This window comes from Impatiens glandulifera, chromosome 1 (genome assembly GCF_907164915.1).
Source record: "Impatiens glandulifera chromosome 1, dImpGla2.1, whole genome shotgun sequence".
In the NCBI taxonomy this organism is placed as follows: domain Eukaryota; kingdom Viridiplantae; phylum Streptophyta; class Magnoliopsida; order Ericales; family Balsaminaceae; genus Impatiens; species Impatiens glandulifera.
The window spans coordinates 23,540,405-23,684,583 of record NC_061862.1 but is presented as its reverse complement, the minus strand read 5'-3'; the positions used below and the strand labels follow the sequence as shown (position 1 = coordinate 23,684,583).

Sequence of the window (144,179 nt, the reverse complement as noted above, 5' to 3'; positions counted from 1 at the left end):
GATGGTGATTCCAAACTACAAGAGACTAATACTGTCGATTTTAGAGACTATTCTGCTAAATATATACCGACTATCGAAGAAGACCAATGTGTTGTTGAAGATGAAATCATTGAGAACATGACCCTAGCAGCAAATTATTAAACCGATTATACAGTTGAGAAGATCGTCAAAAAATCGAAAACTAGTTGAGAGGTGGTCCCATCTCTAAACTATATATTGTTGACAAATAGAGGCGAACCTGAATATACGAGAAAACAAAAAAAATATGATGAATCAATTAAGTGAGAGTCTGCAATGAAAGATGAAATGGACTCTTTAATGTCGAATCAGATTTGGTAGCTCATAAAGCTAACAAAGAGAAAAAAAATCACTTCACAACAAATGGATTTTCAGGATTAAAGAAGAACATGATACAATCATAAGGTACAAGGTAAAGTAGGTTGTGAAAAGATTTCAACAGAAAGAAGGTGTTGACTACAATAAAATCTTCTCTTCAGTGATCAAATTGATAACAATCAGAACTATTTTGAGTTTTGTTGTGAAATAAGACCTTCATCTTCAACAAATGGATATCAAAACTGCTTTTCTTCATGGTGATTTGGATGAAGAGATTTATATGCGACAACCACAAGACTTTAAAATCAAAGGAAAAGATGAACTTTTGTGTAAGCTTTAGAAAAGTATATATGGTTTGAAATAGGTTCCAAAGCAATGGTACAAGAAGTTTGATAGTTTAAGTAACAATTTTTTGAGGTGTGAAGTTGATCATTGTTTCTATATCAAGAGGTTTATTAAATCATACAATATTCTTCTCATCTACGTTGATGAAATGTTGATTACTAGAGCAAGCTTGTATGAGAATAACAAGATAAAGAAAGAGTTGACTGAAAATTTTGCAATTAAGGATTTGGGTGCTGCAAAATAAACCATTGGGATGAGAATTTTCAGGGATAAAGAAGTTTTCAAGCTTTCACAAGAAGAATATATGTGAAAAAAGTTATTAGCAGATTCAACTTTGTACGATGCAAAACCAGTTACTACCCCTTAGCTAGTCACTTCAAACTATCTAAAGATCGGTCACTTTCAACAAAGGAGGAGAAAAATTACATGGTCACCATTCTGTATGCCTCTGTCATTGGTTGTATTAAGTATGTGATGGTTTGTACAATACCAGACATAACTCATGCAGTGTGAGTTGATAGAAGACTAATGAACAACCCGGGTAGACAACATTGGGAAGTAGTATAGTGGATACTACGATACTTAAGAGGAAATATGGGTCTTGCTTTGTATTTTCGAAAGTCTAATATGAGTTTGGAAGGATATGTTAATGCTGACAATGGTGGTGATGTTAATAGTAGGAAGAGAACAACATGATACATTTATACTCTAGGAAGTACTGCAATCAGTTGAGTTTCAAAATTGTATAATATTATTGCCCTTTCTAGTTGCAAGGCATAGTATGTTGTTGTGATAGAGGCTGTTAAGGAGATGATGTGATTGCAATATTTTTTGCGAGAATTTGGTCAAGACTACGAGGGAAGTGTGTTGCGATGTGATAGAAAAAGTGTCATTCATTTGCCAAAAAATCCAGTTTATCACGGAAAATAAAGCATATACAAATTCGTTATCATTTCATTCAATCAACTTTAGAAGATGGAGTGTTAGCTTTTGAGAAGATTCCCAAGAGTGAGAATCTAGTTGATATGCTGATGAAAGTTGTGATAGATGAAGTTGTGTGCAACTTCAGTTGGTCTTCTTCGTTAAGACAACGGATGAAAATTCGTTACCGATCGAGAGATTGTGAAGTTAGTCTCTAAGTGAAAATTGTTGAGTTATGGAATCTACAATTAATAATTAGAATTTATTGAGTGTGTGTTTGGGCTTGGTTTTGGGCATGACCAAGAGTTTATTTAGATTTTATTACATGAATGTTTACCTTATAAATATGTTATTATTAAAGGTTTACGTTGACAAAACAAAATTCAGAGAGATAAAATGTGAGGGAAAAACTCTAGATTGAAGTGGACGTAGTAGCTCATTTGAGTTAACCATTATAAATTTAACTCATAGTAAAAATTTGAACTGAACTGATGATGCAGAATATTAGGCGGCAATGGTAACTGTACTTTCGTGGACGTTGGAATTAGGCGGAATGGAAATAGAAGAGGAAAAAGTGAAGGAGGAGCTTCGAAGTGGATAATAAGCTGGAACCTGATAGAAAGGTGAAGTTTAAACAGTAAAATCAAGTTGCTGTTTGATTTCAGAAACGCTGTGCACGGTGGAATACAAAGAGTTTGAAGAGGGTTAAATTTTTTATTTAGTTTTATTATTGTTTTTATGATAAAAGTATGTTTGAAATATGATAAATTTGGATTATAAAACAATATACTGTATATAGTTAAAATAGGTAAATATGACATGACAATGCAATGCCAACCAAATTTTATCGTCATTTAATAATAAATTTTACATTTTTTATCAAGTTTATATATATATAGATAAATTTTATGACCTTAATAATAAATTTGAAACCTTTGACCAATTTTATAAATAAAATTGAATGGTACTGGTCATAAAAAGAAGGGAGGCAAGAAGATAATAACATTAGTGGTAATTGAGGCTATTCTTTTTCTTATTATTCTCTTAGGAATCGGGATGGAGGCTGCTAGGCAACTAGCTGACAATTCTGGTGAGGATTCTCATTGACATCGAAGATTTGATCGATCCATTTTAATAAACATATGATATATATACTCTATGTTGGTTCCTTTATCTGGAGACATTAATTATACTTTGTTTGCTATATTTTTATAAACATTGATTAAATTCTTATGATATTTTGATTTTTGATCTTGAAGCAGTCCATGATGGATCGTAGAAGGCTGACCCGTGCCAACCAATTATTCCTACGAGCCTTGATTTCAGGGATCCAAAGCTAGATTCACATTTCAAATTGCAATCATCCATATTCATTAATCAATGCGTGTTTACGCATGCCCTTAATAATATCAACGAACAAATTGACAATAAAATAAATAAAATGGGTAATAAGTATAGTCTTCAGTATTTATATAATCTTGTTTTAAATTGTTCCTTATATATTTAATTTTATTTAAATTGATCTTTATATATTTATTTTTATTTGAAATATTTTTTTATACATTTGTTTTTATTTGAATTTATACTGTAAAATATCTGAAGTCATTTAAAATGTTATAAAACCGTTAATTTATGTTAAAATTTGATACAAATTCCACTTATACGTGATACAAATTCCACTTATTTAAATTTGATACTCGAATATATTAATATATATATATATATATATTTATATATATATATATATTGATAAAATTTAAATATCTTTTCAAATTCCAAATAATAAGTCAGAGCCATTATTAAATAAATATATTGATTATTTTATCGTTATCACGCATCACGCTTAACATTATTAATTAATTTGTAATAAATATTTCTAAATACTCTTTATCTTCTCTAGATTTTGTTAAACTTCAAGTTCTTAATAACCAAAACAGATTGCAAGTAAGTAATGTTTTCATTTGTGTTTTTAAAATTTGATATTACTTGTTTTAATTTTATTTATTAAAGTTATAATTGTTCTTCATCTTCTACTATCTTATACTTATTTTTAATCTTTGTTTTTTAGTTTCTTCTTTAGTAACTTCTACGGGTCTACAAGATACATATAAAAGTAAGTAATATTTTTATTATATATATTTTTAATTTTGATATTGTTATTGTTATTTTTAAAGTTATTTATTATATTATAAATTATGTTTTGTATTGTTTTTATTTAAGATAAAATAATTCTTAAAAAGGTTAGACAAAATTAAATAGTCAATTTTTTAAGGCAAAAATAAAGATTATTTTTTTAAGCAAAAAATGAAGGCTTAATTTTTTATGCCAAAATATAAAGGGTAAATCATCTAATTCTTTTTTATTATTATTATGTTAGAGAATAAAAGTTCATTATATTACTTATTTATTATTTTTATAAATATTATATATAAGTAATGACTTGTTTGTAGAAGATTTGAGGTATGTTATTATTTGAATACTTAATCTTAATTTTATTTTTTGTATTTTTTAATATTAATTATTTTTTTTATTAATTTTGTAGGTTGTAATTTATATGTATTTTTGTAATATGGATGAATTTATATTATATTGTGTGGATGATTAACAATAATGATAAAATATTTATTAATAGTTTTAAGTTAATTATATTTTGTAGTAACATATTAGTTAATATAATGTATTAAATTTATATAATTTTTGTTTAAATGTGTTAATTAAAATATAACAATTTTTTAATATTTAGTATCGGGTAATGGGTACCCATCGGGGATCGGTTACTCGACAAATCGGGGATATAGATATAAATAGAGATACCCGTCGGGGTCGGGGTCGGGTAGTAAATTAAAAATCGGGTTCGGGGTTCACTACCCGGCGGGTAGGGTACCCGTTGCCATCCCTATTTCTGTTACAGACAAATTTTTCACCTTCGTCTTGAGATAACTTCTTCAACTTCATTCTCAAACGACGACACATTATTATGTTCCATTTTCAGACATTGATGTTGCAGACTTAGACGATGAAGAAGTTATTACTCATTCATCTCCTCCATATTTAGATATGTATTTTGTGTTGTGCCCCAAAAAATAATCTCTAATCGAAAAAAAAATATTGATGTTGAATGGGAGAAAAATGTCCGATAATTATATAGTTAAAAAATATAAATAATATAATAAAAATTACAAGATATAAAATATGATATCATCGTAATACAAAATCTGTAATATAGTTGAATCGACCGACTAGACTGGATTTACACCAAAATGAAGGTTATCTACTTAGTAAGAATGAATTGAGAGTAGTAATGTAATTTTATTTGAAGAACGAAATTAGTTTATTAATTAAAATAAGTTCTAATCCAAATCTGGGAAACATAAACTAGTTGGAACCTTAAACTATCGATGGTTTGGAATTAGTTGTGAAGAAAGTCAAATTTCGATCATAGAATAAAAATTGTTTATACTTGAAGTTAGGTTGTTCATTTTGTACTACTTGAAAGATTCAAATTATTTCAAATAAAAATAAATGTATAAGAGCAATTTAATTAAATGTACACTACATATTATTCCTAAATAAAACTCTTCTTTGAACAAAATTAAATTGATTTAATTGGATTGTATCTCAAACTAATTATACAATAGCTCTAGATATTAATAAATTGAAGTGCATGGTCCTATTTTGAAAAAATAAAATAAATTAAAAATGGTGAATATTCGATTGTCTGGATATAATTGGATTATATCTCAAACTAATTACACAATAGCTCCATATACTAATAAATTGAAGTGCATATGGTTCTATTTTGAAAAAAAAAATGGTGAATATTCGATTGTCTGGGTATAAGGGATTATTTAAAGATAGGGTTACATCAAAGATATTATATAGTAGCACTAGCTATATTTTTTATTCTTTCCGTAACAATCATGTGATGTAGCAATTAATATATTTAATTAATTGATCAATGATGAACAAACATTAATATAATACATTATATGCCTGCCAAGTAATTAAGTACTGCCGAACTATAGCAACTTCTCTTTCTTTCTTTCTCTGAGCTTGGATCAAGAACTAAAGGCATGGGATTAGGAAGCGATGATGATCATATGAACGTGCTGAGTTTTGCAGATGTGTCTTCGCACAATGATTCCAAAGATTGCTGGCTCATCATCAATTCAAGGGTATAATTAATACTTGACATCTATATCTTTTGTTTTTGAAATAATTGACCATGCATGTTTAATGTTTTGTTGGGATTATACAAGGTGTACGATGTGACAAAGTTTTTAGTGGACCATCCTGGTGGTGAGGAGGTTTTGTTGGAGGCAGCAGGTGTGGATCGATCCGACCGGCCACTTGAACACATTTTTAACGTTATAATCGATCTTGAATGAGTAATAGATGTTTTGTTTTTCAGGGAAGGATGCAAGTGAAGGGTTTGAGGAAGCCGGGCATGGCAGTGCAGCCAGACTCATGTTAGACGAGTTCTACGTCGGAGAAGTAGATCCATCAGTAGTAACCGCCTCCACCACGGCCACTTTTTCTTCAATACATGATCTTCACTCCCCATCATCATCATCATCGACTGGGACATCAACGATAACAATGATGCTTTTGGCTTTAAGTTTGGGATTCTTTGCCATTTGTTGGTCATGGACCTTCAAATGATCTCATCCTTCTATTATATATGTTCAATATTCAATCAAATAATTCAATATGGTGGTGGCGGTGGTTGTATTTAAAATTTTAATTTTATAAAATTAAAGTAAAATATGTTAGTATTTTTATTGATTAAGTGATTGGATACAGGATACTTACCCATTAAAAAAATAAGACGTGTTATATTGTTTTTCTAATAAAACCCTAAAAAAAACTATATCAAAGGAACTCTTAACGTTAGTGCAGGCTTTGATTATAGGGATGTATTATTTTTATGTTGTTCAGAAGTCGATGCAATGTGTCGTGAATAATTCTTTATAATTTGATATGATTTGATTTGGGCAATATGTCTTAATCTGTGACAGTACTGTTACATTAAATTATTAATAAACTTCTCATTAACAATTATTATCTTATATAAACTAATATTACTTTTATCTAAAAATAAAGGTATCTATCATTTTTCCTGTCTATCGAAAATAGCAAAATTGCAGGGGTAAGTGGTAATTATTCTTAAATAAAGTACAATGGAAATATTACACCTGAAACTCAAACTTTATGAAATATTCTGGACCGATTAAAAAATAAATTGTTGTTTAAATAACATAAAAGAATGTAAATTCTTAAAGTATAAACTTAAAAATCAACCATGCATTCTGATCAGGTGGAAAAGTTTTTAGATAAGAGATCAAAATGTACAAACCTTCTAATATTGCAATTAAACTCTTTTGAAGTAAAAATTTTCTTTGATTTTAGATATAGCTTAGATCGACATCGGTACAGTGAGCAATGTTAACAGTAGTAAGCTCATTGAGATGGTTAGTGTCGACGAGATCAGAGACGCCCTTTTTAGCATGAAAGGTGACAAAAGCCCTGGCATGATGGATTCAACGTCACTTTCTTCAAGGCCAACTGGAACATTGTCAGACTAGGTGTTCGTGAGGTGGTCACTGAGTTCTTTTAGAACCGCAAGATGCTTAAGCAATGGAATGTAACCGTTCTCAACCAGATTTCAAAGAAGCCCTCCCCTGAAATGATTCAAGATTTTTGTCTCATTTTTTACTGCAAGGTCACTTATAAAATTATTTCAAAAATCATTGCCAAACGTTTTAAAGATGTTATCACAAAACTCATTAGTCCTGGGAAATCAATTTTCATCCCTGACAGGTCTATCTCCCATAACATCTTACTCATACAGGTCTTCGTAAGGGTTAAGACATGAAGTCTATCTCACCGCGTGTGCCTTTTAAGGTGGACATCCAAAAGGCTTTTGACTCCATCAAATGGAGCATTATTCACGATTTCTTAACCGCCTCTGGTTTCCCTTGTATATTTATTGACTGGATTATACAGTGTGTGTCGACCCCCCACTTTATTGTGAGTGTAAACGATATCCATGACGGGTTTTCAAAGGGGAAAAAGGTGTTAGGCAAGGGGATCCCCTCTCCTCCTACCTTTTCGTCCTTATTATGGAGGTCTTTGAGTGATGCTCATAAAGTACCACCCTTTCATTCACCACCCATATTGCAAGCAAGATTCTATCACTCATATTTGTTTTGCAGATGATCTCTTCATCCTGGCACATGCTGACGCTGACTCTGTTAGAACTATTAAGGAGGCTCTCACCATTTTTTCTAGTGTTATAGGTCACAACATCATTCAGGGAAAAATCCTTGCTTTCTATGGGGGCATCAAGGAGGAAACCAAAGCAAACATTTTCGGGATCATGGGAATTGATGAAGGATCGCTCCCCGTCCGATACCTAGGCATTATGCTCTCCTCTAAACAGCTCTAGATCTTGCATTGTCGGCCTCTAATTGAAAAGGTAAAGAATGTTATTATGGGATGGGCTACTAAAAGACTTTCTTATGCGGGTCGCATTAAGCTGGTCACTAGAGTCATTATGGGTATTATCGGATACTAGGCGTAGCAGATTGTCCTCCCGAAGAAAGTCATGAAAAAACTAGATCAACTTATGAGGAATTTCATTTAGGGGACTTAGAGGCGTGGTGAGAAAAACATCAAATGGACGAACACGTGCAAGCCAAAGACGAAGGCGGAATCGACATCAAGGATAGTGCCTCTTGGAACAACACTGTTGGGTTAAGATTTTTAATGATGAAGTATGTTTAAATCATGAAATCACCTGGTTTTGATAATTTAACATAAATAATCAAAAAGGGAGAAATTGTTGGGTTAAGATTTTAATTGATTTAAAATAATTTAACAATTTTGATTTCGATGATTGATAAAATGGTTTTTGATAATGAATGGATAAAAATAAGTTGAATAATTGTTGGTCATATAAAATATATAAATATATATTTACATATCAACATCTTAAGTGGTGCAGTGATAAGTATGCTCGCCTGTCACATGGGTGACTTGAGTTTGAATCTCACCTAGTGCAGAATTAATAATTAAAGTTTTATTAATTTGAAGGCACAACTCAAAGTCAAGGAGCACGAGCAGACGTCTCAAAGTCAATGCGTAGTTAGATGAGGTCTAACTCCTTCAAACGCGGTCTAAAAGGATGCATAGTTAGATGAGAAGATGGACGTCTAACATGATTAGATGAGGCATCTAAGCAGATGGATGTCTAAGATTAGACGTCTGAGATGAATAGATGGTGTCTGAAGGCAAATGAGCTTCTAGAAAGCTGGTAGTAGAGCTCTCTAGACAGCTGCTAGTAGAGCTCAACAAATGAATGAATACCACGTACGCGGATATCTCTCAATTGCATTTCCAGTACAAGACAAAATTAGAGGATATTTAGCACACTACCTGTTCTGTACGACCACGATCTTAAGAATATTTTATTGTTGTACTACCTTGTACCTAATGGATAGTACATCCAACGAAAAGAGGACACGTGTCCAAAAGGAGGATTCGACCATTGGTGCTTTTCAAGAATAAATAGCTGCTTAAGGACAACGGACGAATGGCTGGATGGAATCACAAGACAGAAGATGAAGCGCCCTCTCTCATTGAATCACTAGATTTCTACAAGCTTGATTTCTTAAATCAACTTACTCTCTCTAGATATTTTATTCTCAAGTATATTTTGTAATTCACTACGTGAAGTTGAGAGATAAGTTACTAACTATTTGATAGTCAGTAATAGTGTGTTGTAAGTTGAACAGAGGGTGTTCTGTTCAACAGTGTGTGCTAGGAGTTCAGAATAGGCGGTCAATTAAGTCTTGGGTTTCTGACTGGGTTTGTGTAGTGTGTTCTATACAAATCAAAGTTATCTAGTGAATATCCTTTAAGTTGAGGAAGAAGGAGTGACATATGAGGGTTTACTCCGAACATTCATAAACTAACCATGTGTTCTTTACTTTCTACCATTCTACATTCAGTTGTCTAAAGCTTTAAATTCGACGAACACTTCTGTACTTGAATCTGTTTCAAGAGTTTGGAGAATTTGTGAAGAATATAAACATATACTAATCTCTCACAGGATTACTATCGAAGATTTTATTAGAAGTTGTTCTCAATAGTTATACCCTATTCTATATTGGTAGCACCGATCCCAATAAACACTCTCACTTATAGGCACTTATGGTCATTGAAAAAGAAACAGGACTCGCTCTGGTTAGATGGGTACGCTCAAGGTTAATTAGAAAAGATATCAACATCTAGACATGCAAGATCAGAATGGAGATGGCGTGGTCCCTTAAAAATATTATGAAGCTCAGAGATAGTGTGGGCAAGATGATCAACATTCAAATTGGAAACGGTAATGACACTTTGTTCTGGCATGATCCCCTGGTTCGAAAACAAACCCATCTTTTATAGCAATGTTTTCTCCATCACTTAAATTAGGCAGGAATGTCAATTGGCCATAGTTTACCAAGTCAAGAAGTGATTGGAACAACCTTATGAGGACTATTCCAGAAGGTGCGAGAATCTTTGACGCACTTTCATCCTAACATCTGAATAATCATGAAAATTCTCGTGTTTGGAATGTCAAGAACAATGACAGGTTTGTCTTGGGGTCTGCTTAGATTATGTTCGTGATCATGGGGATATTGTCCCATGGTCCTACTTAGTGTGGTCTATCAAAGTGATCCCCAGACACCAATTCATTTTATGGCTCGCCTTCCGCGAAAGACTCAATACTCGTGATCGGATCAAGAAGTAAATGAGCATCCCAGACCATAATTGCCTCATTTTCTTGAGAAATGAGGAGTCCATTGAACACCTCCTTAGGAATTGCCCTTTTGCCTCATTTTCTCTACATCAATGGGCCTCCTCAACTTCCTAAACAAATGGACTGACATCAAGGACCTTGCCATCACCAAGACCAAGGGTAACGACTTCAGCTCCAATACGTTTAACTGTTTCTTCGCCAATATTGTTTATTACATTTGGATGGAGAGGAACAATTAAGCCTTCTCAAGAGTTTGCAACAATGCGGATACAATATGGAACAATATCATAACCAAATGCAACTCCCTCATCTGAATGTGTAGTCGTATTCGCATAGGCGAGAAGAATTGGTTAATCTGTCAAAATTAGAACATCGCTTACGAAAAAGTCACCCTCACCACTGATTTCATTGTACTTTAATTCTCAATTCTCATTTGTCATTTGTTATATCTTTTTTTTCATTATTGTCATTCATTCAGTTTGTTTTTACTCTGATTTTCTGTAAACTCATGTAACTCATTTGCCCCTTTGTGGCTTTTTATTTAATTAACGTTTTGTCGTCTTTCAAAAAAAACATGTAGCGTCAAATTAATTTTTTAATCAGTCCATTGTGCGCTAATTAAGATTAACCAAGATAAAATTTTTATCATGCTTGTTTGAAAGTTGGTGGGGATTTTGTTTTCGCCATATAAATTTTGATGAAATCGCTAACACCAAGCTGACAAAATAATAATGTTTTAAGAGATTTAGATTAAACTTTTTGAATTTAAATCATTATTTAAAAAAAAAATAGTCCTGAATTAAAATAAGATTATACGATTTAAAATTGCTCAACTTTTTAAAATTTAGTCGTTAAGAATTATTATTTTTAAATATATCAAATTCTTGTAAAATAAATTAGACTTTATAATTAATTTTAATAATTATTATTTGATGAAAAAATGTATTCTTCAAAATATAATGTTTTTCTAATTAACTGATTATAAGAAATAAGCAAAACAGAATGAAATTAAAACAACAATGTAAGACAAGTTTTAGCGTGAAAAAATTCTCTTCAAATTGAGAGTAAAACCACAGGACCAGTTAGACCATCTAACAATCCACTATCATCAACGAGGTTATAAACATTGATTCTCTCTAGTTATAACCAAACTAGAGTCACTAATCAATTGCATCAAGATCACACAATAATCTTAACAAATAACAACAAATAACAGGAATAGCAAGATCAGTTAACCTTACCAATTCTGAAATTCTGGTTTTCTCTTAAACTGACTTAGAAACCTTAGAAAATAATTCTTCACCGTTTAGAACGTAACCCATAAATAACCAACAAGTTGTCAACGTTTGTAGCCGATCAAACAGTGCAAACTCTTACAAACAAAAATCTTCTCGAGCTACTATCTCAAACTTCTAAATATGTTTTTGTTCTTCTCTCTCTTGTTGTTCCAAAACCCAGTTAACCTAAATGAAAAATAATGTTCTTTCACATTATATATTGCGGTGAAAACTATCATCCTAATAATGAAAACAAAATAATAGCAATCGTAGTGGAATGTAGAACAATAGCGTAAAAGTACGAAAGTAAGAAATAACGACACAAAAATCATACCCAGGTTCGGAACAACAATGTCCTACGTCCTATGGGATTTTCAAGTTGCAACATTTCCGAAACTTAATTCCAGTCACCATCTTCGTGGCCATATCTATGGGATTTTCATCTATGTGAACCTTCTCCACAACTACCGCTCCACTCGTTATGACATCTCAAATTTAGTGAAGTCGAATGTCGATGTACTTTGTGCGCTCGTGAAACATCGAGTTCTTGGACAAGTGTATGGCATTTTGGTTTTACTAAGAAACCACTTTGTCGCCTCCCAATGTTCTTTCCGCGGATTTTCCATAAATAGACTAACAAGACTAATCATGTGAGCAAGATCGGGTCGTGTACATACAATGGCATACATTAGGCTTCTGACGACACTCGCATATGGGGTGTTTTCCATTCTCACATTTTCCTTCTCGGTATTTGGTGATATCTTTGAGGAGAGCTAGAAATTAATAGTTAATAGAGTTTGAACCGCCTTAGCGTTAGACATCCTGAACTTAGTGATCACTTTTTGGAGGTAGTGGCTTTAAGACACGAGTAGGGAGCCTTTCTCCCGATCCCGCCCAATCACCATCCCAAAATTTTCTTTGACAGTCATATATCCTTCATCTCTAACTCACTCCTTAGCAAACTCTTGACTTTACGAACATCTTTCTTGTTTCTTGATGCGATCAACATATCATCCACATATGATAATAAACCCTGAAACCATCAACACACTTGACATAAACACAACTATCGAAATTTATCCTCACAAAATTGTTACGAACCATGAAATCATCAAAACGCAAATACCATTGTCTTGGGGATTGCTTCAAACCATAAAGAGAGTGTTTAAAGAGACATATCTTTCCTTCATCACCGGGTTTGACGAACCCCTTGGGTTGCGTCATGAAAATCTTATCTCCATGTTCCCATGAAGAAATGTCGTCTTCATGTCCATTTGCTCGAGCTCTAAGTTAAACTGATTCACTAGAGCGAGAACCACACGAATGGACGTGTGCTTCACTAACATGAGTAAATCTCGTTAAAGTCGACCCCTTTGCATTGTTTGAAGCCCTTAGTTACTAATATCACATTAAACATTGGCTTGTTACTACCATCTACACGTTCTTTGCACTTGAACACCCACTTGAACCAACCACTAGCTCATTCTTGATTTTGTACACCAATTCCACGTCTCATTTTTGTCAAGTGATGTCATCTCCTCTACCATAGCACACTTCCATTCAGTTCTCTACTTGTTATCCATCACTTCTTTAAATGATCTCGGCTCTAAATCTTATAGTCATCTATCTCAAGGAACGTAAAGGCCACCAAATTGGAGTATCCAAATCTATCTGGAGCTCGAGTTGTCATATGGTCTCTATCTCGTGCTAACTGGTATGAGCTAAGGTTCTCTTCTGGATCTGTACCTTTCTCCTCTACTTGACCGCCTATTTAATCCTCTTCACTAGCATCCCCCGTGTCTACCGATTCTTAATTAGTTATCCCTCCTAAGAACTCCACCTCAAATTCGGTCTTCTCTCTAGCGACTTTACGGATTGTGTTTCTCCATAATAGGACTCGGTTTCCCTAAAAACCACGTCACGGATAATGATGCATTTGGTCCTCTCCCCGTACTTGTAAAACAATTTATAACCCTTTACTTTCTCAAGGTATCAAATGAACATACACTTCTTTACTCACGAATCAAGCTTTCCATCCCATTAGTGCATGTAAGCCACACAACCAAATACATTTAGGTTGTCGAGTTTTGGAGGAGCGTCATTCCAAACTTCTTATGATGTCTTGCATTCCAATAATGTCGATGGACAATAATTGATAAGATAATCCACAGTGTTAAATGCCTCACCCAAAACTTCTTCGTTAGAACGGCCTTAAACAACATACACCGAACACGCTCAAGTAGCGTTCTGTTCATTTCCTCCACCAAGCCATTCTGCTACGGTGTTTGTCGGACGGTTTTGAGATGAAACATCCCTTCTTCCTTGATAATTTGATTGAACTCCTCGCCTAAGTACTCTAAACAACTATTTGTTCTAAGTGTTTTAACCTTCTTCCCAGTCTGAGTCTCTACCATCTTCTTCCACTCCTTGAAATTAGCAAATTCCTTATCCTTGTGCTTCAAGATGTATACTCAAACCTTGTGCGAACCATCATCAATGAAGGTGATTAAGTACGACTACCCAAACTTCACCCTCGTAACTTTACCGTATATACAGTTCTTACAAAATTCTAAATCATGAAGTTTCTCCTTGCCAAAATAGCCTCTCTTACTCAACTCCTTAAAACTCCTCTCACTCACGAGCCCCAATTTCTTATGCCATAGACTCGTGGGAGATACATCTCGAGGCTCTGCCACTACTACCATATCACCAACCAAAGTACTACCTTAAAAGACATGAAAACTCTTCCCTCGTACGCCTCTCATTACCACTAGAGACCCCTTTGTGACCCTCAATACTTTATTCTCACCCTTTCATACAAAACCAAGTTGGTCTAGTGAGTCGAGAGAGATTAAATTCCTTCGAAGGTCCAGGACGGGTTGTACGTCCGTCAATACCCTCTTGATTTCATCATGCGTCTTCAAACACACTAATCCGATCCCTATCACCCTACAAGACTTTTTGTTACCTAATAAAACCTCGCCCACCGAAGTCTTATCATAGGTCTCAAGCCAACGAACACCCGGAATCTATAATCCAACGCTTGTCGGACTAATTAGTGGAGACAACGAGAACATCCGCATTTTTGTACTCATTTTCAACCACTTAAAATAATGTTGCTTCTCCGCTCTTCTTCCCGTTATTACTTAAATTTGGAAAATCTCATTTAAAGTGCCCCTCCTTGTCACAATTGTATCACTTAATAATTTCTTCCCAAGAGACTTCGAACGCCTCTTCTTCTTTCTTTTGTTGTCTCTCCTCTCGATTCTTCCTCGAACCGAGAGTTTGTCTTCATTTACATTGCTCTATTTATTCTTATTCTTTTGGTCCTTCAATCTCAACGCACTCATCAAATCATCAATGGTATGCTCCTCCCTCTCATGCTCGAGTATGTCTACGAACGTCTTATACGACTTCAGTAAAGAATTCAAAAACATCAGGTCCTTATCCCCATCCTTGTATTTCTCCTCGATATTTTCCAAATGAAGGAGAATCTTGACATAATCGTCGAGATGCGTCTACAAGTCATTTCCCTCACCCATTCTAAACTTGAAGAATTTCTATTTGATGTAGATCTGAGATGGTAGTGTCTTAATCATATACAAAGACTCCAACTGATGCCACACTTTTGTTGCCATCGTGACACTAGAAACCTCTCGTATTACCTTATCACTAAGACAAAGAATCAATGTGTTATAGGCCCTTTCCAACACCTTCATCTTTTTCTCCACATCCATTGAGGCCGATAATTGTGATTCCCTCTCGAGTGCTTTAGCAACTCCCATGTTGACTAAGTGTGCCCTAACTAGGTATAAGAAATGAGAAAAACATAATGAAATTAAAATGACAATGCAAGACATATTTTAACGTGGAAAACCTCTCTTCAAATTGAGAGTAAAACCACGGGACTAGTCATAACACTTATCAATCCACTATCATCAACAATGTTACAAACATGGGTTCACTCTAGTTATAATAAAACTATAGTCAATAATCAACTATAATATCAGACATTAATCTTGACAAATAACAACAAAGAATAAGAAATAGTAAGATTAGCCAACCTTACCAGTTTTACAATTCTGGTTTTCTCTTGAACTGACTTGGAAGCCTAAAAAAACATAATTTCACTATTTAGAACGTAGTCCCAGAAATAACCAACAATCTATCAATGTTTGAAGCCGATAAAATTGTACAAACTTCGACAAAATTCTCTAGGTACTACATCAAACTCCTAAATTTGTTATTGTTCTGCTCTCTTTCTCTCTCTTGTTGTTCTAAAAACACGGTTACTATATTAAAATTTATGTTCTTTCATATTTTATACTGCGAGTTTAAATAAAGCCCACACCAAGTTGGTTCTCTCCCACTAGGAGGACAAAACCAACCACTTTCCTGTTGAATCTCAACCGATCGAGATTGAGAATTAATGGTAAATTTAATTTAAGCCCCCTTTTAACTTTTTCGATTAAAATAATAACTCTCCACTTAATTTTCTCACAAAATTAGAAAATGATAAAATTGATGTAAAACACCAAGAATCATAGATTCTTAATTTCAAATGAGTTCGATACTTGATTACAATAGTTTGGGCACTATGTACTCTCATCTAGTTAGAGAGTCTCTACTCTAATGAATTTGGCCTTTTTAAAAAATGTTATCACACTTTATTAATTAGATAATTTCAAATTTTATACAAATGTAAAATATACACACAAAATAATCCTACAAATAGTACAATTCATAGATAGTGAATTCCATTTAAACATGCAAGCTTCTATCATACAAATATATAAGGTAGATGACATTCATGTGAGCATGGATTCATGTGCATATGAAAAAAAAAAAGCATTTTTATGCAATCCAAACAAGTCAGTACGAGCACAACAAAATGATGAAAACGTCAAAATGGTCGAAAAAATATAGAAAATCAATTTTATGGTTAAAAATAATTCGATGAGCATAAAAAATTGATTTCATATTTTGTGGACATGTAAAATAAAAGTTACGGATCATGCCAACTAGATAAACGGTGAAAACGCAGCAACCGAAATTTTGTTTTATTGAAAATTTTATTTTGATGCATTTTTTTTATGATTTTTTAAAAATTAATTAAATCATGCAAACAAACAAAATAAATAAAATAAAATAAAACAAGACAAACAAACAAGTCCTAAAGAGAATGGGTCAAGGTTGAATCGGGTACGGATAGTAGGACTGGGCGCGGGCGAGCAAAGGAGCTTCTCGGTCGTGAGCGTTTTTTCTTTATCGCAGTCAATTTTTCTTGATCGTGACTGAGAAAATGCGGTCGGATGGCATGTTGCTCTCGGTCATGACTAAGAAAACTCGATCGGATGAAATGCTACGGTTGGTTTTCTCGGTCAAAACCATGTTGTGGCTAAACTCTTTGGTCGTCCTCCATTAGAAACCATGTCATGGTTGGTTTTCTCTGTTGAAAACCATGGTTAGAATTCTCGTTCGCGGTCTACATTTCTCAGTAGGACGACATGTTCTTTGGTCGCGTATTCTTAGCCAAGAACACGCTGTGGACATAAATAACCTTAATTCAAAATAGTTAACATATTTATAACACGAATTCAACTTCAAACACTAATCCATAAAGTCAGACATCAAAGAAAAATTAAAGAACTCGAAGGTGTTCTTCACCAAAATAAAATAAAAAAAATTAGTCTTTTAAAATCTCGTTTTTAGGGAACGTAAATAATCATTTCTATTACAAAACAAATCAAATGTTCCGAGCCTTTATCCTAAAATAGAGATGAATCAAAACATATATAATGCGCAATTATTTTAAACAAATAAACACCACACGCATATACAAACACAAAAATTCAAAATAATAATATTATAAAATTGGGCTTACACGGAAAGAGTTTAGATCATTACAATAGTCATATATGATCATAGTAACAAACTCTAAGTAGCAACAAGCATAAAGATCAAATATAGATTTGTTTTTTTAATTAGAAAAATAAAAATTATGATAAATGGAAATATGGGAGGTCGTCATCTTGATGGTAGCTAACATATGATATATACATATATATATATATACATATATACATATATATGTACATATATACATATATACATATATATGTACATATATACATATATATGTACATATATACATATATACATATATATATATGTACATATATACATATATATGTACATATATACATATATATGTATATATATATATACATATATATGTACATATGTATGTACATATATACGTATACATATACATATATACGTATACATATACATATATATGTATACATATACATATATATGTATACATATACATATATATATGTATACATATACATATATATGTATACATATACATATATATACATATATATATATAAACTACTATAACAAAATCTCGGGTTAATTCTAACCCTAAGGATCCTAATTGCTAAAATGTTTTCTAAAATTCTGCACCAATAGATGTCAAGTAAAATTCACGCTAATTGGTTGTGCATTGCTGAAATGATTGACTTTCCTTACATTTTTAACTCATTCCTCGTTTACGAAACCATTGGAAAACTAATGTGTTGTGCGAAGAAATTGGGAACGAGGTTGCATGCCAAGAACATGAAGAACACGCGAAGAACTCTGGATTATTAATTAAAAACAAACTTATTTTATAATTCTGACTTTTTAAAAATAAAATATTATTCTATAATTATAACATCACTAATTATCAAATATTTTATTTTAAATTCATTTTTTAATTTATCAAATATACAGTTTTGTAAACATCTTTCATAGTAGATTAAATGTTGATCAATGGCTTGTTTGATATTGAATTATTTAAATACTCAGAGGAAAATAATTGTGTTTGATGTACTCTCCAAATAAGCCCTGCCAAACAGAGGTCAAGCGTAATTTCGGTGTATTTCCCCTTATTATTATGTCTTTCTTGTTTGAGAATTCTCTTGCGGACCAGGATATTACAAAACAAAGAACAATACAAAATGTTACTAGCTATTAAAATATATTAAATTGAAATAATTGTTTTCTACCTTAACTTCATCAATTTGTTGTCCTAGTCAGAGACGAATTTAGCAGTTAAATTTAGCAGCTGATAGGCTGAAGCACAACAATTGAAAGAAAAAATAAATAAATAATTTAGTTTTGTAAAATTTTTAGAATTTATCACATTAGTATTACATGATTTTTTTTCTTCTACTTTTTCATCGTGGAACTATTAAGTAACAGTTCGATTAAATGTTTTACTTCATTTTTTTTTTTATGTTTCTTAACTTTACATCCTAATTGTTAGATAAAATACATAATCATGAAAATTATAATAAAATAAAACATAACTTTGATATATATAATTATTACCGCAACTCAAAATCATGATTTGTCATTGATTTACTTCATAACCTCCTTTGTGACCAAAATTAGACAGCAAATATAGCACACCAGCACCACTCTCTAGTGACCAGATTGTGTCGTTTACACACCTTCTTCATTAATTAATCAGTTAGTGTTTAAATTTTTGTGATAATATTCATTAGAGAATTAAACTTATAATGTGATTCAAGTTTTTGATTGTCTTTAATTCTGCAATCTAACAACAACAATTTTTTTGTAAGGGATTTGAGTCAAATTAATAAAAAAAAAAAGCTTGGAGGCTAATATCAAATTTTGATAATAATTTATGGTTTACTTATGAATATTTTATAAAAATAAAATAAAAAATTCCTTAGTATCCTACTATATTTGTTTTTATATCTTTTTCATATTTCATAATTTTTTTTTTTTTTTTTTTTTTTTTTTGTTGATTTCATGCTTTATTTTGTTGTGATACTTTCATTTTTCTTCAATATTTCATAAAAAAATTTTCAAAAAATAAATAAATTATGTTTACAAATATTTGAATCCTTTATTAAAAAATTTTGTGAGAAATAAACTCCAAATCCTAAATTATGTGACCTCCCGCCACTGACCAAACATAAAGTCAACTTAATTTTAGCCAGGAGGTTGAATTTTCTTATATTTTGTAAGTTGGTGAAGTATGATTTTATTTTATTATTATTTTTTTTAAAAGAAATTAGCAAGACTCTAAGAGTCACCGTTCTCTAAAATTCCTGATATTTAATCCCTTAAATATGATTCTTGTTATTTAATTTTATTTATTAGTGAATTTATATATATATATATATATATATATATATATATATATATATATATATATATATATATATATATTAATGTAGATATTAAATTTATTATTTCAAATTAGACTTATTATTTGTAAATAAATTTTGTATTTTAAATAATGAACATTTAACAAAAAAAAAATTAATAAAAAATGAACAAAGAAACAAAATTTACTATATTTTTTTAAATAAAACAAAAAAACACTTTCAAACTAAAATAATACAACAAAGTTAGTCAAATAATTCTTTTAAGCATTAAATAAATATATTTTTAATAGAATTAAATTAACTCATACTCATTTTTCTTTAATATTATATTTTTTTAATCAATATTTTTCTTTAATGAGAAATGATACCGGCAACGAAGGGGCAATGAAAGCAATTTCACGAATCAGACGTGGCCTCACACATATGTAGGAATGAGAAAAGAAAAAATGAAAAAATCTTTAAATTCATTTCTCACACGTTTCAGTCATTTCATCTCTCTTTCTTAACTCACTAATGAAAATCGTCTCAAAACCAAAAACTCTAGATTTATTCATTGCGTGAACTCAAACACTACAAATTTTTATGTCGTAATACTAGATTTTTCATCTTTAGTTATACAAAAGAATTTTTAATTTGTATAGATAATGCCTACTTTTTCGGCTTTAATGTTTAGGATTGCAACAACGACAACGTTGAAGAAGATGAAACATTGAACAAATCGTTTGTTGAACCCGAAATATACCGAACAATGCCATGTTTTAGCTGAAGAACATACAAGAACATGGCCTTAAAAAACAAGAATAATCCATGTTTTTGAATTTTTCATTTTAAAAAACTTTATTTTTTCTAAACAATTTTATGTTCAGGAAGTGAAGTTAACATCTAAATACACAATATGAAGTGATGCTGCTGATGTTGGTGATAGTTAGATTAATATATATCTTAAGAATGTAGAACAAGTACTCTAACTTTTTCTACTTGCTTGATTTAGCTTAGGAATCTTGAATTAGAAACGTGTTTTGGGAAGATAGAAGGTGCATGACTGCCTATGAGTATTTCGTTGATTTTATCACTCTTGATACAACCTAGTTGACTAATCGTTATGACATGTCCATTGCTCCATTTGTCGGGATCAATCATTATGATCAATATATTTTACTTGAATGTGGCTTATTATTAAGTGAAGATTCAGAGTCTTTCACTTGGTTGTTCACATCTTGGTTGACATTTATGCTCAGTCAAACTCCAAATGCCTTAATCACATACCAATGTCGATCCATGACAATTGCAATTGAGCATGTATTTTCTAAAGCTCATCATCGTTTCTGTTTGTGGCATACCATGAAGAAAGTTCTTACAAAATTAAGAAGTCATGTTGAATATAAACTAATAAAGAAAAGACTGAAAAATATTGTATATAACCCCATTACTATTCAATAATGCGAAGACAATTGGATGAGACTAATAGAAAATTTTCAGCTGGAAGACAATGACTGGTTGAATTTTTTATTTTTTGAAAGGTCTAAATGGATACATATTATGTGAAATGCTACTTTTGGGAAGAGTTGTTCACATCACAACGGAGTGCAAGTATGAATGTCTTTTATTAATGACTTTGTACACTCCAAAATATCCCTCAAACAATTCGTGGAGCAACAGGATAAGGCTTTGTTGAAGAATATTGAGAAAGAAAGAAAACCGAGTTTTTAATCATTTAATTCTCTCATATCAATTGTTATGCTGTTGAAAGGCAATTTCAAAGCTTCTACACTCATAACATATTTAAGTTGTTCCAACAAGAATTTAGAGGGTTGATGTTTTGTAATATCTTCGTATTGAAAGACGAAAGGACAACATTTATATTCGAAGTTGTGGAGAACATTTTGGGGATAACTGGAGAACATTTAAGAGATATTCCTTACAAGGTTCACTATAACAAACTAGACTGTGATGTTAAATGTTAATGTCGAAGGTTTGAGTTTATAGGTATTTTATCATTGTTGTGTTGAGAAATATGAAGGTGAATGAGGTCTCAATGTGTTATATCATGGACCTGTAGTGTAAAGATATTAAACATGAGTATCAAACTATCACAAACATTTATCATTTTGATATTACTATGGAAGAAAGAAAACATCACAATACTCTAACTCTATTGATGCAAGATGTTCAATACTTTGGAGCAAAATCTGAAGACAATTGTTCTGTTTTGCTGATAAAGTCACGAAAGTATTTCCATCAACATAAAATGTGATACACTCTCTTGTGAAAGTAAGAGTTCTAGGCTGACCATAAACTAAATGGAAACAATCTTTCATTGAGAAAATGTGAGGAAGTCGGCCTCAAGATCTTGAAAAAAAGGTTTGACTACATTATTTTGTATCTTAATTATTTTCAATTTGAATTATGTTATGTTTAGTAAAAGTTTTTTAATTGTTTCAACTTATAACTTCAATCCTAACATTCAACTCCACAACTAAGGATGGCAATTTAAAACCGCCCCGCGAAAATCGAACTGAATTGCCCCGTTTGGGACGGTTTTTTCCCGAAACCGAACGAGGATGGGGCGGGGATGGTATTTGTGTCCCCCGCCCCGCCCCGATTTTATCCCGTTTTCACCCTGATTCTGCCCCGAATACCATAAACATACTTAAATATATTAAATCACCAATATATTTATTTATTTACTATATTTTATAAGAGTATTAAAATTATTTCTCTATAATAATATAAAATTTTAATATATTATAACAAATATTATATTAAAAAATTGATTTATATAATTTTATTGTATAATATTTATTTATTTTTTTAAATAAAAATTATTAACGGTTCCCCGCGGGATTCCTCGAAATCGAAAAAAACCGAACGGGGCGGGGATTGTATTAAAAAAATCCCCGAAATTAAAACGGGGCGGGGATGGTAATTGCATTCCCCGCCCCGAACCGCCCCATTGCCATCCCTATCCACAACCTTGGAATGAAAGTTTGAGCATGCCTAACACTTTATTGACGTTTCTCTTGTCATCTCAACTTTTTAGGTAGGGTCTACATCGAATGCACAAATAGACGTGAATGCCTACTACCTCATTCAAAGCACACTAGATTATAATGTTTGTTGTGAATATTGTAAAGACATTGTAAATACTTAAGAGTTTTGTATATATATATAAATAATAACATTTTAGTTTTTTATATGAATAATAACATGTTCATTGAGAAAATCTATTATGAGGAAGTCGGCCAGTCTCTAAATCCAGAAAAAAAGGTTTGAAACTTATTTTTTAAAAGAATTTAATGTTTAACACCTATGAACGCGTTGTTCAACGTCTTTCAACGCCATGTTGTCATTTTTAAGTTAAAATAACTTTTTTTTTCAAAACAATTTCATGTTCTTCTAACTTTTCAATTAAAAAAACTTAGTTATTTTTCAAAATAAAATCATGTTCAACGCCTATCAACGCATGTTTTTGTCATTTTTAAGTTAAAATAACTTAGTTTTTTTCAAAAACTATTTCATGTTCTTTTTTTAAAACAGCATGGCCATGTTTTAACAAGATCGTGTTCTTTTAACTTTTCATTTCAAAAAAACTTAGTTATTGTAAGAATCAAAATTTGACTTACCTTATTTTCTAATAATATTTTTATGTTTAATAATATTAAAATAATATTTTGGATTTGTATATTCAAAATAACTTAAAGAATGAATTAAAATATAATTAAGGATTAATTATTGTGATAATTAAACCTTAATTAAGGAAATTTTCCAAAATTCCAAAATTAATTTGAAGATAAAATATAGTATTTATTTTACCCCAAATTAGACCAAGTAATGGTTAAAAATATTTAACTATGATTTATTCATGATATATGTTTAATTTATAACTTAAACCAATTAAATAAAATACCCCAAATTTCCAAAAAAATAAAAATAAATTATGATCATAATTGTTATTATGATTTCAGAAATATGTTTTGTGAAATTTTTGCTGAAGAGATGGATTTAATAGGGATTAAAAACCGATTTTTAATAACCTTCTAAATGAAAACAAAATATGATAATCTTGTGTAGTTGAAATTATGTTTAATCTCTATAGCAGGATTATGAACCATCAGATGAGCGCCCAGATCTCATTCAACAACGCAGCCGGATGTAGCAGAGGGGCGCGCGCGCGCGCCTGTACTAAATAAATAACGGGACAGACTAACCCTGTTAGTCAACTAGGTTGACCGCTTACGGAACCAGATGTAACTCGGCATCCCGTTACACGAAACGATGCCGTTTGGCTCGTCTTCTTCGCTAGAATTGCGACCTCGTCGGAATCGCGACCTCGTCGGCGTCCAACCTTCCAAAAGCTCTAGCTTCCTCCACATGCGATCAAATCCCTTTATTTTTTCGGCCACGTGACCCCCTCGTTAGCTTCTACGTTTTCCCCTAATCCTCCAGCCTTATCAAGTTGTAATTAGGCTGCTAGCTGTCGGATAGGATTTTAGGGATAAGCTAGACGAAGGTTTAAATTGTCTCAAATTAACCCTCCTCAACCGACCTTCCCCTACCCTTCCACTACCAAATCATCAAACAAAAACCAATCAATCACCGGATTTCATCATCTGAAATCAATCTTTGAAGATTTCTACGAACTGGTTTTTGTTAAAACCTGTTCCGAAGATCTAAGATTCAATCCAGGCTCTTGAATAGCTGCCAACACACTCCAGGAGTGTTCTCCCACTATTGGTATGCATCCATATTCGTTTGTATCGGGATTTATGATTGAAAATTTTGAAAACTTTCAAATTTTATTGTTTGATCTTGTTCTTAACGTTGATTATGGAATTTCTTTATTGAGAATCATTCTATATATATCACATATAAGCTTTTTGTTGAAAGAAATTGGATCAAGTTCATATGAATCAAAAATTTTGGAATATCAAACTTGAAAACTAGATTTTTTTTAAATCTTATGTTCTTGAGTTTAATTCAATTTTTTTTCAATTAGTTGCTAAACATGTTTGTAAACATGTTTAAATGATTTCCAAACAACTGTAATCATGTTTTGATCATGTTTGATCAAACTAAAATTTTAGAAAAAAACTTGAAATTTTGGATTTTTGAAATTTTGTGTTCTTCCTTTTAATCTTAATTTTTTGATCCAATTAGTTGTTATGCATGTTTTTTAACATGTTAGGATGAATTCTAACCAATTGTTTCATCACTTTGGTCATGTTTGATAAAATTGAGTTTTTGAAAGAAAAAAATTGGATTTTAATTCAATCTTCAAAAACTGTTTTAATGATGTTATGATGTTCTTGTTTTGGTTTAGATCAACTATATTCATCATTTCAAAGCTAATGGAGCAAAAATAAGGCCTTGAAATGACCTAATTTAAAAGATCCCAAAGTTTGACCTGGAAATGGTGTTTTAAAATTGACCCTTGTAAGAGCTTCAAAATCGTGATTTATGTTAGGGTTTTTGTTCTTCATGATCATATGAACTTACTGTAGCTTATGGATCGGGATTTAATGATCCCAATCAAAAGTTATGGACCTCTAAGAATACCCAATCCTAAGGTTTTAGCTTAGGACTGAGAAAACAGACCCAAGACCGGTGATTTTCTTCTAGGACCGTGGGAGCAGGACCGGTGATTTTCTTCCAGGACCGTGGAAGCGGGATTTGTGTTCTTATGCCAGAACTGTGGGTCAAAACCAATGTTCTTCAGCTAGGATCGTGGAGTAGGACTAGTGTTCTTCAGCTAGGACCGTGAAGCAGGACCGACGAATTTCTTCCAGGACCGTGGAGCAAGACTGGTGTTCTTCAACTAGGACAGTGAAGCAGAACCGATGTTCTTTAGCCAGGACCGAGCACTCTAAACTTAGGACCGAGGGTAAGGACCAAGCACTATAACCTTATGACGGAGGACTAGGACAAATAAACTTATCCCTAGGACCGAGGACTAGGACCAAGCTTCCTAACCCCAGGATGAGCCCTCACTTACCTAGGACCGATAAACCTATTCCTAGGATCGAGCCCTCACTTGACCTAGGACCGGTAAACTTGGCCCTAACCCTAGACTTAGGACCGATAGCTACCTAACCTTAGGACTGAGAGTCTAGACCGATAGAATTGACCTGGGACTAATCCTCCCTGATCTTTGACCGAGTCACATGAGTTTAGGACCGAGCCTCCCGAGCCTAAGACCGAGCTCTTCGGTCCCTTGACCCATACGACCAAGCTATGGTTCGAACCTCACCGATCTCGACCGAGCCTAAATTGGCCAAACCGAACCCAGACCCTAGGACTCCGGTCCTAAGGCTTGTTTGGTTCCACTTTTCAAAATCCAAAGTAATTTTTTGTAATTTTGGAACCCGAACCCATTTTCAAATAATCCCGAAAGGTTAGAAAATGATATATTTTTTATATTTTCGGGATATTTCCTAAATCAATGTTTTGGATAAGGACCCGTTTGGAATTTATGTTTAATTATAACATTCTCCTTTGATATTTTCATGTTTTTGTTAAATTTGAACATTGACGCAAAATGTACACACTCATTCTTTAAATAATTTGTACAATTATTTAAAGTCTATCCTCATTTAGGACCCATGGACTACTAATTAAAGATAAGGAAATTTATAATTAAATTCATGAAAGCCATACTTTGTTTATTTTAGAAGGATTTTAAAAACCGTCCTTAGGCGGGCGCAGAGGACATAGCACAAAGCCCTTTCCCGAGCATAAATAGACAACGAACCACATTTTTTCAGAAACTCTAGTATAAATACGTTTGTACACATATCATTTTATTGATTTTCATAAAATCTCTTGGCGACTCTGATTTTCAAATAAATAATTTTTAAATTGATTATATATAATTAATTTAAATCGGATCTAGGTTAAATTTTATTTAGCCTCCCAAATTATTTAAAATTTGAACAAAGGATTAATTATTTTATATAATTAATTTCTTATCGCTCCAGGTATTTTCAAAATCTTTTAAAAATTAAATGTTTCATTTTAAAAGATGATTGACACGCAAAATAAGGTTGAAACACATCGAACCTTGAGCTTCCTCGCAATAGTCTCTCCATATTGTCACGTGTCTCTTGACACGTGCTAAGCTATGGAACATGACATAGACTGGGGGTACCCTTACAATTATTTTTTAAAAGAATTTCATGTTCAATGCCTATGAAGGCAATGTTTAGCTCTTATCAACGCCATGTTCTTGTCATTTTTAGTTTAGTTTTTTTTCAAAAAAAACCATGTTCACTATGAACCCCATCTTTAGTGTCTTTCAACGCAATGTTATTTTCATTTTTAAGTTAAAATAACTTAGTTTTTTTCAAATAAAATTCATGTTCAGCGCGCCTATGAAACCCATGGTCAACGTCTTTCAACGCAATGTTCTTGTCATTTTTAAGTTAAAATAACTTAAAAAATTTTCAAAACAATTTCATGTTTGTTTTTATCAGCGTCATGTTATTTTTTTTAAAATACATGGACATGCTCTTGTATTTTTAATGTCCCATTCTTGTATGTTCTTATTTAAAAAAACTTAAATTTCTCATAACAAAATATATTTTTCTATTAATCATAATCATAACAAAATTTGTTCATATATACATTTGTGTCTAATCTCTATTTCTACGTGTTCCTCATTGTATATTTTTGTTGAAGTCAACATAATTGAGTCAAGATGACAGTGATGTATTTGATCCTTAACGCCTCCATTATTTTTCTTTCCTACAAGAAAACAAGTTAGGTGAATTCTGAAACAATTAAACATGTTAAAACCACATAACTTACATTTTGTTTTCTAATGCCACAATCCCATTTTTCTGCAATCCCTATATATGTCTTCATATGTATCATTGTATATACTTTATAATTTGTTTTATTTATTGATATTTTCCATGGGAATTTCAAGAACTCTATAGTGTACTCAACCACAACATCAACAATTGGAGATTATATATTTTGCAAAAATTCGACGAACCTATCCTTCTATCCTACCAAGGTAGGAAAATAATATAATGTAAATAGGGAGAAAAAATATTGTACCAAAGTAAGAAAATAATTTTTAGAGAAGTTTGTGTGTTATCATTGTTTTAGCAGTACGATATTTATTCTTCCAATCAAAATTTTTTGGCAATGACATGTCTATTATTTGGATTTTTTGAAACGCCATGTTAATACAGAAAACATAAAAATGGGAGTTATGTACAATAAGGAGGAAAATATGCAAAGTCACATGTTCACTCTAAGATAACTAGGTAGCTGAAAATAAAATAATTGGAGATGTTACTTACAAATTTTGTTGTCTCAAAGTCTTCATGTGATATATTAAATAATTTCATTTCATCTTTAAGAGCTTGTTCATAAGAACTATTATCATGTAGCCAAAACTGGAAAATAACATCAAATTATATTAAAAATCAAAGATAATAAACATCACTTCAGTTAGGTAGAGCTTACATGTTGAGATGTCTTGAATTGATGATGCAAGGAAAGAGAATATTGAACAAAAGGAAAGTATATTTTTTTAGTGTGTAATATTGATTTAAGGAAATAAGGTTAACACAAAAGGAAATGTGATCTTTTGTTATGGTAATATAACTAGGAAAGTATTGTGATAATATTTTGGAGATTATTTGCCAAAATATTGTGTTGACCTAGTTGAAGCCTATTTAAAGGTGCAGTCGGGCACTACAGAAAGTTGAAGTCTTTGCCTTGAGAGCATCGTTTCCAGTCCCAGTTATGTAACTATTAAGGTTTTGGGGGACCGAGTGTTATATAAACTTGTGTCATAACCCTAGTTTATACGGTTGTAATATTTGTTCTGATCTCTTAATAAGATTCTCTCTTTCTGGTGGACGTAGCCAAGTTTTATTTTAGTGAACCACATTAAAATCTGTGTCGTTTTTTATTGCTTATGTCATCTATCGCACCCTGTTATAACAAAATGGTATCAGAGCTTTAGGATATTCGATTGTTTGTTCTTTCAATTGAGATGGCAGTAGTAAGAATCAAGACGACAAGTTCAGGAGGAGAAGGCAATGTGGCAAATCAAGATGCGGGTTTTGCTGAAACAACAGGGCTTATGGGGGTCGCTGAGTTGTCAATAGGAGCATAAATAACCATTGAGATTGTCATTCTATAAGAGAAGATAATGTTGCATATCAAGATACGGGCTCTACTAAAACGACAAGGCTTATGGTGTTGCTGAATTTATTGGTAGGAGCATAACAACCGTTGAGATTGTCAATCTGGAGGAGAAGATAATGTGGCAGATGAAGATGCGGGCTCCATTGAAACAACAGGGCTTATGAGGGTCGCTGAAGTTGTCAACATGAGTAGAAACAACCGTTGAGATTTTTATTCTGAAGGAGAAGATAATATGGCAGATCAAGATATGGGCTCTACTAAAACGACAAAACTTATGGGTTGCTGAAGTTATCGGTAGGAGCAGAACAACCGTTGAGAATTTTATTCTTGAGGAAAGATAATGTGGCAGATCAAGATGTGGGCTCTACTAAAACGACAGGGTTTATGGGGTTGCTGAAGTTATCGTTAGGAGCAGAACAACCATTGAGATTTTCATTCAGGAGGAGAAGATAATGTGGTAAATCAAGATGCGAGCTCTACTAAAACGACAAGACTTATGGTGTTGCTGAAGTTATCGGTAGGAGTAGAACAACTGTTGAGATTGTCATTATAGAGGAGAAGATAATGTGGTAATCAATATGCGGGCTCTACTAAAATGACATGGTTTATGGGGTTGCTGAAGTTCTCGGTAGGAGAAGAATAACCACTGATATTGTCATTCTGGAGGAGGTGAATACGTCAAAACCATTCACCCACGAAGAAACTGTATTCGGTTTTGAAGTTGCTGAAGTTATCGGTAGGAGAAGAATAACCTCTTATATTGTCATTCTGGAAGAGGTAAATACGTCAAAATCATTCACCTATGAAGAAACTGTATTTAGTTCTAGAGCTGCACAATGATTTGCAGCAGTGAAAGTATTCAAGTCAAGGTGGAGATTTACTGAGTCGACTTGAATATTTGGGTTAACAAAGGAGTTGTTAAGTTGTTTTGGAGAGGACTCTAAATCTAGAAGAGAGATGCAGTAGATCATCTGGGTCATCTTTAGCATTGACTAATGCATATGGGGCATCTCTGGCATTGATTAATGCATTTATGCCATCTCTAGCATTGACTAATGCATCTAGGCCACATCTTTGGCATTGACTAATGCATCCGGGCCATCTCTGGCATTGACTAATATATCTGAGCCATCTCTAGCATTGACTAATGCATCTGGGCTATCTCTGACATTAACTGATGCATCTGGGTCATCTCTAGCATTGACTAATGCATCTGGGCCATCTTTGACATTGACTAATGTATCTGGACCATCTCTGGCATTGACTAATGAATTTGGGCCATCTCTAGCATTGACTAATGCATCTGGGCCATCATGCATTTAGGCCATCTCTAGCATTGATTAATGCATCTGGCCATCTCTGGCATTGACTAATGCATCTGGGCCACATCTGACATTGACTAATGTATTTGGGCCATCTCTGGTATTGACTAATGCATCTGGGTCATCTCTGGCATTTGACTAATGCATTTGGGCCATCTCTGGGATTGACTAATGCTTTTGGGCCATCTCTAGCATTGACTTATGCATCTGGGTCATCTCTGGCATTGAGTAATGCATCTGGGCCACATCTGACATTGACTAATGTATTTGGGCCATCTCTGACATTGACTAATGCATCTAGGCCATCTCTAGTATTGATTAATGCATCTGGACCATCTCTAGTATTGACTAATGCGTCTGGGCCATATCTGGCATTGACTAATGCATCTGAGCCACATTTGGCATTGACTAATGCATCTAGGCCACATCTTTGGCATTGACTAATGCATCTGGGCCATCTCTAGCATTGACTAATATATCTGAGCCATCTCTAGCATTGACTAATGCATCTGGGCTATATCTGACATTGACTAATACATCTTGGTCATCTCTAGCATTGACTAATGCATCTGGGCCATCTTTGACATTAACTAATGCATCTGGGCCATCTCTAGCATTGACTAATGCATCTAGGTCATCGCTAGCATTAAATAATGCATCTGGGCCATCTCTAGCATTGACTAATGCATTTAGGTCATCTCTGGCATTGATTAATGCATCTGGGCCATCTCTGGTATTGACTAATGCATCTGGGCCACATCTGACATTGACTAATGTATTTGGGCCATCTCTAGTATTGACTAATGCATCTGGGCCATCTCTGACATTTGAATAATGCATTTGGACCATCTCTGGGATTGACTAATGCATTTGGGCCATCTCTAGCATTGACTAATGCATCTGGGTCATCTCTGGCATTGACTAATAAATCTGGGCCACATCTGACATTGACTAATGTATTTGGGCCATCTCTGACATTGAATAATGCATCTGAGTCATATGGCCCATCTCTAGTATTGACTAATGCATCTGGGGCTATCTCTAGCATTGACTAATGCATCTGAGCCACATCTGGCATTGACTAATGCATCTGGGCCATCTCTAGCATTGACTAATTCATCTGGGTCATCTCTGTCATTAACTAATATATCTGGGCCACATCTGACATTGACTAATGTATTTGGGCCATCTTTGACATTGACTAATGCATCTAGGCCACATCTAACATTGACTAATGTATTTGGGCCATCTCTAGTATTGATAAATATATTTGGGTCATCTCTTGTATTGATAAATATAGCTGGGTCACATTTAGCATTTATTAATGTGTCTGTGCTATTATGGTTTGCAATAATGAGAGTATTCAAGTCAAGGCTGAGATTTGCTGAGTAGACTTGAATATTTGGGTTACCTAAGAAGATGTTAAGCTATCTTGGAGACAACTCTAGATCTAGAAGAGAGAGAGACGAGTGCATCTGGGTCATTCGGGACCAGCGAGTGCATCTGGGCCATCCGGCACTCATAAGTGCATCTGGGCCATCCGACATCGGCGAGTGCTTCTGGGCCATCCGGCATCAGCAAGTGCATTTGTGCCATCCGACACCGGCGAGTGCATATGGGCCATCCGGCACCAGCGAGTGCTTCTGGGCCATCCGACACCGGTGTGTGCGTTTGGGCCATCCGGCATCGGTGAGTGCTTCTAGGCCATCTAACACCGGCGAGTGCTTTTGAGCCATCCAGCAACGACGAGTGCATTAGGGCCATCCGGCACCAGTGAGTGCATCTGGGCCATATAACATTAACAAATGCATCTATTAAGTTGTCTTATGACAACTCTAGATCAGAGAGAGGAGATAGAATATTTGGACATTGATTAATGCATTTGGAACATTTGAGGGAATTCAAGTAAATGTGGAGATTTGTTAAGATGTCTTGAATTGATGATGCAAGGAAAGAGAATATTCAACAAAAGGAAAGTATATCTTTTTAGTGTTTAATCTTGATTTAAAGAAATAAGGTTAACACAAAAGGAAATGTGATCTTTTGTTATGGTAATATAACTAGGAAAGTAACGTGATAATATTTTGGAGATTATTTGCCAAAATATTGTATGACCTAGTTGAAGCCTATTTAAAGGTGCAGTCGGGCACTACAGAAAGTTGAAGTCTTTGCCTTGAGAGAATCATTTCCAGTCCTAATTCTGTAACTGTTAGAGTTTCGGAGAACCGAGTGTTATATAAACTCGTGTCATAACCCTAGTTTATATGGTTGTAATATTTGTTCTGATCTCCTAATAAGATTCTCTCTTTCTAGTGGACGTAGCCAAGTTTTATCTTGGTGAGGCACGTTAAAATCTGTGTCGTTCTTCATTGCGTATGTCATCTCACGCGTTTTTTTAAACATTACATATGAGTTTGTAGTGAAGAAAATTTTTCGCGAGTAATTTTTCTTTATTACCTATCTTGGCATTCTTGAAGGTGGCATATTTCTATAAGTGTCTGGTCAATACTAAAGATCTAGGAACCTTCAGAAACTTATAAACCATCTACTTTCCCTCTATTGGTACACTCTTTGTAAGTGTTGTTGTTCTTTGTGTAGAGGGTGTTTCAGAGGTTCTTCTCTTTGTGAAGTTTCTTCGAGGGCATCCCTAAGTAATTAATATATGTATATGGCTTTTAATAAGATATGGATCCCGTCTTTATATATTTCCATTGATGTTATCTTTGACAACGATTGTGTGGAACCTGCAATCCTTAATGCATCTTCAACCATAGTTTGAGCACTTTCTGCAAGAATCATGAAACAAATTGTATAATTGGATGGTGGTTGCGCTAGCTGCGATGTCTGCGTTGTCTGCTTGTGATTGTAGTGCCTGTAGTGGCTTTTCTAGCTACGGTGGTGCCTGTAGTGGCTGCTCTAACTGCGATGGTGCCTACAGTGGTTGTCATACGCCTACTACTTGGAAGTGGAATGCGTGGAACTATGCTTCCAAATCCAAAGCCTCATGCTTTGACTTCTATGTTCAATCTCTCCTTAATCATATAGTCATTCATCATAACAATATTGGATATCGTCGCTCGTATTGTCATTTTACTGTGCAATCGACGACTTTATACAAGTAGCATAGATGAAAACATATATATTCAATATGTTACAACATTTTCATTTGAGTAAACCACAAAAATAAAGTACTAATATTTGACAAAGAGTAATTACCAATAAAATGTCTAGGGTCTGTGGAAAAAGTTGTTTTCATTTTTTTTCATTTGTTGCAGAATCAATCAATCAATTCATGGTGAATTGACACTAGTTGAACTTTGGATTGTTATTAACATCCATCAAAGATTTGAGGATTTAAAGTCTGCAATACAAAATTTTGGTCATAAGTGTATGATGCTTGGATTTTCAATTTTGGGATTAACTATATGCATGCATTGCTGATTCTGTGAGGTCCATAGAAAATTGCTAACAACATAAACTACAAAATCTATCTTTAAATTATTGTCAGCTGATCGATTCTCTTTTATCTTCTTGGCATGTCACTTGTTTTGGAGCACCGCTATTTTGGAATCCACATCCTCCCCTCCACTCCATAAAAAATTGATTGTAATAGATGACAATGTTGTCGTTTCTACGATCTCCCCTCTAGGTATGTCCAGTATGCACTGAACATTATCTTCTTCTATTGGAACTTCGTCGCCATTCTCGAGGATGAGAACACTCCTCCTGTAGTCGAATGACCTGACAACATGCATAGAGAATTCAACTGGGCATTTTGAGATGGAAAGTGAAAGCAACCCTCCAAAGCCAAGGGCTTTACGACCTCTTTTTGTTCGTCCTGCAGTTGTTGAACGATATTGTAAAGGCCACTTAACAAAGTCCTCGACATGAAAATGTTTCAACTAAACTTTTTCTTTTTGAGGGGAGGTTGACAATCTCTAGATTCAGTAGTAGTTGTGGCAAGTAGAACCAGATCCATGTATTCCGGTGGCCTTTGAGATCCACTACAAGAAAAAAATATTAAATTGTTTAGAAGAGAATTCAAGTTCTTGAAACTAAAACGTTCTTGTAAGAACATGGTCATTTTCTTTTTAAAAAAGTACATGAACTTATTTTGAAAAAAAAACTATTTTTTTAATTAAAATAGGCGTTGAACATGGTGTTCATAGGCGCTAAACATGGCACTGTAAGGTGCTGAACATGAAATTCTTTTGAAAAAAAAACTAATTTTTTTTAATTGAAAAAACTACTAAATATGGCATTATAAGGCGCTGAACATGAAATTCTTTTGAAAAAAAACTAATTTTTTTAACTGAAAAAAGCACTAAACATGGTTATTTTAGGTGCTAAACATGGAGTTCATATGCTATGAACATAGAGTTGTAAGGCGTTGAACATTAAATTAGTTTAAAAAAAAAACTAAGTTTTCAACTGAAAAAGGCGCTAAAAATGAAATTGGTTTGAAAATAATACAATTCTTGTATTTTTAAAAGAACATGGTTTTACAGTTCCATGTTCTCTTGGCCATATTCTTACACCTTTAAGTACATAATAATCTAACTATTAGCAACATCTACTATCATCCAATACGATCTTAACAACTAAATCTACAACAGAAACATTAAAATCCTAGAAATAACTCTTTTAAAAAATATTACAGCTTTTGTGTTTTTATAAAAAATGGTTTTTACAAGGTCATGTTCTTGACCATGTTTTTACCTAAACATGACCTTCAAATACATATTAATTTAACTATCACCAACATCAGCAACATCTACTATCATAAAACACGATTCTAACAACTAAACCTACATCAGAAATAGTAAAAATTTAGAAATAACTTACATTTTTGCCTTTAGCATTGAACAGGAAGCAATTTTCAGGAAGTTTGGTTCATGACAAGTTAAAAACATAACGATGAGATAAATGCGACAAAATGCGAAAAAACGAATAAAATTAGGGTTTCGAGTTTAAACAAAAAAATAGTGTTTCTAATGTGCAGTGTCTACTTACCATTTCGAACCAGGAAAGAAGTCGTCGCGTCGAAGAAAGAAGTCGTCGCGTCGAAGAAGGAAGTCGTCAGTAACCTAATAGAGAAATGAAGGAAATATTTCTTTTTGGAAAGAAAAAAAAAGATCAAAAACGGGCTAGATTTTTGTTCATTTCGCTTTTGTCCAAATGATTTTTTTTTAATATAGTTCAATAATTATTATGAGCCATCACTTTCATTACAGTTGAAAATTCTTAGAAAAAAAGGGATCAGAGTTATTTTATATTTTTATTAATTATTATTATTGAATAATAGGATTGAATTCATCAAATATTTTTGATTATTTACTTGTTTATTAATTAAAAAAAAGTTAAGAAAAAAATTACTGAATAAAAATAAATTAAGATAAACGTAGGAAGAAAAATTAAGAAAATTAATGATAAAAAAAGAGATTATTAAGATAAATATAAGAATAAGATAAATATAAAAATAAATTTAAAAGTATTAAAATATAAAAGATAAAAAAAATTATAAAAAAGAAAAAGATAATTTAGTTATAATATAGAGGATGAAAAAGTTTTGAAAAAAAAGTTAACGTATAAGTAAAGGACCCCTTAGCCTATGCCATTACCACCCGTTCTGAATATATATATAGAAAGATTATGGTCACATTTCTTCTCAATTGGACAAAAATGGGGTCTGAAGAGTCACATTCTTCTTCCCTCCACCACTTCACTGTCAAAACCTCAATCGCCATAATCAACCGTGTCCACGCCTTTGTTCATCTCATCGCTATCATCTCATTCATTTACTACAGAATCTCTTCTTTCTCTCTTCTCAATTACCCAATTTTTCTCTGGATATTAATCTTCGTCTCCGAATTACTTCTTTCCTTCCTCTGGTTCCTCTATCAAGCCTTCGGATGGCGGCCAGTTTATCGCTCAGTTTTCCCAGAGAGGCTTCCGCCCGACGCCGACCTTCCGCCAATCGATGTATTTATTTGCACAGCCGACCCGGAAAAGGAACCAGCTGTTGGGGTTATGAGCACTGTTTTGTCGGTCATGGCTATAGATTACCCACCCGAGAAACTCTCAGTGTATCTGTCGGACGATGCAGGATCTCAATTAACATTGAACGCCGTCAGAGAAGCTTGGGATTTCGCACGGTCATGGGTTCCGTTTTGCCGGAGGCATGGACTGAAAGTCACATCGCCGGAAGCTTACTTCTCCGGCTGCGGTAGCGATCGTGATAAAAGAGGAAAAGAGAGATTCTTAGAAGAGGAGCGAGAGATTAAGGTTAGTACCCTACCTAGTCTTAACCTTAATTTTACATAAAGCTTGAGACAAAAAGAACTAGATTTCTCAAATTGGTTGATTGTGTTCTTGGATTATTAAGATTTAGAAAGAGTTATGTGTAAAACCACCTAAAAAATAGAAAAATAAAAAGCTAGTTAAAATGAAAATTTATTATTTGGATATTTAATTGTAATTAATATTTTACAATATATTTGATTCAGTTAAGATTATAATTAAATAGAAGTGGAGTCAGAAAGTAGTATAGCTTTCTAAATTTATAATTTAAAAAGTACATATAATTAAAAATAAAAATAAAATATTTTAAGAAATATGTATTATTAAGATTTTTTAGTAAAATAAATATTAAAACAGCGTATGTGCATGGTATTGGATAGCAACATTTAATAATTATAAGTAATTATATTGATGGATAGTTGGGAGTATTGTGATTTATGATTATTATTATTTTTTTTATAATGATGGAAATTACTTTAACTTAAAACAAACGTTGAGGGAAAATTATGATATATTTATTTGATAAAATTGAAGTATAGTTATTAAACATAAATATTTATAAGTAGTTAAAATGGGATATAATTAATATTGATTGATGGATATGTCCAAAATGTTTTGGCAGAGGAAATACAGGTTGTTTGAGCAACGGCTCATGAAGAATAGATCAACAGAAAATGATGTACCAAAAGAGGCTAATCATGATTCACAAAACCATCCTTCTCTTATTCAGGTACCAAATAATTAATAGCAGCCAAAAACATTACTATAATTTCAAGTTATCACGTTTTCAATTAAAATTAATTTGGTGATACTCTTCTGATAAACTTATTTGCAAATAATAAATATGCAGTTGAGGTTGGCATATATTGAAAAACTATGATGATTTTTTATTTATCATGTAGGTAATAGGAAGAAACGAGGAATCTCCTAATTTGCCCCGACTCGTTTATGTTTGTCGAGAGAAAAATGCATCGCACTTCCATAATTTCAAAGCAGGCGCCCTTAATGTTCTAGTATGTTAACTAAAATTTGTTGGGCAATATATATTTGCTGGTTGCAATTTCATTTAGTTTATTATAAATTTGAAATGATTTATTGACAAACCTTCAAATTTGATGTTTGAGTGCAGCTACGAGTTTCGGCCATTGTTAGCAATGCTCCATACATATTGGTTTTGGACTGCGATATGTACTCTAACGACTCTTTGTCAGCCCGTCAAGCTATGTGCTTCCATCTCGATCCACTCATTTCTCCTTCCTTAGCTTTCGTTCATTTCCCTCAAAAGTTCTACAATGTTAGCGACAAAGATATTTATGATTCCGCAATGAGATCATTTTTTACGGTAATTAGAAATAGTCGTACCATTCGATCCTCTACTAAAAAAATATTTTTTTCTAAAATAATTTTCTATTATAATTTTTTTTAGGTTAAATGTATGGGTATGGATGGTCTCCAGGGTCCAATTGTTTCCGGGACTTGTTTGTACATTAAGAGAAATGCCTTATATGGAATCCCCCTTCCTAAAGGTAAAAAATATACATTATAGTTTGTATTTCATTATCTTTTAACATAATTATGATTTTTTATTCAGATGACATATCTAGATTGCGAGAATCTTTTGGGACCTCGGATGAGTTCCTAAAATCGATCGATCGAGTATCTTCAATGAACAACGACATGTTACTATATGAAACCGCGATTTTAGCCTCTTGCACTTATGAAAGGCATACCGAATGGGGGGAAAGGGTAACAACTTAATTATAAAAATATTATATAAAAACAAATTAGTTTGAATGAATCTGTATTTTTTTTTATAAATGTAGGTTGGTTACAAGTATGGTTCACTAGTGGAAGACTTCTATACCAGTCTTGTATTGCATAGCAATGGCTGGAATTCAGCTTTTTTCAATCCTAAGAGACCGGCTTTCTTAGGAAGTTGCACAACCAACTTGAGCGACTGTTTGATTCAATGCACAAGATGGCACTGTGGGTCGTTCGAAGTCGGTGTCTCGACCCTCTTTCGCTACATATTTGGGCCGGCATCAAAGATTTCGTTTCTTCAAGCCATGTGCTATGCATACCTTTCTTTTCAACCACTTTATTTTTTTCCTCTTTGGTGTTTAGCCACTATTCCTCAACTTTGTCTCCTTAATGGCATCAATATATACCCAAAGGTAACTTCCCCATGGTTCATGGTCCTCTGTTTTGTTTTCTTCTCCGTTGTCTTAAGACATATGTTTGATGTTCTTGCTACAAACGGAACTATTCGAACGTGCGAAGGGGAGTGGAGAATGTGGTTTGTTAAGTCGGTGACGGCTTCTTTCTATGGAAGTATGGATGTGATCATGAAGTTGTTGGGGTTGAAGAAAACTAGCTTCTTGACCACTAATAAAGTGGCCGAGAGCGAGCAAGTTAGACTTTACCAAATGGGTAAAGTCGATTTCAATGTGTCTCGTGCACTTATAGTTCCTTTATCGACATTGGTGGCAATAAATGTGATTGCGTTTGCTTTGGGAGGTTTGAAAGTTGTTGTTGAAGGGGGGTTGGATGAGATGTTTGGGCAAATATTTCTCTCTTTGTTTATCTTGTTAGTAAATTACCCACTAATTGAAGGGATTTTACTTAGGAAGGATAAAGGGAGAGTTGCAATTTCAGTAACCATTTTGTCTCTTGTATTTGCTGTAGTTTTCTTGAGTTTTGGGTCTGTCTTTTTCATTCTCATGTAATTTGGAGATGGCTTCATATTCTCAATTATAACTATTCTAATAAAAATAAAAGGTGTTAGAGAGGAGACAGATTTTGCTAAAATGTTAGGATGATTTTTTTTTTTTTTTTTTAGAGTTTCTTACTCTTCGTAAGTACGCCTTCTTTTGTTCCCTTGACGAACAAACGAACTTCACCTAGCTTAAAATTCACGACTCTTCGTATATTTCTTTTTTTCTATCTCTCTTGTCGACAAATGCACGAATGCCACTCGATCCATGACTCTAAGTGTCCTTCTTTTAACCCTACTCGATAAACACGCGTGTGATGCTCGATCCACGACTCTTCATGTCACTCCTAGTTTTTCTCATCGAATGCATGAGCTTTGCTCAGGATTCACAACGCTTCATGTATTATTTATTATCCTTTGTCAACGAAGCTGTTAGAATTTATGGGTCACTATTATAATAAATAATTGTGCAAATGTCATCTTTTAATTAAACCAAACTAATGTGATCTAATGTGAAATCAAGTTTATAAGCTTATGGGTGTATTTGTCATGAATATAAAGTGAGGATACCTAAGTGAACTTTCTAATTTTATGAAGGGGCTAAATTAGAAATGTTCAAACCAAAATAACTAACATTATGGTTATTTTGTAACGGTATGGTCCCAATTGATGTACGATTCATTTTCCTCTTTGCGTCCCATCAACAGAGAGAGAAAAATGACCCATAAATTGGAAGATCCATTCCACTTCTAAAGGAAGAGAAGATAAAAAATCTTTCAAATATAAGGAAAGAGATGATGAGTACAGGTACGTTTCCGCTAATCGCTAATCGCTAATCGTAGTATTATTTTCTCACATATATTATTACGATTTAATTCAGATAAATCTAACAATTGGTATCAGAGCCATCCTAATTTAATTATGTGAGAAATTATATGGGGATAGATATATATGCATATTTAATTATTTGAGAAATTATATCGATGTAGATATATTGAATTTAGGAATATATATATTAATTTGTCATAATTTCAAATAAATTTAGTGAAAATATAAAGAGTTAGGGTTAAACAGAGGAATTGTTTGTTGATAAAATTTAGGGATATTAAGATTCTCTCTTAAGTCCTATTTAGATTATTGATTGATATAATATATAATATATTATAAATCTTAAAAGAGAATTGAGGAATATATAATTATATATATAACTTATTAGGTATAATTTATTTTATTTCACAATAAAATTAAATTAAACTACATGTCATTTATCAAAACAAAATAATATGTTTATTCAGAAAATAATATATTATATATTTGGGTTATATACAATAATATATAATATATATGACATTTAAATTCAAATTTAATGATATTATAGTTCTATAATTGAATTGTATTTATTGATACAAATAATCACCAAAGTGACAATGTTTGTTGAAATTGATTCAATAAAATTTTGAATGTAAGTATTGTGTAATTCATGTGATTATATTATTTGATCCAAAGATTGATAATTAATTGACCGAATTACATAAATACTTGTGATGATAAACATGTAATAATTATAAAGTCATATTTATGTTAATAATTAATCTATCCAAAGATAGATTTTATTATTTGACATGTCTTATTATTAATGTTTGATCATTACAACAAAATACTTTTAGCAATTAATATTACTGTCCAAAGACTTGATATTAATGTTGTGTTAAGTATTTTGAGATGGGATAAATCATAATTTGAATTTAATTGTTACTTAATATTATAGTCATGAGCATGTTATTAATGTAATTTATTATTTTGTTTTTTTATGAGTACAGTTGTTGCTACTGTATCTGTTAATGCTAATTCAATTCCGATCCTTAATGGAAGTAATTTTAAGGATTGGAAAGAGAGCATTCTTATTGTTCTCGGATGCATGGATATCGACTTTTCGTTTAGAATGGATGAGCCCACTCCTACTACGAATGATAGTAACTCTCATGATAAGAGAATATATGAGGAGTGGGAACGTTTTAATCGTTTGAGTCTTATGATCATAAAGCGTGGCATACCTGAGGTTTTTAGGGGTGCGGTATTTGATGAGATAACTAATGCCAAAGATTTCCTTGCCAAAATCGAAAAGTACTTTGAGAAAAGTGATAAAGTAGAAATTAGCACTCTTTTAAAGAGACTAATTTCTATGAAGTTTAAAGGTAAGGAAAATATAAGGGAGTACATCATGGAGATGTCTAATGTTGCTTCTAAGTTTAAAGCACTCAAACTCGAGATGTCTGAAGACTTACTCGTGCACTTGGTGCTTATATCTCTTCCTGTTCAATTCAGTCAATTATAGGTCAGTTGTAACTATCAAAGGGAGAAATGGTCTCTTAATGAGCTCATTTCATTTTGTGTACAAGAGGAAGAGAGATTGAAGCAAAACAAGACTGAAAGTGCTCATTTGGCAAGCACCTCTAAAGAAAGGGTTATAAAGAGGAAAAATGAGGCTGCTAATGATAAATTTCCAGCACAAAAGAAACGAACTAAATCTCAATCTCAAGTTAAAATTGATAAGAGTTGTTTCTTTTGTAAGAAGGATGAACATCAAAAGAAAGATTGTCCTAAGTACCGTATTTGGCGTGCTAAGAAAGGTACATTTCATAATTTAGTTTGTTCTGAAGTTAATTTAGCTTCAGTACCAAGAAACACTTGGTGGTTAGACTCTGGTGCTACTGCTAATATAAGTGTTTCATTACAGGGTTGCCTGAATTACCGAAGACCAATTGATGCTGAAAGACGAATTTATGTGGGAGATGGGAAATCGGTAGAAGTGGAAGCAATACGGCATTTTAGATTGTTATTAAGTACTGGTTACTATTTGGATTTAATGGATACTTTTGTTGTACCTTCATTTAGACGTAATTTGATTTATGTTGTTTGTATGGACAAATTGGGATATCATTGTTCATTTGGAAATGGAAATTTAACTTTATCTATTAATTCTAAAGTTGTTGGAACTGGTTCACTTATAGCTTATGATAATCTTTATTTGCTTGAAACAGTTGCTTCTTTTAATGAAACCTTGAATGTGAAATCACATGGTACTAAGCGAAAAATAAATAATGAAAATTCAAGTTCCTTATGGCACAAGCGATTAGGACATATCTTTAGAAATAGAGTTGAAAGACTTGTTTCCGAAGGAATTTTGGATAAAATTGATTTTTCAGACATTAATGTATGTATTGAATGCATTAAAAGAAAACAAACTAAAAGGAAGAAATTATGTGCAATAAGGGAAAATGACGTCTTAGAGTTGATACATACGGACATTTGTGGGCCATTTCCTACATCTTCTTGGAATGGTCAACAATACTTTGTATCATTTATAGATGACTACTCAAGATATGCATACATATTTCTAATTCATGAAAAATCACAAGTATTGGATGTGTTCAAATCATTTAAAGTTGAGATTGAAAACCAACTCAATAAAAGAATAAAGAAAGTCAAATCTGACCGTGGTGGTGAATATTACGGTAGATATGACGGTTCAGGTGAACAACGTCCAGGACCTTTTACTAGATACCTAGAGGAGTGTGGGATTGTCCCACAATACACCATGTCTAGTTCACCGAGAATGAATGGTGTGGCTGAAAGACGTAATCGCACTCTTAAGGACATGGTAAGGAGTATGATTAGTCGTTCGACTTTACCAGAATCCCTATGGGGCGAGGCACTAAAGACTACAACCTACATTTTAAATAGAGTACCAAGTAAAGCAACTGCTAAAACACCTTATGAGCTTTGGACTAGTCGTAAACCTAGTTTAAAGTATTTTCATGTTTGGGGATGTCCTGCTGAGGCAAGGTCTTATAGGCCGAATGAAAGAAAAATTGATCCCAAAACAGTTAGCAGTTATTTTATTGGGTACTCTGAACGATCAAGGGGATATAAATTTTATGATCCCAAGTTAAAAACAATTTTTGAGACGGGAACTGCAATATTTTTTAGGATATTGAGTTTGATGGGAGAAATAACTTTGTCTTTGAAGATAATTTGGATTCAACAATTCCTATTGAGGAAGACTTGATTCATATCCCAAATAATTTTCACATCGATATGGATATTTTTCATATTAATGATCAAGTTCAAAATCAAGAGCAACAAGAAATTGTTGAACAAACTCATGAAGAACAAACTCAATAACCTCAAGATCAAGTGCTTTTAAGACGATCCACTAGAGAAAGGAGAACTGCTATATCAAATGATTATATAGTTTTTCTTCAAGAAAATGAGGGTAGTGGTAGTATAATGGAAGATGACCCTATCAGCTTCCAACATGCTATGAAGGATACTAATTCTGAAAAGTGGATTTGTGCAATGAACGAAGAGTATATGTCTATGCAAGACAATAAAGTTTGGGAACTTGTCACGTTACCAGAAGGAAAGAAACCTATTGGTTGTAAATGGATTTTTAAAACCAAACGAGATTCAAAGGGTAATGTTGACAAATATAAGGCTCGTCTTATAGCAAAAGGTTATTCTCGGAAGGAAGGGATTGACTTTAAAGAGACCTTTTCTCCAGTTTTATCGAAGGACTCTTTTAGGACAATCATGGCATTCGTTGCACAGTTTGATATGGAGCTTCACCAAATGGATGTCAAGACATCGTTTTTCAATAGAGACATTGAAGAAACAATCTATATGGTGCAACCAAAAAACTTTGTGTCGGAAGACTCAAAACATATGGTATGTAAATTGAGAAAATCCATTTATGGGCTCAAACAAGCTTCTCGTCAATGGTATCAAAAATTTCATCAAATTATTATCTCATTTGGTTTCGAGGTAAATGTCGTTGATGAATGTGCGTATCAGAAATTTGCTGGGAGTAAACATATTTTTTTGATTTTGTATGTTGATGACATACTACTTGCCACAAATGATTTAAGCATATTGTATGAAACCAAGAGTTTTTTATCAAAGAATTTTGAGATGAAAGATCTTGGCGAAGCTTCTTTTGTATTAGGAATCCAAATACATCGAGATAGTTCTCGAGGTATCCTTGGGTTATCTCAAAGAAACTATATTGATACAGTGCTTAAAAGGTATGGAATGTTTGATAGTAAACCTTTAGATACCCCTGTCGCTAAAGGAGACAAATTTAGTCTCAATCAATGCCCAAAAGTAAATCTTCAAATTGAAGAAATGAAATCAATTCCCTATGCTTCGGTTATTGGGAGTTTGATGTATTCTCAAGTATGTACGCGTCCTAATATTGCGTATATTGTTGGAGTTTTAGGCAGATATCTTAGTAACGCGGGATTAGATCATTGGAAAGTAGCCAAAAGGGTTATGAGATACTTAAAGAAAACACGAGATTGCATGCTCATATATAAGAGGTCAAATAAGTTTGAGATCATTGGGTATTCTGATTTTGATTTTCTGGGATTCCAAGATAGTAGAAGATCGACTTCAGGCTATGTTTATCTGTTAGCTGGAGGAGCTATATCCTGGAAGAGTGCTAAACAAACTCTTGTAGCTTCTTCTACCATGGCAGCTGAATTCATAGCATGTTATGAGGCATCAAATCATGGTTTATGGCTAAGAAATTTTGTCATAGGGCTGCGTATTATGGAAGGAATTGAAAGACCACTAAAATTGTACTGTGACAACAGATCAACCGTATTATATTCCAATAACAACAGGAGTACAACAAAGTCAAAATTTATTGACATTAAATTCCTTGTTGTTAAAGAAAGGGTACAAAATAGACAATTAAGCATATAACATATTGGAACACACTCCATGTTAGCAGCTCCTCTTACAAAAGGCTTGGTACCCAAGGTCTTTCATGAGCACACTACTCACATGGGTATTTTAGTATTTAAGGATCTTTAGTTTAAGTGGGAGTTTATATTACATTGTTGTTCTATGACTTTAAAGTATTTGTGTATACACTTATGTTTTATTTTTCAGTTATGATAATGTTTAAAGATATTTTGTACAATAATGTTAAAAGTTTGATCTCACTTAAGTAGGACCAATTGAAAATTGACATGAAAAGATCACCGTGCATAGAATTTTCATTCCTCACATTCATGATATGATTTGTTAGTTAATTGTATTGATTTATGTGATCATTGTTGGGTCTAGTTGTGAATAAATACAACGACGAGCTCTTTGATCCTATATTGATATAGTTAATTGATAAAATTGTTTATACAACATGTGAATGAGATGACACAAAACTTTGGGCGCATTATGATTGTTACATTTATTTTTGTAATACGTGATCTAGTGGGAGATTGTTGGAATTTATGGGTCACTATTATAATAAATAATTGTGCAAATGTCATCTTTTAATTAAGCCAAAATAATGTGATCTAATGTGAAATCAAGTTTATAGGCTTATGGGTGTATTTGTCATGAATATAAAGTGAGGATACCTAAGTGAACTTTCTAATTTTATGAAGGGCTAAATTAGAAATGTTCAAACCAAAATAACTAACATTATGGTTATTTTGTAACGGTATGGTCCCCAATTGATGTACGATTCATTTTCCTCTTTGCGTCCCCATCACCAGAGAGAGAAAAATAAATTTGACGTACTCATCAATTGGAAGATCCATTCCACTTCTAAAGGAAGAGAAGATAAAGAATCTTTCAAATATAAGGAAAGAGATGATGAGTACAGGTACGCTTCCGCTAATCGCTAATCATAGTATTATTTTCTCACATATATTATTAGGATTTAATTTAGATAAATCTAATAGAAAGCACCAACATCGTTAAAACTTAGAGTCCACGATTTTTCATAAAATTCTTTTTCCCTCTCGTCAATAAATGCACAAGCATTGGATCCATGACTTGTTATAAAACCTTTTTCTAGTACTCTTCTAAAGAAGCACGAGCATCATCCAACTCTAAATCCACAATTCTTTTTCGTTTCTATCCTCCATCGACGAATGCACGTGCACCATTCAACAGGGAATTTCACAACTCTTCGTGAAAATCGTTTTATCCAATGACCTTTAAACCTTCTATCCTAAAACGCATTGTGGAAAAGATGTAGCGATGAATAAAGATTCTAGAGACAAGTAAGAAGGCAAGAAAAGTCATCATTCACATTGATTGTCTCTTGAGGAGTCAATGTAACTTTTTTGAGATTCGAGCAAGGTTCTCTTTAAATTTATCTTTCGCAAAGCCTCATGTAAGCTTAAAATGTTGATGTGTAAGAGGGAGTTCGTGGAAGATGAACGTTCAAACTAGGAACCATGTTTTCAACGGAGGTGGTGTCTTGTCTCGGATAGAGGTAATGTGTAAGAACCTAAGGCCTCAAATAAAAAATCAAATATATCAAACAAGACTATGTTGGTTGAGATTCGCTAGACTCTTGTCTAGTTTCCTAAAAGCAAGAATAAAATGTTTAGAGTCCATCAAATACACCCGGTCATCAAGAAAAGAGGAAAAAAAGAAAAAATAATAAGAATACTCATAGAGGTTGAGATATTAAAATTACCATTTGTTGTTTATTTAAATCCTTGTCTAATTTTTGAATACAAGAACAAAAATGTATCAATTCTATCATATATATATATATATATATATATATATATATATATATATATATATATATATATATATATATATATATATATCGATTATAAAAAAATGCCCAAATTCCTTAGAATTCGAAACATGTTAACTTCTAGATTCAAGAAATTATACTAAATCTCATGGGGCATAGTTAAAAAAATGAAGCATAATTTAAACCTAAAAATGACATTTGAGCAAATAAATCAATCAAGAAAACTAATGACTAAGTATTTGTGCGAGAGACCAAACCAAGAACTAACGGTGATTATCTCGAATAACATCAGTTGTACATGATCTCCTTTAAAAATATTCTAAAGAACGATGTATTGAACCGATTCTTGAAGATGATTCAATCTAACATCGCAAAGTGTCGAAGAAGAGTGGAAAATATGCTAACACCTAGAAGGTTAAAAGGGTATGACTCCTTACTTAAATGCAAATGACAAAAATAACCAAATGACCATACATCTCTACTAGGGGGGTTTTATCAACATAATAAAATGATATTTCATCGAGAAGTATTTATGTGATCAAACTTAGGAAAAATATTATCTTAAAAATTGAGCAAGTGTGATCAGTTTAAGAGGCATTGTCCATAGTCGTGATCGGTTAAAGTACATTTGTCTTAGATAATGTTTCCTCAAGAAGTTACGTGACCAATAGTCTCAAGTGTGAGAATTGTGTACACCTGACTTAAAAATAATCTAAGTATTTATGTGGTCAAACTGAGGAAAACAGTATCTTGAATTTTGATCAAGTGTGATCGGTTTAAAAAGTATTGTCCACAATCGTAATCAGCTTAAAGTACAATGTCTTAAATAATATTTGACACATAGTGTTGGGTCAAATTATTTTGACTTAGTGTTGAAATAATTTACCCTCTGATATTTTATGATGAAATAATTTATGAGTTTTGATACAGGTGTATTGAGACAATACGTTATTAGACTTGGATCTAATAAGGGTCATTAGACCGATCTTGATTTTCATTCGCATAAAATTAGACGCACAGTCTAATTCATCGGAGTTAGATGTGCAGTCAATTAGACGTGTAATTAGACGGATGGTCTAATGAATACACGGAATTAGACGTAAGTCTAATGAAATTAGACGTACAGTCTAACTCATTGGAGTTAGACGTGTAAGTCTAATAGATGTAAAGAATTGGACGGATGGTCTAATGAATACATGGAATTAGACGTAAGTCTAATGGAATTAAACGTAAGTCTAACTCATCGGAGTTAGACGTGTAAGTCTAATAGATGTAAAGAATTAGACGGATGGTCTAATGAATACACGGAGTTAGACGTAAGTCTAATGGAATTAGACGTATAGTCTAACTCATCGGAGTTAGACGTGTAAGTCTAATAAATGTAAAGAATTAGACGCAAGTCTGATGAATACGCGGAATTAGACGTGAGTCTAATGGAATTAGACGTAAGTCTAATATATTCGGATTTAGACGTACAGTCTAACTCATCGGAGTTAGACGTGTAGTCTAATATATTTGTAATTAGACGGGCAGTCTAATTGATATCGGAATTAGACGTGGCAGTCTAACTCAGTGGAGTTAGACGTGCTAGTCTAATGGTTATTGAATAATTAGACGTGTGGTCTAATTAGTGATAGTTAGACGTTCGTCTAAATCCTTCAGACAAGTCTAAGATAGAGCCGGAATTAGACGTGGCAGTCTAACTCAGTGGAGTTAGACGTGCCAGTCTAATGGTTATTGTAATTAGACGGGTAGTCTAATTAGTGAAAGTTAGACGTGCTTCTAACTCTTTCAGATAAGTCAGAGGTAGAGCCGGAATTAGACGTGGCAGTCTAACTCAGTGGAGTTAGACATGACGGGTAGTCTAATTAGTGAAAGTTAGACGTGCTTCTAACTCTTTCAGATAAGTCTGAGGTAGAGCCGGAATTAGACGTGGCAGTCTAACTCAGTGGAGTTAGACATGCCAGTCTAATGGTTATTGTAATTAGACGGGTAGTCTAATTCTATTAGACCAGGCGGTCTAATAGAAGTTTTTCATTAGAAGGAGTTGACCTATTTCATTATACTGATTTTCACAATCCGTCTAACTAAAATACATTTAATGCTCAGTTTAAGAAGTACGCTTGAATCTAGCATTTCTCCTACTCACGTGCTATAGTTGTACCATACTTCTGCTCCACTTTCTTGTGAAGATTAGTACAGCAGCTATATGCATCCAATCAAGGAATGCCACGTAAGAGAATTTTCCTCACATTACCCGTTTTGCAGGTACATTCCTGATGGAATATTCGGCGCACTACCAGTTCTGTACGGCCACGATCCTTGTGCTCAGACCCTACTGTGTACAATGGAGGCTTTCCAATGAAAGAGTGCCACGTATCATCCTTGAAGATTCGACCGTTAGCTCCTGCTATGTATTTAACCAATCCTAAGGACAATAGACAATCCGCCTGACGAACAAGCGAATACAAACAAACAAGCAATCTGATTTTGATGAGGGAGAAACTACTCAATCATCTTGTTGACTGAACTTATTCTGTGAAGCTTCTTTCTGATTGTACTGTGTGTGAATCGAGAGAGAGAGAGCTAGAATCAAAACACCTTTAGCTGAGTGATACTCTTCATCTTGTAATTGAACAGAAAGTGTTCTGTTCAACAGTGAGCTAAGTGTGTGTGTAAACTGTATTTGATTCTTATCATCTTATAGTGAATCCTTCCGGTGGTTGGAAGAAAGGGTGACGTATGAGAGTTTTTCCGAACATCCATAAAGAAACTATTGTGTTCTTCATTTCTGTCATCTTTTCATATTTCATCTTGTGCTTCAAACCCATGTAAACAATTCCGCCTTGAATCTGTTTCAAGTCTTTACACAAGTTTGCGTAGAATAGAAAGCGAATCAAATCCCTAACAGGATTTCTTTCAAACAGTTTTTCATAAGCCTTCATCCTTAGCCAGACTCCCGTCTCTATCGATAAAGTCGATCATATCACATAGTGTTGACATTATTATTTCAAGCTCGCCCAATTTACTCTGAAATGTCGAGGTAAAGGGGTGATAAGCTCACGCGCTAGAATTCTATATATTATAGTAGGAAACTTCCAAGCACACGTATTGAAAAAATTATGTGCATCACAAGAATGAAGTCAAGATTGTCTGGTCGAATCTGTGACGGAATCCAAAAGGCGAGGAGTCATTGTGTGAGAGTCTCTTGAGAAACTCGTCGGGTTTGCTTTCTTTGTTTAAATAAATCCAAAATAATTTATAAATTCAAAATTTCCGAATTAGAAGTTATTTATATGGTGTATTATCTTTACACTTGTGATTATTTGTTTAATACATATTTTGTAAATATTCACTACGTAAAATATTAGAAAGAAAAAATAGTTGAATATCAACGACAAAGTACACATAATTTTAATTTTACGAATTACCCTCGGGCATAATTGAGTTTTACGAACAAACTGAATTAATTGTCACTAAATTTTTTCCAATCCAAACCACTTAGTGTTGTATTATAGGTTGGTAAATCCAATTTTTAGCGTCACTAAATCTTAATTTTTTATTTTATTATTGTAAACTTTTTGAATGTAAAGACTCGAATAATGACCATTAGGACATTAATTTTTATGTTATTCCACTTAACTATAAGTCTTCACTTTTAATTTTAGTTTATCTTACAATAGCGTGAATGACACATGTTGTGTTCCGATTATGTTGAGTTATGGAGCCTACACTAATAATAAACTCTAAAAATTTATTCGAGTTTATTGGGGCTGTGTTTGAGTTTGAGCTTGGGCCTAACCAAGAGATATTTAGATTTTATTACCTGAATGTTTATGCTATAAATATGTTATTGTTAAGGTTTACATGAAGTAGACAAAATTCTAGAGAAATAAAGTGTGAGGCAAAAAACACTTTGCATTCATTATTCTTTCATAGTGAAATCTGGTGGCGACTGAAGTAGACGTAGCTCATTTGAGTGAACAACTATATTTCTGTGTCTTCTTATGTTCTTTTTTTCTTGCGTTTTTATAGATCATTTCAAGCAAGTCAAGTTTGGGGGATCGAAATCCTAACAACTGGTATTAGAGCAAGGTTAGGCTAGATTTGAGCATTAGAAACGATGACAAGCGAGAACAATCTATGACACGTGATTGGAATTTTTGATGGAATGGATTATGCATTATGGAGAATGCAAATTGAGGATTATCTCTATGAAAAAAAAACTTCATATTCCTTTGAGTGAGAAATTAAAGAAGATGAATGAACCTTAATGGAATTTCCTTGATATACAGGGTTTGGGAGTTGTTTGAATGACGTTAACCAAGTCAGTTGCTCACAACGTAGTAAGGAGAAGATCATTATGGGTCTGATGAAAACTCTCTCTAATATGTATGAGAAACTATCTGCTAACAAGGGATTGTGTAGACACTAATTTTTGTTTCCCGAATTTATTATTTTTCATAATCCCGAGGTTATACAAAAAATTCTAAATCATGTATATACTCATTGCACGAGAATTAAAAATTGCTTTGGTTAATAATATTGTATCTATTATATTTTATTTTATTTTTAAACTAAAATGTCTTTAACCGCTTTAAAAAGAAAATTAAAAATAATATTTTTAATCAAAATAAATTTTGATTATTTTAAATATTTTCTTATAAAAACTCCTACATAATTTATTTATATTTATAAAGTTAATTTAATAACCTAATAAATTTTTAATTCCCTTTTCGAGATTATTTTCTCTTTTTTTTGTTACATGCATTAATTACTTATATATTAATGTAATATAAATACATTGTTATCTTATATTTTATGTTTTAGGGTATAAACTATATATTTTAGATCGGATGCGAATTGACAAGTAAATTAATAAAAAAATAATTGAAAACTAATTTTTTTAAATGGCTAAAATATTAGAAGTAGAAACTGTTTTCAACATGCACATTAAACATATTACCCAGAACTTTCATATGTGTAAACAAGCACCGAATCCCTAAAAACCTCATTTTTAAAGGCGTTATTGTTCTACATATGCTAACAAAATATTTTTTTCCCTAATTTTATAAGAAAAATTAAGTCGCTACTCTTTAGCTACAAACTGGTTTTTAAACAATTCTTCGATTTTATTTGATTTTATTTTATTTTAAAATTTTCAAAAAAATATTCATATTTTATATTTATTTAAGTCACCAAAAAAAATGATATTTTGGTATGGACGATTTTAAATGAGTCCAATAAATTTTGATGAAATTAAATTTAAATCATTTTATAAAACAATCATGATTTAAAGTAAGAAAAAACATTATATAATGTGGATGATGTTTGAAAAAATAATTTAAATTATTATTCCAAAATTATATAATCATATACCACAATAAACAAATATATATATATATATGATAAATAATCGTTTATACTAAAGATGGGTCGATATGGTATACCGTAATTTTTATTTATATTTTATATTACCGAATATTTCGGTATAAAAAAATTAATACATTTATCGTACGTTGATTTCGGTACGGTATCGGTATTATACCCTTAATACAAAAATATATTTTCTAAAAACATTAAGACAAAACTATAAAATTAAATACATTTATCAAAAAATAAAATATTAAGAATCCAACTGTTTTAGAGACTATCAAATGTTAAAAATTATATTTAGTTAAAAAAAATTAGAATTATTATGAATAAACATAAGTATAATCTTCAAATTAGACTGAAGAGGAGACAGTAGAGGAAAATTTAGAACAGTCTTCAATCGCATTTGCATATGTAATGTTTTAATAAATTGATAATACATGTGATCATGTTAAATAATAATAATATTGATTTAAGTTAAAATGATTTGATTTTCATAAATTATGTTTCTATAATTATTTAATTTCCAGTCGAACTATCCAGTCAGACCGGATTTTGACCTGTTCGAAAGGTAACAATATTAAAGCTAGAAGTCGGACCGTTCATCTAACTGTTTCACGATCGGACTGAGTAGACCGTCGGTCGAGCCGCGTATTTTAAAACTATGATTATAAGGTGTTACATTGACATTGTAACAACATATCTCAAGCTTTGTTTCGGTATATCGAAAAAAAATAATATTTTAAGGTACAATATTTTTTATATACCGATAATATGGGTAATTTTCTTTCATAATTTATACTTGTTTAATTTGGTTAATTAGATTTAATTAAAAAAATTATTTTCATATCATTATTATTTTACTAATAAAATCGTTTTATTTTTTATAAAATTTAAATATTATGTAAATAAAAGTTGATAATATCAAATATACATAATTGATACAAAATTACAAATATCCTCAAACAAAAGAATTCGTCCCTATGATCATTATTAAGATTCCTTTTTGCTTCCTAATTCATTATACTACAACAGGTTGTAAAAGATCGAGAAAAGGTAAATATTCAAGCAATATATACATATCCCTCCAACTTTAAATGGACACTTTCCGACAAGGAGAAGACACCTTGTGTTTTGACTTCCCCGAGCCTTTCTTTAATCAAGTTTTGTAAACCCACTCTCCAGGTTTCTAAATATTTTTAGATAGTTCTCAGCATCCTAACTCATTCGTTAACATGGTTAGGAAAAGGTCTTCTTATTGGCATGAATCACTGGAAAAGTTGGTCAGAAACAATCCATCTATGATGGGAGAAGGCTCGGATGATGAAAATTTTTGTAAGAACGATTCCGCAAATCTACCATCAACTAACAAGACTCCTGAAGTTAACCTAGAAGTTGATGATGACAACACCCCCTTCTAGTCTGTAAAAAACTAGTCTGTAAGAAAGTGTTTGTAGTCGTAATAAATAAAGACATCTGTAATGACAATTCTAATGAGATGACATCTATTTTTTGTAATAAAGAATTCAATAAAACTTTATAGTACAGTTTCGAATATGTTTCAGATGATGTTTCATTCCAGTCTGAATTTAATTTTGAAATGAAAAACTTCTTAGAACACGAGGATGAAATCGTTTCCGCGGTTGAAACAGTAATCGAGATAAACCTCAATACGCATGACAATCCTTAATCGTGTTAATTGGACAAAGTTTGAGTGACGTCGAACGCCATGAGATGATAGAATTGCTAAAGACCAACAAAGACGTGTTTGACTAGTCTTATAAAGACATGCCTAGTGTAGACCCTAGAATTGTCCGACACTATATATCCCTCTATCTAGAGGCCAAACCCAATAAAAAAAGTTAAGACGGATGAAAACTAAGGTTGTTACCAAGATCAAGGAAGAAGTCCAAAAATAGTTGGAAGAAGAATTCCTCAAAGTTGTGGACTATCCACATGGATAGCAAATGTGGTTCCCATCTTGAAAAAGGACCGAAGGATGCGCATGTGTGTAGATTACTGTGATCTGAACAAAGTCAGTCCTAATGACATCTTTCCTTTACCTAATATTGACATTTTGGTCGATAATACAGCTGACAATCAAATGTTATCTTTCATGGATGGATTCTCAAGATACAACCAAATTCTGATTGCCGGAGAAGACAATGGGAAAACTACATTCATCACAAAGGTAGGCATGTTCTGTTTTAGGTTCATGCCCTTCGGTCTCAAAATGTCGGGGCCACCTATCAATGGGTAGTAACGATGATCTTACACAACATGATCCATAAAAAGGTGGAAGTCTACATAGACGACATGATCGTAAAATATTAAGGTCGTCAGGGACATCTTCTCAATCTAGATAAATTCTTACAAAGAATTAAAAAATATCGGCTTCGGTTGAACCTGAAGAAGTGTGCTTTTGGAGTCACCGCCGGTAAGATGCTAGGATTTCTAATTACCCAACACAGAATAGAAGTCGACCCCTCCAAAATCGAGGTGATCACGACTATGACTGCCCCTCGATGAGAGAGAAGTCCGAGGTTTCCTCGGCAAAATACAATTAATCAGTTGGTTCATCAGAACACTAACTCTCACTTGTGATCTTCTTTTCAAGTTACTGAAAAAGGATCGGAAGTTCCAATAGAATGAAACTTGTCAACACACATTTGACAAAATTAAAGACTATTTTATAGTCACCACCGGTCCTTAAGCCTCCAAGGCCCGATGTTCCATTAATTCTTTATCTCACAATAATAGACTCAGTTATGGGCAGTCTGTTTGCTCAAGAAAATGATGATAAACCCAAGGTCGTTGTCTACTACCTAATAAAGAGATTGACTAGGTACGAATTGAATTATTCGACACCCAACAAAGTGTGTTGGGCACTTGCATGGGTCACTAAGCGTTTGAGACACTATATGCAAGCCCACCCGATCAAACTAGTATCCTAGTTAGACCCAATCCATTATCTATTTCAGCGAATACTTTTATTGCCTAGACTCGCTAAATGGATGATGATGATTTCTGAGTACGATACATAGTTTAGAAATCCAACAAAGGAAGTATTGTTTCAGACTTCCTAGCTGATCACCCTATCATGATTGAGCCTTCCTATGAACTCGACTTTCCAGATGACACCATAATTTCTATCTCTTTAGACATATAGAAATTAATATTTGACGGAGCTTCATCCAAACATGGTTATGGAATTGGAATTCTCTTGGTACTCCCAAAGAGACATATAATCTCATCTCTATTAAGTTAGAATATTCGGTAACCAACAACGAGTCTGAGTATGAAGCATGTCTCTCAGGCCTCAAAATCGCATACAAACGAAGAGCGACTAAATTAGACGTAGTTGGCGACTCTAACCTGGTTATATCTCAGGTCAATAAAATATGGCAAGTACGAGGAGAAAATCTTAAACCATATCACACTTATACGCCAGTTTATCGATAATTTCGATCAAGTGTCTTTTGTACACGTGCCAAGAAGCCAAAATCGTTTTGCCGATGTTTTAGTAGTGCTAAAGCTATGACCCAAATTCTTGTTGGAATTAAGATCAAATCTTTGAAAATCAGGCAGAAACAGAATCCCGATTTTGACACTATCGAAGTGGTAGCCTTCGTTCAAGTACCCACCGAACCATGGTTCGATATTCTTTAAAAATACATCGAGTATGGAGAATATCCGTCTCATTTCCGAGCTAAGGAACAAAGAGCCCTGCTCTAGTATTCCACAAACTATGCTTGGATAGCTAACAAGTTATACAGAAGATCTTTTGATGGTCAAAACATGCTCTGCGTCAATAGTTCGAAGGCACGATAGATCATAGAGGAAGTACACACAGGAATGTGTGTTCCATACATGAATGGACTAGCCCTTTCCAAGAAAATAATTTGTCTCGGGTATTACTAGCAAAACATTGAGCAGAAATGTGTCAACTACGTCAAAAGTTGTCACCAATTCCAAATCTAGGCTAACTTAAAGTATACCTCAACATCTTTGTTGTACAATATGACATCACCATGGACCTTTTCTACATGGGGTATTGATGTCATTGCGAAAAAATATATCACCATGCTTTCAATATACATGAGTTCATACTCGTAGCCATTGACTATTTCTCTAAATAGATCGAAGAAGCATCTTATAAGATTCTCAAATCCACCCAAGTAGCAAAGTTCATTGTGTCAATATCATCGTTCGGTATGGAGTACCTCATGCCATTATTTCAGATAATGGGAGACACTTTCATGAAAAGGCTTAGCCTTGCTCAAAGAGTTCAAGATTGAACATCGCAAATCTTTGCCTTATCGACCCTAAACTAATAGCATGGCCAAAGCAGCGAACAAGAATATGATCGGGATCATCAAGAAGAAGACCAACACATACAAAGATTGGCGTGAAAAACTACCATTTATCTTATGGTGATATCGTACGACTGCCCGTGCATTGAGGGTAGACAAACTTACCGATCCGATCCGATCTGGTAATTTAGATCGGATATCCGCCTCTATTTTTTTTTAAATTGTGATCCGTATCCGACCTAGTATCCGACCACTATCCGATCCAAAAACACCGGATCGGATCACATCGGTCAGCCGAATACCCGGTAATCCAATTTTTTATATACTTCTAATTTTTTTTCATATGCTAGAAAATAGAAACTACTCTATTAAGGATCTCAGTTATGAATTCAACCCATAACTGCAATACCCGAAACCCTAAACCCTAAAAAAGGAAGGGAGATTAGTTAGGTCTTGTTTGATAATTAATTATTTAATAATATTTTTTTGGGTAAATAGAGAATTATTTTAATTGACAGATGTTATTGGTTGAAAATTATCAAAATATTATTTTAGACAAATAATAAAAATAGACTAACTATTGTTTAGGCCCTTAGGGTTTGTAATTTTTATAAATATGCTATTTTATTTTTAAATTTTAAAACTCACCAGAATGGCTTCGGGTATCCGATTTTTTTTGCCCGATCCGTATTCGATCCGGAAATCCGGTAAAAATATTAGAACGGATCGGACAGATCAACGGATCGTATTTTTTGGCCACCCCTACCGTGCATCGACTGACGTAACTCCCTATTCTCTAGTATATGGTATGGACGTCGTACAACTTATCGAGATCAAAATCCCTACACTAAGAGTTCTTTGGAATCTCATATCGTTGAAGAAGAGTGTATAAAATTTCGATATGATCAACTCACTTTGATGGAAGATCACCGGTTAGACGCTATGTGTGAAACCCGGGTTTACCAGAAATGGATGGCCAATACCTTTAACATAAAGGTCAAGCCTAAGAACCAGAAAGAATCTGACTTGGTGCTCAAACGAACCTGAGAACTATTAGACCTTATGGACAAGTTTCGGCCACGATGGGAAGGACCCTTCCTCATTAACATAATTCTCACTAAAGGTGCAATTGCCTAACTATAGTAGATGGTGAAGAATTCATTGCTCCAAGTAATCTAGAGACACCGAAACGATATTATAAACACGTGCAAATCATGGCTCTCAATCTAGCCTTAGTAGGATTATCACGGCTCTCAATCCTGCCTTAGCAGGACTATCACGGCTCCAATCTAGTCTTAGCAGGGTTATCACGGCTCTAAATCCAGGACTATCACGGCTCTCAATCCAGCCTTAGTAGCATTATCACGACTCTCAATCCAGCATTACCAGGACTATTACGGCTCTCAATCCAGCCTTATCAGGACTATTAAAACTCTCAATCCAGCCTTATCAAGACTATCATAACTAAATAAGAAATATCCCAAGATAGTCGACATTTTCACCTAGTTGTGAAGGTCACTTCGTAAGACCAAAGAGGGTAAAGTTCTGTTGAAATATCCCTCAAACAAAACAAATTCCCTTCAGAGTCAACGATTTTAACCTAGTTACGAAGGTCATTTCTCCACAACCGTAAGAGCAACTAGATGATGTTTTACCTAGTTGCGAAGGACATTTTGTTACTTAGAAAGATCGCCTTCAAAGCAATTGGTTGATGATTCACCTAGTTGCGAAAGACACTTTGTTAAATCAACGAGAGACAATTTGTTGATAGTTTCTCTTATAAACAAATTTCCTAGTTGAATACGATGTTTCAATTAGTTGTGAAGATCATTTTGTACATGACCTCTTTAAAGCCCTATTCTATAATAGGACTAAAGGATCATTGTTATGATCTACTCTGAAACCTTAGTTTAATAAGCCTTTAGATAATTCAGTGTCTTGACTTATCCCCCTAAGAATGATTGGCATCACCCTTACCTAGTAGAACGCCCTATCCCATAATAGGCATTTACGATTATCATTGTGATATCTCTAGTTGAGTCATGATATTTCCACTAGTTATAAGATGGTTATTATGATCTTTCTCCAAATCCCTATTTCTAATAGGCGTCTACAATCATTATATTAATCTTTCCCTAGCAAGCCCTATCTGTGGATAGGCACCATATATCATTGTTATGATTTTTAAAGTCATATTTTAATAGGCATCTACGTTGGTTATTTTTATAAACTATCCCCTAGAGTAAGTCCTATTGTGATAGGATTTTATGTAGGTTTCATCTGAGTAAAGGTCCTTACCTATCCCCCAACAAAGTGAGCCCTATTTTGATAGGCATCTCTACATGCCATTGTTATGACCAATCCCTTCAGACATTATTGTTATCATCCTTTCAAAGTGACTACTACTGTCACAAACAGGCATCGGTAATTATTGTTACAATCTACTATATGATTATTGTCACATTCTCTAGAGAATTCTCTTACATCCTCAGTAGAGAACCCTTTTATACTCCACAGTAAGTCCTATCTCATTATAGGAACCTATAAGAGTTACTAGGATAAATAGTCTATAACAACAAAATATCATCTTTTGATGGACATAATGTGATTGTTGTCACTACTTCCCAATAGTTTTACCTCTATCCCCGAAGAACCCTCTTTATCCCCCCCCCCCCCCCCCCACACACACAACATGGCGTGATTGTTTTCACCACTCCCTAGAAGAGTATTCCCCAGGAGATTCCTTCTTGATGGGTATTCTTACTAGCGTGAGATTCTTCTCCCTAGAAAGTCCTATCATGTAATAGGCATCCATGATCATTGTTTTGATCACTTCCCAACAAGTTTTTATTACAACTTATCCCTAGCGGATCAGTTGTTTTCAACATTCCCCTGGGTTATTGTAATAATCCATCATTAATCGGAGTCATATTTACTCCCAGTGTTTTAAGAATATTGTGATAGTCCATTCTCAGTAAGATTCAACGATAGAAAGAATGATTCATTATCATGAATTATTCCCAACAGACAAGTAATGATCACATGGTATCCACAATTATGAGTCATTGTTATCATTCATCCTCAAACATATGTTGCCTTCCAGGTTTTACCCTTCTACCTTCTTATTATAAGGTTAGGTTATGAATTTCAAATGTTTGTTTGCTCAAAACTCAGATCCACATTTTCCAAAATAGATGCTTGTTTTACTCAAACTCGGTCCGAGAGGGACATTCTGTAGACATAGAAATTTGGCATACCCCAACTTATAAAAATATAATTATTTTTATAATAATATTAGGAAAATATTTGAATTTTTATATTTGAAATAATCTAAAGAACGATTAAGGATAAAATTAGGATTAATTATTGTGATAATTAAACCTTAATTAGAAAATTATTTGAAAATTCAAAAATAATTTAAGGTTAAAATATTGTATTTATTTTACTCAAATTAGACCAAAGAAGAAGTTAAAAAATATTTAATTGTAATTTAATCATGAATTATGTTTAATTTGTGGTTAAAACAATTAAATAAATACCCCAAAATTTCTAAAACATTCCCGAAAAAATTAATTATGTCATAATTTTATAAGGATACTAGAAATATTTTTTGTGAAGAAAAATGTAAAAAAGGGAAATAAAATCGATTTTAAATAATTTTTTTATAAAAATAAAATCTATTAATTCAATGTTATAGAAATTATTTTTAATCTTTGCATCAGGATTCTGGACTATCAAATGAGCGTTCAGGCTTCATCCAACAGCCCAGACGTTCCCACGTAGCCCTCTACAAAGAAGTTGTGCACGTCTGCCCACACTAGAACAACTAACGAGATAGAATAACCCCGTTAATCAATACCGCTGATCGTAGACGGAACGCAAATGGTGTTTGATGAAACGACACTGTTTCAGTCTTCTTCTTCGTCGGGACGCAGGGCTTGCTAGATTCACGATTCTCTAAAAAGCTCCAGCTTCCTCTACAGACGATCATATCCCTTGACTTTTTGCCACATGCTTGCCTCAGCTCCACCAACAATACACTCTATCTAGAAGTCTTATCTTGTCATGGATAAGGCTGTCACGACCGAGGATAAAATTAAAGATAAGTTCTTCGGAGGGAAATTTTGACTTGAATTCATCCTCCTCAGCCGACCTACCTCTACTATAAATACTCCCCTATGATTTCTACACCAAATCATGGAAGAACATCAAACAATTATACCTCAGAACGACCTAAATAAAATTTTGAAAAATTAGCTAAGAACTGGTTTTTGTCAAAACCTTCTCTGACGACTCCTACTTCGATCCAAGCTTCTAGATAGCTTCCAACACATCCCAAGATTGTCCTCCAAGTGTTGGTATGAATCTAGAAGCTCTCTATTTCAATTTGTAACTCATAATTTGATTTTTTTTTCAAATTTCATTGTTTGATCAGATTTGATCTGTTCTAGGGCTTGCATGTAATTTCTTTGTTTAGAATCATTCCGAATATCATGTATGAACTTTATGTTGAAAAAGAAATGATCAAATCAACTTAAATCAAGAATTTCGAAAATTTGAGTGTGAAAATTGGATTTTTCAAAATTTTGTGTTCTTAGTTTTAATCTAGATTTTTTGATCCAATTAGTGTTGATGTGTTAGGATATATCTCAAGCAACTGTTTCATTATTTTGATCATGTTTGATCAAATTGTGTTTTTGAAAAAAATTGAATTGTGATTCAATATTAAAAAAATGTTTTAATGCTTGAATGATGTTCTTATTTTTGTTGTGTTCAACAATAAGACCGCGTTTGAAATTTATTTTTAAATTTTAATACATTCCTTTGATATTTTCAGGTTTTGTTAAATATAATACCAGGTACACCCCTTTTTAAATAATTTTTTATAGTTAATTTTTATTTTTTATTTATTAATCAAATATTAATATATTTTATCTCTCCTTCTTTTTCATTAATTAAAACATTTAAATTTATTTCATTAATAATTTTTTTTTATTATTCTTATATTAGTTTCTATTTCTTATATTTCATTTTTTTATTAGTTTTATTTTTCTTAGTCTTTAAATTCTCATTGTATAAATTTTAACAACTTATTTACGAATTTTATTCTACTGTAATATTTTTGTAATATTTTTATGAAGGGTTTCTTTCTTTTTTAATTTAATATGAACATAAATTAAATTACTAATTTTTTATTCATGACTTATAGTAGTAAGAACATTATTTTGTTTAATATTTGATTATTACTTTTTTATTGTTTGATAAATGAGTTATTATTATTATTATTATTCAATTTTTAATTATTAATTTATTTATTTTTTTGTTGAAGAATTTTTATTGTTGAAAGGATAATTTATTGTTATATCCATAATAATAATTAATAATCAATGTTAATATAGGGAAAAAACATAATAATAAAAAAAGAATAAATATAAAATTAAAATAATTAATAATGATATATATATATATAAGATAAAATTAAAATAATTATTAATAAATACTCATATAAGAATAATAAGAAATTTATTAAAATAATAAAAATAGAAGGTTCATTTATTAATAAAAGAATGAGAGATAAATATATTAATATTTAATTAATAAATATATAAATTAAAAAATAAAAATTAAATATAATTTACTAAATGAGTCTATTTTTTTTTTTTTTTGTTAATAAGTATGTTTAAATAATTTTTTATTAGTATACACTAAGTTAGTTGCACAAGTATATACGTCTAATTGAATTTTTTATTTAAAAATATATTATTGAACGGAAACTGAAAAGTATATTATAAGATGGAAAGTGAAAACGAGTGTAAGAATAATTAGTAAAATCATTATAAAATTTTAAAGATGTTTCCAAAAATATATAATCATATACCACAAAAATAAATATGTATTATATATAACAAATAATAGTTTATACTTATTTGACTTTGGTTAATTAGATTATTTTCATATCATTTATTATTTTAAAAATAAAATCATTTTTTGTTCTTATAAAATTTAAATAAATAAAATTGATAATGTAATATAAATATTACCAAATATACAAATTCATACAAAATTTCAAACAAACAAATTATGATCATTATGATTCCTTTGGATTCCTTTTGCTTCCTAATATTTTATTACTCCAATTGACTAGAAGAGAAATTGTATGTGAATTCTCTCTCTAGAATCAAGACCAGAGTCACATTGAATCACAATCCTTAATCAAATAATCTTATTTTATAATTAAGTCAATATTATTCTATTATTAATTTAACACTAACACACTCATAAGTAGAATAGAGCGGATACATATATGTGTCGGACTAGTTGTCTTTATTTTTAAAAAAAATAATAATAATTTAATATCACTAATTATCAAATATTTTATTTTAAATTCATTTTTTAATTTATCAAATATAATTTTGTAAACATCTTTCATAGCATATTGAAAATTAATTAGGACTTGTTTGATATTGAATTATTTAAATACTCTAGGACAAATAATTCGTGTTTGATGTACACTCCAGGGTAATTTTGGTGTATTTCCCCTTATTTTTATTTTCTTTTGTTCTTTGTTTGAGAATTCTCCTGCCAAACCAGGATATTAAAAAACAACGAACATTTGCTACCTAAAAAAATACAAAATTGAAATAATTATTTTTTACCGTAACTTCAATTTGTTGTTCTAGTTAGAGTCGAATATAGCAGCTAAACTTAGTAGATGGGCTAAAGTCCGTCCCCTGAAAGAAAAATAAATAAAAATATAATAAAATTAAATTAAATTATAAAAAAGTAACTTTTTCAAATATATTAGGATATATTATATACCCTAATTTATTTATAATTTCATTATTGATTTTTTTTTTAATTTCTCTTTTTAAGTCGTTTCTATCACTATTCTCTAAGAGTTGGAATTTTTTTTTTAATTCTCATTCTCTTAATTGGTATAATAGTTTATTTATATATTTTTTCTTTTAATTGGTATAATAATTTATTTATATATATTTGATTTTAGTTTAAAATTTAGAAAATTTATCACGTTATTATTCTTTATTTTTTTTCTTCTACTTTTTCAACATTAAACTCTAATAGTTCGATTGAATGTTTACCTGAATTTTTTTTAGTTTTTCAAATTTACATCGATAAAATATATAAGCTTGAAAATTATGTATTATAAAATGAAAAATCATATTATATTTATATATATATATATATATAATTTATTATATTAAATTTAAATTTATTAATCATTATTGTCATTGGTTTACTTCAAATTGTGTCCAGATTACACAGAAAATAGAGCACACCAAAACCACTCTCTAGTGACCAGATTGTGTCGTTTACACACCTTCACCTTCATGTTTAAATTTTTGTTATAATATTCATTAGAGAATTAAACTTATAATGTGATTCAAGTTTTTGATTGTCTTTAATTATGCAATCTAACAACAACAATAATTTTTTAAGGGATCTTAGTCGAATTAATAAAAAAGTTTAGGGGCTAATATCAAAATTTGATAATAATTTATGGATTATTTATATATATTTTATAAAAATATAATAAAATTTTCGTGCTAAACTTTTTGTTTGTTTAGTGTCTTAAGAAATTTGCTTTTATATCTTCTTTGTATTTCATAAATTTTAATTTTTGTTGATATATATCATGTTTTATTTTGCTGTGACACTCTCATTTTTCTTCAATATTAATGAAATGTTTTTCAAAAAATAAATAAATTATGTTTACAAATATTTGAATCATGTATAAAAATTTTGTGAGAAATAAATCCCATAGCCTAAATTATGTGACCTCCACCACTCCACGCTACTAACTAAACATAAAATCAACTAAATTTTGGACATGTCATTTGAATTTTATTTTATTATTATTATAATTTTTTTAATTTATTTTTAAACAAATTAGTATTACACATTTAATCTCTTAAACATTATTCTTATTATTTAATTTATCTAGTAAATTTATATATATATATATATATATATATATATATATATATATATATATATATATATATATATATATATATATATATATATATATATATATATATATATATATATATATATATATATATATATATAAATTTTACTAATGTGAGAAGTAAAATTATTGTTTCAAACTAGACTGACTAGACTTGTTATTTGTTAGGAAATTGTATTTTAAATAATGAACCTTTAACAAAAAAATAATAATAATAATAATAAATGAACAAAGAATTAAAAACTACTATATTTTTTAAAATAAAAAAAAAACACTTAAGTAAAATAATAGAACAAAATTACTCAAATAATTATTTTAAGTATTCTCTATCCAAAACAAATATAAATATATATATATATATATATATATATATATTTCTTAAAAAAAATTATATATATTAAAAATGAATAAAATCAGCACAATAAAAAAACATGAAATGAAAATAACAAATTAAAAAAATATATAATTTAAAGAATTATTTTTAATGGAGTTAAATTAATTCATACTCATTTTTCTTTAATAGTATTTTTTTATTAATCATTATTTTTTTTAATATAGTTCAATAAATATTATGAGCATCACTTTCATGGGGAAATTTGATGAAATGGCCCCATAATAGGTTAAAATCCAAAAATGGACCGCGGCTACTAATGTTGGTAAAAATGGCCCTTTTGCCCTGCGAAATGTCAGAAATACCCCTCGGGCGCCAAATTTTACGCTCATTGACGAGAATTGATATTCACGATTTAATCTAAATCGCGTAAGTTGATTAACGTGTTTTAGATAAAACGCGTGAATGACAATTCCGTTTTTCAATTAACGAGAATTCTTATTCACGTTTTTCATCTAAAACGCGTTGATCAACTCACGCGTTTTAGATGAAAAGCGTGAATGGGAATTCTCGTCTTTTGTCTTATATATAACTTTCTTGCCCTAATTTAAAACAAAACCTCCCCGATTCTCTCTCCCACCTCGACTTCCAAAACCACGTCTTCACAAGTGCAGACTTTCCATTCCGACTTCGTTGAAGATCATCGTTCAACATCATCGTTCCTCAACATCATCGGGATCCCTCCAACATCATCGTTCCTCAATATCATCAGGTTAGTTTAGGGCTTAAGGTTTAGGTTTTGATGTATATTATACCGTTTATATTCATGGATATTGGTGTATTTAGGTTTAGGGTTTGGTTTTGATGTATATTATGCCGTTTATAATGGATATTGATGTATTTAGGTTTAGGGTTAGGTTTCGATGTATATTCTACCATTTATATTGATGGATATTGATGTATTTAGGTTTAGGGTTAGGGTTAACTTTTGATGTATATTATGCTGTTTATAATGGATATTAATGTATTTAGGTTTAGTGTTATATTTCAATGTATATTCTGCCATTTGTATTGATGGATATTGGTGTATTTAGGTTTAGGGTTAGCTATCGATGTATATTCTGTTGTTTATATTCATGGATATTGTAGCATTTAGATCAGGAGCTGCCACGACCGCCACCACAACCGGGCTTCTCAGTTCGTTCAACAAAATGGTACGTACAATAAAATTCTAGTTAGAAAACCACAAACCTTAAACCCTAGTTCGTTCAATAAAATGATTGTTATATTGAATTGAAATATTCATATTTATGTTTTTCACAAACCCTATTTAAGATAATGTGATGAAATCGTTTTTATTTAATAACAAAACTCATTTTTTTATAATATGCAGGCAAACAAACACTGTTATGACCTTATGTCCCAATCAATTATCTTGTGAAGATAATGTATGTTCTATTATCTCTACTATGTCCATACTATCTAGTTTTGAATGTAATAACCATGATATTATTGTTTGACACAGTTATTGATAGTGCAATTTGCTCGCACTTTTGGTGCAAGGGTGTCTTCGAAGTGAAGAGAAGATGTAACCCATGTTATAGCTTACACTGATCATAATGGTGCATGCAGCCGAACTCAAAAAGTATTGAAAGCAATTTTGAACGGGAAATGGGTCCTTACTATTGATTGTGAGTCTCTATTAACACGGTTTGTTTCATACATATGTCTGTTAAATTAAAATAAAAATTGTTTTTGTGTAGGGATAAAATCATTAATGAAAACCAAAAACTGTGTTGATGAGGAACCTTATGAGGTTAAACAAGATAATCATGGAGCCCAAGGTGGTCCTAGAAATGGCAGACTTCGGTTGTTGAATAATGTGAGTTTGGTCTTATTCCTCCTATGTGTACTTTTATTATTTTGTTTGATAACTGAAATTATTTTGTTTGTTTGTTTTTCAGCTTTCGAAACTGTTCGACGGTTACATTTTTATATTTGTAGGGAATTTCTTCCCACTTTACAAACAGGATCTCATTGAGTTAATAGTTGTTGGAGGTGGTAGTATTAAAGAATTGGATAATCCAGATTATCCATTTGCTGAGCCAAGGGACGAAAAAACTATAATAGTATATTTGGAGATAGACAGCAGGAATCGACCAATGGAAAATGATTTTGATATTTTTCCCGACAATTGGCTATTTGAGATAGTGGCTGTTATGTCATCAATATTGGATGAACATGTTGTTCCTCACACAAGGTTGCTTCAATCTGTTGCTGATTGTGATTTGCAGCATTTGCTTACTTAATTTGGAGTTGTTTAAACTTTTGTTAACAATACTTAATGTTCTTCTATTTATGGTAGTTTATCATCATTAATGTATTACTGAATATTCTTAAATGCAGCCCCTTTCGCAAATTCTTTCTTGAACTCTGTCTTCAGTTTCTGATTACACTTCGACATAGGATCGACAACAATCGTCTTCTTTCTTGGACGAGGGACGATGTAGGGACTAAGTAGAGATTTCGACATCGTCCTCTTTCTCTTAAATTGGATGTGGGATGCATCTTCCACTTCCACCACATCCTCATATATATGCTTGTCCTCCTTCTTCTCTTCCTTCTTCTGCACAACGAAATGATCGTCCACCTTCTTCTGCACCACCTTCTTCCCCCTCTGCACCACCTTCCTACCCCTCTGCACCACCTTCTTACCCTTCCGCACAACAAAATCATCGTCCACCTACAAAGAAATCATTGAATTAGGTCGAACTGCGACTCGAGAAAATGCAAGAAATGCAAAATACATACCTCAATACCCTCCACATTTTCCTCCACATTCTCCTCCACCTTCTCTTCCACATTCTCCTCTACATTATCTTCCACCTTCTCTTCCACATTCTCCTCCACAACTTCCTTAACATTCCCAACATTGGATTTCCCATCAACCACATTAGCCTCCTCAACATTCCCAAGGTCTTTCTCCAAAAGCCTCATCCTACAAAAAACACAAAAGTCTTTAATTAGACCAAATGCACCAAATGCAAGAAATGCATATCTCAATATTATTATCACGATCTTCATCTGTCTTCTCCTCCACAGGCACAACATTGTCTATCTCCATTATCCCATTCTACAAAAACCACAAAAGTCTTTAATTAGACCAAATGCACCAAATGAATGAAATGCATACCTCAATATTATTATCACGATCTTCATTTGTCTTCTCCTCCACATGGACAACATTGTCTATCTCCACTAGCCCATCCTACAAAAAATACAAAAGTCTTTAATTAGACCAAATACAAGAAATAGACAAACTACGAGAAATGCACCAAATACAAGAAATGCACCAAATGCAAGAAATACTAGAAATACATACATCATCTTTATTCTCCTCCACAAGCCCAACATTGTCTTTCTCCAAAAGCTCAACATTGTCTTTCTACCAATCCTACAAAAAACACAAAAGTCTTTAATTAGACCAAATGCAAGAAATGCATACCTCAATATTGTGTTCGGTCAACAAATCATGATCTTCATCTTTATTCTCCTCCACAAGTCCAACATTGTCTTTCTCCACTAGCCCATCCTACAAAAAACACAAAAGTCTTTAATTAGACCAAATGCAAGAAATAGACAAATGCAAGAAATACATACCTCATCTTTATTCTCCTCCACAAGCCCAACATTCTCTTTCTCCAAAAGCCCAACATTGTCTTTATGCCCATCCTACAAAAAAACACAAAAGTCTTTAATTAGACCAAATGCAAGAAATGCACCAAATGCAAGAAATGCATACCTCGATATTTTGTTCGGTCAACAAATTGATCTTCATCTTCATTCTCCTCCAAAAGCCCAACATTGTCTTTCTCCAAGAAATGCCAAATGCAATAAATACCTCAAATTTATCATCATTCAACATATGCTCAGTGTTCACCTCAAAATCTTCCTCGTCCTTGTCTTCCTCATTCTCCTTCTTTTTCTCTGTTAAATCTTCCTCATTAAATCTTCTCCTTCTCTGTTCCTCCCCTAGTATGGATGATAATATGCCAAACTCTTGTTGTAGTTGGTTTAACATCTGTTTAATGAGAATTATTTCAGTTCTCATTTCAGTTTTGAATTCATTTAGGTCCTTCGAAAGTTCATCCAATCTACATATATCCTGGGGAGTTGTTGTTGTTGGAGTCGGGGAAGAGGATTCTTCGTCTTTTCTACTCGTGGCGCTCTCGACAGAATAAGAGTTGCTGGTGTTGGTGATGGTGCTGGGGGTAGGGTTGCGGGTTCTTCTTCTCGTGGAAGGTTTGGCTTTGGCAGGAGTAATTTGTCTTTTCTTCCTCATGACAGTTTTTTTATGAGGAACTGCATCGTCAATATCTCCAAATTTCCTCTTTCTGCAGTCAAGATCAAAAAAGACATCATAAACATTACCTCCCATATCTTCAAAGTCCTCCCCAGCATATAAGATCTTCTCTTCTTCAGATAATTCCATTTTCTTGACAATCTTGCCTTGCAGGGCAGTGTGAAAATCAGAGGCGGTGCTCTTCCTCCTGGATTTGTACTGTATTATCCTTGGACAAACAGGCTCTTGCGTTGAAGCATTGTTTTACTTGCAAGATTGGGGGAAAACGTTTGGATAACCTCATAAGTCCACACTTGTAAGGCTAATGCGAACCCATATACGGTATAAAAAACATCGACATCCTTGTCTTTGTTCTTCTTCCCCAAGACGGCATTCTTCTTCTCCAGATATAACAACCTGTAGCGATTAAGGTCCTTGGTCAAACCCTTCATGGTTTCTCTAAAGGACAAATTTCCCCATGGAAAATTGAGGAAGGTGTCGATGTCATTAACCATGCTGAGGAGTTTCATATTTATTATGCTCTTCGGGTCAAGGGCAAAGAGATAATGGGAAACAAGGTATACCAGCCCCAATTTCCATGCATCTTCCCTATCAGAGCGGGACAAGTCTGCTATTCTAATAAGTTGATTACTTTTAAAATATTTAACAACCAAAGATGGAGATTCTTCAACCTGATTGAAAATCGTTTTCTCCGCAGGGAATCTCCCAAAATTGAGACCTGTAACCAATGCAAACTCATTCATCCCGAAGCACAGCTCTTCTCCATTCACAAGGAACTTCATCTCCATAGAATTTGAGCTGAACTTCCTGAGGAGCATTTGGTGTATATCCGTTCCTGAGAACCGCAGTAACGAGTGCCCTTTGAATAAGAATCTGAATTGGGTTTCCTCTACCCTTTCAGTTAGATTCATTGACGCAAACTTGGCTGCAATATTTCCCATATTGGTTTTCCAAGATACCCTCCCAGCAAACTCGGGTATTATAGTGGACTCCATCTACAAAACAAGGAACAACATGGGAGTAAGCAAATCAAAAAAATTATAATTACCTAAACTATTGGAAAACTATTTCAAATAATTTCTAAGTTTCCCAGTTTCATACTGCACATCATACTACAACCAAAACCATGTTAAAACTAGTTGTCTTCTTAGTTTTTAATAATCCAAAATCACTAATAGAATTAACCAATGAGAAATGCTTGCAAATTGACAGTTCTAAATACATTAAGCATATGATGTGTCATTTCTTAATATAACAACTCAAGCAAGATCAAAGAATACACGAAAATGACATTTCTTCACAAGAACATAACAAACAAGTAAACGAGAAATGAATGAATCAACAAGAAATGCATGCATGCAGAATAAGAACACTGATATAATACTCGTCATTTACCCTAAAAGCATTTACACACATAAACGAAACCAGAACCAAACCCTAAACCTAAATACACCAATATCCATGAATATAAACGGTATAATATACATCAAAACCTAAACCTAAACCTTAAGCCCTAAACTGACCTGGATATATCGAAGAGACGGTGGAAAGTCGATGATGTGGAGGAACGATGATGTTGGAGGGATCCCGATAATGTTGAGGAACGATGATGTTGAACGATGATCTTGAACGAAGTCGGAATGGAAAGTCTGCAGTTGTGAAGACGTGGTTTTGGAAGTCGGGGTGGGAGGGAGAATCAGGGAGGTTTTGTTTTAAATTAGGGCCAGAAAATTATATATAAGACAAAAGACGAGAATTCTCATTCACGCTTTTCATTTAAAACGCATGAGTTGATCAACGCGTTTTAGATGAAAAGCATGAATGGGAATTCTCGTTAATTGAAAAACGGGAATTGTCATTCACGCGTTTTATCTAAAACTCGTTAATCAACTTACGCGATATAGATTAAATCGCGTGAATGGCAATTATCGTCAATGAGCGTAAAATCTGGCGCCTAAAGGATATTTCTGACATTTCGCGCCATCCTTTTTTAGAATTTTCCCTATCATGGGGCCATTTCATCAAATTTCCCCTTCGATTACAATTTAAGATTATGGGAACTCTTTTACATTTTTATTAATTATTATTATTATTGAATATTTTGATTGGACTCAAATATTTAATTATTTTTATTTTCTTGTTTATTAATTTACATCACACTCAAGTACACCAATAGCTCTGTATATAGATAAAGATTAGGTGAGATTTCTTATCAATTGGACAAAAATGGGGTCAGATGAGTTACCTCCTTCTCCCCTCCACCACTTCACTGTCAAAACCTCAATCGCCATAATCAACCGTGTCCACGCCTTTGTTCATCTCATCGCTATAATCTCATTCATTTACTACAGAATCTCTTCTTTCTCTCTTCTCAATTACCCAATTTTCCTCTGGATATTAATCTTGGTCTCCGAATTACTTCTCTCCTTCCTCTGGCTCCTCTGTCAAGCCTTCGGATGGCGGCCAGTTTATCGCTCAGTTTTCCCAGAGAGGCTTCCTCCCGACGCCGATCTTCCACCAATCGATGTATTTATTTGCACAGCCGACCCGGAAAAGGAACCGGCGGTTGGGGTTATGAACACTGTTTTGTCGGTCATGGCAATAGATTACCCACCGGAGAAACTCTCGGTGTACCTGTCGGATGATGCCGGATCTCAATTAACATTGAACGCCGTCAGAGAAGCTTGGGATTTCGCAAAGTCATGGGTTCCGTTTTTCCGGAGACATGGACTGAAAGTCACATCGCCGGAAGCTTACTTCTCCGGCTTCGGCAGCGATCGTGATGAAGGAGAAGGGAGATTCTTAGAAGAGGAGGGAGAGATTGAGGTTAGTATCTAGTCTTAATCTTAAATTTAATTAAAAGCTAGTTAAAGAAATTGTTAAAAAAAAATTGGATTCATGTCATTATTGTTGTGGAATTTTCTGGTCAATTTTTGACCTATAATCAAATATAATGATAAAATAAAATAAAATATTATTAAAAATAAAATATATTTTAATATTTTAATTAATAAATTAATAATTTGATGAATATAATGAAATAATTTTGATCAAGTTGAATTATTTAAATAAACTAACTAATATGCTCTAAGCTTCTTTAAAGTTTTTATATTTGGGATTTTATTGAATTAAAATAAACAAATTCTACAGAAATGAAAAGTTATTATTTGAAATTGTAACTATTATTTACTAGGGTTGTGCAAAAAAAATCGGAAAACCGGTAACCCAACCGAACCGATAGTTAACCGGTTTCATTTTAACGGTTTATTGATTAACCGGTTCTAGCGATTCCGGTTAATTGGTTTTTTACCGGTTTTCGGTTTTCTTATTTTTCTAACGGTTTAATCGGTAAATCGGTAATAATTTAATTATATATTTTTATATTTTATAATTTGTATTAATTATTTTATAAATAATTTTTATAGAATAATTTTTAAAAGACATTATAATCTATATAAAATTTTACAAAAAAAAATTGAAATAATTTCATTAAAATATGTAAAATTGTTTTTAGGAATTATAAATTAACAAAATTAAAATAGTTAAGCAAATTAAAATTGGTTGTCTTCAAAGTTCAACATTCACTTTATGTTTTAACTTTCTCTCCAACACGTCCAATGCGGAAACACCTAAAATCAAAGTTATAAATTATTATTTACCAATTTTACTTCCCGTTCTATCGCTTGAGAAGGGGATTATATCATATTCGCTTATACTTGGTTGGTTAAAGACTAATCGACATAATGAATTTGAATTTTTCAAGAAACATATAAAACCTAACGTATAATATAATATAATATAATATAATATAATATAATATAATATAATATAATATAATATAATATAATATAATATAATATAATATAATATATTTATATTATATTATAATAATAATATAATATATTATAATAGAGAAAAAAAAGATGGAGAATAATAGTATAAAAGGAAAGTGAAAACAATAATTTTAAAAATATATTTTATAAATTTATTACTTAATTTAAAAAAATTGAATTATCGATTTCTGGTTAAACCCGGTTAACCGGCCAGAACCGATCAAAACCGGTAGAACTAGAACCGGTAAAACCGATACTATTGACGGTTGGTTAACCGGTTTATAAAATAAAAGCCAAAACCGGTATTAATCGGAACCGTTTAACTAGTTAACCGGCCGGTTGAACACCTCTAGAAGTAGTGTGATAAGGTAGTATAGCTTTCTAATGACTTATGATTTATTTTATTTTTATTTTATCATGATCTTCAATTCAATTTAAAGTATTTTTAAGTGAAAATTGAATTTCAAACTTTTATTCTCTTAAAATTCATCATTGACACCAATTACCTTAGTGTTAGTTGTGACTTTGAGTTGTGAGAAAGGAAACTAACATCTTATGATAAGTGAAAGAATTTATGATATATTTATTTGAATAAAATTGAAGTATAATATTAAACATAAAGATTAATGGATATGTCCAAAATATGTTGGCAGAGGAAATACAAGTTGTTTGAGGAGCGGCTCATGAAGAATATATCAACAGAAAATGAAGTACCAAAAGAGGCTAATCATGATTCACAAAACCATCCTTCTCTTATTCAGGTACCAAATAATTAATAACAGCCAAAAACATTATAACTCTAATTTCAAGTTATCACGTTTTCAATTAAAATTAAATTGGTGATACTCTTCTAATAAACATATTTGCAAATAATAAATATTCAGTTGAGGTTGGCATACATTGAAAAACTATGATGATTTTTTATTTATCATGTAGGTAATAGGAAGAAACGAGGAATCTCCTAATTTGCCCCGTCTAGTTTATGTTTGTCGAGAAAAGAATTCATCGTACTTCCATAATTTCAAAGCAGGCGCCCTCAACGTTCTAGTAAGTTAACTACAATTTGTTGGGTAATATATATTTGTTCGTCGCACTCTTTATCATAAACTTGAAATGATTTATTGACAATCGTCAAATTTGATGAGTGCAGCTACGAGTATCGGCCATTATTAGTAACGCTCCGTACATATTGGTTTTGGACTGCGACATGTACTCTAACGATCATTCATCAGCCCGTCAAGCTATGTGCTTCCATCTCGATCCACTCATATCTGAGTCCTTAGCTTTTGTTCAGTTCCCGCAAAAGTTCCATAATGTTAGCGACAAAGATATTTATGATTCCGCGATGAGGTCACTTTTTACGGTAATTTGATCGTCCTACCTTCTATCCTCTTCTAAAACAACATTTTTTCTAAAGGAAAATTTTCTATTATTATGTATTTTTTAGGTTAAATGGATGGGTATGGATGGTCTCCAGGGTCCAATTGTTTCTGGGACTTGTTTGTACATTAAGAGAATGGCATTGTATGGAATCCACATTCCTAAAGGTACAAATAAAATACATTATTGTTTATATTTCATTATACATAAGTAATTAATTATGATTTCTTATTCAGATGACATATCTCGATTGCGAGAATCTTTTGGGACCTCGGATGAGTTTCTAAAATCGATCGATCGAGTATCTTCGACGAACCACGACATGTTACAACATGAAACTGCAATTCTAGCCTCTTGCACTTATGAAAGGCAAACCGAATGGGGAGAAAGGGTAACAACTTAATTATAAAATATTTTATAAAAAAACAAACTAATTTGAATAAATATGATTTTGTTATAAATATAGGTTGGTTACAAGTATGGCTCACTAGTCGAAGACTTCTATACCAGCCTTGTATTGCATAGCAATGGATGGAATTCAGCTTTTTTCAATCCTAAGAGACCGGCTTTCTTAGGAAGTTGCACAACCAACTTGAGCGACTGTTTGATTCAATGCACAAGATGGCACTGTGGGTCGTTCGAGGTCGGTGTCTCGACCCTCTTTCGCTACATATTTGGGCCGGCATCAAAGATTTCGTTTCTTCAAGCCATGTGCTATGCATACCTTTCTTTTCAACCACTTTATTTTTTTCCTCTTTGGTGTTTAGCCACTATTCCTCAACTTTGTCTCCTTAATGGCATCAATATATACCCAAAGGTAACTTCCCCATGGTTCATGGTCCTCTGTTTTATTTTCTTCTCCGTTATCTTAAGACATATGTTTGATGTTCTTGCTACAAACGGAACTATTCGAACGTGCGAAGGGGAATGGAGAATGTGGTTTGTTAAGTCGGTGACGGCTTCTTTCTATGGAAGTATGGATGTGATCATGAAGTTGTTGGGGTTGAAGAAAACTAGATTCTTGACCACTAATAAAGTGGCCGAGAGCGAGCAAGTTAGGCTTTACCAAATGGGTAAAGTCGATTTCAATGTGTCTCGTGCACTTATAGTTCCTTTATCGACATTAGTGGCAATAAATGTGATTGCGTTTGCTTTGGGAGGTTTGAAAGTTGTTGTTGAAGGGGGGTTGGATGAGATGTTTGGGCAAATATTTCTCTCTTTGTTTATCTTGTTAGTAAATTACCCATTAATTGAAGGGATTTCACTTAGGAAGGATAAAGGGAGAGTTGCAATTTCAGTAACCATTTTGTCTCTTGTATTTGCTGTAGTTTTCTTGAGTTTTGGGTCTGTCTGTTTCATTCTCATGTAATTTGGAGATGGCTTCATATTCTCAATTATAACTATTCTAATAAAAGGTGTTAGAGAGGAGACAGATTTTGCTAAAATGTTAGATTGATTTTGTATTTTTTAGAGTTTCTTACTCTTCGTAAGTAAGAACGCCTTCTTTTGTTCCCTTGACGAACAAATGAGCTTCACTTAGCTTAAAATTCACGACTCTTCGTATAATTCTTTTTTTCTATCTTTTGTCGACAAATGCACGAATGCCACTCGATCCATGACTCTAATGTCCTTCTTTTAACCCTACTCGATAAACACACGTGTGGTTCTCGATCCACGACTCTTCATGTCACTCCTTCTAGTTTTTTTCATCGAATGCAGCTTTGCTCAGGATTCACAACGCTTCATGTATTATCTATTATCCTTTGTCGACGAAGCACCAACATCGTTAAAACTTAGAGTCCACGATTTTTCATAAAATTCTTATTCCCTCTCGTCAATAAATGCACAAGTGTTAGATCCACGACTTGTTATAAAACCTTTTTCTAGTACTCTTCCAAAGAAGCACGAGCATCATTCAACTCTAACTCCACAATTCTTTTTCGTTTCTATCCTCCATCGACGAATGCACGTGCACCATTCTACACGGAATTTCACAACTCTTCGTGAAAATCTTTTTATCCTCCGTCAACGAATGCACGCATGTCACTAATTCAGATCTCACGTATCTTTTCAAATATTCTTTTATCCTTCGTTGATGAACGCGCGAATATCATTCAACTAAGAATATATGATTCTTCATGGAATTCATCTTATCATTTCTACAAAACGCGTGGATTCACAACCATTCGTGGTATTTCCTTCTACACTTCGTTCACGAACACACGAACATCGTCCAACTCACAATCTAGGACTCTTCATGGAATTCTTCATGTTTCTTCGTCGATGGATGCTCAAGCGTCATTCAACTCAAGATTCACAATGCTTCGTAGGATCTCTCCTAGCATTCGTCAATGAACACACGCGCATATCTCAACAAAGAGCTCACGTCTCTTTTCAGAGATATTCATATCCTTTCATTGACAAACGAAGGAGATTCACTTAGCTCGAGATCCACGCCTCATCATGGCATTACTCATATCCTTCGTCGACAAATGTACGAGCGTTGTCCAACTTGGAATTCATGACTTTTCATCGACAAACGAGCTCCAATCAATGTAGAACTTTTGACTCTTCAAGAAAACTTTCTCATTGTTCCGTAGTTGAACACACAAGCCTCATTCATATATGAATCCACGATTCTTTGTGAAATTCTTTCTATCCCTCGTTGATGAACGTATGAGCGCCACTCAACTTATGATTCGCTACTCTTAGTGGCACTTATTCTATCCTTCCTTGACTAATGCATGTATAAGTTCACAAATTCTCGTAGAATTCCTTCCTTCGTAGATAAACACACAAGCGACACCCAACTCAGAATTCACGACTCGTCGTAGAATTCCTTCAATCCTTCGTTGATAAATGCACCATCATTGATCAAACTCAGAGTGCATGATTCTTTCTTCTTATCCTTTATTGACAAACGAACGAGCATCCCCTAACTCGGAACTCGCGACTCTTTGCGGCTTTCTTTCTATTCTTCCTCAACATGTGCAAGTATACTAATTCACAAATGCCTCATTCTTCCCTTTATTTATTTCTTGCAAGAATACATGGTCTGCGCTCAGTTTAGATCCACGACATCTCACGAAATTTTTCATGATCCATTTGTTATCAATTCCTTAAAACCCACGCGAACAAGTAAAGACAAGTCACCACAAGCCCAAACCCATGACACATTACACTTAGATCTTGAAGTATCATCATCCCCTTTCTCGAAGAATATTGAAATTTTGTTAAACATGAGAGACAATTAGAAAATTGAACCATTCAATGCATTATGGATATATAAGCATGTGAAAATTGCTAACTCGAGATAAAAACTAAGAGGTGATGCACTCTATCGAATATAAATCTTATTATAATCTTGACAAGAGCTTTAAAAAAGTTCTTTATGTGTAGACGATGATAAACCAAAGTAGTGGACGTGAGACGAAAATAGAAGAAAAGTGGCACCTTTTCCAAGACTACATCGATCAAGGGTGATTCCGAAGTCGAGTTCTTTGAGGAAGAGTGAGATAAGAGGATCTCGTTTGTTTAAAAACACCTTCGTTTGTGTTAGACTCTATGTTACCATGATTTTATATAAATATTCAAACTTTTATCATGTGAATGGAAATACGTTGGACCTGATTTTTCCTTATTATGTGAATACGTAGGCAGTCTATCAAGGGCTCGATCCCAATAAAAATAAAAATAAATATAAAACAAAACAAATAAATATTATGTCAACACTAGGGGAATTTATATTAATATAAAAATGATGATAAATAAAACAAACAAAAAAAGACCATAAAAAATAATTCTTTTAAAAAAGAGCATAGTCAACACATCAAACGTTATCTTTATGTATAGAGATTCAATTACCCACGAGTAGTCAAGCCCTAGATATGTACAAAAGAGAAGACGACAGTGAGAACGTTCTACAGTCGAGTCATGTCTTTAAGTTCGAATAACGCAAAGCTCGCATACTAGTGGGTGGCCACGATGATCTTACATGACATTATCCATAAAGAGGTAGAAGTCTACATAGATGATATGATCGTCAAGTCACGATGGCGAGAGAGACACATTCAGAACCTTGACAAGTTTCTACAACGGATTCACAAGTTTCAGCTCCAACTCAATCCAAAAAAGTGCAAATTCAAAGTAATAGTAGGGAAGATTATAGGATTTCTCATCACACGACGAGACATTGAAGTTGATCTAAGTAAGATCAAAGCAATCAAGGTTATGCCAACTCTCCAAAGCAAAAGAGAAGTGTGAGGCTTTCAGGGCAGATCCAATATATAAGTCTCTTTATCAATAAGTTGGCAACGACATGTGACCCTTTGTTCAAACTCCCAAGGAAGAACAAAATGTTCATCTAGGACGACACTTGTTAGAACGCCTTCGAGAAAATCAAGGAGTATCTCAAGACTCCTCTTATTTCCATGCCTCACAGGCTAGACATTCCTTTGACCATATACTTAACAGTGATAAAAATCGTGATGGAAAACTTGTTAGCTCAAAAGAACGAAAAGAAGACCAAAATGACAATCTACTATGTGAGCAAGCGAATGATAGACTATCATCTTAACTATTTGCTGGTAGAAAAACTATGTTGGACCCTAGGTTGGATTACCAAAAGGCTAAGGAATTACATGCAATCCCACACGATTAAATTGGTGTCTAGGTTAGACCCAATTCACTAGTTATTCTAGAAGACGTTTTTATCGAATAGGCTATCCAAATGGATTATGATGATCTCGTAGTACGATATCGTGTACACGGTCTAGAAGTACATGAAAGGAAGGATTGGAGTAGACTTCCTTGAAGATCAACCTTTCGAAATAGAAGGCGACGACATGTTATATTTTCCAGATGATGAAGTTATGACCTTGGATCCGATGAGTTGGAAGCCACTATTCGATGGAGCATTTGACAAACATGGCTACGATATTGAGTTCTTACCCATTGATCCCATGGACACATACAATCCAATCTCAGTCAAACTCGAATATCACACGACAAACAATGAATTAGAGTACGAGACATGTTTATCCAGTCTGGAGATAGCCCACGAGAAAGTAGTTAGACAATTAGAGGTGGTAGATGACTCTAACCTATTCATTTCACAACACAAAGTGAATGGCATGTAAAATGAGAAAACCTAAAGTCTTATTGAATTTGATTACCAAGTTCAAGCATGTGACGTTCATCCACACCCTAAAGATTAAGAATCGACTTGCCAACACATTGGCCACACTAACATCAATGACGCAAATATTAGAAGGAATCGAGATTAAGCCTTTAAAGATCAAATAAAAGTATAAGTAAGAATTCGAGTAAAAGATGATAGACAACACGAATGTGATCCCTAAAGCATAGTTTGAGCATATAAAGAAGTTTTTCGAGCATGGTAAGCATCATCCTTATTTCTAAAAGAAAGAGAAAAGAGTTTTACACCAATATGCTACCAACTACGTGTTACTAGATCGAAAGTTGTATTGACGATCCTTCAATGTCCCGAACATGTTATGCATATATTAATCTAATATAGCCAAGATCATGTATGCGGTCCATGTAAGGACGTGTGGTCCAAACATGAATAGTTTAGGCTAGCAATGAAGATCCTTCACTTCAGCTACTATTGGCAGAACATGGAACAAGAATGTATGGTTTATGTCAAGAGATGTCACCAATGTCAAGTGTACGCTAATCTAAATCATACTTCGGCATCCTTACGTATAGTATGATATTACCATGACCATTCTCAACTTGGGGGTTTGACATCATCAGTAAGATCTATCATCATGCTTCGAATGGACATGAGTTCATTATTATGGTCATTGACTACTTCACCAAATGAGTCTAAGAGACATCTTACAAGATCCTGATGTCATTACATGTCGCCAAGTTCATACGGAACAATATCATCGCACAATACGGAATTTCTCATGACTTGATTTTAGACAACGGTCATCACTTCCATGAAGAAGTACTCAAGGTACTAGACGAATATCACATCAAGAATCACAAGTTGTCACTTCATCGTCTTCAAATGAATGGTACAGTAGAAGCTACCAATAAAAATGTGTTCATGATCATTAAGAAGATGATTAAGACGTACAAAGATTGGAACGAGAATCTGCCCTACGCCCTCTAAGGCTATCGAACGACATCTGAACATCAACAGGAGAGACCCCATTTGCATTGGTCTATCGTATAGATGTTTTACAACCCATCGAAATTGAGGTCCCTACCTTGAGAGTACTCTTTGAGAGTCAAGTGATGGAAAAAGACTAGTGCAAGTATCGATACAATCAACTAACCTTAATGGAAGATAATAGATTAAACGCACTATGTCATACTCAGATGTATCATAGTCGGATGACTAGAACGTTCAACAAGAAGGTAAAATATTGAAACATTCAAGAAGACGATCTAGTATGAAAGAAGAATATACGGATATTAGACCCAAGAGTATAGAAGAAACATCTTCTTTCAATACAAGGAGATTTTTTATTAAAATAAAATGATTTAAAATAAATTAATAAAACATGTTTTATTCATGCTTTCAAGGATCGACAATGACCTTTAAACCTTCTAGCCTAAAACGCATTGTGAAAAAGATGTAGCGATGATCAAAGATTCTAGAGACAAGTAAGAAGGCGGGAAAAGTCATCATTCACATTGATTGTCTCATGAGGAGTCAATGTAACTTTTGAGATTCGAGCAAGGTTCTCTTTAAATTTATCTTTCTCGGAGCCTCATGTAAGCTTAAGTTGTTGATGTTTAAGAGGGAGTTCGTGGAAGATGAACGTTCAAACTAAGAACCATGTTTTCAACGGAGGTAGTTTCTTGTCTCGGATAGAGGTAATGTGTAAGAACCTAAGGCCTCAAATAAAAAAACAAATATATCAAATAAGACTATGTTGGTTGAGATTCTCTAGACTCTTTTTTAGTTTCCCAAAAGCAAGAATAAAATGTTTTGAGTCCATCAAATACACCCTTGTCATCAAGAAAAGAGTCAAAAAAAAATAATAAGAATACTCATAGAGGTTGAGATATTGAAATTATAATTTTTTTTTATTTAAATCCTTGTCTAATTCTTGAATACAAGAACAAAAATGTATCAATTCTATCATATATATATATATACATATATATCCCGATTATAAAAAAAAATGCCCAAATTCCTTGGAGTTCGAAACATGTTAACTTCTAGATTCAAGAAATGAGACTAAATCTCATGGTGCATAGTTAAAAAAAATTAAGCATAATTTGAACCTAAAAATAATGTTTGAACAAATAAATCAATCAAGAAAACTCATGATTAAGTGTTTGTGCGAGAGACCAGACCAAGAACTAACGGTGATTATCTTGAATAATATCAGTTGTATATGATCTCCTCTCTAAATATTCTAAAGAACGATGTATTGAACCGATTCTTGAAGATCATTCAATCTAACATCGCAAAGTGTCGAAGAAGAGTGGAAAATATGCTAACACCTAGAAGGTTAAAAGGGTATGACTCCTTATTTAAATGCAAATGACAAAAATAACCAAATGATCATTCATCTCTACTAGGGGGGTTTATCAACATAATAAAATGATATTTCATCGATAAGTATTTATGTGATCAAACTTAGGAAAAATATTATCTTAAAAATCGAGCAAGTGTGATCAGTTTAAGAGGCATTGTCCATAGTCGTGATCGGCTTAAAGTACGTTAGTCTTAGATAATGTTTTCTCAAGAAGTTACGTGACCAACTGTCTCAAGTGTGAGAATTATGTACACCTAATTTAAAAATAACCTAAGTATTGATGTGGTAACTGAGGAAAACAGTATCTTGAATTTTGATCAAGTGTGATCGGTTTAAAAAATATTGTCCACAATCGTGATCGGCTTAAAGTACAATGTCTTAAATAATGTTTGACACATAGTGTTCACATTATTATTTCAAGCTTTCCCAATTTACTCTGAAATGTCTAGGCAAAGGGGTGATAAGCTCACGCACTAGAATTCTATATATTATAGTAGGAAACTTCCACGCACACGTATTGAAAAAATTATGTGCATCACAAAAATGAAGTCAAGATTTTCTGGCCGAATCAATGACGGAATCCAAAAGGCGAGTACTCATTATGTGAGTCTCCTGATAAACTCGTCGGGTTTGCTCTCTTTGTTTAAATATTCAAAATAATTTATAAATTCGAAATTTCCGAATTAGAAGTTATTTATATGGTGTATTATCCTTACACTTGTGATTATTTGTTTAATACATATTTTGTAAATAGTGACTACGTAAAATATTAAAAAGAAAAAATAGTTTGAGTATCAACGACAAAGTGGAGTCCATCCAAAGAAAAAAAAAAGAAATTACCCTCGAGCATAATTGAGTTTTACCAACAAACTGAATTAATTGTCACTCAAATTTTGCCAATCCAAACCATTTAGTGTTGTATTATACGTTGGTAAATCCAATTTTTAGCGTCACTAAATCTTAAATTTTTATTTTATTTTTGTAAATTTTTTCATGTAAAGACTCAAACAATGACCATTAGGACATTAATTATTATGTTATTCCACTTAACTATAAGTCTTTCCTTTTAATTTTATTTTAGCTTAAGATAGCGTGAATGACACATGTTGTGTTCTGATTATGTTGAGTTATGGAGCCTACACTTATAATAAACTCTAAAAATTTATTAAAATTTATTGGGGCTATGTTTGAGTTTGAGTTTGGGCCTAACCAAGAGTTATTTAGATTTTATTACCTGAATGTTTATGCTATAAATATGTTATTGTTAAGGTTTACATGAAGTAGACAAAATTCTAGATAAATAAAGTTTGAGGCAAAAAAACACTTTGTATTCATTATTCTTTCATAGTGAAATTTGGTGGCGACTGAAGTAGACGTAGCTCATTTGAGTGAACCACTATATATTTGTGTCTTCTTGTGTTCTTTTTTTCTTGCGTTTTTACAGATCATTTCAAGCAAGTCAAGTTTGGGGGATCGAAATCCTAACAAATGGTATTAGAGTAAGGTTAGGCTAGATTGGAGCATTAGAAACGATGACAAGCGAGAACAATATATGACACGTGATTGGAATTTTTGGTGGAATAGATTATGCATTCTAGAGAATGCAAATTGAGGATTATCTCTATGAAAAGAAACTTCATATTCCTTGGAGTGAGAAATCAAAGAAAATGGATGAAGCTTGATGGAAATTCCTTGATATACAGGGTTTGGGAGTTGTTCGATTGACGCTAGCCAAGTCGGTTGCTCACAACGTAGTAAATGAGAAGATCACCATGAGTCTGATGAAAACTCTCTCTAATATGTATGAGAAACTATCTACTAACAAAGCATTGTGTAGACACTCATTTTTGTTTCCTAAATTTATTATTTTTAATAATCCCGAGGTTATAAAAAAAATTCTAAAATCATGTATAGACTCATTGCACGAGAATTAAAAATTGCTTTGGTTAATAATATTGTATCTATTATATTTTATTTTATTTTTAAACTAAAATATCTTTAACCACTTTATAAAGAAAATTAAAAATAATATTTTTAATCAAAATAAATTTTGATTATTTTAAATATTTTCCTGTAAAAACTCCTGCATAATTTATTTATATTTATAAAATTAATTTAATAATAAAATAAATTTTTAATTCCCTTTTCGAGATTATTTTCTCTTTTTTTTGTTACATGCATTAATTACTTATATATTTATGTAAAATAAATACATTGTTATCTTAGACTTTATGTTTTAGAGTATAGGCTATATATTTTAGACAGAATGGGAATTGACAAATAAATTAATGAAAATAATTGAAAATAATTTTTTTTAAATGGCTAAAATATTAGAAATAGAAACGGTTTTCAACCTGCACATTAGACATATTACCAAGAACTTTTGTATGTGTAACCAAGCACCGAATCCCTAAAAACCTTATTTTTAAAGGCGTTAGTGTTCTACATATGCCAACAATAAAAAAATTTCTTAATTTTATAAGAAAAATTAAGTTTCTACTCTTTATCTACAAACAAGTTTTTGAACAATTCTCTGATTTGATTTTATTTTATTTTAAAATTTTCAAAAAAATATTCATATTTTATATTTATTTAAGTCAACAAAAAAATCATTTTTTCGTATGGACGATTTTAAATGAGTCTGTTAGGATCGGGATCGCCGATAGAGGACCGGGGTCCGGCTATAGGAGACTGCTTTACACAAATACACACACCAATTGGCACTAATCCGGTTAAAGATTAGAACCGTTCTTAACACTACGCAGGTTGTCACAGACTCTTGAACCGAGTTCAAGGGCGAAAATGTCTGTTTCAACCTGAAGCAACACACGCGGTTCGGTTAAAGAAGGTAGAGTGGGGAAATCGGTTGGACTGAGGTAAAATCGGTTGAGTCGATAAAATGATGGTTCGGTTTGATTGAAGTAGTTAGTGATTCGGTTCGGTTGATAGTATAGCCGGGAATAAAGTAAGAACACAAGACAAAATTTTATGGATGTTCGGAGAAAACTCTCCTACGTCACCCCTTCTTCTCAAATAGTGAGAAAGATATTCACTAATGGAATATTCAACAATCACACAATACAATACGATCGAGTCTTATTTACTGCTCGTCGTTCACTTTACAACACTCACGTAGTGATGTAATACACATTTACAACAGAATGTTTAATGTTTACAACTGTTTCACTTTGATCAAGAGAACTGTATAAATTCTGTATGTTTCAGATCAGATGCTTTTCAGGTTTGATCAGGTGAAACTAGGTTAGTAACCTCTTTTTGTCTTCAATGCTTTGGCTTCCTTTTATATAAGAAATATGACTCTCTTGAGTATAATTGGTCACAAGGAGCCGTGCCGGTCAGAGTATGTAGCATGCATGCTTTGCCTTTTTTACACGTGGCGACGATGCATTAGGCGGCCGCCTGTACCGTGAGGGTTGCTTGTGGATTTGGATAAAAAACTGTAATCATTAGATTGTCGCATGCTTTATTTCAAATCCTTCTTCTGCATATTCCCAATGGATATTCATTACGTCATCTTCAAATTATCTATAGTTTTGAATAATCTTCCTGTTGGCTTTAAGATCTCTAGTACATTGAGTCAGTCGGGCATTATCGGTTTACAACTCTAGCCGGTTTTGAAGTTAGGCCGATCCGAGTTACTGCGGATGTGATTAAGCTGATTTGGTTTCTCCGAGATGGTAGATCAATTTAAGATTTCGGCTTGGCCGGTCTGGTTGATCAATTTAGGATTTCGGCTTGGTCGATCTGGTTGATGATGTTCCTGCACATTTAAGAATTGATTAAGTTCTTTGGATAATTAATTTTCTTTTTAATAAATTTACTATCTTGATTTTTCTAATAGAATCCAATAAATTTTGATGAAATCAAATTTAAATCATTTTATAAAACAGTCCTGATTTAAAGTAAGAAAAACATTATATAATATGGATGATGTTTGAAAAAATAATTTAAATTATTATTCCAAAATTATATAATCATATACCACAATAAATAAATAAATAAATATATATATATATATATGATAAATAACCGTATAAACAAAGGTTTGGTAGATACGGTATACCGTAATTTTTATTTATATTTTATATTATCGAATATTTCGATATAAAAAATTCATATATTTATTGTACGTTGATTTTGGTACGGTATCGATATTATACCCTTAATACAAAAATATATTTTCTAAAAACGTTAAGACAAAACTATAAATTAAATACATTTATCATAAAATAAAATAAAATATTAAGAATTCAACCGTTTTAAAGACTAACAAATGTTAAAAACTAAATTTATTTTAAAAAAATGGAATTATTATGAATAAACATAAGTATAATCTTCAAATTAGACTGAAGAGGAGACGAGAGAGAAAAATTCAGAACGATCTTCAATTGCATTTTTCATATGTAATATTTTAATAAATTGATAATACATGTGATCATGTTAACATGATTTGATTTTCAAAAATTATGTTTCTATAATTATTTGATTTTTAGTCGAACTATCCAGTCAGACCGGATTTTGACCCGTTCGAAAGGTAACAATATTAAAGTTAGAAGTCGGATCGTTCATCTAACTGATTCACGGTCGGACCGGTTAAACCGTCGGCCGTGCCGCATATTTTAAAACGATGGTTATAAGGTGTTACATTGACATTGTAACAACATATCTCAAGCTTTGTTTCGGTATATCGAAAAAAATGATATTTTAAGTTACAATTTTTTTGATATATCGATAATATGAGTAATTTTCTTTCATAATTTATACTTGTTTAATTTGGTTAATTAGATTTAATTAAAAAAAAATATTTTCATATCATTATTATTTTACTAATAAAATCGTCTTATTTTTTATAAAATTTAAATATTAAGTAAATAAAAGTTGATAATATCAAATATACATAATTGATACAAAATTACAAATATCCTCAAACAAAAGAATTCGTCCCTATGATCATTATTAAGATTCCTTTTTGCTTCCTAATTTTTTATTACTCCAATTGACTAGAAGAGAAGCGTATGTGAATTCTCTACTCTAGACTCTAAGGACCAGAGTCACGTTGAATCACAATTTTTAATAAATAATCTTATTTTATATTTCTGACTTTTTAAAAAATATTTTTTATTTAATAATATAAATAGTTTAACATCACTAATTATCTAAATATTTTATTTTAAAATCATTTTTTATATCATATATAATTTTGTAAACATCTTTCCTACCAGACTGTTGATTTAGAACTTGTTTGATATTGAATTATTCAAATACTAAGGGGATAAATAATCGTGTTTGATGTATTCTCTCAAAATTACCCACACCAAACAGAGGCCAAGGGTAATTTCGTTGTATTTTCTCTTATTTTTGTGTCATTTAGTTCTTTGTTTGAAAATTCCAATGCTGACCAGGATATTACAAAACAAAGAATATTTTTTCCTCGCAATCCTCTCTAATGAGACCAGTTTATTCTACAAACTTTAACATTCTCAAAAGTACTTCCATGACAATGAAGAACAAGAATGTAGACAATGGGTCACCCTATTTAATACCCTTTCAGCTTTCAAATAACCATTTCGGACTTTCATTCACAATCACAGAGAACTTGGTCATCAAAATGTAAAATCTAATTTAACCGATCCACTTATCCTCCATTTTCATTCTACTCATGACATCAAATACAAATTCTAAATTTACATGATCATATATGTTTTTGATATCTAACTTAATAAAGGCATACTTATCTCCCTTATAGTTTGTCGAGGCAATGCATTCATTTATGATAAGTATTGAGTAAAAAATTTGACGACCCTTGATAATAGTCATCTGATTAGCTAAAATCACCGGTTCAAATACCCCAAGCAATAAGTTTACCAAATATATACAATCTTATAGAACGACGCCATAAGAATTATCGGTCTAAAGTTATTTATATTGATGATTCTGTGAGCTTTGTGAATTAAACAAATTAATGTTGAGTTCTAACTCTTGTCGAAGGAAGGTAATGAAAATAAAATGATAAAACGCTTTCATGATATCAAATTTAAGGAATGGTGGCGCCTTTTAAAAAAATACTAATGTAAAGTCATTGCTTTTTGAAGCCTTATCATTACCACATCCCATGATTGTCGCTTTCACTTCCTCAAGTGTGAAAAGAACTTCAAAAATACTTTTCTACTTCTCATTGATACCATAAAAAGACATACAATCCAATTCCGGTATGACTGTGTATGGTTCTTTGAACAAACTCTTTATAGAATTTCATGATATGATATGAATTCACCGGTTCATATCATGAAAAATACCTTGAACCGATATCAAGTTAATCGCATTGTGTCTCGCTTGCGTCTTTAATACCCCGTAATTGTTTTATTGAATTCTTATCCCCCTCTCTCAGCTAGATAGCACTAATTTGATATCTCACCACGGTTACCTCTTCTTTAGAAAGATCTAGAATGCTACTCACCAAATAAATACGAAACTAACTTCTAAAGTCAAAAGATCTCGGATCTCTTCTGTCCTATCGATATCATTAAACTTATTACATAATTCAACAATATTTGCATAAAACGTTGTTGTAGACATAGAAAATTGACATACCCTAACTTATAAATAATATTATTATTTTTATAATAATATTAGGAAAATATTTAAATTTTATATTCAAAATAATCTAAAGAAAGATTAAGGATAAAATTAGGATTAATTATTATGATAATTAAACCTTAATTAGAAAACTATTTGAAAATCCAAAATTAATTTGAAGTTAAAATATTGTATTTATTTTATCCAAATTAAACCTTTGGAAGAGGTTAAAAATATTTAATTATAATTTAATCATAAATTGTGTTTAATTTGTGGTTAAAAACAATTAAATAAATATACCAAAATTTTCCAAATATACCAAAAATAAATAAATTATGATCATAATTTTTATTATGATTCTAAAAATATTTTTAATGAAATTTTTGGTGAAAAAAACGTAAAAAATGGAATTAAAATCGATTTTAAATAATTTTTTTATAAAAATAAAACTTAATAATCAAGTGTAGCAGAAATTATTTGTAATCTTTGCAGTAGGATTCTGAACCATCAGATGAGCGTTCAAGCTTCATTTAACAGCTAGACGTTCCCACGCAGCCCGCTACAACGAAATCGTGTGCGTCTGCCCACACTAGAACAATTAACGGGATGGACTAACATTGTTAGTTAAGACTGCTAACCGCGGAAGCAACGCAAACATCGTCAGACGAAACGACGTCGTTTCAGTCTTCTTCTTTGCTGGGATGCAGGGCTCGCCGGATTCACGATCATTTTCGGCGTAATTCTTCTAGAAGCTCTAGCTTCCTCTAAAGACGATCATATCCCTTGTTTTTCGTTCACGTGCTCACCTCAGCTCCGCTTACAATACGCCCTTATCTAGAAGCATTATCATTTCCTAGATAAGGCTGCAATGGACGAGGATAAAATTAAGGATAAGTTCGTCAGAGAGAAATTTCGACTTGAATTCGTCCTCCTCAACCGACCTACCTCTACGATAAATACTCCCCTATGGTTTCTACACCAAATCATCGAAGAACATCAATCAATTACATCTCATAACGACCTGAATCAAATTTTGAAAAATCATCCAAGAACTGGTTTTTGTCAAAACATTCTCCGACGACTCCTACTTTATTCTAGGCTTCTAGATAGCTTACAACACATCATGGCGAACGGTAAACTCATCACTGTAGAAGGTGAGAAGTACATCACGACCATCATCGGTTCAACTTATTCTAGTGACCCAAGGGTTGAGCTGAGTGGATTCGATATTTGTCCTATATTTAGGCAAAGCCAGAATTCGTATCACGTTCCTTACTTCACTTCATACAGCCTCATATCCATTCATCTCATGCAAAAGATGGGGTATTTCCCAGGAATGGCTTAGGACTAAATACCAGTAGCATTACTTCTTTTCCCTAGTCTTGTTACAACTTACATAATTTTATTATCAATTATACTACAAAAGGTTGTAAAAGATCGAGAAAAGGTAAATATTCAAGCAATATATACATATCCCTCCAACCTTAAATAGATAGTTTTCGACAAGGGGAAGACACCTTGTGTTTTGACTTCCCCGAGCCTTTCTTTAATCAAGTTTTGTAAACCCGCTCTCCAGGTTTCGAAATATTTTTATATTGTTCTCACCATCCTAACTCATTCGTTAACATGGTTAGGAAAAGGACTCCTTATTGGCGTGAAACACTGGAAAAGTTAGTTAGAAACAATCCATCTATGATAGGAGAAGGCTTAGATGACGAAAATTCTTGTAAGAACGATTTCGCAAATTTACCATCAACTAACAAGACTCCTGAAGTTAACCTAGAAGTTGATGATGACAACATCCCCCTTCTAGTCTGTAAAAAACTAGTCTGTAAGAAAGTGTCTGATGTCATAATAAATAATGACGTCTGTAATGATAATTCTAATGAGATGACATCTATTTTTTGTAATAAAGAATTCAATAAAACTCCATAGTAGTTTCGAATATGTTTCAGATGATGATGTTTCATTCCAGTCTGAATTTAATTTCGAAATGAAAAACTTCTTGGAACACGAGGATGAAATCGTTTCCACAGTTGAAATGATAATCGAGATAAACCTCAATACGCATGACGATCCTTAATCATGTTGATTGGACAAAGTTTGAGTGACGTCGAACGCCATGAGATGATAGAATTGCTAAAGACCAACAAAGACGTGTTTGACTGGTCTTATAAACACATGGCTGGTGTAGACCCTAGTATTGTCCGGCATTGTATACCCCTCTATCTAGAGGCCAAACCCGACAAACAAAAGATATGACGGATGAAAACTGAGGTTGTTACCAAGATCAAGGAAGAAGTCCAAAAATAGTTGGAAGAATGATTCCTCAAAGTTTTGGACTACCCACATGGATAGCAAATTTGGTTCCCGTCTTGAAAAAGGACTAAAGGATGTGCATATGTGTAGATTACCACGATCTGATCAAAGTTAGTCCTAATGGCAGCTTTCATTTACCCTATATTGACATTCTGGTCGATCATGCAGCTGACAATCAAATGTTGTCTTCCATGGATAGATTGTCAAGATACAACCAAATTTTGATCGTCGGAGAAGACAATGGGAAAACTACATTCATCATAAAGGTATGCACGTTCTATTTTAGGGTCATGCCCTTCGGTCTCAAAAACGTCAAGGCCACTTATCAACAGTTAGTAACGATGATTTTACACAACATGATCCATAAAAAGGTGGAAGTCTACATAGATGACATGATCGTAAAATATTAAGATCGTCAGGGACATCTTCAAATCTAGACAAATTCTTGCAAAGAATTCAAAAATATCGACTTCGGTTGAACCTGAAGAAGTGTGCTTTCGGAGTCACCACCGGTAAGATGCTAGGATTTCTAATTACCCAACACGAAATAGAAGTTGACCCCTCCAAAATCGAGGCGATCACGACTATGACTTCCCCTCGATGAGAGAGAAGTCCGAGGTTTCCTCTGCAAAATACAATTAAGTAGTTGGTTCATGAGAACACTAACTCTCACTTGTGATCCTCTTTTCAAGTTACCGAAAAAGGATTAGAAATTCCAATGGAATGAAACTTGTCAACACGAGTTTGACAAAATCAAAGACTATTTATAGTCACCACCGGTCCTTATGCCTCCAAGGCCTGATGTTCCCTTAATTCTCTATCTCATAGTAATAGACTCAGCTATGGGCAACCTATTTGCTCAAGAAAATGATGATAAACCCAAGGTCGTTGTCTACTAACTAAGAAAGAGATTGACTGGGTACGAATTGAATTATTCGACACCCGACAAAGTGTGTTAAGCACTTGCATAGGTTACTAAACGTTTGAGAGACTATATGCAAGCCCACCCGATCAAACTGGTATCCTGGTTAGACCCAATCCATTATCTGTTTCAGCGAATACTTTTGTTGCCTAGACTCGCTAAATGGATGATGATGATTTCTGAGTACGATACACAGTTTAGAAATCCATCAAAGGAAGTATTGTTTCAGAGAGGGGTCACTAAGCGTTTGAGAGACTATTTGCAAGCCCACCCGATCAAACTGGTATGCTGGTTAGACCCAATCCATTATCTGTTTCAGCGAATACTTTTGTTGCCTAGACTCGCTAAATGGATGATGATGATGATTTCTGAGTACGATACACAATTTAGAAATCTATCAAATGAAGTATTGTTTCAGACTTCCTAACTGATCAACCTATCATGATTGAGCCTTCCTATGAACTCGACTTTCCAGATGACACCATAATTTCTATCTCTTCAGACACATAGAAATTAATATTTGACGGAGCTTCATCCAAAAATTTTTATAGAATTGGAATTCTCTTGGTAGATCCCAAAGAGACATATAATCTCATCTTTATTAAGTTAGAATATTTGGTAACCAACAACGAGTCTGAGTATGAAGCATGTCTCTTAGGCCTCAAAATCGCATACAAACGAGGAGCGACTAAATTAGACGTAGTTGGTGACTCTAACCTGGTTATATCCCAGGTCATCGGAATATGGCAAGTACGAGGAGAAAATCTTAAACCATATCACACTTGTATACGCCAGTTTATCGATAATTTCGATCACATGTCTTTTGTACACGTGCCAAGAAGCTAAAATCGCTTTGTCGATGCTTTAGCAATGTTTTACGCCTTAAATTATAACTTAGAGTTTTGGGTTCTTGATTTCAAGAATCGAGTTCTTGATCTCTAGGACTGGGTGGGAAATATATAATCAAAGTGCAGCGGAAAGGTTTTATAATGGAGAATTTGGGATGAAGGAAAAGAAGAACACCGGGTGTGAAGAGAAATAGTATTGGTCTATACCAAACATTCTAAAATAAATAATCAAAACATAAAAGACAATGGGGGTGAAGAACTTTCACAAGTAATTTCATATATTCATTATTCTATTCATGGGTCCTTGGGGAAGAGAGATCAGCCTTATATAGTTGTTGTCTTACCCAGAATATTCAGTTACAACAACTACTTAGAAAAAATAACAGAATTCAGTTTGAAAAATAGAAAGGGAAAACAAAACAGAAAATTAAAACAATAAACAAAAATCTAGCCCAAGTGCACACTAAGACCGATGGAGGGTGCTGGAATTATATTTGGAACGCAGACTTTATTTCTAGACCGTAGCATTATTTCACCCTTCAAAATTTGTCGCCCTCAACGAAAAGACTGTGGCTTGGTCAACCTCTAATGCGCATGCCCCTATCTTCAAAGAGAACTCTTTTCTCTTGTTATTCGGTCGGATTTTCAGCAGGTTCAGCAAATGTCGGAGTGTAGGACCGCATTTCTTTAAAAGCCTTCGGTAACACCTTTTCAATAGTGGAATTGGATAGGACCTTGTGCTCTTTAGCTTTGTTGGGTCATCATTCTCCACTTCGCCCATGTGAGAAATTTGTGTGCACCCCAAGTCAAGTTTTCTTTTGTTGAGAGCAAACTTTTGTAATTGCAATATCACCAGGACCTGGTGCAAAAATAATTTCTTCTAGCTCCGATCAAACACTAGGGTGTTATCAAAAATCCATAACTAGTCTTTCTTTCAACCCAGCACCCCAAGTGCAGCAAAAGAGTCATTCTTCTTCCGATTATACTCTAGAGTGTCTTCAAATATCCAAGCCCAATCCTTTTTACGAACCAGCAACACATGGGAAGTAAAGTAGCCATGGCTTCTAATTATTTTCCTAGCTGGTGGTCGGTTGTTGGGTTGCTGGAATAGCTGATTGAAGCCTTCAATTATGTGCTGGAAATTTTCAGGAGTGCTTTCTAAAAAAAGTGAAACAATTTGGCTTTCATGCTTACTCTTTATTTGTACTGTTGAAGCAACACTACATTTTTCCAAGGTTTTTTCTAGCTGGTTGCCTTGTATTATGTTGACCTACGGTCGAGGAATACCCTACAAGACCGTGAATGTGTGCAAAGAAATTGTTGGTTCATCCCTTGTCTCAAGCAGCAAAGGTGGATCATTAAAAACTAGTTCTTGAGTGGGTTCTTGAACTCCTTGATGATTAGTTGAGTCCATGAATAATTTGGATTTTCTACTTGGTCAGACCGTGTTAACATTGGATGGCTTGGGCAGTAGTGACGGTTCAGCACTATACAAGGGCTTGTTGCTCATTAGGGATGCGTATGTTGCTTTTTGGGCAGTGCTGACCTGCTTCAAGTTCATTCGTTATCTCATGGGGGTGTCGTGTATGGAAGGACCGAATCGTAGCAAGTGATCTCTCTTGAATACATCCCACGACAAGGCTTTTCTAAGGTTGCGGTTCTGCAAATACGACCCATGCCACATTCTTGCTTCTTTTGAAAAGTGAGTGCGAGCAATCTCCAATTTTGTGGCATCATTCGTTTTGTCCACCCTAAAGAATTGCTCAGCAAATATGAGCCAACCCTCCAAATTAGTCCCATCAAATTCAGGAAGATCAACCTTTGTAAGAACGTAGTGTTGGCCATATTGGAAGGGCTTGTTTGTAGGAGGACCGTAGAAAGAAACATTAACATAGGATCAGGTGCGGTAATCTTGGTCATTATTAGATGCACCAGTTTCAATATTTGCCCTTCTTTCTTCAGTGGCATTGAACCTTTTGTCCATTGAAACTTGCATAGCAGCCATTTCTTATGACATGCCTTTGAGTAAGGACTTAAGAGCATCCATCTTTGTTTGCTATCGGGTTCTGTCATTCAAGAATCGTCTTGCTCTGATACCAAGATGTTACGGTTTATTTGTAACTTAGAGTTTATAGGTTCTTGATTTCAAGAATTGAGTTCTTGATCTCTAGGACCAGGTGGGAAAAATATAATCAAAGTGCAGCGGAAGGGTTTTATAATGGAGAATTTGGGATGAGGGGAAAGAAGAACCAAGGGTGAGAAGAGAAATAATATTGGTCTATACCAAACAGTCCAAAATAAATAATCAAAACATAAAAGACAATGGGGGTGAAGAACTTTCACAGGTAATTTCATTTATTCATTATTCTATTTATGGGTCCTTGGGGAAGAGAGATCAACCTTATATAGTTATTGTCTTACCCAGAATATTCAGTTACAACAACTACTTAGAAAATAACAGAATTCAGTTTGAAAAATATAAAGGGAAAGCAAAACAGAATATTAAAAAAACAAACAGAAATCTAGCCTAAGTGCACACTATGATCGATGGAGGGTGCTGGAATTATATTTGAACCGCATACTTTATTTCTAGACCGTAGCACAATGGTAGTAGTTATGACCCAAATTTTGTTGGAATTAAGGTCAAACCTTTGAAAATCAGGCAGAAATAGAAGCACGATTTTGACACTATCGAAGTGGTAGCCTCCGTTCAAGTACCCACCGAACCATGGTTCGATATTCTTTAAAAATACATCGAGTATGGAGAATATCCGTCCCATTTCCGAGCTAAGGAACAAAGAGCCATGCGCCTGTATTCCACAAACTATGTGTTACAATCCACGAATAAGAAAGTGCACCCTTCTCGGTCCTATGGAACACTTGGGCCGGTCTATGTTTTTTGTTGAATAATTTTGTTTTGTTTCCTTTGTCTCTTATTTCTCTTAAACTGAATTCTGTTATTCTTTTTTTAAAGTTGTTGTAACAAGTTGATAACCGAATACTCTTGGGTAATTCAGCCGCTATAAATGTTGATGTCCACCCCACTTTTTGGGGCTATGAAATTGAACTTTTGAAAGTTGTTACTTAAGTTATTCTCTCGGCCTTGAACCTCTTTCTTGGACTACTAGGTGTATTCCAGTAATATTCTCTTCTCACCCCGGTTTCTTCTCCCTTTAACCTCGAATTCTCTCCTCACTTTATGTCCGCTGCGTTTGAGTATTGAATTCCATCCTTGGTCCCAACAATCAAGAACCTGTTTCTTGAATTAAAGAAGTCGAAAGGCTCGGTTATAGTTTAAAGCATAACACTATGCTTGGATAGCTAACAAGTTATACAGACGATCTTTTGATGGTCAAAACATGTTCTGCGTCGATAGTTCAAAGGCACGACAGATCATAGAGGAAGTACACGCATGAATGTGTGGTTCGCACATGAATGGACTAGCCCTTTCCAAGAAAATAATTCGTCTTGAGTATTACTAGCAAAACATTGAGCATGAATGTGTCAACTACGTCAAAAGTTGTCACCAATGCCAAATCTAGGCTAACTTAAAGTATACCCCAGCATCTTTGTTGTACAATATGACATCACCATGGACCTTTTCTACATGGGGTATTGATGTCATTGGGAAAATCTATCACCGTGCTTCCAATATACATGAGTTCATACTCGTGGTCATTGACTATTTCTCTAAATAGATCGAAGAAGCGTCTTATAAGATTCTCAAATCCACCCAAGTAGCAAAGTTCATTTGCGTCAATATCATCGTCCGGTATGGAGTGCCTCAAGCCATTATTTCAGATAATGGGAGACACTTTCATGAAAAGGTTTTAGCCTTGCTCAAAGAGTTCAAGATTGAACATCACAAATATTTGCCTTATCGACCCCAAACTAATGGCATGGTCGAAACAGCGAACAAGAATGTGATTGAAATCATCAAGAAGATGACCAACACATATAAAAATTGGCATGAAAAACTACCATTTGTCTTATGGTTCGTACGACTGCCCGTGCATTAAGGGTGGACAAACCTACCGATTCGATCTAGTATTTTGGATCGGATATCCGCCTCTATTTTTTTTAAAATTGCGATCCGTATCCGACCCGGTATCCGACCACTATCCGATCCAAAAACACCGTATCGGATCAGATCGGCCAGCCGGATACCCGCTAATACTATTTTTTATATATTTCTAATTTTTTTTTCATATGTTAGAAAATAGAAACTGTTCTATTAAGGATCTTAGTTATGAATTCAACCCATAACTGCAATGCCTAAACCCTAAAAAAGGAAGGGAGATTAGTTAGGTCTTGTTTGATAATTAATTATTTAATAATATTTTTTTTGGATAAATTGAGAATTATTTTAATTGGCGGAGGTTGTTGGTTGAAAATTATCAAAATATTATTTTAGACAAATAATAAAAATAGACTAACTATTGTTTAGGCCCTTAGGGTTTGTAATTTTTATAAATATGCTATTTTATTTTTAAATTTTAAAACTCACTGGAATGGCTTTGGGTATCCTGTTTTTTTTTGATCCGTATTCGATCGGAAAATCTGGTAAAAATATCGGAACGAATCGGCCGGATCAACGGATCGTATTTTTTGGTCACCCTTACCATACATCGACTGACGAAACTCCTTATTCTCTAGTATATTGTATGGACGTCGTACAACCTATCGAGATCAAAATCCCTACACTGAGAGTTATTTGGAATCTGATATCGTTGAAGAAGAGTGGATAAAATCTCGATATGATCAACTCACTTTGATGGAAGATCATCAGTTAGACGCTCTGTGCGAGACCCGGGTTTACCAGAAATGGATGGTCGATACCTTTAACATAAAGGTCAATCCTAGGAACCGGAAAGAATCTGACTTGGTGCTCAAACGAACCCGAGAACTATTAGACCTTATGGGCAAGTTTTGGCCACGATGGGAAGGACCATTCCTCATTAAGATAATTCTCTCTAGAGGTGCAGCCTGCCTAACTATAGTAGATGGTGAATAATTCATTGCTCCAAGAAATCTAGATGCACTGAAACGATATTATAAACACGTGCAAATCATGGCTCTCAATCTAGCCTTAGTAGGATTATCACGGCTCTCAATCCTGCCTTAGCAAGACGATCACGACTCTCAATCCAGGACTATCACAGCTCTTAATCCAACCTTAGTAAGATTATCATGACTCTCAATCCAGTCTTACCAGGACTATTACAAATCTCAATCCATCCTTATCAGGACTATCATAAGTAAATAAGAAAGATCCCCAGATAGTCGATATTTTCACCTAGTTGTGAAGGTCACTTCGTAAGACCAAAGAGGGAAAAGTTTTGTTGAAATATCCCTTAAACAAAACAAATTCCCTTAAGAGTCAACGATTTTAACCTAGTTACAAAGGTCATTTCGCCACAACCGTAAGAGCAACTAGATGATGTTTTACCTAGTTGTGAAGGACATTTTGTTACGCAGAAAGATAGCCTTCAAAGCAACACTTTGTTAAATCAACGAGAGATAAGTTGTTGACAATTTCTCTTATAAACAAATTTCCTAGTTAAATACGATGTTTTAATTAGCTGTGAAGATCATTTTGTACATGACCTATTTAAATCCCTATTCTATAATAGGACTAAAGGATCATTATTATGATCTACTCTGAAACCTTATTTTAGTAAGCCTTTAGATAAGTTAGTGTCTTGACTTATCCCCCTAAGAGTGATTGGCATCACCCTTACCCAGTAGAAAGTCCTATCCCATAATAGGCATTTACGATTATCATCTTGATATCTCTAGTTGAGTCACGATATTTCCACTAGTTATAAGATGGTTATTATGATCTTTCTTCAAATCCCTATTTCTAATAGGCGTCTACGATCATTATATTAATCTTTCCCTAGCAAGTCCTATCTGTGGATAGGCACCATATATCATTGTTATGATTTTTAAAGCCCTATTTTAATAAGCATCTACATTGGTTATTTTTATAAACTATCCCCTAGAGTAAGTCTTATTGTGATATATAGGATTTCATGTTCCATCTGAGTAAAGGTCCTTACCTATCCCCCAACAAAGTGAGCCCTATTTTGATAGGCATCCCTGCATGCCATTGTTATGACCAATCCCTTGATTGTTATCATCCTCGCAAAGTGACTACTACGGTCACAAGAAGGCATCGCGTAATTATTGTTACAATCTACTATATGACTATTGTCACATTCCCTAGAGAATTTTCTTCCAATCCTTAGTAGAGAACCCTCTTTATACTCCATATTAAGTCATATCTCATTGTAGGAACCTATAAGAGTTACTAGGATAAATAGTCTCTAGCAGCAAATATCATATTTTGATGGACATGATGTGATTGTTGTCACTACTTCCCAAGAGTTTTACCTCTATCCCCGAAGAACCCTCTTTATCCCCCCATAACATAGCGTGATTGTTTTCACCACTCCCTAGAAGAGTATTCCCCAGGAGAGTCCTTCTTGATGGGTATTCTTACTAGCGTGAGATTCTTCTCTCTAGAAAGTCCTATCATGTAATAGGCATCTATGATCATTATTTTGATCACTTCTCAACAAGTTTTTATTACAACTTATCCCCAGCATAGTAGTTGTTTTCAACATTCCCCTAGGTTATTGTGATAATCCATCCTTAGTTAGAGTCCTATTTACTCCCTAGTGTTTTAAGAATATTGTGATAGTCCATCCTTAGTAAGATTCAACGATGGAAAGAATGATTCATTATCATGAATTATCCCCAGAAACAGCATGTCGTCTCCCTTGTAGGAAAAAAGACTATTATGATAGTCTATCCCCGACGAGAGTCAACAGACAATGAATGATCACATGGTATCCCCAATTATGAGTCATTGTTATGATTCATCTTCAAACATATGTTGCCTTCCAGGTTTTACACTTCTACCTTCTTATTATAAGGTTAGGTTATGAATTTCAAATGTTTGTTTGCTCAAAACTCAGACCCACATTTTCCAAAATAGAAGTTTGTTTTACTCAAACTCGGTCCGAGAGGGATATTGTGTAGGCATAGAAATAGGGTCGGCCCTGGGGTAAGCCCGGTAAGCCTTTGGGCTAGGGCAGCCCAATTATTAAATTAGTAAGATATTTTCTTAAATTTGTTATAAATTTAAATAAAAAGTGTTGTAGCTTAGTGGTGGAAGATAAGTATGTGAATTTTTTAGTTGATCATTGGTTAAAATCTCACTCAAAGCTATTTTTTTAATCCATTTTTTAAATTAGACTTAGGGCAACAATAAAAATATCGATTTTTTTCTACCCAAGGCTGGGGCAGCCCAAATCTCAGGGTCGGCACTGCATAGAAATTATACATACCCCAACTTATAAAAAATATTATTATTTTTATAATAATATTAGGAAAATATTTGAATTTTTATATTTGAAATAATCTAAAGAAGGATTAAGGATAAAATTAGTATTAATTATTGTGATAATTAAGCCATAATTGGAAAATTATTTGAAAATTCAAAAATAATTTAAGGTTAAAATATTGTATTTATTTTACCCAAATTAGACCAAAGACAAGGTTAAAAATATTTAATTATAATTTAATCATGAATTATGTTTAATTTGTGGTTAAATGAATTAAATAATTATCTCAAATTTCCAAAATATTCCCGAAAAATTTAATTATGTCATAATTTTATAAGGATACTAGAAAAAAATTTGTGAAGAAAAACGTAAAAAAGGGAAATAAAATCGATTTTAAATATTTATTTTATAAAAATAAAATCTGATAATTAATTGTTACATAAATTATTTTTAATCTTTGTAGCATGATTCTAAACCATCAAATGAGCGCTCAAGCTTCATCCAACAGCCCAAACGCTCCCACGCAGCCCGCTACAAAGAAGTTGTGCACGTCTGCTCACACTAGAACAATTAACGAGATAAACTAACCCCGTTAGTCAAGACCGCTGACCGTAGACGGAACGCGAACGGCATTTGACGAACGTCAAATGACACTGTTTCAGTCTTCTTCTTCATCGGGACGCAGGGCTTGTTAGATTCGCGATCATCGCCGACGCGATTCTCCCCAAAGCTCCAGCTTCCTCTATAGACGATCATATCCCTTGACTTTTTGTCCACGTGCTCGCCTCAGTTCCACCAACAATACACTCTATCTAGAAGCCTTATCCTGCCATGGATAAGGCTGCCACGACCGAAGATAAAATTAGAGATAAGTTCTTCGAAGGGAAATTTTGACTTCAATTCGTCCTCCTCAGCCGACCTACCTCTACTATAAATACTCCCCTATGATTTCTACACCAAATTATCGAAGAATATCAAACAATTATACCTCATAACGACCTAAATCAAATTTTGAAAAATCAGCCAAGAACTGGTTTTTGTCAAAACCTTCTTTGACGACTCCTACTTCGATCCAAGCTTCTAGATAGCTTCCAACACATCCCAAGATTGTTCTCCAAGTGTTGGTATGAATCTAGAAGCTCTCTATTTCAATTTGTAATTGATAATTTGAATTTTTTTCAAATTTCATTGTTTGATCAGATTTGATCTGTTCTAGGGCTTGCATGTGATTTCTTTGTTTAGAATCATTCTTAATATCATGTATGAACTTTCTGTTGAAAAAGAAACGATCAAATCAACTTAAATCAAGAATTTTGAAATTTTGAGTGTGAAAATTGAATCTTCAAAATTTTATGCTCTTGGTTTTAATCTAGATTTTTTTGATCCAATTAGTGTTGTACATGTTTGTTGATGTGTAAGGATGTATCTCAAGCAACTGTTTTATCATTTTGATCATGTTTGATCAAATTGTGTTTTTGAAAAAATTTGGATTTTGATTCAATCTTCAAAAAATGTTTTAATGCTTGAATGATGTTCTTATCTTTGTTGTGTTCAACAATAAGACCCGTTTAGAATTTATTTTTAAATTTTAATACATTCCTTTGATATTTTTATGTTTTGTTAAATATAATACCAGGTACGCCCCTTTTTAAATAATTTTGTATAGTTAATTTTTATTTTTTTATTTATTAATCAAATATTAATATATTTTATCTCTCCTTTTTTTTTCATTAATTAAAACATTTAAATTTATTTTATTAATAATTTTTTTTTATTATTCTTATATTAGTTTCTATTTCATTTTTTTATTAGTTTTATTTCTCTTAGTCCTTAAATTCTCATTAAAGAAATTTTACCAACTTGTTTATGAATTTTATTCTGCTGGAATATTTTTGTTAAAGATTTTTTTCTTTTTTTAATTTAATATGAATATAAATTAAATTACTAATTTTTTATTTAATTTTTTATTCATGACTTATAATAGTAAAGAATATTATTTTGTCTAATATTTGACTATTACTTTGATGAATGAGTTGTTGTTATTATTCAAATTTTAATTATTAATTTATTTATCTTTGTATTAAAGAATTTTTATTGTTAAAATGATAAATCATTGTTATATCCTTGAGAACAAATAATTTTAAAATAATTAATAATCAATGTTAATATAAGAAAAAACAAGAATAAATATAAAGTTAAAATAATTAATAATGATATATATATATAAAAGATAAAATTAAAATAATTATTAATAAATACTCATATAAGAATAATAAAATTTTTATTAAAATGATAAAAATAAAAGGTTCATTAATTAATAAAAAAAAGAATAAAAAAGAAAAATATATTAATATTTAATTAATAAATATATAAATTAAAAAATATAAATTAAATATAATTTACTAAATGATCCTATTTTTGATAATAAGTATGTTTCAATGATCTTTTATTAATATATATGTTTAAATGTTTAAATGAGTTAATTGCACAAGTACATACGATCTAGTAAATTTTTTACTTAAAAATATATTATAGTTAAAAATATATTATAATAAGGAGAATGAAAATGAGTGTCAGTATAATTAGTAAAATCATTATAAAATTTGAAATATTTCCAAAAATATATAATCATATATAGGGTGTTCAACCGATCGGTTAATCGGTTAACTAGTTAAACGGTTCCGGTTAATACCGGTTTTGACTTTTATTTTATAGATCGGTTAATCGGCCATTAATGGTATCGGTTTTATCGGTTCTAGTTCTACCGGTTTTAGTCGGTTCTGGCCGGTTAACCGGGTTTAACCAGAAACCGATAATTCAATTTTTTTAAATTAAGTAATAAATTTATAAAATATATTTTTTTAAATTATTGTTTGCACTTTTTTATTATACTATTTTTCATCTTTTTTTGTCTCTATTATAATATATTATATTATTATTATAATATAATATAAATATATTATATTAGGATAATATAGTTTATTGATATATTTAGAAATATGTTATAATATATAATTTTATTGTAACAATATAATATATTTTATAGCTATTATGTTAGGTTTTATATGTTTCTTGAGAAAATTCAAATTCATTATGTCGATTAGTCTTTGATCAACCAAGTATAAGCGAATATGATAGAATCCCCTTCTCAGCCGATAGAACGGGAAAGTAAAATTGGTAAATTATAATTTATAACTTTGATTTTAGGTGTTTTCGTATTGGACGTGTTGGAGAGAAAGTTAAAACATAAATTATAATTTATAACTTTGATTTTAGGTGTTTTCGTATTGGACGTGTTGGAGAGAAAGTAAAAACATAAAGTGAAGGTTGAACTTTGAAGACATCAAATTTTAATTTACTTAACTATTTTGATTTTGTTAATTTATAGTTTCTAAAAACAATTTTATATATTTTAATGAAATTATTTCAATTTGTTTTTAATTTTTTTTAAAAAAAGTTTATATAGATTATAATGTTTTTTAAAAATTATTCTATAAAAATTATTTATAAAAAACTAATACAAATTATAAAATAAAAAAAATATATAATTAAATTATTACCGGTTTACCGGTTAAACCGTTAGAAAAATAAGAAACCGAAAACCGAACTGTTTAACTGGTAAAAAACCGATTAACCGAAACCGCTAGAATTGGTTAACCAATAAACCGTTAAAATGAAACCGGTTAACTATCGGTTCGGTTGGGTTACCGGTTTTCCGGGTTTTTTTGCACAGCCCTAATCATATACCACAAAAATAAATATGTAATATATATAACAAATAATAGTTTATATTTATTTGACTTTGGTTAAATAGATTTAATTAAAATAATTTATTTTCATATCATTTATTATTTTTAAAATAAAATCATTTTATGTTCTTATAAAATTTAGATAACTAAAATTGATAATGTAATATAAATATTACCAAATATACAAATTCATACAAAATTTCAAACAAACAAATTATGATCATTATGATTCCTTTAGATTCCTTTGGATTTCTTTTACTTCCTAATATTTTATTACTCCAATTGACTAGAAGAGAAATTGTATGTGAATTCTCTTTCTCTACAATTAGGACCAGAGTCACATTGAATCGCAATCCTTAATCAAATAATCTTATTTTATAATTAAGTCAATATTATTCTATTATTAATTTAACATTAACAAGATCGTCCACGGATGAGAGGATATATGTAGGGTGTTAGACCAGTTGTCTTTATTTTTAAAAAACTAATAATAATTTAATAACACTAATTATCAAATATTTTATTTTAAATTCATTTTTTAATTTATCAAATATAATTTTGTAAACATCTTTTATAGCACATTGAAAATTAATCAGGGCTTGTTTGATATTGAATTATTTAAATACTCCAGGACAAATAATCATGTTTGATGTACTCTCCAAATATGACTCACACCAAACAACAAATAATGGTGTTTCATGTACGCTTCAGGGTCATTTTGGAGTATTTCCCCTTATTTTTATTTTCTTTTGTTCTTGTTTGAGAATCCTCTTGCCAAACTAGGATATTACAAAATAAAGAACATTGCTACCTAAAAAAATACAAAATTTAAATAATTGTTTTTTACCATAACTTCAATTTGTTGTCCTAGTCAGGGACGAATTTAGCATGGGCTGAAGTCCGTTCCCTGAAAGAAAAATAAATGAAAATATAATAAAATTAAATTAAATTAAATTATAAATAAGTAACTTTTTCAAATATATACATTAATTTATTTTTAATTTTATTATTGATTTTTTTAAATTTCTTCTTAAGTCATTTCTACCCCTATCTTCTTATTCTCTAAGAGCTGGAATTTTTTTTCTAATTCTCATTGTCTTAATTAGTAAAATAGTTTATTTATATATATTTTCTCTTAATTGGTATAATAGTTTATTTATATATATTTGATTTTAGTGTAAAATTTAGAAAAATTATCAAATTATTCTTTTTTTTTCTACTTTTTCATCATTAATATTAAACTCTAATGGTTCGATTGAATGTTTACTTGAATTTTTTTATGTTTTTCAAAATTTAGATCGATAAAATATATAAGCTTAAAAATTATGTATAATAAAATGAAAAATAAGATTTTATATATATATATATATATAATTTATTATATTAAATTTAAATTTATTAATCATTATTGTCATTGGTTTACTTCAAATTGTGTCCAGATTACACAGCATATAGAGCACACCAAAACCATAATGACCAGGTTGTGTCGTTTACACACCTTCATCAGTTAGTGTTTAAATTTTTGTGATAATATTCATTAGAGAATTAAACTTATAATGCGATTCAAGTTTTTGATTGTCTTTAATTATGCAATCTAGCAACAACAATAATTTTTTTAAGGGATCTTAGTCAAATTAATAAAAAAAAATGTTTGGGGGCTAATATCAAAATTTGATAATAATTTATGGATTATTTATAAATATTTTATAAAAAAATAATAAAATTTTCGTACTAGTTAACTTTTTTTTTGTCTAGTGTCCTAAGAAATTTGCTTTTATATCTTCTTTGTATTTCATAAATTTTAATTTTTGTTGATATCATGTTTTATTTTGCTGTGACACTCTCATTTTTCTTCAATATTTTATGAAATGTTTTTCAAAAAATAATTAAATTATGTTTACAAATATTTGAATCATGTATAAAAATTTTGTGAGAAATAAATCCCATAGTCTAAATTATGTGACTTCCACCACTCCACACTACTAACTAAACATAAAATCAACTAAATTTTGGACATGTGATTTGAACTTTACTTTATGCCGGTGGAGGTTGAATTTTCTTATATTTGATAAGTTGGTGGAGTATGATTTCATTTTATTATTATTATAATTTTTTAATTTATTTTTAAACAAATTAGTATGACACATTTAATCTCTTAAATATTATTCTTCTTATTTAATTTATCTAGTAAATTTATATATATATATATATATATATTACTAATGTGAGAATTAAAATTAATATTTCAAACTAGACTTGTTATTTGTTAAGAAATTGTATTTTAAATAATGAACCTTTAACAAAAAAAAATAATAAATGAACAAAGAAACAAAAACTGCTATATTTTATAAAATAAAAAAAAACACTTAACTAAAATAATAGAACAAAATTACTCAAATAATTATTTTAAGTATTCTCTATCCAAGAAAAATAAATAAATATATATTTATTGAAAAAAGTCATGTATAATATTAAAAAATGAATAAAATAAGCCCAATGAAAAAAAACATGAAATGAAAATAATAAATTAAAAAATATATATAATTTAAAGAATTATTTTTAATGGAGTTAAATTAACTCATACTCATTTTTCTTAATAGTATTTTTTTATTAATCATTATTTTTTCAATATAGTTCAATAAATATTATGAGCATCACTTTCATTACAATTTAATATTCTGGCAACTCTTGTACATTTTCATTAATTATTATTATTATTATTGAATATTTTGATTGGACTCAAATATTTAATTATTTTTATTTTCTTGTTTATTAATTTACATCACACTCATGTACATCAATAGCTCTGTATATGTATAAAGATTAAGGTGACATTTCTTCTCAATTGGACAACAATGGGATCTGAAGAGTCACCTCCTTCTTCCCTCCACCACTTCACCGTCAAAACCTCAATCGCCATAATCAACCGTGTCCACGCCTTTGTTCATCTCATCGCTATCATCTCATTCATTTACTACAGAATCTCTTCTTTCTCTCTTCTCAATTACCCTATTTTCCTCTGGATATTAATCTTGGCCTCCGAATTACTTCTCTCCTTCCTCTGGCTCCTCTGTCAAGCCTTCGGTTGGCGGCCAGTTTATCGCTCGGTTTTCCCAGAGAGGCTTCCTCCCGACGTCGATCTTCCACCAATCGATGTATTTATTTGCACAGCCGACCCGGAAAAGGAACCGGCGGTTGGGGTTATGAGCACTGTTTTGTCGGTCATGGCAATAGATTACCCACCGGAGAAACTCTCGGTGTACCTGTCGGACGATGCCGGATCTCAATTAACATTGAACGCCGTCAGAGAAGCTTGGGATTTCGCAAAGTCATGGGTTCCGTTTTGCCGGAGACATGGACTGAAAGTCACATCGCCGGAAGCTTACTTCTCCGGCTGCGGCAGCGATCGTGATGAAGGAGAAGGGAGATTCTTAGAAGAGGAGGGAGAGATTGAGGTTAGTATCTAGTTAAAGAAATTGTTAAATTTGTTTTTGGATTCATGCCTATTGGTGTGGAATTTTCTGGTCAATTTTAGATATATAATCAAATTTTATATAATCATAAAATAAAATATATTATTTAAATAAAATATATTTTAATTAATAAATTAATAATTTGATAAATAAATTGAAATGATTTTGATCAAGTTATTATATAAATAAACTAACTAATGTACCTTAAGCCTCTTTTAAAGTTTTGATATTCGGGATTTTATTGGATTAAAAAAAACAAATTCTACATTATTATTTACAATAAATCTGATTGGATTAAGAATATGATTAAATAGAAGTAGGGTGATAAGTTAGTATATCTCTCAAATAATTATTTCTAAGTAAAATTATTTTAATATTTAACAATGAGCCCATATCTCCCACCAACAAATATCTCATAAAACTTAGGTAACCTTGAAGATAAACTATTATAATATTCACACTTTAATTATTATATTTTTTTTCTAAAATATTAATATAAATAATATTTTAGAATATGTTTGACAAGATTATTTATTATTATTTCAAATAATCTAAAATATTTAATAATTACATTAATTCTTTAATCATATTGTTTAAATCACATAGTAAAATATTAAAATAGCAAATTTAGTATAGAGAGAAACAAGTAATCATAGTGATAGATATTTGTGAGTGTCCGTGGTTTATAATTTATTATATTTTTATTTTATCATATTCTTCTATTCATTTTTAAGTATTTTGAGTGAAAATTGAATTTCAAACTTATTTTCTTAAAATTCATCATTCGCACCAACTACCTTAGTAGGTTAGTTGCGACTTTGAGTTGTGAGAAAGGAAACTAACATTAAGTGAAAGAACTTGTGATATATTTTATTTGAATAAAATTGAAGTTTAATATTAAACATAAAGATTAAAGTATATTGTCCAAAATGTGTTGGCAGAGGAAATACAGGTTGTTTGAGGAGCGGCTCATGAAGAATAGATCATCAGAAAATGAAGTACCAAAAGAGGCTAATCATGATTCACAAAACCACCCTTCTCTTATTCAGGTACCAAATAATTAATATCAGCCAAAAACATTATTCTAATTTCAAGTTATCACGTTTTCAATTAAAATTAAATTGGTGATACTCTTCTAATAAACTTATTTGCAAATAATAATATGCAGTTGAGGTTGGCATATATTGAAAAACTATGATGAATTTTTTTCAATTTATCATGTAGGTAATAGGAAGAAACGAGGAATCTCCAAATTTGCCCCGTCTCGTTTATGTTTGTCGAGAAAAGAATTCATTGTACTTCCATAATTTCAAAGCAGGCGCCCTCAACGTTCTAGTAAGTTAACTACAATTTGTTGGGCAATATATATTTGTCCGTCGCACTCTCATTTAATTTATTATAAAATTGAAATGATTTAATGACAAACCGTCAAATTTGATGTTCGAGTGCAGCTACGAGTATCGGCCATTGTTAGTAACGCTCCGTACATATTGGTTTTGGACTGCGACATGTACTCTAACGATCATTCATCAGCCCGTCAAGCTATGTGCTTCCATCTCGATCCACTCATATCTCAGTCATTAGCTTTTGTTCAGTTCCCTCAAAAGTTCCACAATGTTAGCGACAAAGATATATATGATTCCGCGATGAGGTCACTTTTTGCGGTAATTTGATCGTCCTACCTTCTATCCTCTTCTAAAACAACATTTTTTCTAAAGGAAAATTTTCTATTATAATGTATTTTTTTAGGTTAAATGGATGGGTATGGATGGTCTCCAGGGTCCAATTGTTTCTGGGACTTGTTTGTACATTAAGAGAATGGCATTGTATGGAATCCACATTCCTAAAGGTACAAATAAAATACATTATAGTTTATATTTCATTATACATAAGTAATTAATTATGATTTCTTATTCAGATGATATATCTCGATTGCGAGAATCTTTTGGGACCTCGGATGAGTTTCTAAAATCGATAGTATCTTCGACGAACCACGACATGTTACAACATGAAACCGCAATTCTAGCTTCTTGCACTTATGAAAGGCAAACCGAATGGGGAGAAAGGGTAACAACTTAATTATAAAATATTTAAAAAAAAAACAAACTAATTTGAATAAATATGATTTTGTTATAAATATAGGTTGGTTACAAGTATGGCTCACTAGTGGAAGACTTCTATACCAGCCTTGTATTACATAGCAATGGCTGGAATTCAGTCTTTTGCAATCCTGAGAGGCCGGCTTTCTTAGGAAGTTGCACAACCAACTTGAGCGACTGTTTGATTCAATGCACAAGATGGTACTGTGGGTTGCTCGAAGTAGGTGTCTCGACCCTCTTTCGCTACATATTTGGGCCGGCATCGAAGATTTCGTTTCTTCAAGCCATGTGCTATGCATACCTTTCTTTTCAACCACTTTATTTTTTTCCTCTTTGGTGTTTAGCCACTATTCCTCAGCTTTGTCTCCTTAATGGCATCAATATATACCCAAAGGTAACTTCCCCATGGTTCATGGTCCTCTGTTTTGTTTTCTTATCCGTTGTCTTCAGACATATGTTTGATGTTCTCGCTACAAACGGAACTATTCGAACGTGGGAAGGGGAGTGGAGAATGTGGTTTGTTAAGTCGGTGACGGCTTCTTTCTATGGAAGTATGGATGTGATCATGAAGTTGTTGGGGTTGAAGAAAACTAGCTTCTTGACCACTAATAAAGTGGCCGAGAGCGAGCAAGTTAGGCTTTACCAAATCGGTAAAATCGATTTCAATGTGTCTCGTGCACTTATAGTTCCTGTTGCGACATTGGTGGTAATAAATGCGATTGCTTTTGCTTTGGGAGGTTTGAAAGTTGTGGTTGAAGGCAGGTTGGATGAGATGTTTGGGCAAATCTTCCTCTCTTTATGTATCTTGTTAGTAAATTACCCATTAATTGAAGGGATTTTATTTAGGAAGGATAAAGGGAGAGTTGCAATTTCTGTAACCATTTTGTCTCTTGTATTTGCTGTAGTTTTCTTGTGTTTTGGGTCTGTCTGTTTCATTCTCATGTATTACTAATTTGGAGATGGCTTCACATTCTCAATTATAACTATTCTAATAAAGGGTTTTAGAGAGGAGACAGATCTTACTAAAAAGTTATATGATTTTTTATTTTTGTTGTTGATTACCTTAAGCGCTGTGCAAATGTTGCATAAATCTTGGTAAATAAATTAAACAATTCATACTAAAATTAATGCAAGTAATAAGATAAATTATCATGAAATTAATACAAGTTATTAGATAAATTGTCATGAGTTAATCATTGATGTAGAACATCAGCACGATCAAGAAATTACCCGAATTCGACAAAACTCCAAATCAAAGGATGGGCATTCATATGGCACTCAAATCGAAGGATGGGCACTCATATGGCACTCAACTTTCTTGTGACTTTTTGTCTTCGCCTCTCATAATTCACGTCACGGTAAAATATAAATATATATATATATACATCTTTTGAGCTTAAGATTTTATAATCTTTATGTACCTTTTTTTTTCTCTTAGCTTCTCGTCATATGTGACATGATAAAAGAAATCATCTTTAGAATGTGCATGTGCAAGTTGACTTAAATATTTGGGCTTGTTAAGTTGAAAAATTAATTGTATCTATTGTTTTAGTTCTATTTTTCTAAATAAGAAAATCTTTTTGTACCTCGTTTATCTTTTGAGGGGCTATTATGACATGTAATGATGAAAAAATACCGGAAGGGATGCTTTTACTCTTCCCATTTTTAAGAAGGCGGGCATTCTTTATGAGCGATATAATGGATGCTATTAAACATTTTTATGGGTTCTCATAGTTTGATAAAAATTGGAATTCTATATTAATTGCGTTTATCTGAAAGGTCCCTGGACTATTGACATTAAAATGGTTTGGTTTTATCCGTCTTGTTTCATCTTTCTATAAGATTATATCAAATTGTTTTGACGAAAATATTGTGTAGAGTACTAGATACCGCTATTTTGGGCAATCAATTATTTTTAATCAGGGTCGTCAAATATTGATATTATTTTGATTGTTATTACTCAGTCAAATCTAGTGATAATAAATGTATTTTTGTCAAAATTGATGCTGAGAAAGCTTATGATCACATTAACTAAGACTTTCTTTTTGATATTACGGGATGGGGAGAAGTGAATCAACTAGATAAGATTTTTTTGTTACAACAACAAAGTTTTCTATTATTATTAACGAGAGTTCTCAAAGCTTTTCAAGAGCACGAGGGAAATTAGATAGGGTGATCCTTTATCCCATTTTTTATTCTTCATTGTCATGAAAGCTCTTACGCGGATGATGATATTCGCGGAAAACGCGGGTCTTATCCGCAGAGTAAAGTGTGGGTCAAGAAGGTCCCATTTTTCTATATCTCATTTTTTTTGGATGACATGCTTTGTATGATTACGGTTACAGATGTTATAAACATTAAGATTTTGCGAGATATTTTTGGGCTATTTAGAGCTTGCTTTGGGCTTCGTGTTAATCTGGTCATATTCAAAATTTTCTTTTCTAACCCTATTTCAGCTAAGAGAAGTAATAGGTTGGCTAGTGTTCTCAGTTTTAGCGTCGGATTTTTCCCTTTTATGTATCTCGGGCTTCCCTTGGGTAGTAAAACCAAATCTAAAGCCTTTGGGACCCAATTATTAGTAAGATGGAGGGTAAGCTTCTAACATGGAAGCATAAAATAATTTTTAAGAGAGGTCGATTAGTGTTTATTAAAAGTTTGTTAACTTCGATATCTACAAATATGTGGCGGTTAAAATGGAGAGAATTATGTACAAGTTTTTGTGGGGATCGTCAAATTCTTCCTTTACTCATCTGATTTGTTGGGAGAAAGTTAAATTAATTAAAGATGGAGGTTTGAGTATACTTTTAATACAAATGTGTTCTTTAAGCAATGTAGCAGATGCGTAAAAGCAAGATAGTCTTTGGGCTAAATTAATCAAGAGAAAGTATAATCAAGATATGTTTGTTCGGTTCACTAAGTTATCCAATCGTCTAGTTGGTTGTAGTATTTGGGAGTATTTCTATCATTTGAAAGTAATTTCGAGAACAATAGATATTTATCGTTGGTGATAGAGTCTTAGTTTATTTTTAGAATGACGTTTGGTGTGGGCAAGTGTCTTCCTACAAAATATTTCAGGTGCTTGATTCTATTTTCATTTGTATAGATGTTACTATCAAGGTCATGTTTGATCTGCACTCTTGTATTTTTTCTAACAGGATCATATATAAGACACGCCTTAGGGGTGATGAAGTCCTCAATAATGCGAGATTCTTGGAACTGATGGTTCTAAGGAGGTCAACCCATTTATTCGTGATGTTATGCGATAGTGAGATATAGATACATTTAATGTTGGTCATTGTTATACTTTATTATTAAGATCTCGTTCTTTGGTTGAATTTTTATTTAATTAAGGAGAACTAGAATGACACTCCACAATCATGCCCCCTGTTTCTATTCAAAATGCTTTCAATTGGAATCAAACTCGTGACATTTCGGTATCTTAAGCCAACTTTTACCACTATGCTACATTATAGGGGTTCTTTGGTTAAATGGTTATTCATTAAGGTATCTTAACCGATGATAAATTTAAGCGTAATGACTTTATGATAGCAAGTCAATGTCGAATGTACCATAAAGAGGAGGAGTCAGCTCCACACCTCCTTTTTTATTGTCACTCTATATTAGAATTTGGAGTCTTCTTTGGACATTGATCATGGTTCAATGAGTTATGTCAAGGTCTATTGATAGTTGTTGGAAGGTTTGGGTGGAGGCATCCAATGTCTAAAACGATGGAATTTTATCCTCGTTATTTTATTGTGGATTATTTGGCTATAGAGTAGAACTATAGATTTTTTTGACAATTATAGACGACCGATAAGGTCTATTCACGACGCTATTATCATGACGCTTCTTGAGGTGAGATTCGATAAGAATATGGACTCGACGGGTGATATCATTGCTCGCAACTTCGTGCTCGGTGATTTTGCCTTTTTGTTTTATTGTTTACTTTCTTAATTTCTTTGTTTTTCTTTATTTTCATTTTTTATGTAAAAAGAACCAAGTAATGCGTAAATATTTTTTTATATTTTAGTGTCACGTTTATAAACTTATCCATATTTAATCAACCAATCAAATAACAAACTATAAGAACACACGAACTTTACATGGAAAACCCTTTCAAGAAGAGTAAAATTCATGGAACCTTTAAACGCTTAAACCATTCACTATAGCACTTATAATGAGTTACACAATGTTCTTACAAATTGAGATTTACAATCTAACAAATTATGTAAATCTTCAAAAACAACATCATCATTAAAGATAATATATATATATATATATATATATATATATATATATATATATATATATATATATATACTTCACCAATGGTGGAAATACCTAAACTAGTTGAAGAAAAAAAATATTTTTATCAATAACTCAATTTTTCATATTCTCACACAAATAAAATTATTTAAAAAACCACAACCAAATAAGCCCAAAAACTTGTTACGATATTATTTAAAAAATATTGAGTGGTGTTAATATATATGAGAGTCGATAGAGGCAACGAAATTATAACGAAAGAAAAGCCACAAATTCAACGTGGACTACCACATGTGCAGAAGAGATAAATTTTTAAAAACAAATATATAATAATAAATAATAATAATTTATGTCTAAATTCAATTTTCGTGCTCATTGTTCTGAAATCATTTCTCTCACTCTTAACTCTCTCCGGTGAAAATCTTCTCAAAACTCAAAACCCTAGATTTATACATTTCATTCATACAAAACAAAAATATGTTCGCCGAAATGATATGTTTTTTATTTCATTTTCAACTTCAGTTATACAAAACATTTATTTTAATTTTATTGTGTATAGTGAACCAAGTTCTTCAGTTAAAGTTTAACGAGCTCTAAATCGTTTTTATGTTTAGAAACCCAGCAAAGACAACGTTGTAGAAAGAAATCCAGAATTCGAAAGGTATTATTATTTTTATTGTTCTGTATTCCACGTGAAGAATTTTGCATACATGATCATGTTCAAGACATTTTTGTCCCGAATATGACCATAAATTATGGTATCAAAATGCAAACATGATCATTATGGTCATTATGGTACCAAAATTTGAACATGACCATGTTTGAGACCAATATGTCCCGAACATGACCATTATGGTCATTATGGTACCAAAATATCATGAACATGGTCATGGACTAAATATCTCGAATATGACCATATTCGGGACCAAAATATCCCGAAATATCTCAAACATGGTCATGTTCTGAACTAAAATATCATGAACATGACTATGTTCGGGACCAATATGTCCCAAACATGGCCATATTAGTTTCCAATTCAAAAAGAAACAATGTAATTTCCAATATAAACAAGAGATCTCCATAAATAAATTGTATCAATTTCCAATTCATAAACAATGTAATTTCCAATATAAAAAAGAGATCTCTATAAACAAATGATATTAATTTCTAATTCATAAACAAATAAAGAAACAATGTATTTTCCAATATAAACAAATGGAATTATTTTACAATTTGTGTTCATCTATTTAAATTTTCTTTAAATTTTCTCTACATTTTTGGTGAAGAAAACGTAATTTTGGAGGGAATTCATTTCTAACAATGTTGACTTCTGACAACAGGATCACTGCTCCAAATTTTATCCTCAACAACTCAATTAATGCATTGGCCTTCAAAAAATATGTTTCAACGGGTTAGGACAGAGAATTATCAACAATAAAAATATTAAACAATAAAAATGTTAAACAATCAACATGTTAAAACTGAATAATTTACATATTTTTTTGTTCATAGGATGATTCAATCTTGCTTCATCTCATGTATATGTCTCCAATTGTCACATATAGTAGATTCCATAATCATTCTTATTATCCGGGTCTTACCAAAGATATTTTAAAAGGTTAAACATGAATTGAGATATTGAAGCAGCGATGCGATAGTTGAGTCAGCAATCTTCATAAAGCCCACAAAAATAATTTTATGTTTTACCAAGGAAAGAAAAAACATAGATATAGATGTGAAATAAAAACAATTTTAGATAGAGAAGTTTGACTTATTACTAAGGCCAGAGATGTTTCATATTTTTCCTCCCAATGTAAACCTTCTGACAATGAAAGTTGACAATTATTTGGATTTGTTTTTTTTACCATGTTAATGTAGAAAACATAAAAATGTGAATGTTCTAAAATAGGAAAGAATATCTGCAAAAAAATGATCATTTTATTTAAGATGTCATATGGTTAAGTAGCCGAAAAATGAGAATATTCTAAAATATTGGAGAGGTTATTTATAATGCCAACCATCTTAAGTCTTCAGATGATATATGAAATAATTTCATTTTTTTAATTGAAATGGGAAAAAAAATATTCATAGCGATGGGTACTCTACAAATGAACATCACATTAAAAAACAAAGATAATAATAAGATAAAAAAAAAGCTTACATATGTTAATGTATAAAAGAAAATTCTCTAGATGTTGGGATGTTTCTACTCCTGAAATTGAGAATTTGGGTCCAAGCATCAATTATTCTACACTCCACATAACTTTCACTTTTCAATGAAAGCATATGGAGTATGGTCAGCGTGACTCGCTCACTATGGAATAAAACTTCACTGCAAAGATAAATGAAGAAAACACATCCTGATAAGAGATAAGAAAATATTATAATCACTATGAAGAGTTCTAAAGATGTTACCTTAAGTCCAAATCTGCAAAAATTAATTCCACATCAATTTTTTCTTTGTTAGTTATATTGAATGATTTGAACATTTTGACATATTTGTTCGAAGTTGTTGCTGTGTATGAAGAGCAAAGAGTCGACATAGGTTTTTATTCATATTATCTTGTGTTCTAATTGGGGCTTCTTTTCTACTCCAACAACTGTCACCACTTCGGGTGGTGTTTCAACTCAAACCTCTATGAGTTTAGAATCTATACCAACCACCACCACTTCGGGTGGTGTTTCAACTTGAACTGTCGCTCAATTCTTAATCTTAAACTTCCTGTTAGACTGTGTTCTAAGCGGAAGTGAGGCTTGAGGTTCTATAGCAACAACAACAACCAGCACTTCAGGTGGTGTTTCAACTTCCATCGTCGTCTAAATTTTCTTAATCTTCTTCTTCGGTTGTTGTGTTCTCTTTGGGGCATCTTTTCCTACCCCAACCACCATTTTGGGTGGTGATTCAACAATAATCTTCCTCTTAGACTTTGTTCTGATTGTGCCATCTTTTCTTACCCAATCACCACTTTGGGTGTATTTCAACTCGAACTTCTGCGGGTTGAGGATGTATGGAAACCACCATCACTTCGAGTTGAGGTTCTTCTATAGGGGTGTCTTTCTAAATATTTGTGCATGTCATCCCTGAGAAATTTATATGAGTTCATAGCCTTCTACTAGACATGGATCGAGGAATCAAATAGAACAGATGGGTTCATTTTTTGTTGTTGTGCTAATGCTGCTACATCTGTCAACACTTGTGTGGCTTTTCTACATTCTGTGCAGATCTAGCAATAATGTCTAATGCATTTTTAACGATAGAGAAGGTTAATATTGGCGCGACCTAAGCCTCATCCTCTGCAATCTAAGGTTCATCCTATGCAATCTAAGGCGTTGTCTCTACAGTCTGAGGCTCCTCCATCTCATCTGCCACCTGATCTGCCATCTCATTTACCACCGTCTCAGGCTCATCCAAGTGGGTGCTTGGAAGTGGAAGGCATCCAACATCTCTTTCAAATTCAAATCCTCCTCGTTTTAATTCCATTTATATCATATTTCTTAGATTATTATCATTTAAACATGATAATATCGGAAATTATCGTTCATAAGGTAGTTAGAGTTGGAGTTCAGGGTCTACGACCCTATCCATGTAGCACAACTGAAACAAGAATCAATATATTAGAACATTTACATTTATATTTGAATAAACCACTGAATTAAAGTACTAACAAAGATTACTTATAATGAGAAATGTATGTGGTCCGTGAAAATGACTATTTTCATTGATCTTCCACTTCTTGCCGACATCAATTAATCCATTCAACTTTCGGATATTATTGACATCAAATATAGATTTCAGGATTTTATGCTTGTAGGTACAAAAATTGGGTAAGAGAAGTGTATATAATTTAATGATGCTTTGGATGTAAATTTTGGAAGAACTCTATACATTTATTGTTAATTCTATGAGGTCTAGAGAAAGCTGCTAAGAACATAGACTACAAAGTCTATCTTAAAATTATTGTCAGTTGCTCTATTGTTTAGAATCATCTAAAGTATTTCGGTTGTTTTAGGACCGCCATTGTTTTGCATTTGTCTCCTCCACTCCTTAATTGTTCATCATACGTGGGTGGGGTACATTTTATTGTTTCCATGTGACTCGACAATTTCAATCTCCCCTCTAGGGATGTCCCATACACACTAAACATCTTCTTCGTCTATTTTGACTTCTTTGCCATTCCGTAGGATGATCACACACCTACTGTAGTTGAATGACCTAACGAGATATCGAGAGAGTTCACCCGGACATATTGAAAGGCATAATGAAAGAAGCCTTCAAAGCCTATGACCTTCAGGCCTCTTTTGTTCATATGTCAATTGTTGAAGTAGATTGAAAAGGCTCATTGACGATGTCCTAGTCAAGAAAATGTTGTGACTGTTTTTTGGGGACAGTTGGAGTTGAGGGATCGGAGGGTGCTGAAGCTGAGGGAGGTGTTGGAGCTGAGGGAGTGGATGGTGCAGAGGGAGCTGATGGAGTTGTACACTCTTGATCATCAATTGTAGTAGTTATGGCCAACAATGAAAAATCTATTGGCGAGGGCCGACGATTTCTTTTATATACTCTATAAAAAAAATGAACCACGATTAACAATATAAAAGTGCTGAAAATTTAAGTTTTATTTGAACACTTGGACAAAAAAAAGATAAATGAAACATGATTAACAAATAAAAATTCATGTTTTATTTGGACAAAAAAGTCCCGAACATGACCAAAATATTACATTGGTGCAAATTTCTAGAACCTATATAACTGAAAATTCAATGTTTGTGTCAATTATAGACCTATATAACTAAAAATTCAAAAAAGACTTGGATAAAACATAATATAAAAGGAAATACGATTTGGGAAAAATAACTGAAAATTGAACAAATTAGTTTAAAATTTTCAAATTAGTTTAAGATAACTTTGGCCAGATTTGCAAATTAGTTTAAGGTTATCCATTGTAACTCGAATTTGTTAGTATTAAGAGTTATTATCATTAACCTGTAATTATCAAAACAAACACATAACTTGCTTAAAATGTGTAACACAATATTAGTAGTATTAGTAGGTCTATTATAATATTTAGGTTTTTATTTCTAAATGTGTGACTAAGAGTAGTTTCAATAGTCCTTCAACTAAGGTTTTTGTAAATGGATACAGATCCAGAAGCCAAAACGGAAATAAAAAAAAGTTTACAAACAGTAAATCAAGTTATCCATGTTCGGGATATACCTAACTACTGGAAAATCATGTCCGAGAACTTACCTTTCGTTAGTGTTTTCGACAGATTTGAATTTAGTTGAAGGAAATTGATTCTTCTGAAAGGTAAAAATAAAATGATACTCAAATCATCATTTTAGGGTTAATCAAATGATGTTGTTCGGAAATATTGTTGTTTGTCATTGAAAACTTATCATTTTCGAACTTGTTGAAAAAGATACGTGGAATAAGGAAGAAATTGCCGAAAGCCAATGTCGCAAAAGAAAGAAGAAGAAAGTTGAAGTCGTCGAAGAGGGAAACGTCGAAATCGAAAGGGAAAAAAATAAAGAAGAAACTGAAAATGAAGAAAAACTGAAGAGACGGGAGAAGTAAATTTAAAAAAATAATACGAATTAACGGGGATTAAAAATAAATTATTAGTAGTTATTTTTTAATTTCTTTCTCATGCAAATGTGCAAGGTGGATATTGATTTTGTTATAAATTTGTTGTCTAAATCATTTCTCAATATAAATATAAATATAAATATAAATATAAATATAAATATATATATATATATTTAATAAAAAAAACTTAAAAAATATTAATATATACTAATTAAATAAATATTATGTTTCAAATTAAATTAATTTTTAATTAATAAATTAAATAATATAATTTATAAATATTGAAAATTTTAGTTTCATTATTATTTTATTTTTAAAATTCACTTGATTATGAAATAAAAAAAAAAAAATTGATGCCACATTTGCAAAATTGGTCCAGCCCGGACAAGACGTGATTGGTTCACCGGACGTGTCCGTAGGTGCGGAATCATTAACCATTTTCACATGTCATCGTACAAACAATGTCCTAACATCATCATCATCCGCGAATCGAATCGAATCGCATCTAAAAAAATCAACACTCAAAATTCAGCTAACCAATCGGTCGGTGTTCATAAACTTCTCCCGCTTCGTCTTCCCCGGACACCCTCTCTCTCTTCTCTTCAACTTTACACATCGAGATTCGGAGAAGAGGAAGAGGTTGATCTAAATTCTTCTAAGTTACGGATTTCTGCATCAATGGCTTTCATTTCATTCATCGGCAGACTTCTCTTCGTTTCCGTCTTCATTCTCTCAGCTTGGCAAGAGTAAGCTAGCTTCTTTGCCTTCAGATCCATCCTTTTATGCTTTCGTTCTTCTTGTTTAAGCACGTTCTTTTCTCGATTCCGTAGTTTCATCTCATGCTATGTTTTATTGCTTCGTAGTTTGCTGCTGTTGGAAGATACAGATGAACTCTGTTTCATTCTCCAAGAATATGTTTAGCTAGTTTCTGCTTATCATAGATCTCGTTGGTTTAGTACCGCATTTGATGATTTTCCTGGCCATTGATCGCTAATACTTGATACTTGTACAATAGATCTAATATTTGTATGTTTTAGTTACCCTCTAGGGTGTATTCTTTTCTTATAAAATAGTGTATATATATGATTGTGGTTTTGTTCAGTCTCTGTTGAAGATGAACATTGACTGTAATTTCTCAAATTTCATGGCTATGAAGGTCTCGCCTAGGTTTATCTGATCTTCTTTAGTATATTTGTAACAGAGCTTTGTAGATTCTTATCTAGGCTCTTATAAGTTGTTGATTCTGAAGACAACAAAAGGAAAATGGTAGCCTTTGATATTTGTTAATATATTATGGCTGGGTATTCATCTTTCCCTTTAAGCAAATGGAAGATAATGAACCATTGATGTTGGCTCTCAGGTTCAGTGAATTTGGGGTTGATGGTGGACCAGCGGCCAAAACCCTGAAACCCAAGTTCAATATCTTCTTGAAGCATGTGACTGATCATACTGGGTTGAAAGTGCCAGATGTTGAAGTAATAATCAACTAGTCAGTATGATATATTAGATGGTTTTGAAAAAAAATGTAATTGTTTTCTGATATGTTTGTTCTTTTCTTTGGCAGATCAAACATTTAATTGCAGCTTCAATTGTTATGAAGGGATTGGGAAGCTTTCTTTTCATCTTTGGGAGTTCAATTGGAGCCTATTTGTTGGTCTGTAGTAGGCATAATCTTCTTCTTTTTCTTTATCAGAATTTGATATTGAATTCATCTCACAGTTTAGTTCTGTTTCAGCTTCTTCACAAATTGATAGCCACTCCAATCTTGTACGACTTCTACAACTACGATGATGACAGAAAAGAATATGGTCAACTTTTTGTTAAGTTTACACAGGTACAAATAACAGTCCATTTTCTCTTTATGATTGAAGATAAGAAATATAATTGATGGTCATTTTTTGTATTTTGTTTAGAGTCTGGCATTGTTTGGGGCAATACTGTTCTTCATCGGTATGAATAATTCAATGCCAAGAAGATTGGTTAAAAAGAAGGTTCTGAAAGCCAAAACAGTGTAGAACAAAGGGTGGTGGTGAGTTATGCAATTCCACTGAATCATTTTGTATGATTATTATTGTAGTTTTGGAGATGGTTTCTTCTTCTGTCTTTTTTAGATTATGGTTTTCAGAATGTGACTGGTTTTGTTGGGAAAGTATTCTTTTTTACATAGTTATTTTGTTTTAAAATATCTATGATTGGACAGCAAATTTTGTTTTAAGAAAAAAATACGAAATCAGTCATTGCCAACATAGACTCCCTTAGCTATTATCTTAGTTGGTTCTCTATCTAAATTCTAAAGTAAAGTTGTTTCTAAATTGTATCATTTTGGATTTTTTTGTTCCCATTTTGATTCATAGTCATTTTAGTGAGCAATTATTGTGGAAATCTTTTCAGATATATGATGACATAAATTGAAGACCAAAAAAAAAGTTTGGATGAAGCTAAATTATCTAGATAATTTGAAATTCAATCAATAAATTTAATTTCTTTTTTAAAAATGTCCATACATAATAAAATAAGATTGTTAAGCACAACTAGAGTTATTTTATTCTAACAAGTGTTATTTAAGTTTGGTGGATTTTTCAATAAGTTTACATTACACCCTTTTTACCTGATCAATTAAACTTTATTTTATTGAAATGGGGTTTGACAATTTTTTGTATTTTTTTTGTTAGACACCGACAAAAATGAAATCTTTTAATATTTACTCATGTATTCTACAACATAAGTGAATTATTATTTCTTGAAGTATTCTTCAATACTAATATTATTGTCATCCAATACTGTGGTGTGTGTGGAAATATGAAAATATTTTAAAATTTTCTAAACTATGAAATGAATAAAATTATAAGAGATTTTTAGATTTCATATCTAAAATCAAGATTTTTGATAAAGGAAAATTTTATGTCTAATTTCTTTAATCAATTCTCAATAAAATGTATATTTGTAAAATGAGAGAAATTGAATAGTAAATTCATCATTTTCTTTAAAAGTCGTATTAGAGTCGACAAAGGGGAACGAAAACAAGATCACGAATCTAATCTAGCGTGGTTTGTCACTCGTGTAGAAGAAAAATAAAAAATATAATCATATTAAAATAAAACATAAAAATGTTCATGTTTGAGACATTTTAATGGAATGTAAATTAAAAATCAAGTTTAAAAAAATGTCTTTATCATGGTCATTTTCTTTTAAAAAAAATAAATAGTTTTTTTTTTATTTTATTTTATGGATGTTAGACACGTGGAATTCGTGATCTTGATTTCTTAACTTCGTTATTACTTCATCATCCAAATTATTACCTTTTTTTTTAGTTTAATTTGTTATGAATTATTGTATTGGTAGATAAGTTAACACTTAAGGAGTTTTCTGCTCAACGACTTATTCAGAGTATGTTATATATAAATTTTGGGAATTTTATTTATGTTTTTTTTTTTTAAATCATATAAATATCATTTTAACTATAAAAGCATTCCTTTTATTAACTAAAATAAAACTCTTACTTTATATTTTATTAAATTTTAAATGTAAAAAAATATGTTAATAATTAAAAATGAAAAAACTTACTCTCTTATTTTTTTTTTAAATAAGATTAAACAAGCTAGGGACATTATAATAAATTGACAAATCAAGGGTAAGTTTATTATTAATATTTTTATTTAATTTATTAAATAAATATATTTTATTATATTAATATATTTTAAATCCTTTTATAATAACTCAATTTTTCTTATTCTAAAATGCTAAGTTAATTTTAACTGCATGACTCTGATATGAATGTAAATATATTACATCAAGATTTTGTATCTAAAAATTAAATTTTAATAATTTTCTATTAAGATAATAATTACAACAAAGATTATATAAATCAGTTTTTAAATAGGTTGACTATTTCTATTTACAACCAAATTGTTTAATTAATCATGACAATATGATGCTCATATTTTAATTATTGAGAAGATTTTTGCAATTAATTGTAATAAAAACTGGTGATTTAGACAGATTCGAAACGCCTATACTATTTTGTTCACTCATTTCCCATCTCCTTCATGAACCGTTCGTTTCCATTTCTACGTCTCTATAAAGTTCCTACCTTTAGGTTTAGCTTCCAAATATCTCACTCACAACCCACAACCCACAACCATGTCTGGCAGCGCCGTCGTTGCACTTTATGAAAATGGTTCAATCACTGAAAACTCAAACAAGTCTCCCTTCTCTGTCAAGGTTGGGCTTGCCCAGATGCTCCGGGGTGGCGTAATCATGGATGTAGTCAACGCCGAACAGGCCCGTATCGCCGAGGAAGCTGGCGCCTGCGCCGTCATGGCCCTCGAACGTGTCCCTGCTGACATCCGCGCCCAAGGCGGCGTTGCCCGGATGAGCGATCCTCAACTTATCAAAGAAATCAAACAGGCAGTAACAATCCCTGTCATGGCCAAGGCTCGAATTGGTCATTTCGTTGAAGCCCAGATCCTCGAAGCAATCGGAGTTGATTATGTCGATGAGAGCGAAGTTCTCACTCTCGCCGATGAGGAAAACCACATCAATAAGCACAATTTCCGTATCCCATTTGTCTGTGGTTGCCGTAATCTCGGCGAGGCCCTTCGCCGAATGCGTGAAGGTGCTGCCATGATTCGAACTAAAGGGGAGGCAGGAACTGGAAACATAGTCGAGGCTGTTCGACACGTTCGTTCTGTCATGGGTGAAATCCGTACTCTTAGGAATATGGATGACGTGGAAGTATTTGCTTTCGCCAAGAAAATAGCTGCCCCGTATGATTTGGTTATGCAGACAAAGCAGCTTGGAAGGCTGCCGGTTGTCCAGTTCGCTGCGGGTGGTGTGGCTACACCGGCGGATGCAGCCCTGATGATGCAGCTTGGATGCGATGGAGTGTTCGTTGGGTCCGGCGTTTTCAAGAGTGGTGATCCGGCTAGGAGAGCACGAGCTATTGTTCAGGCAGTGACCCACTACAGTGACCCGGAGCTTCTGGCGGAGGTGAGCTGTGGATTGGGTGAGGCTATGGTGGGGATAAATCTCAACGATGCGAAGGTGGAGAGGTATGCTAACCGTTCAGAGTAGTCAAAAGTATGCTCTGTTCGTGTGTTGGTGGGGTCTCGATCGATCGATTTCTAGATAAGAATATGTTTATTACCCTGTCCTGCACCTGAACTATAATATTTGTTTAAAGAAGTACTTTTGTTCTCTTTAAATTCAGATTCATTTCTTTGTTGCCTTTTGATAAGTACACAAGATATTGAACTGGGTCTGCATCGAATCCACTGTCCATGTAACATTTCAAAGAAACCCTTATAGCCCAGATGGGTTCCTTTTTAACCAGTGGTTCTTGTACCCTCTCACAAAAGGGAGATTGAAATGATTAAAAAAACAATCATTTCAGTCTCCCCCGAGAGAACACACATTTCCACATTTGGTGACAGAGCATGGCTGATGATAAGATGTGAATAGAATAAAGTGAGAGCTGGTGTAAGAGAACTTTTAAAAAAGATAAAATTGACAGGAATTGATTGGATGTAGGATAAAGTAAATAAAAGGCAATTCAAAGGAATCTTAATGGCAACTTATGAACAAAGCAATTCCCTCACAAAGGCAACTTATCCACTTCTTCTTTTCTTCAACCATTAATTTCTATTTCTGTTTTGCGAGGAGACTTGTGATCAGTACAAAGCTTATATTATAAACCAGCTTTAATTGGAATTTGATTGTATCATCTAAGAAAGGAGCTAAAGATCATCATGTCGAACCGTCGACAATATTTCAAGGTATGCTTTTGTTGCAAGTTCGTGTTCAGATTGAACATTGCTGAGCCACCTCAGGATGTGAAGATGTTATTCGAGACATACAAAGGACCGGAAGAAGAGGTTATGGGGGCTGATCAGCTGCAGCGGTTCTTGGTAGAGGTGCAAGGAGAAGAAGGAGCCACTAGAGAGGACGCTCAGGCTATCATCAACAGTGTTAGACATCTCAACATCATCTTCCATCACAAAGGGGGCATGCGTCTTGAATCCTTCTTTCGATATCTCTTGGGTGATTACAATCCTCCTCTAAATCCTTCTCTTGGGGTACGAAACCTTTTAATTTCAGTACTTATATACTTAATTTGATCATGATATATATAACTTCTTGATGCATGCTGCTGCAGGTTCATCATGAAATGGATGCTCCACTGTCTCACTATTACCTATTCACAGGACATAACTCCTACTTGACTGGAAATCAGCTCTACGGTAAATGCAGTGTCAAGCCTATCATAAGGGCCCTTGAAAGAGGTGTAAGAGTCATCGAACTCGATCTGTGGCCCAATTCAAGAAATGACAAAGTCATTGTTTGTCATGGCGGGTAATTTCCATTTCATTTCAATAATTACCCAAATCATCAAAGAAAATCGGAAGTGATCAAGTACTCAGAAATCACTTCAAATGAGCTGAACTTAATGGTTGTTGTTGTTGTCGTCTTAATTCAGGACACTGACATCTCCGGTTGATCTTATAAAATGTCTAAAAGCCATCAATGAACATGCATTTACTGCTTCTGAGTACCCTCTCGTCATAACTTTCGAAGACCATCTCACACCAATTCTTCAAGCCAAAGTGGTGGACGTGAGTATTTCATTGCATATACATAAACAAACTTATTTGCAACTCTTTAATGATAATAAAAGCTAGTTTAAATATATGTATATATATTGTAGATGGTTACTAAGACCTTTGGAGATAAACTATTTTGCCCTCAAGATGAGCTTAAAGAACTTCCATCCCCATCATCACTCAAAAGAAGAATCATCATCTCAACTAAACCTCCAGAGTTCCGCGAATCACAAGCAAAGGACAAACATACTAAAACCAATGAGATGGTTAAAATACAAGAGGAATTGGATGACCAAGACGAAGAACCACTTACCCAAGTTCCTCAATATAGACGTTTGATTGCCATTCATGCAGGGAAGCCCAAAGGCGGAAAGCAGAACTTGTTTAGCGAGGATCCCAACATAGCCAGGCGTATCAGTTTAAGCGAGCAAGACCTTAAAGACGCAGTGAAAGCAGAAGGACAAGATATTATCAGGTAATAGAATTGTTAGTCTTATAAATTATTTTGAGGAACTTCTCAAACTGATCAAACATTTCATTTTGTGATCGAATCTTTAAGGTTTACACATAGGAATTTAGTTAGAGTTTACCCAAAGGGTGTACGCGTAGACTCATCTAACTACGATCCCTTAGTGGCATGGTCTCACGGAGCTCAAATGGTTGCATTCAACATGCAGGTAATTTATTAATTTATAAGCTTGTTTCACTCGTTATGTTTTACTTATTATAACCATCTTATAGGGATATGGGAAATATCTTTGGATCATGCAAGGAATGTTTAGAGCAAATGGAGGGTGTGGGTATGTGAAGAAACCGGATTTCTTACTGAGAAACGAAGGTTTTGATCCCGACATGAGCATGTCAATGCCAATTAAATTAGAATTCAAGGTTTGAATTTTCCAAATTCAATGACACAGCTAGACAATTTTAATAATGATCTAACATTGAGAAAAATGACCTGACCTATTTAACAGGTCAAACTATACATGGGAGAAGGTTGGCACTTGGATTTTCATCGTACACATTTCGATCTGTATTCCCCTCCCGACTTCTTCACCAAGGTATCTAATTTATACATGTTTAGTGAAATTTCAAGTTAAATGAGATGAATTAAGTTATTTGTAGATTGGGATTGTTGGACTAGAGGGTGACAAAGAAATGAAGAGAACAAAAACAATAAACAATAGCTGGATTCCAATGTGGAATGAAGATTTCGAGTTCGTTTTAAAAGTTCCAGAATTGGCGTTGCTTCGGGTTGGAGTTTTTGACTACGACCCTTCGGGTAAAAATGATTTTGGGGGTCAGACATGTTTGCCCCTATTAGAGATAAGACCTGGATATAGGTCAGTTCCATTGTATGATGAGAAGGGAGAGCAATACAAACATGTCAAACTTCTCATGCATTTCAGCTTCAACTGGGTATAAGAGCACTTTTATTTGTGTGTTGTGTGTAAGTGTGTTGAGGCTCAGTCTTTTTAAATCAATAACATTTGTAAATTTTCTTGCCTTATTTAGTGTTAAAATAGTATGCAATAATATGAAAAAGCATTAAAACATGGATCAAACGGATGACCTCAATTATTTAATCCCATTTGTTACATAAAGTTTCATGGGGTCCAAAAGGTGACATGCATCTGAACTCAAATTACTTAACTAAGAAATAAAAGGTACTGGTTTGTTCATACTTTAGAAGACAAAACAAACATGTACAAACTACATGGATAGATAGATAGATCATGAAGCTGCATCTGCAGGGGGGGTGTCATGATAAAGGAACTTATTTAGTCTTGGTTGGCTCTGCGAAACCGAAAAGTGTAGGATCGGTTTGGTAAAACACAACATCTCCTTCGTTACTGACATAGTGATCTTCCTTGATGCTTTTCATAAGATTCCCAAGCAGATGAAATGGGATGAGACCTGAACTCTTCATTGGTTCTCTGTAGTACTGCCCCAATATCGGCTTAACCGCCTTGGTCTGCATAAGGATCTCTATGATTACTTTGAATGCCAAGAGAATAGGTGAAGGTAAAGATGATTCTTACCGCTTCTACTAAGTGATAGTGAGGCATTTGGGGGAAGAGATGGTGAACGACATGGGTCCCGATGTCATGGTGGATCTTGTTGATCACGCCGTAGTCTCTGTCAATAGTGGTTAGTCCGCCCCTTAGATAAGTCCATTCCTGATCATCATCGGACAATCGTTTAAGATTATATAATTTTACACCCAAAAAAATAACATGAATTGAGTACCTTGCCGCGATACCAAGGGAGCTTGTCATCGTGGCCATGGTGATGCAAATATGTGACCAAATCCAGCCAAACCACGAAAATCTACAGTTAGACATGCAAATTATTCTTTAACAAACTATACTAAATTTTAATAATGAAAGAACTAGCTAGAGGAGGCTGAAAAAACCCACCATGTATGGGACTCCATAGACCTTAATCATTTGAACAAAGCCTACTATGATAGATGAGGCGATAAGAATGGCAGCCATTAAACTCCAGCAAAGACTTGAGACAACAATTTGTTTCCTTTCACTGGAATGGAACAGGTCACTATAAGGATTGAAATGTGAGCCACTCTTTCCCGGGCTTCTCCAAATCTGAAATATATATAGTTTTCAATCAAGTCATAGAATAAAAACAAAAACAAAAATCATTGAGTAGAAAAGATGTTAATTACCAAGTATATCGGGTAGGCTAACAGAGGGAAAGGAATTTTGAATCTGAAGAACTTAGTTGTAACAGAAAGGCTGTTATATAGATTCTTCGACAACTGTGTATTAACTATGTTAATTACTATATACAAGGCAAATTAAGAGAAATATCAAATTAATAAAAGGGTCAACAGAAGCACAAACCGGCACCCATGATTCATCTTTCTCAACATTGCCATGGTTCTGATGGTGAGTTCTGTGGCTGATTCTCCTGTTAAACAAATTCATGTTTACATTATTATTGTCAAAACAAAAACACAACAAAACAAAACACGCACCAGCCATGATAAGGGACTAGGATCAAGCTGTGAAGGACATGCCCAACCACACTATTGAGTGTCACACTATCTGAAAAGCTTCCATGACCACTGGCAATTAACAATAAACAAAAAGATTAGCAAAAACTATTCGAAATTCAGAAGAAAACGTAGAAAAAGGATTGATTACCAGTCGTGTCCGAGAACAAAGATTGCCCAGAACATTGTCCCTTGTGCAGCCCAATAAACTGGCCAAAATGCCCAGTTGTCTACATAAACTGCCAAAGCAGCCAAGAGAAAAACCACAATGAGATCCCTCACAACATAGCTCATAGATCGCCACGGGTTCTTGACCCAGCAGTGTGCTGGAATTGCAGCCCGAATATCAGCAATCTTAAACGGAGGAGCAGCACTTGCATCAAAATCAAAGTCGTATTCCACTTTATCATCATTCTTCTTCACACCAGAGTTCACCTTTGTCAGTCCATTACCATCTGCACACCACAATGAAGCCATACAGACTATGGTTTAACAAAAAGAAAATGCCTACAACTTTTATTTAAACTAATTAACATATATAGTTCCACAAACTGTAAAACTTGTAATGTTTATATACCAAAACTATCTCTATATCTAGAAATTAATTCAATCGATTCTTAGACAAATCCGGGTCCAAATATTTTCAAATAAAGTCATATAATTTCAATCACGTGTCTCTATTTGCATGGTGGTTAAGGAAGATATAAAGGACACCAAAAGTATATATTATGCTCAATAATATCAAATGGATGGTGCCCTTTTAAGGGAATCAATCAATCTAGACCATATAATTTTCGCCTACTAAGTTGGTAAGTGTTCAAGTTTAACACCAAACTTTAAAGTTTGGTCATTTTAACCCCATTAATTAGTATCCTTATAAACAAACTAATTTTTGTTTAATAAATTAAGAAACAAATTTTAACTATATATTTTTATTCTAATTATCAGATCCAAGAATAAAAATTGAGTTGCTTAATAGAAAATTTGAGGCACAAAAAAATTATGAATAAAATAAAAAAATAAAAAAAATGTTTAGTTTTTTTTTTTAAAATTAAAAATCAAATCTTATATTAAATTAAAATATTTCTATGAAGTCCACTAAACCCTAACCTAACATAGATCTCTCCGCCCCTTGAGTTTAATAAATAATAATAATTTACTTAAAAAAATTGTAATTATTATTATTATTTTAGGGATTAGCAAATGTTGGTAGCACGAAATCCAAGAAAAAAATTAAAAATATTTCTTTAATAGGTCATTACTAGCACCAATCAGATCTAGATATTTATATTGCAAATACCTAACTACACAAGCAGACAACATTATATAAAAGCTATGAACCAACAAACAACAATAATATAAGAACAAGGCAATGCATGCATGGCACGTGATCAGTAATGGCCCCTATGTTTGATAACAATAATAATAAATGTTTGTTTTTTTGTTTTCAGATTTATATATTTCTAGTTAAGTTTCACAATATATTAAAATTTTTTAAAAAAATTATCTAAAAGGCCCAAAAGAGAGAAGCCCAATTGTCAAATCATTTGTTAGAGAAAAGACATTATACATTTTAACTCTGAAATAGGAAAGTTTGGGGCCCATATAAGGGTGGGGGGCACTTTTTTAGCCTTTAGGGCAGAAGCACTGAAAGTACAAAAACGTCCTTTCAGTTTCAGCCCATGCGGGGGCGTTCGCCGCCCTCCCACTCCGCCGGAACTCTCTCTCTCTAGAAAACTCTAGAAGAAGTGAGACCGATGCAATTACTTATTAACATTGTTATTTAATGAAGGATCTATGTCGGCAGTTATGTTTGTTTGTATTTGATTGTGCATGAAGCATTTTCAAGAAATTACCGATTTCGGAATCATCCTTTCCATGCAGATGCAGATATAGAAGTATCGATGATAACAAGAAAAATTGACAGAAATTGAAGAATGCAAATGAGAAATGATTGAATTAAAAGATACAGAGATTGAACTGCAAATACTACCTTGAGCACCCATCTTAGGAGATTGTCCGGCCGTCCTCCTCCCTCGAAATGGGTCGGGTCGGGTAAGGGCACTTCCTTTACCAAAAACCAGAAAGGATGAGAGAGAGAGAAATGAATTGTGGTGAGTAAAAGTATATGTGTGTGTATATAAAGAGATGTGAGTAGGTGAGAGAGGAAGAGAGAAACATAAAGCAATGGACACGTACGATGAATTGTGGAGAGGAGAAGACATGCAAATCAGCCATTGAAAACCACGTGTGAGGAGAAAACCTTCATATGTGTGCTATGCAGAGAAGACGAAGAAGAAAGACCTACACAAATGGCAGACCCACCCCCTACCTTCTGCCCCTTGGAATCTTTTCTTCATTTTAATTATCTCTCTAAATCTCACTTTTTAACTTTAAAAAGCTTTTTAATTCATAATTATTACTTAAGTCAAAACTTTATTAGACTATTTAAAATTAAAAATAAAATAAAAATGATTGTTATTTTTTTTTATCTTTTCTTTTTCTGACGGGTAGATGCTTCTATTATATATGTAAGTGTAACCCCTCTCTCCTCTCTTCTCTTTCTTATTAATAATTGAGTTTAAAACCATTGTTAATAATTTTGTAATGAAAAAAAATAAAGGGGTGTAGAGTTTTATTGGTAAAAAGGTCTTCAATTGAAATTCGAATCATAAAGTTATTGCTTTAATTTTTTAAATAAATAAAAATTATATAGTTATAATTATATATTATATATATATAATATTTACAAGAAAGTGTTATTTTAGTATTATTATTATATTGAAACTTTAGTTTAAAAGTTTAAGAAGAAAGTCCCTTTGTGCTAAAAGTATTAGATAATTATATTTTTTCAAACAACTTTTATTTTTTGGTCATCCATAATTAAATATTCCTTTGTATTTTCTTATTAATTATATAATTAAAATATTATTTATTTAAAAACTTAAAATTTAATTTATTATTATATTAATACTTTTATTATTTTTATAATAAAAAAACTATTTTAAAATATATTTGTCTCAACATTCTTTAAATATACCTATATTTATTTAAATAACTCTCTATCTTTTCTCTCTTAACTTTTATTTTATTTACTTTTTAATATATATATATATATATATATATATATATATATAAAATAATACTTAATTTTGAAAGTGTCCGAATTGCCGGGTCGAGAGCCGTGGTTAATTTGGATATATATGTGAGAGTAAATGGATATTTGGGTTGGATTCTGAGTTGACCCGCCCATAAACTTAAAACGGTTAAAAATAAAATTAAAAATGTTATAAATATGTTTCAAACTCGCAACCTAAAAGAAAAACAGTACAACTTCTTAACCAACTAGACAAATAACACTTTATATTTTAAATTCAACACTAAATTTGATAAATGCGAGATGTTGTAACAATATATTTTTATCCGTGTACATCGCACACGAGAATCTTCCTAATTTAATTAAAGACCCAAATTTACAAACTATCATCCATTTTTTGTTTTAAAAATATTACATAATTAATGTAAAGGTATACAATTTGATATATGATATTATACCATAGTTCAATATTTATTAAATTAATTTTCAACTTCTTTTGAAAAAATAAAACTTTTGGTGATAAAAAATTCGGATCAGTTTTGTTTGGTAGAACAAAATTTTTATATACGAATTCTTATTGAAGCAGAATAATGAATATGCTTTTCTAAAATAAAATTATAAATATATAGTTTCCCTTTCATTATTTGTAATTGAGTCATCCATCACTTACACAGCACTTGCACCTGATCAATAATATTGGTTATTTTTATTGTATTACGTATTTAAAATGCTTATAAGACTTCTATTACTAGATTCCAATTTATTCATCTCATTGATAGTTGCTTATTCAATTTAGTTAATTGGTTACAGAGGAGATCTCCATACACAATCTCATCAAATATTCTCAGAATTTCAAAATCTAAGAAGGCATCACCAAAATAACTTCAACCATCCATTTTATTTTATTTGTTAAAATAAATTTAGTATAAATAGAATTATTAATTACAATGTTTATATTTTTTTTCCAAACCCAATAGTTACTACTAAGATGAAAGTAAAACATAAATTGTGAATGCTTGGATGAGATTGTCATAGAAAAAAATAGTTGAAAAAATATCTAATAATAAATAAATAAGTAAAAAAAAACTAAGTAAATCTATGGCCACAAAATTTATTTGTTCAAAGATAAGACGTTCATTTAAAATGATGAGTGATGACCCTATAAAATGTTTAGAAAAAAAGATTTGAGAAAAAAGTGTATATAATATATATATTAATTTCTTCATTATTTTTGATACTTTATGTTATAGCTAAACACATATAGATTATTAAGATTATATTTTTTAGAATTAAAAAATAAATTTGAAAATGAGATTATATAATTAAGAATATATATTAGCTATAAAAATGAATAAAAATACATTAAGGTAATTTCTTAATAAAAATAAATAAATAAGATACGCATATTATTTATCGAAAAGGAAATGGTACCAATTACCAATAAATCGATAGCTACTCTAATAGGATAAAATTTAATAAGAGTAATTTTCGAACATCAACCGTATTAGAGATAATTAAGTAATTGGGAATAGAGAATATATTTTTAAATCTAATTATTTTTAAACCTAACATAAAATTAAGAAACTCAAAATTTTGCAATCTAGACTCCCAAATCTATTGCTTAAGATGAGTAGGCCAAGCCAATCTTGCTGTCCAATTATATAAGTTTCATTAATCCCAGTGCAGTGATTTAATTTTTAATTTTTATTTTTATATAAGCTCATGTAGTTTCTATATTTTTGTAAACTATTTCAAAATAGCTTTATTATGCATCATGATTCAAATTTAATCCATGGAAGGTCTTTCACATTTATGGCTGGAAATAAAATTCAAATTCTTCTTTCATTAATGAAATTTCTAACTCATACAGTTTTTTATTAATAAAACTGAACTAAGAAAGATAATATTGTTTATGAAAGAGAGCACCCATCTCACAATTTTTATCGATAAAACTATCTTGAATGAGTTTTTGAATATTGAAATTAAATCATTACATGAGTCCCAATGAGAATGCTATAATAAAATTTTAAGTGTCCGTGTCCCAGGAATAAAATCATATTAGAGTTAAATGGTTGTTTTACATTAAAAAAGATATATATTTTATTATAATATAGTTGTATCAAATTCAATTCAAACGAAATTTTAAATAAAATAAACGTATACAATTACAATATTATCAACAGAGAATTAAATCTATAAATACATTGTTATGATGTTATTCAAACAAAGTGTTATATGAATTATATATATATATATATATATATATATATATATTAATGTATTAATATTTTCATTAATATTAAATGGTACAATTATATTGCATTAATGTTAATTAATTGTTATATGATTGTTTGTAATGGCTTTTGTATTCATTTTTATATTTAATTAATTAATATAATGATACAAATAATTAATGGCATGATAGAAAAATGTTTGAATAAATACTATCACGAGAGTTTTCTAAGTAGAATGGTTTATTTATAATTCATAAACTCAAATTCTTATTTGATTAATCACTCTTCAAATTTTTAACAATTTTGTTTTGCAACATTCAAAATTTTTCCCATCAATTAAAATTATTCTTTTGAAATTGATGAAAGTGATCTAGATATTGTGTTTAATATCGATATATAAATTCATTTTATATTGGTATTTGAAAATAAAAGAGAATGAGTCTATTTAAGGAAATGTGTACCTTCCGAAATAAATCGGGTTCATTTGTTTCTTTTATTTTCATTATAAAATTGTACTAGTATTTTGTATTTAATTAATTTTTTTATTATTTAAATTAGTTTAGTTTAGAAATTAGATTTCTATTATCAGGCTCTCTAAAAATTTATGGGCCGAGAAAGACTTGTCTTGTTGATTCCATCCTCGGCCTACATCAAAGGCCCAGTCTATGAAATTATCTGCAGAGAAGAAAATAAAAAAACAACATTTTCAAGTTTGAATTTTATTTTTTTAGTTTTATTATAAGTTTAAAAAAAATTATATAAAACTGTCTAACTCAGTTAACAATGTTAAAATTAAGAGATTAAATAAATAAGTTTTTAATAGTAAATACATTTTGTTGAATTTTTAATTGTCTAATTATATAGAGGAGTGATAGAGTGAGGGAATTTGGTGAGGGAATGACGTGGCATCACCTTCATTGGTTGGAAAATGTAAAAGTAGGAGGAAAGAGAGAAAAAAGAGAAATTATTTGATTTTTTCATCGAATAAGATTATGCCACGTTATTCCCTCACCTAATCATTTCTCAATTATATATTTAAATAAACTAATTTTATAAGTACATATATTTCTAAATAAAACTTTTTCTTTATATTATTTGTCTTTGATATTAATTAACATGTTAACATAATAACTTTCAAATCTCTTTAAAGAAGAAAAAAGAACTTAATGAAGTAACAAAATATTTTGTGATTTTTTTTTATAGATATCAAGATAGTGTTTGAAGTTTTCTTCCATTCCATTAACGAGACAAATGAAGTTAATTGATATAGTTGTCTTGGAAATATATGATACATTATTGTCTAAACCGGGGTATTTGATTTTGGCTGGTGCTTCTGGATAGCTATATGGAATTAAGATTTAGAAATATTTTGACTGAGAAAATTTCATCAGGTAAGTAACGATATTAAAGATTATAATATCATCAACTTTAAAAGATCAAGAATTAAGGTTAATTTTATTAAAAATTATAATATCATCAATTTTAAAATATCAAGAGTCAATTCTTTCAAAAGACTATTAAATTTCTCTTTAGAGACTATTGGTTTAATTAACTAATAAATGTTATTTAGTATAATATTTCATTTATTATTTTCTTTCCTATATATATCAATATATGTAAATACTAATTTCAGTCCGATTGAGTAAAAAAGTATATGATATTTCAATCATATATTGAACCGTGTCCAACAAATGGTAGTGTCAAATGTAATATCTACCAACTAAGAGATGTGTCTCATTCTTCTTTCTCATGTCTTCATGCTTTTATCTTAGTGAGATTATTGAGATCATGTATTTTTATAAATTCATATCTTATCAACATATATTTTTTTCCAAATGTCTCAACCACAAAGGTTGCGGTTAGCGTTGATTAAACCCTTTTAACGATTAGTTATATATCTCTCAACACGTTACTTTTGTTGAACCCTTTCTTTAAAATTACACAAACTCATTCTATCAATCATTTATACACTTATATTTCTTCTCTCCGCTGTCATTTTCTCAATATTTCACATTTATCCCAACTCATTTTTAAATCTCATCCTTTCAATACGACAATATCTTAACATTCTATTTCATCAAACTTTTAAACTTCATCCTCTCTCATTATCTCACCTTTCTAATATTTACCCGACTATAAAAGTTGATTTTAACTTCATTGTAATTTTTATTATTGACAATTAAAGTCGTTGCCAACAGTTAAAGTCAATCCTGATTGTAAAAGTCGAAAAAATTATTATCAACCATAAAAAGTTAAGAAAAACATTACTGACAGTAAAAGTCGAGAAAAACATTACCGAAATAATTACTTACCGAAATAATTACTATTTGAACAATCAATGTCGACCATTGGCTCTTCATTTGTCTAACACAATCACTTGGTTTGTCTGAAATAAATTTCAGCGTTATCAAATACATTGATTGAGGGAAATTATTAAAGACTACACTATTATCCATCTTAAATATCAAGAATCAATGTCAATCACTCATCTCTCAGAAACTTTTGAATTTCTCTTTAAAAACTCTTTATTTCATCCATATATAAATTAAAAAATCAAGATTTAATATTATTTATTATAACATTTCATTTATTATAAATACTTACATGTTGTAACTCTTTCTTATATTGTCATATCCAATACGCGTCAAAGATTTTATCTTTTTATGGATAGGAATAGTCTCCCATCATTTTTTTTAGTAAGAACGTTTGGTATATTATTGGACTTATTCCATTTTTTTACTTTTTGGAAAGATTATAAAGGAATTCTAAATTTCAAATAAAAAAATGAAAAGTCTAAAAAAGGAAATTCATACACTATACGAATATGAATTCATTTCTAATTTTGATCAAACTTCTTCAAACGAAAAAGAATATAGTAAAACAAAAATTAACTTCATCCCGCACCACATTTTGATCGGTTTGAGTTTCTTAAATAATCCAAACTAATCAAATATTATTTCACTCCTCTTCCATTCATCAAATCACTTCATTTATTAACTAAAATAATTTTTATTTTAAATAATTATTAATTATTTTATTATTGTATATTAATACCCTTTAACAAAAAATTACTATTTTTTTATATTCTTATAAAAATCATCACCAATAATTATCATTTTTATTATTCTGAATATAAAAAATAAACCCAAATTTAAACATAACTATGGTAATGCTAACTTAGTAGTTTTGAATTAAAAATAAAATAATATAAAGTTATTTATAAATGTATGCCAATAAAATAAAAACATGTCAACAAATGCTATAATTATATGTAAGACTTACTATCATTTCCACCCCAACACACCAAGTTTTAATAATCATGAATATGCAGATGTTTGTTGAATTAGTACACGTTTAAAGATCGAGATGGCCTATCTGCGTCCATATCTCAATACCCGAACCTCCTTCATTGTAAAAATTCATTGTATTTTTATTGTCTCATCTAACAACTTATGAAACTTCCTGTACTTGATAAAAGGGGAGACCACCACCAATGGAGTAAGTGGAACTATAATTTTAGCGTCGTCATACCATCCTTGTCTGACTCTGTGCTGCTTGATTCTAACTCCGACCGATATGATCGCCCACACTAGGAGAATGAAGATATGAAAGCTGATCTCCCCACCACAAAAGCTGACCTCACTAACAGTACGATGTAATCGTTGAACCCAAACATTTCATTCATTTTCCAAACATGATCGACATCACTACCAATACCGGTTGTGCAAATTCCCAATTTCGGATCGGACTCTAGGACGGTCGCCAATTACTTAACATCAACGTTGTCGAACATTGTCAGATCCTCTATGTTACTTCTTGCACTAGTCTGAACACAAGTACAAAGTTAAGATTTGAAATTTACTCGGAGATAAACTTTTTCACAAAATCTATCCAGGTTATAATAATAATATCAAACAAACAAAATCTACATAATTTACTATTCTATTTCCCTATAACGACGAAAAAAATCAATAACGACGACACTTCCCTCGTTATCCCTTCGTTACTCTTGTATACAAAATATTTTGAAAGAGGCTACTTCTTTGGGCTGTAGCCTTATGGGTAGATCCGTCATTGTTCGGATGACGCTTTCCGGCCAATATCCTGCAGACACCTAAGTGAGATCATGACCTTGTCGAAAACATGAAATATTTGAGTCCAAGTGGCCCCTGGGGGCGGAACAATACAAATTAACCACAGAGTTAATTTTATCTCAAATAAAGCATAAACCTACCGTTACTTTACTTTATTTGAGTATATCAAAGGTCACATGTATATTTATTAATCATTAAATTATATGTATTTAATCATTATGTAACTCCATATACTCATCAAGAAAAACAGCCAAAGTCATTTTACACTAAAACCATATATTCTATCTATCTTTTATTTCTTTTTGGTATTACAGCGTCTCTTGGACTATTCATTTCTTTTTCGAGCCAATCCTATGGCTGATTCAAACAAAAATAAGTTGTTTCATAACTTTCTTCAATCGATCTATGTTGGCGACGCATTTGAAATCTTTTTGCGTCTTTGGGCTACACTTGAAAGAATGTTCGCAACACAATTTAGAGCTCGTTTGGTTTAGTTGCGACTAAAACCAGACTCAGAAGAAAGTTAATAAATCAATGAATGAATACCTCCAATCTATAAAATCTACAGTAGATTCTCTTGTAGCAATTGGTGAAGAGTTTCTGAACTCGATTTGACTCATACCTCGAGTGGCCTTGGACCAGAATACGAAGCCTTAGTAGTTGTTGTTACCACCCGTTTCGAACCGGTGAGTGTCGAGAAACTCATTGGACTTATTCTCAACCATGAACAACAGCTAGAACTGACACATTCTGTTGCAAACAATTCCTCAGCCAATCTTGCTTTCGGACGACATAGAGGAGGTGAAAGAAACTCTCGCTGGAATCTATCGCCGCGAGGAAGGGTATCAAATTCAGGACCCTCTGAATATTATATGGCTAAAATTTTTTACGCCAATGGACCCGAGTTCGAGTCTGGTGAATGCCGGAGCAGGACGCCTTTATATAGGTTCAACAATAATATAAATAATAATTCGAGTCGAACTGGATCAAATTATGGGCCCAATAATCTTCAATCTGGAAAAAAAATTATTTTCTCGTTACGGGAACCGTCACAGAAATAATAATGATGGTAATCAACGCCCGAAATGTACCAATTGTGAATGAATTGGACATACATCGGATAATTTTCTCTCTCAACAACAATGTCAACTTTGTAATGGTATTTGACATCTTGTCAATACTTGTTGGTGTAGGTTTAATCATAACTTTCAACATTCGGCTCCGTCTACAGCTATGATGGCCAACACATTAGTGATCTTAGATCATGTGTGGTATCCGGACTCGGGTGCTACTGATCATATTACGACTGACTTAGAAAATCTCCACACTCATTCGGCATATCAAGGTACTAAATGAATTTTAATTGGTAACAGTAACCCTTTATCCATATCTCACATTGACAATTCTATTATTAATAGTGGAAATAAAACTCTACATCTACGAAATATTTTGCATGTTCCATAAATTGTCAAGAATTTGTTGAGTGCTCGATTTACCACTGATAATAATGTATTCTTTGAATTTCATCATTCCTACTATTTGGTAAAAGATCGCTCTATGAGGATGGAAGTTCTTCGAGGCATACTTAAAGACGTGTTATACTACATTTCTCCATCAACCATCCCTAAACATGCTCTTACGGCCTCTCGAGCTTTAGCGTCTACTTGGCATCATCGTTTTGGACACCAATGTGTTGCCACCACATCTTATGTTATTTCTCATTTTCAATTACCTATGTTAATAAATATGAACTTTAATGTTTGTGAAGCATGCCAGATTGGAAAAACTCACAAATTATCTTTTCCAATTTTTGTATAAAAAACTCTTGCTCTACTTGATTTAATTCATTTTGATGTTTGGGGACATACTCCCATTTTCTCTACACATGGTTTTCGTTATATGGTCATTTTTATTGATGATTATAGTCGGTATACGTGGTTATACTCACTTCAAAAGAAATTGGGGGTGAAAAATATCTCCCAAATCCGACCTGCTTGAAAACAATCTGTAAAAAACACAAGAAAGAAGAACACAGATTTATAGTGGTTCACTCAAATTGAGCTACATCCACTTCATCCACTACCAGATTTCACTATGAAGAAGAAGAAAGAATACAAAGTTTTTGCCTCACACTTTATCTCTCTAGAATTCTGTCTTAACACTGTAAACCCTTAATAATCACATATTTATAGGGTAAACATTCAGGTAATAAACCTAAATAACTCTTGGTCAGACCCAAGCCCAAAATCATATATAAACTCAATAAACTCTAATTAACACTTGTAGAGTTATTATAAGTGTAGACTCCATAACTCAACAATCTCCCACTTGGAGACTAACTTTATCATCTCTCGATTGGTGGCGGCTTTCCATCTAGTGTCTTAACGAAAAAGACCAACTAAAGTTGCACACAACTTCAGTTTCTCATTTGTCACAACTTTTGTTAACATATCAGCTGGATTCTTACTCCCAAGAATCTTCTCAAGAACTAATACTCCATCTTCTAAAGTTGACCGGATGAAGTGATAACGAACCTGTATATGCTTTGTTATGCCATGATAAATAGGATTCTTCGCCAAATGAATGACACTTTGTCTGTCGCATCTCAACACACTTCCCTCGTAGTCTTGACCCAATTCTCGCAAAAAGGGTTGTAACCACATCATCTCCTTAGCAGCCTCTGTCACAGCTACATACTCTGCCTCACAACTAAAAAGAGCAACAATCTTCTATAATTTGGAAACTCAACTGATTGCAGTACCTCCCAGAGTATAAATGTACCCTATTGTGCTCTTCCTACTATCAACATCACCACCATTGTCAACATCTTCCAAACCCATATTAGACTTTCGAAAACACAAAGCGAGACCCGTACTTCCTCTTAAGTATTGTAGTATCCACTTTACTGTCTCCCAATGTTGTCTATCCGGGTTGCTCATGAAACTGCTAACAACTCCCACTGCATGTGCTATGTCTGGTCTTGTACAAACCATCGCATACATAATACAACCAATGGCAGAGGCATACAGGACAGTGGCCATGTAATTATTCTCCTCCTTTATTGAAGGCGACTAATCTTTAGATAGTCTAAAGTGATTAGCTAAGGGGTAGTAATTGTTTTTGTATCATACAAGTTAAACCTGCTAAGAACTTTCTTCACATATTCTTCTTGTGAAAGCTTGAGAACTTTTTCATCCCTGAAAATTCTCATCCCAAGGATTTGTTTAACAACACCCAAATCTTTCATTGCAAACTTTTCAGACAACTCTTTCTTGAGCTTGTTAATCTCATACAAACTTGCTCCAACAGTCAACATTTCATCAACGTAGAGGAGCAGAATAATGTACGATTTATCAAACCTCTTGATATATCAACAATGATCAACTTCACACCTTAGAAAATTGTTACTTTTCATTAAGCTATCGAACTTCTTGTACCATTGCCTTGGAGCCTGTTTCAAACCATACATACTCTTCTGAAGCTTACAAACAAGCTCATCTTTTCCTTTGATTTCAAATCCTTCTGGTTGTCGCATATAAATCTCTTCATCTAAATCACCATGAAGAAAAGCAGTTTTGACATCCATTTGTTGAAGATAAAGGTCTTCTTTCACAACCAAACTCAAAATAGTTCTGATGGTCATCAATTTAACTACTGGAGAGAAGATATCATTGTAGTCAATACCTTCTTTCTGTTGAAATCCTTTCACAACCAATCTTGCCTTGTACCTCATGGTTTTATCATGTTCTTCTTTAATCCTGAAGATACATTTGTTGATTTTTTCCTTTGGTAGCTCAGTGAGCTTCCAAGTCTGATTCAACATCAAAGAGTCCATCTCATCTTTCATAGCAGACTCCCACTTAATTGATTCATCAGATTGTATTGCTTCCTCATAACATTCAGGTTCACCTCTATCTGTCAACAATATATAGTTCAGAGATGGAGACCATCTCTCAACTGGTTTTCGATTCCTTGACGATCTTCTCAACTGTATAACCGGTGTTTGCTGATTTAACTCTGGAGTCACGTTCTCAACGATTTCATCTTCAACAACACATTATTCTTCTTCGACAACCAGTATATATTCAGCTGAAAATTCTCTCAAATCGACTATACCAGTCTCTTCCAACTTGGAATCACCATCTGATGTCTTCCCAACACAATCTTTGTAGAGAACCTGTTCATTGAAGATAACATTTCTGCTATGAATGATCTTCCAATTTTGATTATCCCAGAAACGATAACCAAACTCGATATCACCATAACCAATGAAAAAACATTTATTAGATTTTGGATCAAGCTTGTTTCTATCACATTCATTAATATGAACATATGATAAACAACCAAACACTTTTAAATAAGAAATGTTTACCTTTTTATTGCTCCAGGTTTCTTTAGAAATTCTGAATTCAAGAGGAATAGAGGGTCCCCTGTTTATCAAGTAGGCAACATTATTTATAACTTCTGCCTAGAAGGTTTTAGGCAGCTCTGAATGCAATCTCATGCTTCTAGCACGCTCGTTCAATATTCGATTCATTCGTTCAACTACTTCATTCTCTTGAGGAGTTTGGGGAACAGTCTTCACCATACTGATCTCATTCACAACACAATACTCTTTGAAATATGAATTGATATATTCACCTCCGTTGTCGGATCTCAAGCACTTAACTTTTTGATTTGTTTCATTTTCAACCAAAGCCTTCCATTTCTTGAAAATAGAAAATACTTCAGACTTGTGATTCATAAAATATACACATACCTTTCTTGTCGAATCATATATAAAACCAACTCTAGCCTTTCTTTCTTGAGCTCCTTCTCAATTTTTAAGAAACTCACCCCTTTCTGTTTTCCAAGAATGCAGTTTTCACATAACTGATGTTCAACAGACTTCAGTTCTGGAATCTGTCTATTCTTCAAAAGAATTTTCATCCCTTTTTCGCTCATATGGCCCAACCTACAATGCCACAGCTCACTGTTCTTCGAGTCATCAACTACAACAACAATTGTTTCTCTACAAGTTGAAGTCGTGTATAATGTTCTAGTTTTGTGACCTCGAGCAACAACAATTGCTCCTTTAATCACCTTCCACGCACCATTTCCACAACTGTAATTGTGACCCTCTTCATCAAGTTATGTAACAGAAATCAGATTGCGCATTAAACCTGGAATGTGTCTCAACTTATTAATCTTCCAAACAGAACCATTTACCATCTTCAATTTGATGTCACCAATTTCAACAATATCCAGTGGCTCACCATCTGCGAGATAAACTTTCCCACAGTTTCTAGCCACATAATTCTCCATTAATTCTTTGTGAGCAATGGTGTGGAAAGACACTCCTGAGTCCAAAACCCATGAATCTACTAGGCTAACAACAGACAAAAGTAACGCATCAATGACAGATTCTGTAACAACGTTGGCTGCATCATTTTTATCATCACCGTTTTTTTTCGGTGTTTTACAGTTCTAGCACTGAAATGACCTTGTTTACCACAATTCTAGCACTCAAATGTCCTCCCAGACTTGGATTGACTCCTCCTGCTCCTTGACATAGATCTGCTCTTACCTTAGTTGAAATTTCTATCATTATCTCTACCCATATTTTCCACATTCAGAGCAGAACTTTTGAATGTTTCACCAGAATCAATTTTACGAACCTCTTTAGCAAGAATACGATCTCTAACTTCAACAAATTTCAGTTTAGCATTTCCAACTGAATTACTAATTGCTGCCCTCATAGGTTCCCAACTATTTGGTAGAGATGCTAACAAAATTAGGGCACTAACTTCATCCCCAAAATCAATCTCAACAGATAACAATTGATTCACAATTGTATTGAATTCATTCAAATGAGTAGTGACAGAAGTACCATCAACCATT

At 32.4% G+C, this 144,179-nt stretch overlaps 8 protein-coding genes across 9 annotated transcripts; 7 read left to right on the top strand and 1 right to left on the bottom strand.

Annotated features, from left to right (window-relative positions):
• The first annotated feature begins 5,675 nt into the window (after nucleotides 1–5,675).
• On the top strand, nucleotides 5,676–7,187 carry LOC124921244 (cytochrome b5-like). The gene is made up of 4 exons (XM_047461873.1): nucleotides 5,676–5,777; nucleotides 5,862–5,928; nucleotides 6,014–6,241; nucleotides 7,039–7,187. Exons 1-4 carry the CDS (start codon nucleotides 5,676–5,678, stop codon nucleotides 7,185–7,187), a joined length of 546 nt encoding a protein of 181 aa, XP_047317829.1.
• A 28,823-nt stretch (nucleotides 7,188–36,010) lies between these two features.
• Nucleotides 36,011–39,414, top strand: LOC124922222 (cellulose synthase-like protein G1). The gene is made up of 7 exons (XM_047462956.1): nucleotides 36,011–36,646; nucleotides 37,284–37,391; nucleotides 37,564–37,674; nucleotides 37,791–38,003; nucleotides 38,088–38,187; nucleotides 38,253–38,407; nucleotides 38,485–39,414. Exons 1-7 carry the CDS (start codon nucleotides 36,014–36,016, stop codon nucleotides 39,385–39,387), a joined length of 2,223 nt encoding a protein of 740 aa, XP_047318912.1. The 5' UTR covers nucleotides 36,011–36,013; the 3' UTR covers nucleotides 39,388–39,414.
• A 32,123-nt stretch (nucleotides 39,415–71,537) lies between these two features.
• LOC124920833 (cellulose synthase-like protein G2) lies at nucleotides 71,538–110,470 on the top strand. The gene is made up of 7 exons (XM_047461397.1): nucleotides 71,538–72,137; nucleotides 73,798–73,905; nucleotides 74,081–74,191; nucleotides 74,295–74,507; nucleotides 74,592–74,691; nucleotides 74,761–74,915; nucleotides 109,453–110,470. The coding sequence occupies exons 1-7, from the start codon at nucleotides 71,538–71,540 to the stop codon at nucleotides 110,359–110,361; spliced, it is 2,196 nt and encodes a 731-aa protein (XP_047317353.1). The 3' UTR covers nucleotides 110,362–110,470.
• On the top strand, nucleotides 106,640–109,221 carry LOC124920834 (cellulose synthase-like protein G2). Its single transcript, XM_047461398.1, has 5 exons — nucleotides 106,640–107,292; nucleotides 108,252–108,359; nucleotides 108,535–108,645; nucleotides 108,762–108,974; nucleotides 109,060–109,221. The coding sequence occupies exons 1-5, from the start codon at nucleotides 106,693–106,695 to the stop codon at nucleotides 109,204–109,206; spliced, it is 1,179 nt and encodes a 392-aa protein (XP_047317354.1). The 5' UTR covers nucleotides 106,640–106,692; the 3' UTR covers nucleotides 109,207–109,221.
• A 9,219-nt stretch (nucleotides 110,471–119,689) lies between the features above and the next one.
• On the top strand, nucleotides 119,690–121,425 carry LOC124921540. The gene is made up of 5 exons (XM_047462213.1): nucleotides 119,690–120,005; nucleotides 120,620–120,734; nucleotides 120,824–120,913; nucleotides 120,995–121,093; nucleotides 121,173–121,425. Exons 1-5 carry the CDS (start codon nucleotides 119,704–119,706, stop codon nucleotides 121,272–121,274), a joined length of 708 nt encoding a protein of 235 aa, XP_047318169.1. The 5' UTR covers nucleotides 119,690–119,703; the 3' UTR covers nucleotides 121,275–121,425.
• A 1,908-nt stretch (nucleotides 121,426–123,333) lies between these two features.
• On the top strand, nucleotides 123,334–124,488 carry LOC124920831 (probable pyridoxal 5'-phosphate synthase subunit PDX1). Its single transcript, XM_047461395.1, has one exon. It carries the CDS (start codon nucleotides 123,400–123,402, stop codon nucleotides 124,330–124,332), a length of 933 nt encoding a protein of 310 aa, XP_047317351.1. The 5' UTR covers nucleotides 123,334–123,399; the 3' UTR covers nucleotides 124,333–124,488.
• Nucleotides 124,489–124,616: 128 nt separating this feature from the next.
• Nucleotides 124,617–127,368, top strand: LOC124920829 (phosphoinositide phospholipase C 2-like). Its single transcript, XM_047461392.1, has 8 exons — nucleotides 124,617–125,333; nucleotides 125,414–125,610; nucleotides 125,735–125,870; nucleotides 125,963–126,333; nucleotides 126,418–126,535; nucleotides 126,600–126,746; nucleotides 126,833–126,919; nucleotides 126,984–127,368. Exons 1-8 carry the CDS (start codon nucleotides 125,007–125,009, stop codon nucleotides 127,281–127,283), a joined length of 1,683 nt encoding a protein of 560 aa, XP_047317348.1. The 5' UTR covers nucleotides 124,617–125,006; the 3' UTR covers nucleotides 127,284–127,368.
• A 46-nt stretch (nucleotides 127,369–127,414) lies between these two features.
• LOC124920830 (omega-3 fatty acid desaturase, endoplasmic reticulum-like) lies at nucleotides 127,415–130,895 on the bottom strand. Of its 2 annotated transcripts, XM_047461394.1 has the most exons (9): nucleotides 130,868–130,895; nucleotides 129,026–129,329; nucleotides 128,857–128,946; nucleotides 128,723–128,789; nucleotides 128,545–128,637; nucleotides 128,279–128,464; nucleotides 128,109–128,189; nucleotides 127,901–128,038; nucleotides 127,415–127,833 (listed from the first exon to the last, which is right to left on the bottom strand). In XM_047461394.1, the coding sequence occupies exons 1-9, from the start codon at nucleotides 130,878–130,880 to the stop codon at nucleotides 127,636–127,638; spliced, it is 1,170 nt and encodes a 389-aa protein (XP_047317350.1). In that variant the 5' UTR covers nucleotides 130,881–130,895; the 3' UTR covers nucleotides 127,415–127,635. The 2 variants fall into 2 exon arrangements, with proteins under 2 accessions (XP_047317350.1, XP_047317349.1); XM_047461393.1 differs by lacking the exon at nucleotides 130,868–130,895 and having other exon boundaries at nucleotides 129,026–129,366.
• Between the last annotated feature and the right edge of the window lie 13,284 nt (nucleotides 130,896–144,179).

What these genes read in the sequence shown, in the direction of transcription:
- LOC124920834 (XM_047461398.1), top strand. Translation starts at nt 106,693, where the DNA reads ATGGGATCTGAAGAGTCACCTCCTTCTTCCCTCCACCACTTCACCGTC. An exon ending in AAGAGGAGGGAGAGATTGAG is followed by an intron (nt 107,293 to 108,251) that starts GTTAGTATCTAG and finishes ATGTGTTGGCAG; the next exon opens with AGGAAATACAGGTTGTTTGA. An exon ending in CAGGCGCCCTCAACGTTCTA is followed by an intron (nt 108,646 to 108,761) that starts GTAAGTTAACTA and finishes GTTCGAGTGCAG; the next exon opens with CTACGAGTATCGGCCATTGT.
- LOC124920831 (XM_047461395.1), top strand. Translation starts at nt 123,400, where the DNA reads ATGTCTGGCAGCGCCGTCGTTGCACTTTATGAAAATGGTTCAATCACT.
- LOC124922222 (XM_047462956.1), top strand. Translation starts at nt 36,014, where the DNA reads ATGGTCACATTTCTTCTCAATTGGACAAAAATGGGGTCTGAAGAGTCA. An exon ending in ACCATCCTTCTCTTATTCAG is followed by an intron (nt 37,392 to 37,563) that starts GTACCAAATAAT and finishes TTTATCATGTAG; the next exon opens with GTAATAGGAAGAAACGAGGA. An exon ending in TGGAATCCCCCTTCCTAAAG is followed by an intron (nt 38,188 to 38,252) that starts GTAAAAAATATA and finishes TTTTTTATTCAG; the next exon opens with ATGACATATCTAGATTGCGA.
- LOC124921540 (XM_047462213.1), top strand. Translation starts at nt 119,704, where the DNA reads ATGTCATCGTACAAACAATGTCCTAACATCATCATCATCCGCGAATCG. An exon ending in ATTCTCTCAGCTTGGCAAGA is followed by an intron (nt 120,006 to 120,619) that starts GTAAGCTAGCTT and finishes GTTGGCTCTCAG; the next exon opens with GTTCAGTGAATTTGGGGTTG. An exon ending in TGAAAGTGCCAGATGTTGAA is followed by an intron (nt 120,735 to 120,823) that starts GTAATAATCAAC and finishes TTTCTTTGGCAG; the next exon opens with ATCAAACATTTAATTGCAGC.
- LOC124920829 (XM_047461392.1), top strand. Translation starts at nt 125,007, where the DNA reads ATGTCGAACCGTCGACAATATTTCAAGGTATGCTTTTGTTGCAAGTTC. An exon ending in TGGTTGCATTCAACATGCAG is followed by an intron (nt 126,536 to 126,599) that starts GTAATTTATTAA and finishes ACCATCTTATAG; the next exon opens with GGATATGGGAAATATCTTTG. An exon ending in CTCCCGACTTCTTCACCAAG is followed by an intron (nt 126,920 to 126,983) that starts GTATCTAATTTA and finishes AGTTATTTGTAG; the next exon opens with ATTGGGATTGTTGGACTAGA.
- LOC124920830 (XM_047461393.1), bottom strand. Translation starts at nt 129,351, where the DNA reads ATGGCTTCATTGTGGTGTGCAGATGGTAATGGACTGACAAAGGTGAAC. An exon ending in CTAGTCCCTTATCATGGCTG is followed by an intron (nt 128,790 to 128,856) that starts GTGCGTGTTTTG and finishes TTTGTTTAACAG; the next exon opens with GAGAATCAGCCACAGAACTC. An exon ending in TCCCTTGGTATCGCGGCAAG is followed by an intron (nt 128,039 to 128,108) that starts GTACTCAATTCA and finishes GATGATGATCAG; the next exon opens with GAATGGACTTATCTAAGGGG.
- LOC124920833 (XM_047461397.1), top strand. Translation starts at nt 71,538, where the DNA reads ATGGGGTCAGATGAGTTACCTCCTTCTCCCCTCCACCACTTCACTGTC. An exon ending in CAGGCGCCCTCAACGTTCTA is followed by an intron (nt 74,192 to 74,294) that starts GTAAGTTAACTA and finishes TGATGAGTGCAG; the next exon opens with CTACGAGTATCGGCCATTAT. An exon ending in AAACCGAATGGGGAGAAAGG is followed by an intron (nt 74,916 to 109,452) that starts GTAACAACTTAA and finishes TTATAAATATAG; the next exon opens with GTTGGTTACAAGTATGGCTC.
- LOC124921244 (XM_047461873.1), top strand. Translation starts at nt 5,676, where the DNA reads ATGGGATTAGGAAGCGATGATGATCATATGAACGTGCTGAGTTTTGCA. An exon ending in GGTTTTGTTGGAGGCAGCAG is followed by an intron (nt 5,929 to 6,013) that starts GTGTGGATCGAT and finishes TTTGTTTTTCAG; the next exon opens with GGAAGGATGCAAGTGAAGGG. An exon ending in TTTGGGATTCTTTGCCATTT is followed by an intron (nt 6,242 to 7,038) that starts GTTGGTCATGGA and finishes ACATCGGTACAG; the next exon opens with TGAGCAATGTTAACAGTAGT.